This window comes from Apus apus, chromosome 1 (genome assembly GCF_020740795.1).
Source record: "Apus apus isolate bApuApu2 chromosome 1, bApuApu2.pri.cur, whole genome shotgun sequence".
In the NCBI taxonomy this organism is placed as follows: Eukaryota; Metazoa; Chordata; class Aves; order Apodiformes; family Apodidae; genus Apus; species Apus apus.
In genome coordinates this window covers 16,748,822-16,858,832 of record NC_067282.1, presented here as the reverse complement: position 1 = coordinate 16,858,832, position 110,011 = coordinate 16,748,822, and the positions used below count along the sequence as shown (strand labels likewise).

General features: G+C 40.7%; 3 protein-coding genes across 6 annotated transcripts; 1 reads left to right on the top strand and 2 right to left on the bottom strand.

Annotated features, from left to right (window-relative positions):
• Positions 1 to 6,198: 6,198 nt before the first annotated feature.
• CUL5 (cullin 5) lies at positions 6,199 to 39,617 on the bottom strand. 3 transcript variants are annotated; one of them, XR_007889269.1, is made up of 21 exons: positions 39,278 to 39,617; positions 32,509 to 32,618; positions 30,115 to 30,214; positions 29,055 to 29,231; positions 25,864 to 26,005; positions 24,675 to 24,820; positions 24,518 to 24,598; positions 23,214 to 23,307; positions 22,884 to 22,922; positions 19,791 to 19,921; positions 18,939 to 19,046; positions 18,280 to 18,344; positions 15,985 to 16,117; positions 15,315 to 15,446; positions 14,542 to 14,665; positions 13,609 to 13,784; positions 13,329 to 13,490; positions 12,522 to 12,640; positions 11,081 to 11,204; positions 8,338 to 9,913; positions 6,199 to 6,813 (listed from the first exon to the last, which is right to left on the bottom strand). XR_007889269.1 is itself a non-coding variant. In XM_051617132.1 (20 exons), the coding sequence occupies exons 1-20, from the start codon at positions 39,299 to 39,301 to the stop codon at positions 9,719 to 9,721; spliced, it is 2,382 nt and encodes a 793-aa protein (XP_051473092.1). In that variant the 5' UTR covers positions 39,302 to 39,617; the 3' UTR covers positions 6,199 to 9,718. The 3 variants fall into 3 exon arrangements, 2 of the variants coding, with proteins under 2 accessions (XP_051473092.1, XP_051473105.1); XM_051617132.1 differs by having other exon boundaries at positions 6,199 to 9,913; XM_051617145.1 differs by lacking the exon at positions 22,884 to 22,922 and having other exon boundaries at positions 6,199 to 9,913.
• A 10,088-nt stretch (positions 39,618 to 49,705) lies between these two features.
• Positions 49,706 to 59,282, bottom strand: RAB39A (RAB39A, member RAS oncogene family). Its single transcript, XM_051608305.1, has 2 exons — positions 58,960 to 59,282; positions 49,706 to 50,644 (listed from the first exon to the last, which is right to left on the bottom strand). Exons 1-2 carry the CDS (start codon positions 59,280 to 59,282, stop codon positions 50,218 to 50,220), a joined length of 750 nt encoding a protein of 249 aa, XP_051464265.1. The 3' UTR covers positions 49,706 to 50,217.
• A 26,551-nt stretch (positions 59,283 to 85,833) lies between these two features.
• SLC35F2 (solute carrier family 35 member F2) lies at positions 85,834 to 105,024 on the top strand. Of its 2 annotated transcripts, XM_051634743.1 has the most exons (8): positions 85,834 to 85,960; positions 91,270 to 91,445; positions 91,995 to 92,122; positions 97,422 to 97,581; positions 99,233 to 99,389; positions 100,180 to 100,232; positions 100,877 to 101,031; positions 103,662 to 105,024. In XM_051634743.1, the coding sequence occupies exons 1-8, from the start codon at positions 85,836 to 85,838 to the stop codon at positions 103,878 to 103,880; spliced, it is 1,173 nt and encodes a 390-aa protein (XP_051490703.1). In that variant the 5' UTR covers positions 85,834 to 85,835; the 3' UTR covers positions 103,881 to 105,024. The 2 variants fall into 2 exon arrangements, with proteins under 2 accessions (XP_051490703.1, XP_051490713.1); XM_051634753.1 differs by lacking the exons at positions 99,233 to 99,389; positions 100,180 to 100,232.
• The last annotated feature ends 4,987 nt before the right edge of the window (positions 105,025 to 110,011 follow it).

Here is a 110,011-nt window from a genome sequence, read left to right as displayed (position 1 = left end):
AGCTGAAATAAGCATCATGACCCTCCGTGGGGACTGACCCCCGCGCGGAGCCCGTGCCGGGAACCTGCCGCGCAGACGCGGGGCCTGTGGGGATGCAGGGGCTGAGCCCAGGACGTGGCGCAGCTGCAGCTGCCTGTCGTTTTCACAGAAGTCAGCACCTTAATTCCCCTTAAACTCCTTCCTGCCTAGCCCTGGGTATAAATACCCAGAAGTGTTACTGCAGAATTCGAACCTGGCTGGGATGAATCTCAGCAGCTACAGAAAGACTGGTGCCTGCTTGAACCCACCCAGCTATCTCAGGACGCCCATACTGCTGCCACAGGCTTCCCTGAGTTTTGCTTTCCCACCCCTCATGCTCTCTGCCCCCAGATCTAGATTTCTAAGTGAGGGCTTGTATTAAATCTGAACGGCTGGTTGGCTGTGCCTCTCCCCACTCTGTCTACCTAGCCTGCATGGAGCTAGGCCAGGAAAAGCCTGGTCCTTCCTGGTCTTGAGCTTTATGTCTCAAAAGGCAAGGTGACAGTCTCTGAATTGTACTGCTGCACACTGCCTAGGACAAGCAGTTCCATGTTTGCTTCTGATCAGCCTCGTTGCCTTCTCTTCAGCCACTTTTTAAATTCCTGAAGGAGTTAGCATACCATCTGTTAAAACAGCCCATGACTGCTGCATTCCCTGGAGCTGATGCCTAAACACCAAGTAAGACATTAACTCGCAGCCTTCCTTCTCTTCCCTTTGGACCACAAATTGAAGCAAATACCAAGAGGCACCCTTTCGATACACCACCTGGAAAGCAAGAAGAGCTCAACAGCTTGTTTCCATCCACTTGCTATATTGGCTGATCTATTATTATTTTCTCTTCATGCTGTAAAACTAACATTTATCAGCATTGCTTCAGTTCCTTTTCTGTTGTACATCTAAGTCATTTCTCTTTGAGATAGATTTTAACTTTCTGTCTGCTCTCAAAAGGAAAACACTTCTTGCTTTCAGTGTATGCCTAAAGATTCTCCAGACACACAGTAAGAGGCTGATGGGGACTGACACAAGTGAGGGAAGCATTTGTACTCTTTTGCTTCCTTGACTGTGAGTACCTGATGTTTTGAGTTTTACCAATTAGTCTAGACCTTTGATTTAGAGCCAAAGTGTTAAGGTTCAAACCAGACATAACACAGGAACTTAGGAAGATTTTTATCCTGAAAATACATATGTACCATATAGGAAAGACAACCAATTTGGCTGGATAAGAATGTTGTTTAAAAAATGAAAAATGCCAAGAAACATATATAACAAGAAAAGGGGAAGCTCTTCTCTAACTTCATCTTCACTCCTGCATTATAAGGCCCTTTTTTCTAGGACACAGCCTAGAAAAAGCACCAGGACTAGCATTTGTATCATCTCAGGCAGAAAGGCACTTGGGCTCCCAAACATACTAACAGGCCCTTTATTAGAGTTCACACAGGAAGGAAAAGAGAGGACAGTAAAGGTAATCTTACCTTCCTTCAGATGCTGGGAACCCAGGCTGTGCAGCATCAGGCACATCTCCAGTTGGCACACAGCCCATGGTGCAGATCCCACCTGTGGAGAGGTTCCTCCATATTATGGTCTTTAGAGCTCTTGTATGATCTTCTGAGACGAAAACAATCCTGGTCATCATTCCTACTGTCAAACAAAAGGATATTCATACAAGAACATACTGCTTCACTTTGAGGCCCTCTATAGACAGATAGGAAGTGTCACATTCACAAGCCTTGGTCCTCATGGAGGACTTCAAACAGCCCAGAATTTGTTGGAGGTCCAATACAGCAAAGCATAAGCAATTCGGGAGGTTCATGGAATGCGTTGATGATAACTTAGTTCTCCTTCTTCAAGTGTTAGAGGATCTGCTGGACCTTGATCTCACCAACAAGGAGAGGCTAAGCAGGGAACATGAAACTTGAGGGCAGCTTTGGCTGCAGTGACCATGTGTCATGGGTCTCTCTCTCCTGCCTGGCTCGCCATTAATGTCGAGGTTTGGGCCCAACACGACAACAAAGGAACAGCCCCATGGTCGCTCACTCAGCTCCCCCCCCACACACACTCTGGGATGAGGAGGACAAAGCTCATGGGTTGACACAAAGGACAAGGAGGCTTCTTCACTGATTAAGGTCCCAGGCAAAACAGACTCCACTTGGGGAAAAATAATAAATCACTAATCAAACACACACAGGACACAGACAACACACAGAGCAGGGCTTGCATATGTTACCCCACCCCTCCCTTCCTGGACCCAAATTACTTTGCTCCCGGTTTCTCTCCCTCCTTCCCCCCAGCGGCACAGGGGGACAGGGGATGGGGTTTAGAGTCACTTCACAGGCTGGTGGTTCCTGCAGCTCCTTCCTCTTCAGGAAGAAGGATTCCTTACAGTCCTTCCTTGCTTCCCCACGGGGTCCCTCCTGATAGTCATAGGATACTCATTAGTAGATTCAATAGAAATCTAGCCTAATAAAAATTTACTAAAATAATTAATTTGCTGTAGGACGTTAGCTGAACAGGTTACTTTTAAAACAAGGTGCTTTGTGAAACCATCAGTCACTTATGCTAAGCATCCTGCAGGTTGTGATTACAAGTCTTCTAAGACCTGTGGTGCCTACAGACAACACTCATGTTGATACTGACCCACCTGGGCAATCTACCAGCAGGAGACTGGAGACAGGACCAGGATGGGAGACAGGGCAAAGATGACAAAGGACTAGAATCAACAAAGACCCCCCCCGGAGACCCTCGAGCATGCATAATTACAAAGACAGCCAATTCCAGGAAATAAAATTACTATGTAAAAGAATTCTAGGAACTCATTGACATGGAACTGAATATGCATGGTTTTGGTGTATATTGGGGTGTTTTGTGGACAATCCCCAGTGCTGCCCAGCGCTGCAATAAAGAACGTCTGCTCAATAACAGCTTGTTTGTTGTTACTGGGTCTTCATCTCAGAATCCTCACCCAGCCACACTGAGCCTCCCACTTCGGTGAGGAGTGTTTGGAAGCTCCGAATTTTTGTTTCACTCCCATGGGAGAGAGTCCTCCAGGAACCTCTCTTTCATGAGTCCTTCCCAGGAGGTCCAGAGCTGCTCCAGCCTGGGCTTCCCACAGAGTCACGGGCTCCTTTGGGAACAAACTCCCCTGGCACCAGGGTCTTCCAAAGCTGCGCAATCAGAGTCCACAGGCAGCAAATCCTCTGGCCACAAAATCCAAGTCCACTGGCCATGTTCACCCCTCCTGGCACCTTCAGGGAATGTTCCACCACGTTCCTCCACGAGTGCAGGGGGACAGCTGCCATCTCGCCATGGGCTGCAGGGAAACTTCTGCTTGGGCACCTTCTTCCCCACCAACCATCAGCACCCATCTCCAGCACAGCTCTCCTCCTCCAGCACAGTTCTCTCCCTTAAGTGCTTCTCTGCTCAGGTGTTACATCAGTTCTTTCATATGTTAATGACAAAGGTGCATCTATTGTCCCTCTAAGTGCTCCTTGTCCGGGTTTTGGAGCAGGGGGAACTTCTCATCTTCTTACTGGAGCCACCCCTGTGGCCCTTCACCCACTACCAAAAAACCCACCAAACCAAACCAGAACACCATGATATAGTGGAGTTTCAGGTCCTTAGAGCAGCAAGAAGGCTGCATAGCAAGCTTGCTGCCCTGGACTTCTGCAGCACAGATTTTGGCCTCTGCAGGGACCTGCTCTTCAGATGCTCAGCTGAGTGCTCCCCTATGCTTTACACTTTTGTTCCTGTGATCATCGCATATCTTCTTCCTCCCCTCCTGCAGCTGTTGCTTCCTCTAGTCAATTGGTTGCTTTTTAATTTTTTCCTTTAATTTTCCTCTCCCCTCTTCCTCAGAACGGTCCATTTTTTCATGATAATTCATATTTAAGAAAATTCAAGACAGACTTCAATAGGGACTGTAGCTCAGTAGCACCCCCCACAACCACTGCTTGAGGCTGAGCAGAAGAGCCAGGGTGCTTTCTGTAGATTTTCCCAGCATCCAGCTTCACTTTTAGTGATGTTAGAAGATCTATCCTTGCCTTTATTATCTGTTTATGGACTTCATAGAATCTAACATTTGTTTTGGTTGGAAAAGAAGTTTAAGATAATCAAGTCCAACTGTTAACCTAGCACTGACAAGTCCAGTACCAAACCATGTCCCTAAGCACCACATCTATGTACCTTTTAAATGCCTCCAGGGATGGTGACTCCACCATTTGCATGGGCAGCCTGCTCCAGTGCCTGACAACCCTTTCAGTGAAGTTATTTTTCCTAATATCCAACCTAAATTTTCCCTGGACTTGTTTCCATTAATTTTTCTAATCCTCTTTGAACCTGCTGATACCTGTGATCTGCAGCCCCAGCTTCACCTGGAACAAGTTGTTTTCTAAAGCAATCTTCTGCTGGTTTCAATCAAGTAGTGGTAGTACTGATGGTACAGGATTCTGTGAAAATAGTTCAGCCTTACTCTCTGCCTTTCTGCTTCTGTAAGACTGTCACATCCACATTAGAATGCTCCTCTCCCAGCTGCAGCTGTAGGTTTCCTGGTTCCATGACCATTTGGTTGCCCTCATTCCATTTGGTGTGGAACCTAGTCAAAAGCTGTTGGCATCCCATCAGTCCCTTGGCACTGAAGCTGGCTGTGACACACCTTGGCCAGCAGTCATGTTTCACTCCTCAGTTCCTTCAGAAGCAATGGCTGAATGTCATCTGGGCCAGGGGGGCTTACTGACATCTAGACTACCTGTTTGGCACAATAAACCCTGCATTAGTTACCTCAGCTTGAGCTAAGCTCCAACTGCCTGCTACAAAAAATGCAGGGGGTGCAACTCCCTTAATGTCTTCATTGGTAGGAATCAATGACTGCAATAGATGGCAAACCCCAAGCTGCACACACGTAGTATCAGACTGCGGTCTCAAAACCAGAAAGGCATTCAGAACGAAAACATAGTGCATTCCCTTCTTTGATTCTTTCAGCATCTCATCAAAAACGAAGACAATGTAACTTCAAAGTCACCGATTTTCAGCTTTCAGGAGGCAAGATTTGCTTTGACCATGCCCCAGGTCTGCAGATGGAAGCAGCAGGTGCTTCAGAGCACAGACAGGGCTTGGAGCGCTGGATTCAACTGAAGTTACAGAGTACATCTTCAGAACTAGAAGAAGTAAGGATGAAATGCAGGCACCATGCCTACAGCCAGAGACAGATGTTTACACATAAAGCATGAAGTTCTCATTTAATATGAAGAATGAAGCAGATTTAGAGCCTTTCATATTTAGGTCAATGATTCTAAGTAAATTGTGATAAACTAGTAGGAGTTGAATTGGCTAAGCAAGACCTGTGATAACTCGCTTAGTTCTAGAGAATTACTCCACCTGAAAAACCACTGGTGAAAGACAACACTTTGTCCTAACAGGGGAAAAAATGGTTTGAAAATAATGGCAGCATGCTGTCAAAGTTCTGCCTGGAAGAACTGCCAGTTTGAAAACTGCAGTGTGTACTGAGTAGCCACTCAAATAGTTATTTATTCCATACAAATAGTTCTGATCTTTGCGTATACCAGAAAGCACAAAACACTGATGCTAGCAGGTGCACTTAAAAGTTGAAATGTAAAAAGAGATTCACATTAAAAGGCAAGGACAATCAGAGAAGAAAATCCATTGCAGTAAAAGCATTCCTTGGGGCAATCAACTGTTCCCACATCACCATTTGTTTACTGCAGGATCAGGTACCTGAGGGTCCCAACAATCTGGTGACAACACCGGTAATTTTCAGTGACACTCATTAGAAGTAATTTCAGAGACAAATCAACAAAAACATTCAGCAATCCAAGTACATCCCAGTAAGTTAGACAGAGACATAACCCTTTTTAAAAATGCCATAAAGTCAGACACTCCCAGACACTTCTGGCACAGCAGGCTTCAATAAATTTGAAGACTAGTCTTTAAACAGAATTTGGAAGATTAAATAGTTCTACATATTTACACCTTAATACTTGAAAAATCTTGACAAGAAAGGAACTGGAAGGGGTTTGTTTGTTTGTTTGTTTTCTTTTCTTTCTTTTTTTTAGTACTCTGATCATAATAGACTTTGGGACTTGGAATCAGGCAAACTTCATACAGTGGTATTTTTCAGGAGCAGCATCTCAATTCAACTTAAAAAATTTGCAGGGGAAGACATCAAAATACCTTGCTGAATGAGCAGTCTTTTATATTACATTTTTATTTTGCAAGAAAATAAATTATACAACTTAAAAAATAAAATTAAAAAATTAAGCAGTACATCAAAATAGTTCAGCTGGACTGCCATACAGAAACTACCACCATTCAAAATTGTACAGCATTATTACCTTGGTAGTGGCACACATTCAAAATTGTAAATACCATACGTAGATAGATACTACAATTCAGGGACTCAAGTTTGCTCAACACTCCAGACTACATATAGTGTGTATGACAGGAAAGCTTTCATGTTTGTTTATTTCACAAATATGACCTCAAAGAATTACAAAGATAGCATCCTAGTCATTTGGATGAAAATAGAAAACAGTTTGAGTTTAAGATAGCAAATCTTTCTGTAAAACTATCAAATCTTTTTCCCAATTGTATTTTTAAAATTTGCACTTTACAGGACAATGGCATCCCAATGCAAATAAATGCAACATGTGAACATTCAGAACATCTGTATTCAGTCTAAAAAGGTGGAAGCAAGAAAATCACATTGTCTTTTTGAAATGTAATTGCATTACAGTCATAACAAACGAAAGATAGATGAGTAAAAATAGAAGCTAAGGACACCAACTGTGGAAAGAGGAAAATGGAAGACTTCAGAATTGAAACTGGGATCCTCATCAAATTGTTGGGATAGCAAAAGATTTAACAGTATCTCTTAATTAAACCCATCAAGTGTGATTTCCACCCCCCGCCCCCCCACTTCTACACCAGATTTCATTCCATAGCTATTCACCGTGGCAGTGTGTGTGGCAACATGTTTTTCAGATGCAGCACCTCTTTAAGCTAGGTCTTTGGACATAAATATTCATAGCTAAAAACTGCAGCCTTAAAAGTGCGTTGTTGCCATATTGCAAATGAATAATAGTTCATTTTCATTTAGATCTGAACTCTACCCTCCCCAAAACAACAGTTTACCTCAGGTATCTCCCTGCACCCCAGGTGATACTTCTTTTAAGTGCATATTGGTGAAAGTGACCTGATGAAGGATGCGAAGTGTGATTCTGCATCTTTAACAAATTTGCTGGTGTGAGTTTCATTTAATAAAAAACCCGACATCCTTTTCCAGTATATATTAAAAGAAAAATTACCATGTCATAGGCACATTACCAATTATATTTCTGCATCCCAAGTGTTGGGAAATATATTTAGGTTGTATTATTTTATATTTATTAGTTGAGGGAATATGTAGCTCCTTAGCTGTTAGCAACTTGTTGCTTTCTACATACGCTTCAGCTTCCTTAACAGTTGTATCTGAGATGCAGTCCCTTAAACTTCTCTCTCAAATCTAAATCAATAGCATCAAAATCAGTATTACCCCTTTGCTGCTCTTTCTGCATGACAACTTCACACCTGTTCTTCTCTGGTTAAGGGCTGGAATTGTTTACATTTGAAAAGAGCATGCTCAGACCCTCATGTTTTCCCCAATTATCCCAAGTGAGCATTTCCGCCTCTGAAGTTACAAAAACTGAAAGTCTTGCAGCACAAAGGTTTTTTTATTAGAATTCTGTTTTCTAAGGTTCAAAGAGTTTTACTGGTTAACTACACAAAGCACCACTTGCTTTTGATTCTGTATTGCAACACCACAGGGCCAAGATAAAAGATGCAATATTTTAAACAGCATCTGCTTTTGAGTATCAATAAAAGCATGTGACATAAGCTGTGGGGTCTCAATCAGCAGTAATTGGCCAGGTCTCAATTTCTCACTATCTCCTGTTCATTAAAACCTCACTACCAAACTTCTTACTCAAATAGATGTCCAAGTACACACTGTTCTCAGGCAGTCACGTTGGCATTTCCATGAGTAACAGAGCATGCAGCCTGTTGGAGGGTGCAAACAGCCATTCTTGTAGAGTTTGCTTTTAAAGCACTCTATACTTTACTGCAACCATATGAAAGCAAAACTCCTGCTCCTACTTACTGAAAGGTTTTCCTTTTCAACTAAAGTTAATTGTATCCTCTTCCCCTTTCAATCATCCAAGATGAGACCTTTTTTACATCTTGTACTTGAACTGGTTAATTGAAAAAAAATCAATCACACACTTGCAATTTACAGAAGAATATTCATACAGAACTGAGTAAAGCACAACTTACCTTTTGTCCAAAGCCAGGCACTCTGCTCCAGCGATTCCTGTTATCAGTCCAGTATATGCTGGGACATTTCAGAGTAGCAGAGACTCAGGCAGTGCCAAACGACAAGTACTTAAGGTGATTGAAAATAGAAGAGGTAACCTTAAAAAGTTGAAATTCCTGATGTGTATTTGGCACTCTCTCCACATACACTAAACAAGGTATTTTTTCCTTAGGTTTTTACCATTTTCATTAGAATTGTATTTCCTACCCTGCCAGTTTCAAGATAAAAAGCAGAGGGTTTGATTCTCATATAAAGATGTTGACTTCTAAGCAACAAACGAACCTTGCGCGTACATATAACGTTATCAATAAGGAATTAGTACAGGGATCTTCAAGTGGTATTTTCTTTCTGGGGGAGTTGTGCAACAATTACTCTTTAATGCATTCAGATATATGTAGTCATACTTAAATATTTGGAATACAAATATTAAATGTACAAGGAAATACACTTAATATTTCTGTTCAATGTAAGAGACCCACCCGTGAAAATCACTTTTAGAGTGAAATATCATTCAAGAAAGCTTCACCTTCTCAAAAAGGATTTTAGCAAATCAACTATCCAAATAAGATAACAAATTATGTATATCCACTTGTTTACAGCAAACAATTTAAAAACAATGATCTCTTGCTTAAGGAAAAATATCACCCATGACTTGGAATTACTTTTATGTCACTTCTGTGTCAATTATTAAAATCCAGTTACTAGATTGAAGCACTGCTCTAGCCAACAGGTTTTAACTGTAACAAATACGTCTCAGTTGTGATGCTGTGTTTGTGTCTCAAATGTTATTACATAAAAAGGATCAGAAGTGGACAGTACATTAATCTGTTGATCCAAAACACAAAAGTGAAAGTGCTACTTCTAGTCCTAATTGCATTTAAAAAAAAACAACAAAAAAAACCCAACAAAACAAAACAGAAAAAAAAACCAAACCACAAAAAACCCAACCAAAAAACCCAAACCCAAAACAAAACTAATAGCAGTTCCTCAGTGCATGAATATTTGAATATTTTTTCCTTGTGCAAGTACTGGTCATCTAAAAACCCAAACCTGTGTTCTTCCTGGTGGGTGTAAATCAAATCTACTTTAAAAAGTTCACATTGGGCTCTTCATGAATGCAAGTTTCCCACAAAACAGCATGCTGTTAAAAGTGTGCAACATGAAGGGAATGCCATCATGCTAGCTGAATGAGATTGGCAAAATATAGTCCTCTGTAAGGTAAGGCAGGGATTTGAATACGTAACGAAAGTCAGAACAAGTCCTTCTGCAGCACAAACTGTTGCAGCTGTCTGTCCAAGCACCCTTCCACTTGTGTTCTCAGCATCCTGCAGAGTCCTCAAATTATGCCATATAGATGAAGGTGTTGATATCTGACTCATCTCTTCTGATATATTTGTGCTCAATAAGCCATTCAATTTGCTCTTTTATCATTTTCTTTTGTGGCAAGAACATGTTTTTTAATATTTCTACCAGTTCAGTCTGAAGCTGGGCATTAGTAATTTTCTTCCGCATTTTCATTATTTGGATGATAGCCTCCTGGTGGGGGACAGGAGAAAAAAAAGTTAATTTTTTTTTTTTTAAAGCCTGGGTGAAGTGACAAGCATTAGTAGGGGACCTCTGGTAAGGCAAGACAGCAAGGAAATCTGTATTTTCCCTTAAAAACCAGATATAGGCTGAATTTCTTAGCCTAAGTAGATACTGAATTGTGGTTATGAAGACTTTTATAAAGGAAAAAGAATGAAGCACTGACAAGATACAAGAGATGTAAGTCCAGTCAAAGGAGAATCTGCAGCTAAATCTTACACCTAGAGTGTGAATTACTCACTAAAACCTAATGTTCATTCACTCTCTGAGCAGAAGTCACCATTTCTAGGGTGACTTGTAATATGAGTTCTGAGTATCTCATGAAACACAAGCTTAATATCAAAATGGAACTCACAAGTTCTCATTTAATAAATACAAGCAGGTATTAATCCTTCTGCTCTAAGTATGGCTAAGATGTTAAGTCATGTGGGTACAATTGTGCACATATAGATGTGCAGAGCCTGGAATCTAATCTGACTACTAGAAGAGACCTGCAATTTGAGGGAAAGATGGTATTTTCAAGATTCCGTTGGAGGTAATGATCTCTGATGCCTGAAAAACTTCAGGTTTTTTTAGAACTGTCAGCTCAAAAGATTTGACACGAGTACCCAACTGAAGGACAATCAAGCACAAAGCTGCAGCTTGCAAATCTAAGATGTATCTATAAACTTTCCCTCTAAAGAGCAGACCTCTCAAAAAGTCATACTGCTATTACTAAAGCGTGATCCCATGATCTCTTCACGTAGAGCAGCCAAAGAGGTCTCAAGATCAACAAAACTGTTTGTTCACGTTGGTGACTCAAAGTCATCAACTTTAACATTTGCTTCTGCCACCCACCACTACGCAGTTACACCTTCACCACTTGCTTAGTATCTGCTTTGTCCTCTTTAAAAATCATGATCTGGTACATCAGCACAGAAGGCCAAGAGCTGTAAGTGCATAAACACACATGCAAAATCCAGTATACACAAATAACCTAAGCAAACAGCAAAAGTAAGATCCAGTGGGATTCTACAGCATTCATTCCATACATCAAGATCTAAATGGGGACAGGATGCAGTAGTGATAATACAACAGAAGAAACAGGATAATTTTATATTCCTCTGGCAGTTTACTTGCCTGGGTTCGTAATATTCTCAGCTGGACTATTCCTTCATTTTCCTCTTCCCGCATTCTCTCTGTAGTAAGTTGCAATCGACCAATCAAATTTATCTTGCCCCTTTTCTGAACTTTAGCATTTTTTCTGAAAAAGTTGTATCGTATGAAAATAAGCAAAAGATACATTTTCAATTAAGGAATTCCTGTTAAATTACAGCAGCAAGGAGTACCATCACATATCAGGTATTTGTAGGCTATCAGGACTGTAACAGTGAGATGGCTGGCTGACAAACCAGAACTCAGTGCCCATGTCTCTGCACAATAAAACCTGCATGCACTCCCATTACCAAAAAATCCATCAGCTGAAACTGACTGTGTCCAAAGTTGAAAAGTAAGCAGTATGATTTTAAATATTAAAATTGCAGAAAAATAATTTCAGTTTAATTATATACAACTAGGGTTCCTCAGAGAAGTTTTTACAACAAAGTTCAGGAAATTGGACTAGTTCGTTTTCCATCAAAATAGCCATCTGTCCAGCAGGAAAAAAGGGTAAGTAACAGCTATTTTAACAAAGAAAGCCAATGGCATTCTTCAGTGGTCACCCACAAACTTTCTGTACAGCCTTTTTCTTTCTGTCATGCCCTCCCATCACCTCCCAAAGCTCATGATTCTGACGACAGGAACAAACATCATGGCCCTGGGCAATAAACTAAGCCCTAGGAAAGCAGATGTGTCACCCTCTCCCTCTCTCTCCACAGATCCACATATCCTGCTGCTACTGAGAATAAGGTCCAGAATCTGTGGTTACTAGCAAGGAGCCAGTTCTAATCATAGTAATTGACAATAAAAAGAAGCAAAAACCAAACTAAAACATGCTGAATGTAGTATATACTATTTAGATATTCTCTCCATTTATATAATCTTATTCTTATGCTTTGAAGGATTTCAAAGCATCAGTAAAAGAGCACTGCATTCTCACTGAAATAAAGACACTCCTCTCTGGTGAAAGCCACATAAAAAATCCTGTTTTTTTGAAAGAACATCATATTATTAAGCAGTTTCACTTCTACTTTTAACTTGTCACTCTGCTGTTGACACTCTGTGTGTGTGTAACAATCAGTACAGCATCAGTGCTCTGCTTACATGCTGCCCTTCAATATGAAATTTCATGGGCTCCTTAGGAGCAAAAGCCTTCAATTTTGTACTTCATCCCTAGGTGTTTAAGAAATTCAATTTCACAGAAAACAATCATAGAAACATTGGTCTGAAGGGACTGCTGGAGGTCATCTAGTCCAAGCATCTACTTGAAGCATGACTGTTGCCAAAACTAACTGAGGACAGGGCAGCAAACCATGGGTCTAGCTGAATCTTGAAAACTTTCAAGGACAATGGTAAACTTATTGTGAATTATTTTAATTACAAAATAGCACATTGTTATTTTACTTTTCAAACATAATCTTACATTAAACTGAACTCCTGGTTCACCGAGAAGAGGGTTCCTTCTGTAAAGTCTTTGGGTGAATTGACTTGAGGTTCATACAATAAAACCTGACGTTTCAGCTTTGGAAATGCTACAAGAGACTACAGAGAAAAGGGAGGGGGGAGAATGAAAATAAACCACCAGTCTTTCTACATGGAAACAATCACTTTTTAAGAACATAATTCACTGATGTGCAGACTGAAGTGACGGAACCACATAGCCTTGTTCGGAGCTACAACAGGGCAACATGAAGATACTAGTAAAACCAGAAAGGGGACACAGTTTACCAAATGGCCCTCTGAAATGGGTTAATTAATGGGTTAAAATCATACAGAGAAGCAAAGCACACAAACTCAGGGCTACAGAAGTGGTGTTAAGTCTGATTTAAGTGATTTCTCTCTTCATTTGTGAGATAAGTAATAAAAAGTCTGACAAATCATAAAGGAAGTTACTTTTAAGTAACATATACTGATCAGGTGCCACTGATTTCTTAGATTTAGACCGGTCCCACTCCACAAACCACAATCATAACTGTGATGTAGGCAGCATATGGTCAAAAAGATCTTGCTGTTTCCAAAAGCTTAAGCTAGCTAATATTGGGTAGAGGGAACGTGTTAATGTAGAGGCTGTGTGAGCTCAACAGTAGTGCAAGGAGCCAGCGTAAAAACTGATTAATTAGCAAGAAAGGCATTCAAGTTTCAGTTTCAAAGTGACAGTGCTTTAAAAATACCAATCCAGTATTTCAAAGCACAGAAATCAAGAAATCTGTTTCAAGAGAAAGGGAAATACCCATAAAGTCCTCCTAAGTTCTGCATCAGGGAGTTCAGTTGCCAGTTTTAGATTTTCAAAGCTGATCTTCTCTCTGGGTCTTTGGTTCCATGCAAACAGCACAGCTAGCTGAAATGTTGTTACCTCCAAGTCATACTGGCCAACCTCATTCTTAAATGTTATCTGTGAAAAGAATGACAATTTTACTTACAAGCCTTTTTGGATAACAAACTTTCTTACAATTACAAATACACAGAGAGTAGAGTCATCGATATCGACACACTGAGAACTATACACTTACAATTCCATTAGACATGAGGTGGTGCCAGTGAAGTTTTCTACCACTGTGATTCTTTTTATAAAATTCTTCAACTTCTGGGATGAGATCTTCTAATTCCGTGGGCAGTGAGACAAACACTTTTTCAGAGCTTCGAGACCAGGCACCAGCATTTAAAATTTTAATATTCACAGAGTCAGCTGCAAGACAATATTGGATTGTATATGAATCTCCAGTTATAACAGACAGAGTAACAAAATACATTTTTTTTTTCCTGCTCTAAATACAATTATGGAGGACCAAATTTTAAGAAAGTAGCAAGGAGTCTACCTACTTCAACATTAAGGTACTCTATGTATGCACCACTGGCTTTTTGTGAGCAACACTGATTGAAATCTGATTTTTTGGCTTGCCTCTGCATAGCTCCTTATGCCCTGATTGAAGCTTTATAGCTGATGCTTTTAAGGACTACTCAAGGGTTTTCAGCAGTAGCAAGTCCAAAACCTGATGTTCCTCAGTCTCTTTTATCACTGAAATTTAATCTCAGGTAAATGATTTGAGCTCTTCATAGTGTGCATCCAGCTCTCCCGCTGGCAGGTAAAGGAGAAGCACAGCATGAAGCACTCATGAAGAATGATGAGGGCACAGAAGAAGGGGGTAGTTCAGGCATTCACTTGGCTGATACTGATCCAAGCCCCTGCTTGGAATTTAACAAAAGTAGGGAGTCTGTATCTACAAGACTACTCACAATGAAAATCCACAATAGCTTAAATAATTATATAGCTCCAGAGTCAACTGTTAAGAGAAAGCAGAGACTACAGACACTTCTCACCTGGGGAGAACAATGCCCTGAAGACTATGTTCAACCTGCAGTTGATATAATTTTTAACTCAAGAGTCAGAAGAATTATTTCTAATTAAGAGAAAGGAAAAATAGCAAATTATTTTATAACAGTACCTGGTAAAGCAAGTTTGTTATTTTTGTGCATTTCTTTGAAGGCCTGGTTCAAGTCTTCAGACACTTTGATATCCTGAAACATTCTAGCCAGCTTGTTTACATAGTCTGCTGGCATTCCTACTTCCTGTATAAACAAACAGAACACTAGACTATGACACAGGCAACTCTGAACAAAAATTTTTCTTTTTAAAATAATAAACTAAAAAAAATGAAGAGCATTAAAGTACAAGGGTATCACCACTTTAAAGTAACAGTCAATCTACGATGCAATATATTTTGTATGTTACCCCTTAAAGGCATATATATGATGGTCCTTTCAAAGAAATCCAAGTGTTGAAGAACATATGCATGCATTAAGGAATCAGTGAATACTGAGATATGAAACAATGTTCAAAGCATGCAAATAACAGTCTAATCTACATTAAATTTCACAATTCGAACACAACTAATTATTTACATACGTAAACAAGTGCGTAACAAGAGCATTTTGCTCATTTGCATACAGAATATATTAAGTCTTCAGATAATCATATGTGAAATATCTGAACATCTATCACTACCACTATAAGGATCTACATCTCTCTTAGAAAAGAGCCAAATTATTTTACTTGCACAAAATACTGCAATAAAACGGAAGTATAAGATATCTGAGTGGGCTGCAATTTAAGATAGAACTCACTTAAGCAAAAATAAGATCTAAGTTCAAGACTGGAAATTAATACCACAAGCAAGAGCAAAAAGGCAGAAAGAAAGAAAGATGTCAGGCTACTTACTCTGAGCCATTCCACCATATTCTCCTCGATTTCACTGTCAGCTGATATATCTAATATGAGGCGTCTCGTTAAGTGAGCTTTGTGATATCGCATGAAAACATCTTTATTCTGTACATATTTAAGTACCAAAAGCTGTCAAAAAAAGTACATTTTAATGTATTTATTTGCATTGTCAATCAGACAAGTCTTTGAACGCTGATCTAATGCCACTGTAGACTGTGAAGTAGAAACAGGCTACCTGACATTGCCTTAAAAGCAATTTCTTAAGAGCAACTGTGTTAATACTATCACAGGCATCAGCTATGGATCTTTCCTAATACCACACTTCCTGTTTCTTTATTGGCAATCATCAAGAACCTTCTCTTAAATCAGAAAAGACACTGGCACTGGCATGTAAAAGTCTCCTGTATTATTTTCTATACTAACATTAGTTACAATAATACATGACAGTCCAATATAGGCATTAATTTAGTGAACTGACACAGAGGCATGAAACACTGCATGGTTTACAAGATTTTAGCACAAACACACTTTGTGACATAATAAACTCTATTCCCTATTATTACACTTTGCATAACTTTTTGAAGATCAAGGTCTCAACACACTTAAGGAAATAAACGAAGCAAATTAGTTCTTCTGAATAACTGAGAAGTAGAAAGCAAATACATACCACTTCTTTAAGCTTTGCTTCAATTTCTTCAGAGGTTAGTTTTTTGCTTAGTGGCGTTTTTCTTAGCAACATGTCACAGTAATTAGCAAGAAGTTCAGGGCATTTGGATTCAGGCTGTGTTTTCAATCCAACACTAAATAAAAGAACAATAAATCTTCAAAATGTAAAGGATCTTGTTATTCTGGAGAGTCACACTATTAACTAGACATACCTCTCTTTCCTGATCCCCTCGGCAAGGATCCTGTTAAACTAATCCTTGTTAAACTAATGAAAAATTAGGGATAACTCCCTTTTCATCTTGAAAGAATAAATACTACCAAGCATTTTTATGCAGCTTCTACATCTTGATAATCCCAACTGCTATTAAATTTAGAACTCCAGCAATTACAAACTATGATTTGGAACAACTAAATATTGCGTGGCAGTGAGTATTCCAGTACATAGTTAACAAATGCTGCAGTGAAATGCTTCACTCATCAGTATGCTCTAATGAAAGTCTCAAGAACAGTCTCCTGCACTGCATTTCACAGACAGCAAAACCTAACCCACCTCTTGAATAGTAACAGCATAAAATTATTTTATAATGGGTATAAACAGTGGACTAACAATTTGAATATTAAAGGCAGACTAAAGCTGAACATGAAGATGCTACAGTTGCGAGACTGTGGCTCTTCAAAAGGCATGCAAGCACAAGGTCATATTGTGAACCTGTGTCTAGACTGGTGAATGAAATACTGCCAAGGTCCAATCCCTGTTCCTAGGATGAGGTGGCACCAACGTGATTGCTAGTCTCAAGGGCCCAAAACAAAGGCAGTAAGACACAGGGTAAGAAGCAGCTGGGATGCTCAGGGATCCAGTGTTCTCGCTCATTCTCTCACCCTCTCATCAACTAGTGTAGACAGTGCTAAAACACTTCAGACAACTTGTCCTTTTTAATTAATGAAGCAGCTTGCAGGCTAGTGTCTTCTGCTCTCCTAAAGACCATTTGGAGCAAAAGCAGATCATTAGTTTTTTGTTTGGTATGAGACAGAACCCTTATTTAATCAACGTATTCCCAGGTATTTCTGAACAGGAGTCTTTAAGATCCTGACAGCAATGAAAAATTAACAAATTCCATATTCTTTGACTTAACTTAATAGCACAATTTAAGCAGGATGAAGTTTCATTTTACTTAAACCAGACTGTTTATGTAGCTTCCCAAGCCTGAAAGAGCTTTGGAAGAAGAATGCTGAACAGAAGACTATAGCTATCATGGTGGTTTCTTAGAAATCACTAGGCACAGTTTGGATGAGGTATTGATTTGGATGCTCCCAGGAAAATACAAGCATTAGCAGAGACCTAAAAAATTCCTTGCCTACATCTCTACAAAATATACAAAGCAGGGATCCAGACTGCTGTGAGGGTGTTCCTCCAATAACACAAGAACAGCAAGGCTAATCCCTGTCTAGGCTTAACATTGGTCCAAAATCAAATGCAGAGTAAGAACCAGAGTACTGAACAGATAATGACACCCACCCACCCCTAACTAGAAGTAACTGGAAAGGGAGGCTGGCAGCCCAGCTATATAGGCTTTGTTTCCATAGTAAATAAGACTACCAACTAGATATAAGCAATCCCAACCACCTAAATATATACAGATTCCTACTCAAGTGGCACATTACACGTTAAATGTTAACCATCAATCCATCAATTACCTGACTGCTACCTTCTCTTGGCTGAGTTAGCAGAGTAGCTACTGTAAGCATGGTTTTTCTTCTTGAGCCACACAGGTCTGCTTAATCTACTGGAAGCTGCTTAAACTAACCTGGTTAATCCTGCACTGAAACAAAAATGTAACACCCAGACAGGTCACACTCACAGCTGGCACAAGAGGAGGCAGCAAACACCTTGTGGATGGTTATGCCTTAATCAGCCACAGCTACTCACATAAAAATTACTGCCTTGGTTTCCCCCAGGACTTTTACTGAAGTTGCAGCAGTATTATATGGCCTGGGTTTTTGAAATTAATAACCCAGGAAGGTACTATTAAATTGCAGTAAGAAAATGACTCATTACTATAACATAATAGACACCCAATTACTATAAATAAATTTGAGTTTAAATGGGCTATTGACTGAACCACTGTCATGTGAAGAATGTCTTACCAGTGGTTGATAAGCAATCTGAAATTCCGTAATGCAAATAATACAAACCACTTTTAAAGAGAGTGTTACTTTTTGAGGTGATATCTTAAAAGAGAAGCTCAATCTTCAACAATTCAAGAACTCTGATTCACATAAAGTTGTTAGGGCTTACCCCTTTTGCTTCAATGGCAATTCAAGTTTAAATATGGTAGCATCATTCACAACTGCTTTGTATGCCTGAAAAATAATTACAGGTAATTAATGTTTCACTCAATTTCTCTCTTTCAATACACGAACCACAAAGGTTTTATCTCTTTTTAGCTTACTCTAACACAAAATTAATCTGTTTTTTTCATCAGCCTATAGCTTGCAGATTTGATTTTCAATATGTGAGTTAGAATCTCATTACTCAGTTTCCCATTAACTGATGTTTTGTGTTTTCCTCTTTTCCATTAACATACTACTTCCCTTTAAGAAATAACTTAGGAACAGCTTGCATGGAGCAGGTTCCATATGTGATGTCATGAGACTACACCCCAATACTTAGTATAATCTAAACATAAATATATTGCCAAATGAGACATTAAGGTGCTCAACACAAAGATCAGCCTCTGATGTGCTCTGCATTACAAAGCTGAACACAATTGCAACGTTATGCACAACACAAATTAAAAGCTAATCAGCTGGCAGTAAGTTTCATCAATATTTTATTCTGCATATTTAAAAGTATCTTCTGGATTTAACAGGGAATGGGCACAAGGACTTCAGAGACATCGTAACAGATTATAACAGTTCTTAAACTGAAAATAAATCATCAGCAGTAACACATACCTTATCTCTTGCAGTAAGAAATCTTGGATCATCTTGAAAAGCTTCTTTAACCAATTTACTAAATCGATTAAATAGTGTAAGCAATTGCTCTACATATTTCTCAGAATCCTGAAGACAGAGACAAAAATAAAATAAAAAAAAACAAGGCTCCACAGAATCCAACATGAGTTGCATGTAATGCTCTCATCTGTAGCAATGTAACGCAGTATCCTCAAGCTTGCATGCTATGAATGTGCATTTTATCTTTACTCTCTATACTGAAGAGCTCTACAGCAGGTACACCTCAAAATTGACTTTCAGGATAGTATTTCCAATATACAAACATATATATAAACAAATATATAACTTTGAAATATCATATAACAACTTCTAAATAAAAGAAGTTTTCAAGGAGCAATACAAGGCATATCCTAACTGCTGCAGATACTCAGGCCTCCTAGATGCAGAGAAAAATATAATTAAAAGCTGAAAAAGAACAGTGGGGAAAACACTTTTAGTTTCCACACTGAACAATTTTCAAATTTCATCAGGAAGTTACAATTTTGAAAAAACGGATTATGCCTTTTTAACTAACATGCTAACACAATCCTACCATATAAGTACTCCATGACTTTAATTTATAACCTTTTCTTTACTGCAAATTACACGCACATTTTAAAGCTACAACTGAAAACATATGGAATAAAAAATATTCTAAAGACATTTTAAACTTTCAGTGGATCAAAATTTTATGTTTAAACATAGAATCTTCATGTATTATTTCCATTCACATATATGTCCCCCAATTAGAGAGTATTTATCTTCCGCAAAGTCATTTTTTATTGTATTTTTACTAAAAAACAATACACTTACAGTAGTAATAGTTTCAGCAGCTGCTACCATATCTGCAAGTCCAGCACTAACAATATGTTCTTCCAAGTCCTTTAGCATAGGCTCTATGCCATTTGGAACTTTATCCATCAGTGAAAACATTAAATGCAACTCTGAAAGATACAAATACTGATAAACCCAAAAGTCAAAGTCCTGTATGAAAAACAAATATACTGCATTTCTGATAGGGATATCTCAAGTGGAACACTGAATATGTAAAAAACAGAAAATCCAATTCATCCCTTAAAAGGAAAAATGTTTTGCATACTGTTCTAATTCTGGTCCCACAATGAGATTCTTCTAAAGGCAAAAAGAGACACTGCAATGTAGCACTTGTTTATGCATATAGTGTCACAAGCTTGAATAATATCCCCGAAAGTCAATGGCAATTTGGATGAAGTTCAGGTTCCCAGCATAACTGCCTTAAAATCCCTGGCAAAATGGGTCTCCTTCAGTTGAAAGCCTACTGGAGTTGATGCAGGAAGTTGTATGGATTCGACTTTTGAATTTTATATTTTAATCAAAGCCACACAGAGCCATCTTAAGTGTATCTTCCAGTATCATCTACTATGTTTTGTTTTATTTAAAAGCATGCCAAATAGCCAAAACTGAGGTTAAAAGCTTTTTTCCCCTTTATCTTTTCCCAAATAATAATTTTTTTTTGAAAGGTACTAGTTCAATATGATATGGTTTATTTGCCTACTTTTTGTGAAGGTACTTCAACACTGCTAAAAAAAAAAAAAGTTCTGAAACATCAATAATCGCCTTGAGTGACAAAGCTGTCCACAAAGGAACATCTGGATTAACGCCACCAGATTGTTTTAGAGACCACAGAGATTCAAACTAAATACAGAAAAGGACTCTGCTTAATGAAGTGAAACAAACTGATCACAGATTCTAATCCTTTTTTTAGACAGAAAAAGAATTTATAGATTTGCGTATTTCCTCAGTGCTGTATCTACTGTGAGAGGGGTCAAAAGCCAGAGGCCCTGCCCTTGTTTTCTCCTCTGTAATACTTTTGTTGGCAACATCTGCAAGGTCCTCTCCCACTGAGGATGAAATACGTTATCAACTTCTGTTTCCCAACCAAATGGAAAAGCAATAGACAGAGAGGAAAAAAAATCCTTTCAAAACATAACAATGCAAATCAAAGAATGGAAACTACTGACAACCTTCAACACGAACCTGCAGTGCTACCAGAGACAATTCACAATGGGCTAAATGCTAGGATTTCAGGAGACAGAAAAAAATAAAAAGGAGCCAGAGGTATTCTCAGTGCAATTTAGATGTATTGTAAGTGAAGGCAGAACTTTTACATAGAGTAAGTCCAAAAGGTTCACTCCAATTTTACTGGATCTTTTAATCTACTTCAAGTAAGGGTGAGAGGGAGAAGATCACAGAAAAAAAGGAAACAAATATAATAAAGTGTTCTACATCTGGTTTTGTAAACTAGTTATGACATGAATAATTAAAAAAAAAAAAATCAGTAGTTTCTGGTAATAAATGCTAGCACAGGAAAACTTTAGGTGCATCCCAAAGATTATAGGAACCCCCAGAAACCATATTCTTCAAAGACATTTTGAAGTAACAAAACCAAAAGAACATTTCACTGGATTTTTTCTCAGAATACATCATGGCTCTGAAAAGTAAAGAAATCCATATTGTAGTTGTTAGGGCATTTACATTCTGTTTTCATTTTGTATTCATAAAAACCAAGGTTATATTTCTATTATGAAGTACTGCAAGAATAAAATTTAGGCCTCACACTCTCAATACTATAAGCAAACAAAAATGCACTAAAGCCAATTGGGAAGAGCATTTGCAAGTTCTGACAACTCTGCTAGTTTCTAGTTGGAAAAATTTAATCCTTCCTTCCTTCGCATGGCATGTAAATATTAAGTACTTAACGTAACGAGTATTTTACAGCAGTGCCCAGTAAATCCTAGCAAAAATACCCACCATTTTTTGTTAGAAGCTGTTTAATAAAGAAAATATAATAAAACTCTTTGGGGCAAGTATTACCAGAAAGACACATGCATAAGCAAAGTGCAGCAGAGGAGACTATCAGATGTATAAATTACTACGTATCGTTAAACAAATTTATCATCCACATCCTTCATTAAAACATTTTAAAGCATAGATAGGTGTAGGAAAAAAAAAAGAAGAAAAAAAGGTCTGAAAGAGATGCTTGAGCTCTTCTGTACCAAACAGAAGTGTTTTGCAGCCAAGCAGTATCAAGGAGCAGATGAAGCCACAAGGAAAGAGAGGACTGCGTGAATACTTCAACAAGTTTCTGAAGAAAGATGCTCTAGATGCTACAGATGAACCCTTCTGAAGCTCTGCATTTAAACAAGCCTCCTGTATTTTCCCAAAGGCTGTAACGTACACTCGTAAGAAGTTTGGTGACTTTCTAGATTTAGCTCTGGTCTACTGCCAGAAATCATGCTGCTAGATGAACAGATCAGTATGACATAGTTTTGCGGTCAAATATTTTCTGAAATGCTAGCTTTAGAAGTATTTCCTACACTGTTCTAAGTCATGAAACAGTTTTCACATTTGCACAGAAGCAAAAACTTCATATAGACATGAGTAAATATTCCCTGGCTGCAGGATACTGAGAGTCCAAAGAAAATAATTAACCTGTGATTTCAGCTTTTATTTTTTTCAATTTCCCTACTTGAACTATGACATTTTAATGACGTATCTAATTTGGTTTACCATATAGGACTAACACAAGACTTCTGAATCATGCTAAAACTCACATTATGGTGGCAGAGTTAAAAAAAAAAAAAAAGTTTGAAAATTTTAAAAAGGCATGCAGAGCTAACTTTCAATACTCTCAGTGACATACCAGCTATAAAAACCCAATGAAAAATGCACAGGGATTTTGTTAATTGACTATTGGTCCTGCACCGATAGTTAGAGTAAGAAAAAGTTCTCCCTGCTTTTCAGAAGAACAGCTTTGTAAAGAGATGCTTTAGTTTTTGTTTTGTTTTTTTTTTTTCCAGGGGGAAGTCTCAGTGGAGGTGGTTTGTGTCTGAACTATTGGAATAGAAAATAACATGCAACATTTACCGGCGTTGGTCAGCATGAGGAAAATAAGTTGTAGGAAAACTAAATAAAACAGAGCACAAAATATTATTTTCTCTGAAGATGAGAGCTATCCAGTCATTCAAATCAGGGTATTGTACATACACATTTCAGAAGTGATATAAAAGATTTAAAAAAAAACACTAACAAATAATGGTCACTTTTTGTGGCTAGAACTGCCCACATTTAGTAATATTTTCTCTATGAAACACTGCCACCATCTATTAAAAACAGTAATCTGATATATCTACAAACATCTATTTTTATGCAGCTGATGCCGAGTTCATCCTGCACTGGTCTTCAAGCTTCACTTACTTTCTGTTTCATTTCGTTTGATCATGCCTTGGCATTCTGCTAAAATAGTCTCTTTAAAAGATGTCACCAGGGCATTGACGCAGCACTCCATGAGCTGAAATATATTAAACACAGAATTAGCTCATTTAGTCATCTGAACACCAAAGTCTGATATCTCTCAAGTTTGCCATGACATAAAATCTAGGCTGCTCTCAACAACTGTGCTCTACAAAATAATTTGTTTACTGATTCATGTAAGTATGTGTAGCTGACTGAAACCTATACAGGAAACAATACTTCTTAAAAATATGTAGGTCAGTAAATGTGGTCAACTCTCTCCTAAACCAGTAATGAGCTTAATATTTCTGTTACCTCCTTTCTCACAAGGGAGCCATCGCTTTTGGAACACCAACTACCCTACTTAGTTTTCAAGTATACATCCAAGAGCTAAGAATAGTTCTCATTCCAGCACACCCTATTTGGACCAGGCTGGTTAGCTTGAACAAGACACTATGCCTAGATCTAGAACAGAAACTGCTTGTACATGTCAGGACCACTGCTCTTTCGTCAGCCTCTTTGTCAGGGTTACAATTTATAGCTGTGCAAAATTAATTACTCACAACTTAAAATAAACACATAAAACATATTTTGATCCACTGCAGAAAATTCAGATGTAAAGGGTATTTATTTAAAATAACCTGTTTCCTGAACTAATTTCAACACAATTATGAATTATTCACTGCAGTTAAATCCTCCTCCAGAAGCTGAACTGTGTAAAATATTGCTCAAGGGGAAGAAGGGTAAGGAAAAAAAAAACCCCTTTAACTAAATGGCCATATTTCAGCCTAAGAGGAAATTTAGAACAGTTTTAATAAGATTTTTATTGCTCCTTTTGATTGCAATGAACAGTGACTCTTTCAGACATTCTAAATAAGCACTGAGGAAGGTGCCTACTGGATTGGCCAGCATATTTTCAAGCAACTTTTTCATTCACTGTTCAGCACAGAAAAAAAATTCTAATCTTACTCAAAATATAAGACTAAAAATCAACATTAATAAAAACCTGCTCTTCTATCTGAACTTCAGATCAACACTTACTATTGAAACATCTGTAGAAATTGTAATCTGTCAGATTGGAAAGTAATGTAGATTTTTGCAAGAAAAGATGCAGTGGATTATTAAAAAAAACAGTTTCAGATCAATCTACTGCTACGACATAACACTTAACACACACAAAAATAAAAACTGAAATGCAATGCTGTATATAAAAATACAAACTACATCAAGTTTTCTTACATATATGTGTTTCCACACATTGTACTTACTGCTTCTACAGAGTTACATTCACGCCTTGTTTCTAAATACCGTAGAGCTCTTTTCTCTTCTTCTTTTAGTTTAGCATCTGCCTGTGCAAAAGTAGAACAGCAATCATTTTAAGTACTAACATCTTCAGAACAAAGTTATAGCAGAATTTTTACTTACATATTTCATGTAATTCTGTACACCATTTTGTTGTAAATAAGAAGGAGCCTGTGTTCTATAAAATCTCTCTGTTGAATCCAAATATGCCTTTTCAAAGTTATCCCGATATATCTGAAGTTTATCTTCAGGATTAGAACAAAGGTTAACTGCAAAGAGAAAGGCCAAACTTACTTGCAAGTCTAGGAAACTTATATGGCTAATAACAAGCAAATCTCACTAAAGTGAGTCTTGTATTTTTAAAAGATTGCACTGTAGAATCTGAAGTATCCTATGAATTCACTTTAATCCCTAAAGGTAACCAGAATCATCCAGTCTTTGCTCAAAAAACATCTAGATTAACTATAGGGAACTGGAAAGAACTTCATACTCATCTCCAGCATCTCTGACATTCAAACATGATAACCAGAAATACATACCATTGCAAAATTTTAAAGAAAAAAGATTTTAAAAGTGCTCAGCATAATGCCTAATAGAGTGAAAACTTCTCCACCTGACTCAACAAACAGCTTTTCTTAGGTACTGTTCTTAGAATCCCAAGGGCTTTGTTTTAGACTTTTTTCTTTTTTCCCCCATTAGGTTTTTCTGTTGTACAAGAATGGAGGCAGTGAGCTTACTGCTACCCAGCAGTAAAAAGTTTCCAACAGTTACAGAGAAAAAAATAAAGTCAGTCCTTAAATGCAATACACTTCTAAAAAAAATTTGGACTTGGTCATTTGTAAAGCCATTTGAAAAAGTATTAGCCACAAGTTTAATTCAACAGGACGCAAAACTTTTAAGAAGAGGCAGGCAATGGTGAAATGCCATAGAAGTTTCAGATGCACAGATCTGTTCTGCAAAGAAGAAAGAGACTGGGAGTCCTACATGCCGCCTCCATTTCTTCAAACTGTCTGAAGAATCAGACACACCACAGAAAGATGCACAGACACAAGGTTGTACCTTCAACCCTAAAAGGTCAAAATGTAGTTTGCTTGTTGAAAACGCTGATTTTGGAGTAACTGATAAAATCACTTGGAAGTTAAAGATTTTTAACAGAATTTAATTGGTATCACATATCAACAACAACAACAAAAAAAAAATCAATAAAAATGCTGAGTATCATTCCAACCCTACCATAATTGCCAACTTTGTATGATAAAAGTTAATTTACTAAAGCAAGGAGACAACAGAGATTGGTCTGTGCAAGACATACCATATGATTCTCGAACTCCAATAACGAGCTGAGAGTCGAAAGCTTCTCCTAGTCTTTCAGCATGAACTAGCTTCATTGCACTGTCCTGAAGTCTATTTTTTATATTTGAAAATATGGATTCATTCCATGTATCTAGCATGAGCTGTGTACCAGAAAGAAAAAAAAAAATCTTGTCAGAAAGACTCACACAGATACAGGTTTGTGTAAAATAAACAGCTCAAAAAGAGAAATCAAGCAATTTATATTGTGATTTTCAGATTACACATAGAACTCAATCTTGCTCAAGTTTTTATAGGAGTAACAGTCAGCTCACATTTTAATATTACTTTATGTAACCAGACAGCTAGGGGAGGCAGTATTTGATTCAGATATTAATTTCATAATTCTGTATTATTTCTGCAGTTCTCAGTAACCAGTCAATAACTTTTCCAGCAATGCAATATCTCAGGAGTTGCAGTGTCAGAGCATACTTTTGAGGCAAACATTCAAATATAGTTCACTATTTGGCAGGCTCAGTCTTAAACAAAACAAAAACTCAATTAACACTACAGCTGTGTAAAGAAAAAAATTACAGTTTTGGATTTATCTAGTATGAAGTTGAACACACAAGTAATGCATATAGAATTAATAAGAAACCTCCAAACCTCATTTAAGGACTGCAAAGTTTTAAAATTAGTTACAGAGGCTGTGAACAAAATCCTCATGAGTCAAACAGTCCCTTCATATTCTACTGTGTGATTTATTTATTTTTTTAGTGATTGCTACTGATGCTGCTGCAAATCTGTTGCATTGCACATGATCACCAGACCCCATGTTCTGCAGCTGTGCAACACCAGAAGCTCCCTAACAGGCCAGGCCATACTTATGCCCACCTAAGCTTCACCAGCTGTTCAGTAGTAAATACTCAAAGCATGATTACATATTACAAATTTTATTTTGCTTTAGAATTCAAGTTACTGTGGTAATTTTATTTTTTTCCCCTTAGACACTGGATCTGGCTCTATGTATACCACCAAATACCTAATGAAATTATGCAAAAACTTGACAGATAATTTTTATTTTTCCTGTCCAACTCATGCCATTTCATTGCTTTAGAAGAAAGCTTAGAGTTACAGTATCTTCAAACTGAGAGTAACTGCTTTAAGCACACCACTTGTCAGTCTATAATGGCAGTGGAAACCTGGTTGGAATAATAAAATTTACCAGTTCAAACTTTACCTTATGATTGTGAATAAGCTTACTAAAAATGAGCTTAGGATGATTTGACACAGTTGCATGGCAAAGTTAACTGTAAAAATTAGATGGCCTTGTTCCATTCTTGCTTTGTAACTTTTGGATTTAAACACAGCAAGCCCCTAATAAAAGTCAGATATCCTTTCAAGAGAGATAAATTTACCATCCTTTATTAACTTCTCCACAACTGTCTCAATTTTAGCAAAATGTCAAATTTCTGACATTGAAGTCATATATGTTGAAAGGCAATTACCGTTCAAAACACTGGAACCTTCTCACAAGTGAAGTTTTATTTTATTACCCTTTCTCAATGACATTTTTCTTTATTTGAACATTACTGATATGTACATTATGGTTGCACTGTACAATCATAGAATTGGTTTACAAGAACTAAGTAAACGGTGAAGAAAACAGTAAGATAAGTCAAGCCACCTAGCAGGCACATTAGAGCTTTTTATGGTCAAACTGCTTTTTGTCAATATGGATAAGTTTTATGGAGGTATTTGATAAAAAACATGCATATTTTGGGTGACTATATGAAAAACTTCTCAAGTATCAAAGAAGTTTGACAAGGCATTTTTTAGAAAACTACAGAGAATTATGCCAGAAACAGCAAGTGACCTTCAGCAGTGAATACGAAATAATAAGATAGGTTGAAGACTCATGGCTTGATGTCCTAAGCATGAGATAGTCCTAACTGGACTGTATATGAGAGGTAAGACATCCCCATCAGCTTCTGTCCTGAAGAAAATCTGAATTGTTAAGACATCAGCTCTTTCTCCTACTTTCTCCTCACTACTTTCTCCACTCCATCTTGTTTTATCTTTCATTTTGTAGTTCTCCTCCCTTCTGCATACAGCACAGTGAAGAGTTCAAGTTTGCCAGACCTTCAGGAGCCTAGTAAGATCACACACTTTCTCCAACAAACAATTAAAACAAAAAAGGTAATTTGAGGTGGTGATTCCTCTTTGCTGCTGTTTTCTTCTCTTTTTGTTCAAGAGTTATAGCGGATCAGATGTCAAAATAGGAGGGTGGAAAAAAAAAATCTTGTCCAAAGTAATGCACGTGAACTGTTTTGTTCTTCCCATCCTAGAGACAGCGGGATAGTTAAAATGATCTTCAGTACCAATGAAAGATTGCTGAAAGAATTATATTTCCCTACAGATACTTTCTGCAATGAAAAGGGATAATGAAGGACTTAACATTTTACAACTGATATGCTCAGTTTTTCTTCCATGAAAGACTAAAGCAATTTCAAAGACCATTATTCAGAGGAGTCGGAACACTGAGCACTCCATACTCAAACCCTCAACTTCCTCTATGTGTTTTATATGAAATAGTGAAAAGATCATATCCACAAGATTCTACATGCCCAATCTTTTCGCTGATATGACTGGCAGTTTGGAGGAAAAAGGAGAAATGAAGAGATATACAGCCATATTTAAATCAAGATTACTGTATTTAATTGGTCATTTGTAAAATGCAGACATGTGCCCCAGCTAAGATTTTGGCCTAGGGAAATAAACAAGGAGTAGAAAAACTATTCACATATAAACAAGTACACTTGCTACTCACAAGTATAGAAGCAATAGGTAATTTACAACTGCCTCCCACCATAGGATTCAAGTAATAATTTAAACAAACAAACAAAAAACAAACAAAAAAAAACCAAAACAACAAACCAACACAAAAACCAAACCCCAAAAAAACCCAAGGCCCAACCAAGAAGTTCTTTAATCACCTAAACAACACTGTTAGTAGCCAAAGCAGAAGAAGTGAAAACAGTGAAATTATTATGGAAGGAACAGTTCCAGGGTTATTCTGACCTTCATACTGAAGCAAACTGACACATCATGTTACATGATTGGTGCAATTTAACCTTCAGCTACAGAATTCCTTCTGTACTATTATTATGGGTAGAAGAGTGTGCAGCAAAACTCTTAATACCTATCACTTACCTTTCGAACAATACTGTCTTCTACATTAGACTTCTTGTTGCTGCCCTGCTTGCCCATTAAAGTAATCTCTAACTGACAAAATGGCTTGGGCAAAATATCACACTGCGTGAAGAACTTGCGCCACTCCACTATATATGCTTTCAGCAAAGCTGTATCATCTTGATGACTGAGCACTCTCTGGAAATGGAGGGGAGAAGAGGAGGTAATTTATAAACAAATTTCTGCACAAAACAATTATTGAATTTGCTTATATTGAAACTAACTCCCATATAAATTTCAAATCTACAGATACATCAGGAGTCTACATGTTTGAGTGTCATTTAGTTCAGGGGAGTAGTTAGCAACCCATGGCTTTTGAACTTTTTCTAAAGAGTAAAGAAAGGTAACAGCAAACAAGTAGTTGGTAAAATTCAAATTTTCCATGTGAACAATTTTTTAACGCCATCAGCAAATCAAAACAATGAAAACCTTGGTCTAAAGGCATGTTCTTTACATATACTTACATCTTTTGCTATACATTTTACAAAGACGAAATTTCCTTTGAATCAATTGATAATTTCAATCATTTGGAGGGAAGCCCATAAAACTGGACAGATAAGTTTACTGAGCTGATAACAGGTATTTCTAGTATTTCATATATATGGCTTATTTTAAAGCCATCCATGAACATGTCAGCACAGCACTGAAGCCAGACAACAATTTTTTTCAGACAGTTATTTCTTATGGAAAAATTTGCCTCAAGAGGTTTTCAAGTGGAAGAAGAGTCCCTAAGTACTGTTGGATAAACAAAAATAATGCTGTGGGGCTTTTCATTTGTTTGCTTAATATAACACAAAAATCACTGCCCACCCCAGTTTCAAGGACTATGAGAAGACAGTAAGCCACAGCAAATGCTCAAGGCTGGCTTTTTGTCAGTAGAAGTTTGAAGGGTAATTACGATCTCCAGGACATCACAAAATTTCAAACAAAACAGAAACGCATTTTGATTCTATGAAAGTCAGAACTACTAGGTTATTTTTCTAACAATATAAATAGAAGTTATGAAACATTAAGAACTTACTGCTTGTGCCTGTTTAATAAAATCAAGGATGTCTTCCTTCAGAGCCTGATGGATTTTTGCTGGACCTTTATCATCCCACAAGCAAACTGCATGTACATCTCTAGAAAACAATTTATCCCTTTTAGGAACAGCTACTCAAAGTTTCATGCTATAGTGTATGAGGCTTAAACAATCAGAACTTAAGTATGTCTAAGAAATTAACACCTTTTATCTACCATTGTCAAACAATACACAGTTAAATTCCAGTGATATATGCAAAAAAACATGCTTGGAAAAGAGACTGAAGCTATAATAAAGTCTTGGAAGCAAGTAACAGCCTCCTATCTAGTAACAGCCTATGGTCAAGGAGAGATGTAGAAGCCAATTCTGTTTTTGTATCTATTCAATAATCCTCATTGCACTACGGACAATTTTTTACAGCTTTTCTTTGATGAAGACTGAAACCCCTTGCCAGTAGAAGCACTACTACTCAGGCCATATTATTTTTAAATGCTCTCATTATCATGCAGCCTTCAGTCTTAGTTTCACAGTTACAGCACTACAACATTCTTGTGCTACAAAGGAATCAGAACTTTGTGAGAAATTTCAGCTCAGTGACATCAGGTAATTAAAAAGATGTTTTAATTAGTTTAGTGAGATCACTTAAACATTTCATGACAATGGTAGCATGCTGAAGTTAAAGCCTACAGCAGAAAAGCTATCAAACAGCATCACAAAGCAAAATTCTAGTAATGAGTTTAAATCAACATTCAAATACATTCCTGTTTTTCCTAGCTGACAGTCCAGCAAGTGTAACTTAATCCCTAATTTCTATCCATACTAAAGACTAAGTAATGCAAGTTACAATCCTAACCATACTTCATATATAATGTGACCTAGCAAGCATTTTGACTCATCTTCTGGTTCTTCTTCTTTTTAATACTAAGGCTACATCTTTGCAGGAAAGCAACTATATAATACAAGGGTACAACTTTGTTGCTGTTAAACCAATAGTTATTTCAATAGAAGAGCGTATTTATTTCAGTTTAACTGAAAAGACAAAACTTACAGGGCAAAAAGTTCCTTTGACACAGATCAAAGGTTCTGGCCCAGGATTTAGACATGTCTACCCAAACCGTGACATATAAACACTTTCACATGCAGAAAAGGTGTTACTGTATTTAGAACACCACTGTTTCCTGACAGCAGTGATAAAAGCCATACTAGATAATGATACTCAAAGGGCAGGTAGAAGACACCTACAGATTTTGATTTTTTATTAAAAAGCTTAACAAAGAGCACGATCCAAAAATAGGAACCTATGAGAGTGGGATCCTTTCCTTCAATATCCTTAATTTAGCCATAAAGTTACTTAAGTTCTATCCAATAATTCAACTACAAAAAAAAAAAAAAGCAAATAATATTTCAATACTAATGCAGAATTATTGAAATGTTTATTAAAAATGAAAGCAATGACTCAGAACTTAATTTGTACCTTAACTATAGCACGTTTTTGGCAACTATGATAGCCGTGACATCATAAGATATTAAAACTCATTACATGATAAACTACCTTCCCTTTTGGTTGGCAGGAAAGTGTGACAGGTGCATAAGATGGGTGTAAAAAGAATCATGGCGCTATCCTCGTAAAAAAGAGCAGTAACAACACATATTGCAAAGAGACTTGAAATAAAAAACACTTTTGTGACAGATTTTAAAAAGCAGGACAGACTGCAGATTTAAGCTACAACTTTATTTGAGGAAAAAAACTATGCTGAGACAAAGTCTATTTTAGATATATTTTTTCAATATATGTGCTTTAATTAACTTCCACATTGTGCTCGCAAAAGTCTGGCTTTTAAGAAGAAAATCATCACCTAACAGGAAGCAACTTCTGGCTTTTTGGAAGGAGGAAAATAGCAAGGTTTTTAGAAAGTACACTAATGCAAATGCTGTCTGAAAAATACTATATATATTATTGTGGCACAAAAGTATTCAAATTATACCAGTTAAACTACATTGGCCTGTTACTTCAGTAGCATTAAGTTATTTTAGAAGAAAGCCATTCAAATCAGAACAATGTAACATTCAGCCAACTACCATTAAATGAACTTACTGCCAAAAGCAGTAAACAAAAGTTTTGTGGGCAGGTATAAAACTTGTTTCCTGTGATCAGCTTAAGTCTAAAGATCTGCTGTTCTTTCTCCATCCTGTTTGCAACGATCAATCTCAGCAAAACTCTACTTTAGCACTTACAGTGATGTATGCACAATTATCACTCAACAGAACTTAAACTAGTACATTTGTTCTGTCTTCCCACAGAATCTGTGTCATATAAGACTTCTGGATCACAAGCAGTACCATAACCGCATTTCCATTACGCAGAAGGACATCAGATACTAAAAAATTACTTACGAGAACAGATCAAACCATTGCTGTTTTGTGACAGACTCCTGACGAAGAAGTTTCAGAACGATAGGGCGCATGAAATCCCATTTGTCTTCAAACTGAAGTGAACCTTTATTCTAAAATGAACCAAAAAAAATAGTTAACAGTTTCTTATTTAAAGTTATCTTTAAAGATCATGGTTTCCACAGTTAATATAAAAATATCTTCTTCACAGAGGTGTGTCTCATAAGCTAGCATATGAGCTACAACACCATAGCTGAACAACACTTCAACAGTAAAAAATAATTCTAAAAGTGACATAGCTATTATTTATTTCTTAGAGAAGTGGATCGCCAACTTCTTCCTTTATTCACTGTACTAGTTACCATGCAACAAATTCTAGCAAGTGTTCTTCATCTGTTAATGAAGTGACACATCAACAACATGAATGACACTCGGTCAGCTTTGTTACCAGAGCCAAGAAGAAACGTGCAACCAAAGTCACGAGGCAGAGTTGCAAACCTCTCTTGAATAAACTACCACAACCAAAATGGCAGCCAGGAATCAGGAGCAGTACCTGTGGACACTGCCATGTACCTTTTTTCTCCAGTGTGCATTTGGCAGCAAAGAGGGAGGAAGGAAGCAGATTAACACGGGAGGTGTCGTATCACAGACTCCGTTCCTGTGGGTTAACTGGCCATAGGCAGTCTGGCGGCCAAGACTACAGTTGGTGCAGATAAAAATCATTTACACCTGAAAAATCTAATCCAAGGTGAATTTTTTCAAACATACAGTACAAATTAAGAGGAAAGCTAAAGAAATTAAGTGCTCCCATATAATTCTGAATATTCTGAAAAACCTCTCTGTATTATACAGGCTGACTCCCATGATTAAAAAACAAAAAAACTTTAAGAGAAAAATAACAGTTCTGTTGCATATGTTGTAATCCTATTTGCTCACAGCTCCACATTTTAATACAAAAAAACCCCACAATTTAAAAAAATGTTGATTGAGAGTTCTGTGACAGAAACTGGTTATCTGCAGTGTTATGTTCCAATGCATCGTTTGTTTCTGAACAGACAGATCACTATCTTGGCTAGTGATACTGTATTTGACACAATTCACTTCTAATACAAAAACTAATAAATATAACTACTTGAAATTCTGACAAGTGCACTGCTCTGCCACTAACACCTCTTAGATAAACAAGCACAAGCAACATGCCAGGTTCTCTCAGCCGTTTCCTTCTGACTAATTTTCTACACGGAAATTTACAATTAAATCTGTTATTTAATATTCAGAATAAGCACAGTTTGGAAACTGAATCCCCTGCTGCTCTTAAGAGTGAAGATGTCTTATCGTCAAGTTATAAGGATGCATCAGGAATTTTTACAGTGACAGCACCTGGAGGCCTCCCAGCGTTATTAAACCATTGTGGTAGGTTTGCCTGTTCTCTTCACCAAAGGGCTGTCAAGCATTGGATCAGGCTTACCAGGAAAGTGGTGACCACCCCTGGAGGTACTTAGAGGACTAGATGTGGGGCTTAGGGTCATGGTTTAGTGATGGAGTTGGCAGCGCTGGGTTAACAGTTGGACTTGATGATCTTAAAGGTCTCTTCCTACCTAATGATTCTATGATTCTTCCACTGTAGAAAAAATTAATAAAAAATAATTTGAATGCATAATTAAAAAAAAATAATCAACTACATACTTCTCCCACATACAGTCAGCTCTATAATTATACCCTAAACTTTGATGAGTCGCTCTAATCTTTCCTTCTCCTAAAACTATTAGTTTCTACTTGGAAATATTTGTGTTCCCAGTCACTCTTTGCAGGATAATGAACTTGAAAAACGAGCTGCTGAGCAGTTACAAGCTCCAGAAAAGTCATCATAAAATAAGTAAAACCAACTTCCTCAAAAGTTTTCCTTTGGAGTGAAACTTCAGAGTAGATTCCATAAATTTTCTTGAAGAGGTAAAAAGCCTGTTTTGCAATTCCGGAGAAGTGCAATTCAGTCCTTCATTGAAAACAGCTGAAGATAAAACCAAATGCTCTATTTTTGTGGATAAAACTAGTTTCACTGTACATCATGGCAGGGGCTGGTGGGAGAAAATTGCAAACACTAATGTTTCTATTATTTAGATTGTGATTACTTAGTTCATGCTAAGAAGCACACATAAAACTTTCACTTCAGATGTAAAAGCCACACGTTCACCTTTAGTGAACACATACTTAAAAATAATTTCCCAAATAAAGCCTGGCAGAAACTGCCATTAGGGAAGTTTAGAACATTGCTTCCTATAAATAGGAGTAAACCAACTTTTTTTTTTTTTCTTTTTAGACTTCCTAAATTAATCAGAAGGGAAAATACAATTAATGGATTAAAAATTCCACTCAACTGAAATTTTCTTGAATTTATTACAATAGTTTATACAATTCAACATCTTATACCTATCCCCATTTAATCTTACACTCTGGAACTGAAATTAGAAGAAGAAAGGGTGCACCTACTGTTTGTCATTCACATTCATTAATTCTACCCCTCTCAGTGAATGAGAAAAACAAAGTTTGTAATAGAAGAGTTGGTCAAACAGTGGTAATTCTTAGTTGCTATCAAAGTCACAGAAACATAGTGACCCAGACAACATGAAAAACCCATTTCCCATTTTACTGAGCCACCCACAAACCTGTGCAATTTCTGAGCAATATTTCCTGGTAACTCTTCTCTCTGAGCTTGTTGCCTCAAGCCACGGTTCCCAAGGTAAGTAGGAAGGTAAGTCACACCTTTGACCTTATAAAATCTTCTCTGGAAACATGGATTATGGTTGATAGCCATACCTGGTTGATAGCCATATCCCACCTAAGTAATCCCTCTAGGAGTTTAAAAACTAATACTTTGAAAAATAACTCCAGTTATTAAATATCTTGTGTTTGAAAAGTCACTTCACTAATTTGTCTGAAGAGATTCAATTTTAACACCAAACTTTACTTGAAGTATACACTACTTCACACACTATATTGAAATATATACTGCAACTTTACTCTTCAAACTTTTTTTTTTCTTTTCTTCACTTCTATTCATAAGCATCTAAACACAGTATTTTAGGACAGCAGGTAAAAAAAAACCCTCCCTGACTATGTTGGTGGATATGATGTAGAATTAGTACAACGATGCAAGTAGAACTGTTTCAGTAACAGTTTTCCTGATCTGGGAATTATCACAAGATACAGAATTCCTCTCCTTAACTGTCAGCAAGTTTAAGAAAAGCTCAGCAGAAGCAAGCATAGAATAGGAATAAGAGCTTAAAGAAATGTGGAACATAACAATGCAAGGCTATATGACAAGACCTCCATGCTACTGTCATTCAGCTCTTTTTACTATGTATTCCATATATTTTAGGTCACATACAAATTCAGACTTGATCTCTGACAGATGCCTTAGACAGTACTGTAAAAAAGCAACATCCCCTACATCTTATTGTATCTCTCATCCATCTATGTGTAACATCTTATCCTTTACTACTTCACCATTTTCAAACATATATATTAAGGCTAATTCACAGAGGGATGAAGTATGAAGTATGAGGTCTGACTGAAATAAGCAAGAAGATTCACTGTCTAATCACTGCTATCAGCAGCTCTCCAAATCAGTGTAATGATTGTAGCAAAGTTACTACACAGAGCAGAAAAGCAGCCACAGGGAAAGCTTTGCTGTTTAACTAATTAGCATGCATTATTCCCTACCTTCTTAAGGGTATCCTTATTGGAAATAGCCAGGAAGAAACAGACAAACTTAAAATACAAATCTGGATATATGTACTTTAAGATGAGGAATTAAAAAACTTCAGATATGTTTCCAGTTGTCAGTGACAGGCCCGAGATCAGAAGAGTTGAAACCAAGGCAAAGGTAAATAATTATTCTCATTTCACTTAAGTCTTAAAAAAAATGTACTGCTTTCTTTGCTTCTCCTGCCTAACAGCAGGCTCAAGCTGCAATTCATCTTGCAAGAACAGACTCCTGCATTTGCTGGCCACTCTAGTAAAGCTCTACAGAAGTGTCAAGATCTGCTAGCATGGTTACAGCTACAGGTGTTCTTTCTGCTGACATAAGCTGAGGTGCTTTCTGTTCCAGAATCTGTGGAAAAACTCATGTATCTTGTCATGTCAGTAAATCGGTTTAGACCATATTGTCACTGCAAAGGTAACAGGTTACAAGTCCAACACACCCCCAGAAACCAGGCATGCCACTTTTAAAGTGCCAGAGTCATGGGTATGCTGAGAGAAAAAACTGAGGGGACTCAGTAATGGCTCAGTTCCCAAAAGGAAAGCCATGGCCTCCATGTGGGAGAGCAGTTCTCTTCTGCAGCAGGTAGGGTATACACTAGCTTACCATCTAACAGCTAGCTCTTATGAAGTTCTTCAATATTTTCATCCTATTACAATTTGTTGTATGTCATCAGGATTCCACATATGTTTTGTCATTCTAATTTTGCAATTTAAGAAAGCTCTCTGAGAATATGCTTCTCCCTAAAAAAAATAATTTACAATTAGGAAAAGTATCTACTAGTAGAGTTTAAATCATGTCCTTTAAAATTATAACTGTCAATCAGATTTGGGTTCAGCTAGTATCTGCTATTAGAATAAGAAAACAATATTTCACTTCATTTTCTCAATTATATAGAAAGTTGAATGAGGATGGGAGAAAACCAGAGAAAACTCTCAAGTTTCTGTTTATCCTAGCAAAACCAAGACCTGCATAAACCCAAATTAGATTTTTGATTATGCAGACTTACTTGGAAAAGATAAAGAAAACATTACAGGTTTTTAAACCTCTCCTTTCTTGCCTAGGGTTTTTTACTATACAGAGACATTGCTTTTTTCTCCCTAAACATGAGGCATAAGTAGTTTCACAGCCTCAAACAGCACGAGGCATTGCCAATCAACACTAACCTGGAATCAACAGTTTGCTTCTCTGAGAGCACTCTCAAAAGCAGAATTGAAGAATGAAGGCCCTTATCTAGTTCCAATTCTTGCATTGGTTGATTGAGTCATTATAAACAAAGTCAAATCACTGTATAATCTTTCCTTTTGTTATGCAGGACTCACACTTCACTCTCCTTAGAAAACTCACTAATTATTACGTGATTATGCATCAAAACACTCCAAGTCACCAGAAAGGCCTATTTTAGAATAGGCACCTCTGCAGATTTTTTTCCTAAAACACACTGTGCATATGTATCTTGTTGCTAACAAAAAATATTAAAGATTCAAAGGCCAGTTGCAAAAACCTCACTAGCTGACACAAAGGTTTCAGTCCAGCAAGAGCCATCTTGCAGAAGTGAGGCCTCTGACTGTTTTCACTTACTGTACACCTGTTATTTTAAAACAGCTGAAATAGAAAGTTGACAATCCTTGTGGGCCTTTGTTTCTTTCATCTACTACAGGCTTGTATGCAACTGTATGTCTTGTCAAAGTATGGATGGGTCTTTCCAGAGATCCTTAGTATACAGCAAAGATGTGGACCAAAACATTAACAAACTGTCTGAGCCCTGCTCTAAGACTATGTGCTTCCACAATAAGCACATTTCTTCTTTTGTGACATTATTTTTTAGCAGTGTTCTTGGATTTCTCGATTTTAGATTTTCATTTAAGTCTTACCTGCTTAAAAATCTAACTACCCACTTAGTCGTAAGAAATACAGAGAAATTAATTAAAATTAATTTCAATTACTTTTCAATTTCAAGAAAGATTTATTTTTTAAAAAAGATTTATCTTTTTCATCCTAAAACCTTTTTTTGGATAGAAGGAAGGAACAAGGCTATCAATTATTCCTCACACTGAATGTCTCATAGCAATAGAACCAGCAGTTTCAGGCTAAATCTATACACCCAAAGTAGGTCAGCTTGCTATAATGTAAGCAGCACTTCTTCAGAACCACATTTAACTATAACACATAGTGCTGAACACATGCATACTTCTCTATTTATACTTATTTTAAATTGCTAACTGATAAAGTTAAGCAGACAGCCTTCCCAAGGCCTTCTACCCTAACTACACTTATGTTCAAGGAACAACTACTAGAGGCACTGGTAACAGTTGAAGTAGGCCCGTTTCTGGCGTGCTGGCCTGGCCCCAAAGGCCACATGCAGCCTTCTCCACACATATGCCTCAAGTATCAGGACAGGCAGTCCTGAGCTCACATCCTGGACTGTCATACTGAAAACTTCTGTTCACACCTGCAGCAGCTTGGGGTGACTGACATCTGTCAGCAAACACCGGGAAAGCGCTTGAAAACCCCTGACTACAAAAGCAAAGCTGCTGAACGTAAGCAAAAGGCCTGCAGGAGTTCCCTGCAGAAAAACTGAAGCTAGCAAAAAAGCTGGAATACGGTGGCAATCCAAATAACAACACCTGCCCACCGTAAAGCCATTTTCCAACTCTTTGTTTGACTTAAAGCCAATATTCCGCACACTGTAAATAAACAAAGGGACGACACGGTGCCGCGTCCAGCAGCACGACCCAACACTGCTGGGGAGCCAGGGGAGGGGGTGCCGGCAGCCAAGGGGCAGCCCGGCCAGCGGCCCCGCACCGAGCGGGGCGCCAAGGCCGTTCCCCCGCGGGAGGGCGGCCCGTCCCCCGCGCCCGGGGAACGACAGCCTGGGGAGGGACGCCCGCGGCCTGTCCCCGCCGGCCCGGCCCGGCCGCCCCGGCCACCCGCAGGGCCCGCCCGGCGGCGGGGCAGCCCCGGCCGCCCGGCTCCCTCCTCACGCAGGGCCCGGCCAGGCCCCGCTCTCACCTTTAAGAGATTCGACGTCGCCATGATCTCCCCCGCGGGGCCTCCCCGGCCGCCGGCTCCTCTCCCCGAGCTCGGCTCGCCTTCCCCCGGCCGCTGCCGCTTTACATGGCCCCGGGCCGCCCTCCCGCCCGGCCGGACCCGCGGCGGCGGCAGCAGCAGCAGCGGCTGCAGCGCTGAGCTCCCCTGCCCGGGGGCGAGAGCGGCAGCAGGCTCGGGACGCTCGGCAGCGCGACCGGCCGGCTCCTCCGCACGCAGCCGCCCCTCAGAGCCTCATGGCGGCCCGGGAGGCGCTCGGCAGCGGCCCCGGCTCCGAGGAAGGGCCCGGCCCACATGACACGGGGCCCAGGAGCCGGCCCCGCCGCCGAGCGCGGGCGCAGGGGCTGCGGCCTCCGCCCGCAGCGCCCCCTGGCGGCCCCGCGCCGCCGCTGCGCCGCCCCGGGAGCCCCGCCCCGCGCTCCCCCCGCGGCCGCGGGGCCTTTGGCTGCGGGAACGGGCTGCGCGGGGAGCCCTGGCGGCGGGGCCGGGCGCTGCCGGAAAGCCGAGGGCGGCTGGTGTGCTCCCCCGGCCATGCCCGCCTCACGGACACCCCGCACTCCAGCCCCGGTACCTTCTCCACGCCACACCCCGTGGAGCTGAGCGAGATAAACAGACGCGCAGATTCACCGCGGCTGAATAATGTGGTTTATAAAGCAGAGAAATGTATTTCTGGCTTGGCGGAGGGTGGCGAGGGCGGGTCTCCAGCCCGGCTGGCCATCCCCACCCTGCGAGGCCACGGGTGACCCGCGGGCTGCGGCGGCAGCACCGCGCGGGACCAGCACCCGCACCCGCACCCGCACCGGGTGCGGCGGAGCCGGGCACTGCCCTCCCCCCGATCTCCCGGTGAGCCGGCACTCCTCCCGCCGGCACGCTTTCGCCAGTTTTCTATCCAGTAAGAGATGTTCGGGTTTAGGTACCTTCCGGGAGAAATTTGGAAAGTTCGAAGTTTTATTTATAGAAAGCAGAATTTTTAGTTTTCTGTGGAAACATTTAGCGTTCATCTAAAGTGTGTCTTGAAGAAAGTTCCAAGGAGTTTTCCTTACTCGTTAGGAACTCGAGAGCTGATGCCATCTGTCGTCCCACATCGGTGGCCACACCACCTACCCTGGGGACAACAGGACCCCCCTTGTCCTTCCTGGGGCACGGGGTGATGGACAGGATTTGAAGATAAATTAATATTACAGAGTATTGAGACCCTGGTGTAATATACTCAACCAATCTTTACCCTATGCAAGTGATGATGATGCTGACTAAACATGTGGTGCAGCCTCATTAACCAAATAAATTATGATAGCCATATTAAGGCCTTTTCTTAATTGAGAACTAAAAAGGAGGTACTGAATAATTTCCTATTTTGACAAAGTTCCCGGTTTCTAAATGCTTCAATTAGTCTATTTTTTCTTTGTTGGTATTATATGCTATGTATTCTATACTGTAAATGTGTAAGTATACAGTATTCCTGGCACCTCTAGTGCATGTAGCAATGCAGCTGTGTGTGTAGTATATCATAACGCAGTGTCCAGCCAGTTGTGTTCTGTCCATTGCAGGTATGTTCTGCAGCAGTGCTGCAGTTGTGAGGCCTCCAGCAGGGTCAGTAAAAGGTGTGTCTCGTGTGGTTGTGCCTCAGCTGCTCAGCTCCACAGCCCCACATTGCGTTACAGGTATGCAAGCACCAGAGGAGCTGAGGTACAGGCTGATGCTCTATGGCCTGTGACCTGGAGGCAGTCCCAGCTGGAAGCCACTAGTCCATTGGGTTCTGGCTGACCTGACCTACACTGGGCTGACCTGCTAGAAAGCAGCCCCATGGAGAAGGACCTCGGGTGGAATACAAGTTATCCATGGGACAGCAATGTGCCCTGGTGGCTAAGAGAGCCAATAGTATCTTGGGATGCATTGAGAACAGTGTGTCCAGCAGGTCAAGGGAGGCTCTCCTCCCCCTCTACTCTGCCCTAGTAAGACCACATCTGGAGTATTTGTATCTAGTTCTGGACTTCCCAGTTCAAGAGGGACAGGGATATGCTGGAAAGAGTCCAATGGAGAGCTCCAAGGATGACTAAGGGACTGGAACATCTGTCATATGAGGAAAGGCTGAGAGACCTGGGGCTGTTTAGTCTTGAGAAGACTAAGAGGGGATCTTATTAATGTCTATAAATATCTGAAGGGTGGGTATCAAGAATGGGCCAGTCTCTTTTCAGTGATGCCCTGTGATAGGATGAGGGGAAACAGCATGAAGTTACAAGACAGGAAGATCCACTTCAACATGAGGAAAAACTTCTTCACTGTGAGGGTGACAAAGCACTAGAACAGGCTGTTCTGAGAGGCTGTGGAGTCTCCTTCTCTGGAGACTTTCAAGACCCATCAGGACATGTTCCTGTGTGATCTGTCCTAGATGTTCCTGCTGCAGCAGGGGGATTTGGTTTTGATGATCTTCAGAGGTCCCTTCCAACCCCTATTACTCTATGATTAACTGATTTAGTCTCTTTCCCCCAACCTTTTAAAAATGTGGTTATTTCCAATTATTTGGGATTTTTTTGTTCAGTGTCTGTTGCATCTATTATTTTCTTAATATATGCTTGTTATTAAGGCCACAATTTGGTGATGTTTTTAACTGCTTTTGAGAAATAATGTAGACATCATTCAGACATAAAATAAACTAACTACAGAGAACTTAATCTGTGTTCCTTTTGATGCAAAGTTTAGCATACAAAAACTACAACACAAATTGTTAGAATGTTATTAATGGCAATTTTTGCTCAGCCAGGGCTTAAGCTAAAGGAAATTGGGCTGTGCTTTAAAATGTTTGCACTTCTCATGCAAACTTACCAAACGTTGCAAAAGAAATATAAAAGTACTTAGGATGCAGCAGTCTCTGAGTACCTTCTTCCATAGTCTTGGCTGTTATAAGTAGCCTTAGGTACCCAGTAGCTATTACTGTGACAATGATGGGCTTGGCCTGGAAGGGTCAGCAATGAAAGCACAAAGTGTAAGAGTTCTTGCATCCTGCCCAAATATTTTTTGTGCAGTAGTTACAAGTAGTATGAGCCAAGGAATAAAGAGAACTTGAACACCTGAGAAGCATTGAGACAAGGAAACAGTGGTACTTTTTACTGATATTAAAAATAATGCTAATCTCCTTTTTCATGTCTTACATAATGACTGCAATTTTTTTCTAAAGATCTGTGCATTAGTTTTCTGGGAAGTAAAGACATCTGTGAACCTCAAGTTTTTGTGGTCTTTTAGTACCACTTCAGGGTGCTTTCAAGGTATGCAGTGTTACATAATTTAAAAAAATTTTCTTTAATTCTATTGCAAATGGTTTATTACTAAATTCTGATGGTAATGAAGATATTAATGATTGATTAGTATGTGATACTACATTGACCTATAGTTTTATATCCTTTGCATGGATTGTAAAAGACAGTGAATGATACTTTATCCCAGAGCTGTCCATGGGTTCAAAGTGATTTGCAAGCAACAGCTCATTAAGATTTGGATGATCAGTGAAATTAATATCGTGTATAATATTCTTGATGTCTCAGAGTGAATTGATTCCAGGCACAAACCTGTTGGCTTTGAATGAGTTGCATCAGAGATAAAAATGCACTGCTATTTTCTCTTCTTTCTAATGCCCTGAAACACATGGTACAAATAAGACATACATAGTTTCTTCTAATCTTTACTTAGTCCACGGTGGAAAAGAGCATTTGATGGTTGATCAGTCAGTTTTAGACTCCTCTCCAAACAAAATGTTTTCAGTAGGGATACTAAAACCTATGTTTTTTCCTCCAGTGGGAATGCCTCATTTATCACTGCCATGGACAGTCATGATGACCCTATAAGTAAATGGAGCCAACAGAGTCTCTGAAGACATTCCTTTTAAAAGGGCAAGGACACACAGACACCTACCTGTAGCTGGGAAAAAAAAAAAGCACTGTCAGTGACCAGACTTTTCACATTAAACAACTTCTGTGTTTGTTTCTGTTTTATTTCTGTTGTTTACTATCTGGGCATCCTGTCACCCTTTCAGTTAATAACAGTAGCATTCTGGAGAAACTGCCTGTGTGTGGGAGTAAAGATTCCTGCTGCTTTCACTTAAAGTTGTTTCAGATTTTGATATTTCAGTCTCACCAGAACCACTTATCCTGTGCATCTCAGGATGATCTGTTTGTTCTTATGCCAACATTGTCCTTTAGCTTAAATAGCATCTCTCTCCCTGATTTTTCTTATCTGAAGTATTTTTTGATAACAGTGCTATTCCTTCGCAGTTTCCTTGCTGGAAAACTTTGGACTTTTGGCCCTGAGTTGCAGCACGTGGAGTGCTGCAGAGCAACTGTTTGTAGACAGAACCTGCAAGAGGATTTTTGCTGAGGCCAGATTCCTCCCGGGACATGGAGAAGCACATGGTGTACATCAGGCAAAATGTGGCCATTGTTCCATGCCAGGAACCAACTTGCAGAGAAATGCTGTGGGGAATTACATCTGATCTGATTTTTCCTTTGCTAGCCTTTTTCTGACAGCTAGAAATTTACTGTTCCATTCACTCTGTGTACTCGGGGAGTTACAGTTGGTCTGCAAAGCATGGCAGAGTGAAAGAGGATACAACATGCAAAATTGTAATTTCATGTACTGCTCTTCTGACACTGGTTCACACATGCAGCTCTTTTTCAGTGCTTAGTAAGCTTTGTCTCACTGTTGTTTTTAAAAGTTTTATCAGGGAAATCAAATTGTTTTCCACAAAGAACTTGCTTGCTCTTTTAGTGGATATCACCCTGGCTATATGTCAGGGAAATAGGAACAATGATCTGCCCAGAGAAGGCTTTTTCCTCTGAATAATAAGCAGTAATTATTCTAAAATAGCAAATTAATATAAATCATGACTAAATAGCTCACCTATTTGTTTGGCATTGAAAACTTAACCAAAATGGACAATTCTCAAAAGTGCTGCAGAGCAGTGCCAGCCCTGCAAGGTTTTTATTACTAAGATTGTGACTGAAATACCTGCCACAATTCCTTCCCTTGCTACCTTAATGCTTAGCAACTACCACTAATATTTTAAACTATTGCCCTGCTGTCCTGCTCATTGTCAGACCTTGGTACCAAATACAGCTTCTGGCAGTCCCTTCCTGCAAAGAAACCATGCTGGGGAGAAGGTGAAAGGGGAAGAAGCCTGCAACGTAGATGTAGTGCCAGTGTAGAATTATACCAAACCATTCCTCTCAGGCAGCTGTCCCACAGAATTAACAGATCCTTAGGGAGCTGCTGTAGTCAGGGAGACAATAGCCTGTGTCTCCGTGTCAACTCCAGGTGCTCGGTACTTTCCTTCACCCAGCAAGTCCCTTAACAGTGATGGAAATTTCTGTAAGGTCATAAGGGCTCAGGCAGAGTTAGGTCTCACTGCTCCCCCAGGGCTGTGCAGGGATGGAAGAAATAATCTCTGTCTTTCCTTCCGTCCTTATCTTGTGCACTGATTTCCCTGGTCACTGAGTTTATTGCTACAGGAGGCTCAGTTTGTCCCTCCACAGTTTTTATGGATCAGGAAAAATCAGTTTGCACACAAGCAGATTTGAAACCACAGTAATGAGAAATCACAGCCTCAAACTATAGCCAGAAATTCAGCTTGTTTACCCTAAGCATTGATTTTATTTACAATGCATCAATTTCTTACTGTTACTTCTACTTGTACATTTCTGTAGAAGCTCTTTAGCTGCAAGGTGGGCCTTTAGCAGCCTGTGAAGATGAATGGGGTTAATCTTACTTTGAGCTGCCCTTATAGCCTGTGAGGCTGCTGAAGGTTGTTGTCAGCTGGTTTGCATCACTGCTCCCATGGGGTAGTGGTTGCTCAGCTGGTTACACACAGAGTGTCCATCCTCAAGGAGCTCAGGACTAGCCTAAAATGTGACTTTCTCTGAGAAATGGTGAACTAAATACTTTCAAAGATGGTGATCCATTCTAGCAGCTCAGGATTGGGATTTTGGTGTCCTCACTTTGAGTTTAAATGAAGATTTACCTACCCCTACATAATGAGCCTGCTGCTCCCCATTCCTATCTGGCCTCTCTGAGCAATGAGGCCATGGCAGGAGGAGATGCCACGTAAGTGCTGTGGTGTTGTTGGCTGCCAAACAACTGTTCCCTGTCTCCCCAGGAGTAAAAAGTCCACAGTGTGTATATTATATTTTTGGGGATTTGGCTATCAAGTTATTTTTCTGGACATATTTTAGCCATGTGTTTGCTGTTCCACTGACTGCTTGTGGGAGCCGTGACTCTATGAAGAAAATCTATTCCTCTGTGGAGACCTGCGTCTATAGAGAGGGCTCTTCCTGGTCAAAAGTGCTGCTTAGCAAAATATTTTTGGGTTTGCAGAACCAGGTTAGTTTTCTTCACACTCCCAGTAATTACACTCCACATGCTACACTCCCAGTAATTATGGGAGTGTAATAATAATTACGTATTATGCGAGGCAAATTGTCTTCAGGAACTTGTTCAGCTTCATAGTCTATTATGCTTGACTGGCACGTCTTCAATCACTTTACTTTTATCTGATTTGCACCTTAATTTAAACACAATAAACAATTCTGTTGTGCTCAAAAGTAAAATTCAGCTGTTCCACAGCTTTATTCGCTTCACAGAGGAGGGAAATGACAGGAAGTGTTGCTGAGTGAAGTGACAGCTGATGTAGTAGTCGGTTGTCAGAGGAGAGCCTCCCTGAATGTAGCACTAAACCCAGACATTGAATTACTAATAGAAATTAGCTGGGAAGTAAGTATACATGCATTCATGAAATACAGTATCTTTTTTTTTTTTCTCTGAGAATCAGGCGGGTGATTTTTTGGTAGAATTCTTCTAGTTTTAAATAAATTCAATGATACCATTATTATCCTTAAGGAAACAGGTATCATAGGTGCTACGACATACAGTTAAGTGCTAGAGCAAAGGATCATTGCACAAATGCTTGAATTTTTTTTTAACCTGTTTATTATGTTGCGCAGTTCTATCTATTGGGCTTTTTAGGGAGATACATGTTTTACAGATTCCTCTTTAAGAATTATAATTTAATTCACTTATTTAAAAGATTGTCTTTGGGAAAAGAACAATGCAAAAAGTTTGCTCTTGGCAACTGTGGTTTGATATTTAACGATCTCTTAAGCAGTCCAGCATGCTTGTGGTATGGTTCCATGCCATGCAGAGAGTAAACCCTCAGCCCTCCTGCTTTCTCTCCAAGGCTGAATGAAGGCTGCTGGGATGGCCGTGCCAGCTCTAGGCAAAAAGGCAAGGGTGGAGGCTTGGAGGAGCTGATGTCATGTGCTGGGATCTACAGCTGGGGCAAAAGCGCTCTCCTGGATGTTATGTAAAAAGGGGACACTAAAGCATGTGGTGTATAAGGAGCTGAAACATTGAGACTGAAATATCTGTGGGCACAGTGCACCCGCCTGTCCTTGCTTTAAGTTAGGCAACTTGGGTACCAGAAACAGTTTGGCTGTGGCAGACGGGATCTCAGCACAGTGCAGCTGCAGTGTACTGGGGTAGTGAGTTAAATCTGTATTCTTTTCTGTGAGGACAGCCACCAGCTTGACATTAGACTGATAAGTTTATTCTATACTGAAAGCATAAATGAACTGTACGAACATATGCTACCTATTTTTTTTTTCCTTGGTTGATTCCTAGAGTGTTCATCTAGGTTCTTTGTCTTACACAGGTCATGCAATTGTAAGGAAGACAAAATATCTGAAGAAGTAATGTGTAGAAGTAATCTTCAAATCAGGAAGATATTCTTCTTTATCAAACTTAAAGTAAAAGCAGTGGAAGTTTAAACATTTTAGGCCTCAAAAACAACACTATCAATTCATTTGCCAGGCCTAGGAATCCAAACACAAACTGTTTACTGTTTCAACAGGTTTCTCCTTTTCCTAACTGGGATTTACCAAACTTCAAATTGCAATAGTTGTGGTGTGTTCTTATGAAGTAATTTATACTTATTAATTTGGCTGCCAAATTAGGTTTCTTGAATTTCTGAGATTTCTGAAAATTTCATTCTGGTATCAATATTTGCCCTTCCTCGGGAGAAAAAAAGAATATACATGCACTGAACTATAATCCATTATACAGCCTATTCAAGCTGTTACTTTTATACTGTACCACAAAGCATCTGAAAACAAAATTATGTATTTTGGCAAATAATCTGCTTATCAGCCATTTCTATTAACTGCAAGTGTGTAGTGAGATGGTACAGTAGTGGTTTACTATATCATCAAAATCAACAAAGTTTGAGTGTACATGTTAATCTAAGTTTTTAGGAGTTACAAAAAAACAGCTCTGTGCACAGTACTTTAAAATGCAGTGAACTTCTAGTTACATTGACAATACCCATTCCTCACATAGTTGAATCTGGTTAGAAGCTGTTCCCAGTGTAATAAATGTGACATTACAGGTGCAACATTGACAGCAGAGATCATTAAGGCTCTGTTCTGATGATGGTTTATTTCCCTGTGCCTACCTCCCCTCCACCCCCTCATCTCCCAGTCCCTCCTCCCACAACACACCTTTTATTTTTTCATACAGAATGAAAAGCTCATTGGCTCCAGAGTATTCAGGAAGAAAAGTTTAAGGTAAAAGGCTTTAATCTCAAAGTAATGAAATGTAGATTCATAGCAATAGCGATACCTGGTGCTTACAAAGCTGTTTTAATATTTTTAATTTATTTTTTTTGGTGTGGCAGAATAAACCAGTATCTACATCCCATGGTGCTTAACACTTTACAACAGGTAGCACACAGAGAAAAGAGTGAGATTGGGTCTCAGCAGTCTTTGTAAATTAAAGGAAGAACAATCATCTCTATTTTTGAGATACAGACAGTGAGGCACAGAAAATGTAAATGCCTTGCTCAGAAACACACAGTGAACCAGTGGCAGACTTCAGGTCTGCTGACTCCCTGGCCACCAATTTATTTGCTGGCCCATTCTGTCCTCTTAAGCAACTAAGAGAAGATCTTCTGAGATACACAACATGGGCCTAGTATTGTAGGAGAATCCACGTCAAATGCACACAGCCTGATTCTACACCACCTTTTGGCATCTGTAGTCATGTTTACTTTGTAAATAGGACCTAAAATGCCCTCAAATAAAAAAACGATTCAGTGTAAGTCACTAATGTATGTAGTTTAACAGAGAATCAGGCTCACAGCAATCACTTTGTGGCATGCTGAGACTAGAATTAACCAACTTTTATTTGCTAATGAATTAAGGCTGATTCCTGCTTATATTAAGGCTTCTGTATCCTGCTATGCCTCAATGTAAGTGAGACTCAGGCTACTGAAAAATCAACCTTTCAGTTCCCATTGAAGTCAATAATTTTAGTGGCCTTAAATGAATAAAATAACCAGAACCAAACAACCTGTCTCTATACTACGGAACATTTACAAAAGAATTGTAAAAGGACCTAAAAGTAACCTGAGGGAAAAACAATTATATGTTTGTTGAAGAAAACAGTTAGATAGACTTGTTGGCTGGTCTTTAAAATGGAGAACTGTTAACATGATAACACACCTTTGTCTGAATATAACTGACTTGATGTTCGGTGGTTATGAGTATGTCCAGATAAATTGTAGATGCTTATGAACTCTGGAGGTAAGTCATCTTGTTATACTACTACAATGAAATAGAAATAGACTTATTTGGTATTTAAGTGCTAGACATACAGGGCATAGTTTGCATAAAGCTAGTGTGCATTATATTCAGAGGAGTAGGAAGGTGACCAGTAAAGGCTCAGTAAAATGCTACATCATCACAAATGCCTCCTATTGTTATTGTTATTAAAAGCTATAATGTTTTGCTTTCTTAGAAGTTCTCCGACTTTGCTCTCTGTAGCCAAGCATTATTTTAGAAATTCTCTCCAAAAACTCTATTCGTAACAGTTTCGGTTTTAAAAGCTTCATTTTTAGACAACAGTTTAACATGTGTTGGCTGAGATTAAAACAATCCTTGCCCTATTCAAATTTAAGGCCTGGGTCCCTGTGGTTTGCAGCACTTTTTAACTCACTTTTACTTCCAGTTAGAAGTAGATTTATTTTTTGAAGCTAATATGGAATTTGTGTGTGTATATTAAAATAATTCCCTAGGCATCAGCGCACCTATGATAATTGCCCAGCTGAGGATTCGGCCACTGAAATGTAACTCCAGTGGCTGGTAAATCTGTTTTGTAGACAAATAACAGCTGGATCATATATGATGTTATATTTAGTTTCATTGGCAATTCAGAAAATATTTAATAATAACTTTCATTGCTTTTATTCCTCATTTTTGTATACAAATAAATCATCTTTTCTAAAACATTCTTTTTAAGGCTTGTATTCATAGTCATATCAAAAGTGTTTGCTGTTGGAGCCATCTTTCAGGTTGCTTTCTTTAGAGTTATCTGTATTAGGAAATTCTACAACATTCTAAACTTTTCTGGTCATTAGCAACCCTGCACTTGAGTAAACAATCACGTTAAAAAAGTATAAGGTATAATATTTTCTTGTCCAAAACTAAGGCAGGATGAACAAAAGCAATGAGCTCATCTGATCCTCACCTAGCAAGCCTTGATTTTAATCTATTCAAAATACAAAGCCTGAGAGAGGTTGTTGTCACAATGATTATTGCACTTTCTCAATGTCATGCTATAGGATTAGTTTTTCCTTTAGCAAGATATAATTTCTTTTCCTATAGACCACACAAAGTTATTGTACTTTGAAAAGAAAAATGCACTTAGAGGGTTATGAAGTTATGACCTAGACAAAAGGACACAAAACCAAATTACCTCTCTATGATTCAGCTGTGTCATGATCTAATATTGTTTCAGAATTATTATTCTGTTATTTAGGTTGGCATCATCTTCTGAACACATGATGTGCTCTTTGGCATGCTACAAATTCAGCAGGTGCACTGTCTTCTGGGCTTTACAGCTTCTTCTGACGAATGTACCACATTTGGAACAAAACCACTCTTGACACCTTCCCATCCATCTTGTATTGAGATTTCTCCTTTTTTTACAAGTTCATAGATGTCTCGTGTAAGAATTGTAAAGGACTCTTCAACATTCGTGGCATCTTTTGCTGAAGTTTCTATGTATTTCATACCACAGTCAGCCGACAGTTTTTCAGCTTCTTCTCTTGTAACCTCACGCTGTGACACTAAGTCACATTTATGTCCTACTAACAGGAACACAATCTGGAAGGGCTGCACGTGCATTTTTGCTTCTTCTAGCCAGTCTTTCACGTGTTCAAAAGATCGACGATTTGTGATGTCAAACACTAGTAAACCACCCACAGAATTGCGATAATAAGAGCGTGTTATTGACCTGTGAAGAATAAAAAAGAGATAGGAAAATTAAAATATCTTTTCACTTTATTCCTAAATAGATTACTTTTCCATGTGGCAATGTGTTATCTACTATAAGTTTTATGAAATATCTTTGCTTTTTTAAAATTAATTGGGATTTATTAATTTACCTTCTACACACAAAAATGTTCCTTTAACCTTTTTTTTCTTACAATCAAAATTCACTTTCTAAACATCCTTGAAGCCATGTGAAGTTTGAATGCTGAATTATTCCGCAAAATACTCTTTATTACCTAACTCTGGCACAAGTTCACAGAGTAATATATATGTATATTTATCTGTGAAATAGTTGTTGGTGATAAAGTCTTGAGTCCTTCAGTTTTATACAAACATGCATTTCACTTTGCTCTAATCAATTATTTCCAGCTGAAATATGTAGGCAGATGTTGAGAAACCAAATCTTGCTGATGTACAAGTGTATCCTTTTGGATTCCTTGCAGAAAGAATTATTTGATAGCAAACTTTGTACAGGTAATCATAATTCTTTTTGCTTGCAGAAGTCAACAGGTAACAGACTAAGAAAGGAAAGTCCCTAAACAAACCCATCAAAAAGTAACAGAGCTGGGCAAACACACACTTGTGACAGCATTGGTAAGGAACTCCTCTGTCTCCAGCATCTCTCTCACACAGAGGCTCAAAAGCTCTCTGTAATTGCATTTACTCTCTTTTGGCATGAGACTTGCAGGACCGGCAACAAAATTTTCTACTTTTGAGCCCTCTATGTCCCAGAGAATTATCTGGAAAGAATTTTGGAAATTCTCTGGTTGAAAAGACTTCTAATACACTGTAAAAGAAGAAAAAATGTTTGTTAGGATGTAGAGAGAAAGATATATGGACTAAAAAATAATTGTAAGTCTTTAATCATGAGTAATAGGGGAGGATGGAGAAGGCGAGAAGAGACATTGTAAAGGAAGTGTCAGCCTACTGAGGAGTGGATGCAAGCACTCCTTCCTAGCATAAATATATAGCTAGTGTAGATATAAGCATTCTCCAACTGAAATGAGATGCACACTCTCTGTCAACAGTCATTATATACAATTATAATTGAGCCAAGAATTAATTGCATTTCATCTTAAGATTATGAAGAGGATGCAGCCTCAAAACTTTTGGAATCAGGATGAACGGTACAGAGTAATGTATCTTTCCATAACTATAGCTCCCTCCGATTTTTAGTTCATCACATTTCATGTAGTGTTTCATAACAGTATGAACATAGAGGTATAAGCAGCAGCAGTAGTCATATTACAGATAGGTAAGTGCACAGCTGGACAAGGCTTAGGTTTCTTGGCATATCTAAATTCATTTAGCCTCAGCAAAAGGCATCTGAAATGGTTTTATTTAGGTAACAGGGAGGGACTATTTGTCCTAATGTTCAGAAAGATCTTTTCTACGTGTCCAGCAATAGAGTGTATGGAGTGTCTTTCCAGTTTGAATGTGAAGACAACTGGATCTTAACATCAGATTAATTAAAATAGTATGAATATGAAAATGACCCATGGTTTTGCAAAATTATTTAGGACCATAAATGCGCAACGTGTCACATTTTGTGAAGTAATAAATAAAGGTACCATAAAGATCTGTTTCTGGTTTTTGTAGGCATTTTTTTTTGCCGTAGAGCAATTGCAAATACAAATGAGTACATGAAAATAATTCAGGTGGTTCTAGAAAGAGCGGAAGAGGGTGACAAAAATGGGATTCGATTTGGAGAAGTGGAAGCTAACAGAACCTATTTTAATTTTAAAAGTGTCTTGAAAACAGTTACACAAAAGAAATGCATTAGCCAGGGAAGAAAGAAGGTTAGTATTGAAAATGCAGTGCATCCTTAACCACGCATTTCTATACAGAATGAAGTTATATACTGTATGTATGAAGTGGAGCACTGAAAAACAGCCCTCAGTGTGTTACAGGGTGCTTATACACAGCAGTTAGTACCCCTATCTGTGATAACTCACTGCTCCAGAGATGCTAATTTACACTAATTGATTATCTAAGCTATTATATTTAATGGTTTGTGTATGTATTGCCTGTAATGGAGAGGATTAAAAATGTCTGTAACTTTGGGCTGCACATCACAAAACTGGGTGAATATATGGGAGAGACAGCAGTAATTTCTTCTCTATTTTTGGCATGTATAATTGAAAATTAGTTTTCTTACTGCTTATCATCTGAGAAAAGGGTAACACTTGTTAAAACATGGTCTACAAATATTCAAATAGTTTTACTATTAAAGTGAGTTACTGTTTGCAGTTATATTTTAAAATAAAGTATTCCTGACAAGTGAGCTGAAATGTTGAAGCAGAAAGTTTAGGCCATCAAACTGGGGAAAAATGGCTGAGGACATGAACGTGGTAGGTTGTTTAACAGTATCTGCAACATCTTACAGATGCAAAATATTTTACTTACATATGACAACGCAGGAGAATGCAAAGACTCTATCAGAGACAAGTTTGTAGCAGGGTGCTCCATCTCTCAATATGCCTGCCTCCGTTCTCTTTTATGATTCAACTGCTTTTCGTCTCTCATTTTGCAGGCCCTGGCCTGCAGTGAAAGGTTCCCAGGAGAAAGGAAATGGCCTAGCCAACTCTGAGCTGGTACAACCTTGAAAGGTATAAACAGAGGGCCAAGTTGGATGTGCATAACACCAGCTGCTCTCCAGTGTTGAAGAACATGGAGCTCAGCCCCAGCCACAACTAGGTCTGAAATGAAGATAAAGTAATAATGCATAGATAAACAACAGAGTTTGCCTGGTGAGAACAAGACCTTCATGGTTTTTCCTACTGTTTTCTTTTTATTCTCCAATGAGAGATGTCAGAGATATGGCTAATGGTTAAACGACAGCAGTAAATCCACTTTATTCTATAAAAGCTTGGTCCCATTTTTGACTGGAGAGATCTCCGTATGCTTTCCCCAGGAAGTTGCTGGACCCTCTCCCCTCTAGCAGGGACACCTGTCAGAGACTGATTCTCAGGAGTTGTGGTCCGACCAAGGACACTGGCTGTGGTGTCACTGACATGGGTGAGAAATACTACTCATTCACTGTCTTTTTTAGCAAACTTAACATTAAGTAATCTTCATTATTAAGTTGAAGATTGTAAGATCCTTTAAAGATGAGGGTTGATATTTTAGGCCTAGTATGGTATTTGATAATAGGCCAGCATTTTAGTGGTTAACCTTTGTTGTTTGACTTAATTATAAGTAGCAAAATTCACTGATATTATACCCTTTGCATCCTAACTGCACTTCTGTTCTTATCTCCCAGTTTCCCTACACTTTGCTTTGCCTCTCATCCAGAATAATTAAAACCCCAAATGTTGTATGCAATAAATCTTGATTACTGCAAATATGCATTGTCTGTCATCCATCTCATCCAGGACACAAGACAGCAGATACAAGTATGGAGCACACACAGAATCAGACTGGCCTTCCTTGTGTTCTTTCATAAGCAGGGAATCCACTTACAGGATTATACACACTTTGGTAACTGCTGCAAGGTAAGACTAAATGCAAAATGAAGTTTTAACTGTTATTGTTGTCACTTTTTGAAGAGAAGGAACAAAACCTAGGGTCCTGCACATTTTTAAAGTCAGGATGAGGAACTGGTGACAGGTCAGGCTTGATATAATATAACTTATTCATAAAGGATGTTCAAATTTCCATTTCTCCAATTATCCCCATGCAGATTCTTGTTGGAATTATGGTTTCTTGTGAAAACTTTGGTTCAGCTAACACTAAATTAACATCATGGAGGGAATATGTCACTTACGATACCATGATTAATTTTCTGTGGGGAAGGAGGCAGAGGGGAGTACTTTCTCTGGTAGAAGGAAAGCCTTCAGTTAGGGACAGGGTGGGATTAGGGTGAAAAAGCAATGGACAAAGAGCAGCCTTTTTTCTAAAACTGAGGAGACAACAAGGAAACCTGCCATCTCCTTCCAGGAGGAAACCATTCAGAGGAGGTGCTGGTTAAAGGTGGGAAGCAGTACTTCTTTCAGACGAATCTGGAAAATCTGCCTGTGACTTTGAATGAAGGGGGCCTGAACACTTAAATCCCCCCCTGCATCTGTCTTTATTCACGTTTTGTCTCTCTGCCTAAAACACTTTGGTTTTCTCCTATTCCTTTTTGCCCAGTACTTCCTTGCTGCCTCCTCTCTCAGGTTCTGCTTCACAGAAGACGCTGAACTCTTCTCAAGGCAACAGCTGATGGAACTGCCCACACCAATGTACCTGCCTGGGCCTGGTATTCCAGGAGAGTTTGCCTGCTTCCTATGGCTACACTAAATGAAAGAGAACAACCCTTCTACTTAACAGAGGTGACCGTCACCCTTTAGTGACAGTGGCCTCGGTGGCTGTGCAGCTCCTCTTTCAGGCTGGAGTATGCCTGTCCCACCAGCCACTGATGATGGGTGTGCTGCAGCTTCCAGTCAGTCCACATGAATCATGTGAACTATTATGCCATCCTTGCCCATGTTACAAAAATTGATCCAAGTGTTAATGAAATAGTTATTCTTATTTTCTTCCCCACTTCACATAAACAACACAGAGACTACAAAGCTCCTTATCTGGGCTGTTCTTAAATATGGACTGTCTTAGCATCCTCAAGACCATCCCAAGTTTTTATTTTCAGCAAGAATACTTGTATGAAGAGTACTTTTGCTCATTTCATATAATGTTTGGCATTTGTAATAAATGAAAGGTAACTAGAGATAAAAGGTTGGAGAAAATCAGTTTCTACATTAGAGAATGTGCTAGAAAGGTAAGATTGCACTAAATATTAAAAGGGAACCATAGCACTTTGATAGTGAATGCTGCAGATGGTTCTGTATTTGAAACTGTTGGAGGTGAGACTGCTCCTCAAGAAGTTACATGCTGTGATGTACAATAATGGTATGTTAGCATGTTTTTCCAACTTTGAAGTGTATAGTTTTAGTTGGGAATATTTGTTAAATGCAGGTCCTAAATTCTTTTTGAAATTATGACTTCCCATGTAGAATACATGTTGGTTCTGCTAATTAATTTTGCCTAAACTAGCATTATGGAAGGGGAAAATACTGTCTAGAACAGAAGTTATCCTCTTAGCTTAATCTAAATATTAGGTTAAAGACTTAAGACCCTCATTAACACTCTCAAGAAAAGCCTTGGTAAGATGATGGCCATGCAATCACAGAATTGTCAAGAGTTGGAAGGGACCTCTAGAAGTCATCTAGTCCAACACCCCTGCTAAAGCAGGATCCCCTAGAGCACATTACTCAGGACTGCATCCAGGTGGGTCTTGAATATGTCCAGAGAAGGGGACTCCACAACCTCCCTGAGCAGCCACAGAACAACTGTATCTGAAAATGAATTAGAAGATGTATTAATCACATCAGACTATGGCTTTAGGGTGACTTTACATCAGTCAGAGTGTTTCTTTCTCATTATGACCTTACTGATCTTTACCAGATGAACCAAACTTTCACTAAAAGCTTTATCTAATTTTGAAGACCTATTTTTATACTATGACCAAAGACCACATTGTAATGGTATTAATTTTGAAAATACATATTGCTGACTAAAAAAGAAGAATAAGGATAGTGTTTTATTTTCAAGCCATGTATTAGAAACAGAATGTCTCTAATATCACAGTCTCCTAAAAAGTGGGTTACTATCTCTGAGGCATCCCCACAATATTTTGCCTCTGCATTCTTGAAATGAACTGTCTTAGAACCAGGAATATTAAATAAACAACAAATGTACAGCAAAGTAGATTATGTGAAACACCGCCAAAGCAGCAGATTACTTTAAATGATAACTAATTTTAAGATAGAAAGAAACCTAGGGTGTACCCCTCATTTACCTTAGTCTGCATTACAGACCTGAGCCTACACTAAGCAAGTCTGCAGGTTCTTGTTCTACTACAATGTCAAAGTTACTATGTTGCTGCTGTCCGTATGGCACCTCACACAACGGGAGCTTCTAGTTAGTGATGTCTTACTGATGTTGAAGGAAATATAGTCAGTAACTGCCCTGTTTGAGCTCAAAATAAGTAAACTGTCTGGCACCAGTGTTTGCAGCTTGCTCACCCTTCTGTGGAAATGGTGGGAATGACCTTATTTGATAAGTAAAGCAATCAGTGTGTGCTAAAGATCATTTCTAGGACCGTGCATGAAATCCAGCTCAAATACAGCAGTATCAATGAACTAGACACATGTAAAATGTGTCCAGGACAATTTATCCATGAAAATAAGTGCTCTCTTTCAAGAGAGCACCATGGCAGATGTGTCACACCTTACTTTTCCTCTGGGAATGTCCCTAATGCCTAGGACCAAAAGAAGAGGCTTATTATATAGCTAGTAGTTTGCCCTGCACACAGTGAACTCCCTAGGAGCTTTAAAGCCAGGTTTTATCTCCTCTAAAGTCCCAATGCAAGAGAACCAGAGCAGAACTGGGAATAAAAACTGCAAACTGTTTGGCATTCCACAAAATTAGATTACCTCCTGGAATAATTAGTTCTTCCCCAAGACCATCTTTGCTTGTGATCTGTAGTCTTCTCCATTAGCAGAGAACATAATGTGGAAGATTTAAACACAAGATGTATAATTTAATAAAATATTTATGATTTACTTGAGTAAAACAGACCATACAATAAATGTTATATTTGGCACACCAGCTGACTAGAAACTTATCAGAAAAACAAACACAGATGTTTAAAACTACTTCCTTCAGTTTATATCTTTTGGGTATGAGCAAAAACACAGATATATACTAATGGTACATTTTAAAGCAACTGACTGCATGAATCATTACTGTATATCCCCTGAGCATTCCCGAGTTAAAGGTTGGCTGTAATTTGATTTAAAATGTATGCAAAACTCTCTGCATTTGCATTCCTTTCAGTCAAGTGCCTTGTCATTGGCCATCCCAGCTATTTGTCAGCAAATTCAAAATACGGGGATTATACATTCTTAGGCATTTGTTTACAATTTTTTTATGTTCTTTGCCGGAAAGCACGAGGAGGATGAAAAATGCTAACAGCTTGCCATTATCATGGCTAATTTCTTTGCTAACCCTTCAGAGGCCTGCCTGCAAAAATACACATTAAGTCGTGACTCATGCAAGCCTAGGAAAGTTTTTTGTTGTTTCACTGTAATACTTGTTACTGAAAAAAAAAAAAAAGAAAAAAGAAGAAAAAAAAGTGTTGGTGCCCCCTGGTATGACAGTGAAATCTCACCTCTTCAGCTGAGCATGAGAATCTGCAAAACTGTTGCAGTGGGCAACAGGGAACATAAAAGAATCAATACTGGCCAGTGAAGAGACCCATTGCAACCCCACTGCTAGCATCCCATCAACAAGTGTGTGGGTCAGGTACCACGTATCACAACAGATGGATGGGCTACACATTAACCTCCCACCCGAGTTCATGCCTACTGAACCCCAAATCCAAACTAAACTCCATACAGAACTTGAAGTCACAAGCACTACAAACAGAACAGAGCAGCAACAGTACTTGAGTGATAGTACCAGCTTGTATGCTGGAAAAGAGGATAGTTTTGCTATGTGTTTGTGACAGGAGAAACGAGAGGTGCAGCATTTGAGCAAGTTTAGCTACAGTATAACTGGGAGAGGTATTAGTGAAGGCTCCTGGCAACCATCAGTGCAGAGCACTAGGCGGGTACAACACTAACAAGGGACTGTAGCTGGCTGCCTGGTGGCTTTCACACTGCCAAGGCTCCACTGGTGCTTGCAGTGCTGCTGTGCTGGAAGGAGGAAGAGCAGGGAGGTGGCCAGGCCTCCAGATTGCATGGGAGGGAGAGTTATGGCAGAGGGAAATACTGCAGGGGAGGATGAGTTTGGAGGTGATGACAAAGTAAGGAATGCAGAGTGAAGTGTGGGCCTCCTGCTGCAAAGAAGGAAAAAAATGTGGAGGAGGGAAGGAGAAACAGGACAAGGCCACTTGTTACCCCCTAGTGCGAGCTGGTAGGGGAAGAGCATCTCTTCTCTGGGGGGTGCAAAGGGGAAGGGGTGGGGAAGGAGAAGGTTCCTGGAGAGGCAACTGGGGCGAGAGGGATGGTGGGCCGAGGGGCTGGGAGCCAGCAGCAGGCAACGGGGTGGTGAGGCTGGACGGCTGCTCGGGGCACAGCAGCCAGGTGGGTGCAGAGAGAGACACAGCGTGGGGCACGGCAAAGTCCTTGCAACGAGCGCACGATGCCGAGGGGGCTGCGGGCAGGGAGCGCCCGGGGGCCCGCAGGCTTGGGGGGCAGGCGGGGGGGGCTGGGGGGAAGACCTGGGGTCCTGTACCTGAACCTCTCCTGCCCCGCCGTGTCCCAGAGCTGCAGCTTCACTCTCTTGCCAGGCTCGATCTCCACCAGTCGGGAAAAGAAGTCCACCCCCACGGTGGGGTCAGAGTGCAGCGGCCCCGGGAAGCGGCCCTCGGTGAAGCGGTGCAAGAGGCAGGACTTGCCCACCGTGGAGTCACCCAGCACGATCAGCCGGAACTGGTAGATCCAAATCGCCGCGTCCATGGCGGCCCCGGCCTGGCTCGGCTCCGCCTTGGGGCTCTTCTTGGGGCTCCTGCGCGGCCGGTGCCTGCACCGCGCACCGATCGCCCCCACGCCCGGCATCGGCGCAGCGGGCGGAGCGCGGGGCCCGGGCGGCCGCTCCCGTGGGGACGGAACTGGGGGTCCCCGGGCGGGCGGAGGCCGGGATCCCCCGCCCAGCTCCCGGGGCGCCGCGCCGGGCTCCCGCTGCCTTCCCGGGCGGGGCGGGGCGGGGCGGGCGGTGCCCGCGGCCGCTGTCCCTTCAGCACCGCAGCGCCCGCTCCCGCTGCCGGACCCCGCGTCCGGGCTACGCGCCCCCGCTGCCCCCGCCGCCCCCGCCGCTCCCGCCCGCGCTGCGGTGTCGCGGCCCAGCCGCCCGCCGGGGCCTCCCACCGCACCGTCATCTGCGCGGCCAGACGGGCCCTCCCCCGCGGCGGGCGGTGCAGCCCCGGCCCGGCCCCCGCAGCAGGGCGGCTCCGCGGAGGGCAGCCCCGGGGGTCGCTGCTTGGCGGCCACGGCCCGTGCCCGAGCCTGTGCGCCCGTGGGCAACAAGTGGAGGGGTGGGCCGGGAGAAGGGGGGTGCCAGGGGGAGGGGGGAAGCAGGCCGGCCTGGAAAATCAGGTGAGAAAGAACCGGGAGGTTGAGGGATTTGCAGAGGAAAGCGGGAGCAGAAAGGAAATCCCGGGAAAGGAGCGGGGTGAACCAGATCAGCAGGTGGAAAAAGGGCAGGGAGCTGAGAGGAAGCTGGTGGGTGGGTGGGAGCCGGGCAGGCGGGCCCGAGGCGTGCGGGCTGGAGGAGACAGAGCGGGAAGAGGAGCAAGAGCCAGCGGGAAGGATGCTGAGCCGTTCTACGCAGCTGGGAAGTGGTGAAGGGGAAAAGGGGAGTTAGCGAGCTAGATATTCCCGGAGGGAACCATGCCAACTGTCTTGAGAAAAGGCATAATACTGGAAGTGACGGGGACATACACTCTTCATTTCCCAGTGGAACAAACTGCATGTGTTGGGCCTTTGCAAAAGTAGCTTTACCTACGGTAATAGAACAACTCTGTCAGTAGGGAAGCCTGATGAAGAAATTTCTCTGCCCCCCTGGGATCTTCAGCTAAGTATCATGTTATGATAAATTTGCTGAGCAATAGATTCCTCAGATTTCTTTTAAAGTCTCAGAACCACATGGGATAACAAACATTATCAGGCCTCAGATGGTTGGTAAGAGCACTAGAGCCAAACAAGCAGAAATCTTAGGACTTCTGGTCAACAGAATTGCAGCAGCTTCTTCTGCAAACTGGGCTGGGGTGAGGGAGCCACGGGCAGAGAGCCTGAGAACCAAGCAGAGTAGGCTGGGTGAGCTGGAAAGTAGGTTGTTGCTGGCAGAAGGTCAGCAGCAAGTGGATTCTCATATGAATGGGCACTTTGATGGAGAAAAGGACAGGGAGAGGAGACAGGCAACAAGTTGGGTTTTTTTATCACACAGCATGCTGTTTTCCTCTGTTTATGTCAGACACAGATGCAGCTAAAACTATAACTGCCTGTGCATAGCTGAAACCACATTTCTTTTGTACCTTTGTGGGACAGCTTGTTATGGTGAGTATTTTCATTGCTTGAGTCTGGTTTTGTTATTCCTTTATGTTACATGGTTACCAGTATTAGACTAGTGTGTTTGCTCACATAGGCTTAGGTAGACCTCGCTGCTTCACAGCGTGGATGAGAGAGACCAAGCACACCTTGGCCCTTCACCTGACCAAGGGCAATGTGAAGTCAGAAGAGGGAGTGACATGCACTGCTCAGGAGATCAGGTCCTCCAGCCCCCAGATGAGTTTTGCTGGCATGTGCAAGGGTGCTGACCCTGGGAGACTCAGCTGGGAGACCCCAGAATCTTCCAGTAAAGATTTGGCCTGTCAGCCCAGACACTATAAAAGGCACAGCTAGTGTTGCCAGAGGGCTTTATCTGACTATGCAAGCTGAGCTGAAGCTGCAGGATGCTGCCAGGTCCAAGAATCTGGACTCTCCAGGGACCTTTTAGACTGGCAAGTCAGTCCCCAGGGCTTAGTGATTGTGTGTTTGTGTGTGTCTCTGAGTGTGCTTGCTCCTGAACCCTGCACATTGCTCCCCACTTCTTTCACTGGCCATTATTTTAAAAAGTAATTTGAACATAGCCTGTACTTGACAAATGGGCAACTGCTCATTTGAGTAACGATTAACATAAAACATTAACTCAGATAAATGAACCTTCAGAAGGGTAAATCAGTCCAGTTCTTGCAGTTTTACATGGGACATATTTACAGGTAATTCCTAAGAATATTTTCTAAGCATTTTGACAAAAGTGGCACTTGGATACAAGAATTATTTTCAGATTAAACCATTCCAGCTAATACCCACAGGTCTTCAGTGCCTGAAGTAGATGCCCTCCAGCTTACATGCACAGCAGGTTGCTGTTCCCTGCCCATCTAGGGTGGGAGAACCTCATACTAGTAAGTTACACAGCTTAGGTGTCCCTGCCCATGCAGGATCTTCAGGGTCCCTTCCAGCCCAAACCATTTGGTGATTCCATGATATGATTCTAACAGGTGAGCAAAGTCAATTTGCCTGTGGTATTTAGAGCTGAACTAAATATGTTTGCAACTATTTTCAGGCTTGCAGAGTCTGGTCTGTCTAGCTAAGCTTGTCATTGTAGAAATACAGTGGTACATAAATTAATATATACGCAAAGCACAACCTTATACAGTCATTTGGGACCTTCTGAGTGTCTTATGTTAAATGCTACCCAGGGAACCTGCATTTGTCATGTTTAATGTGGAGAGCACAAGGTGGGTCAATTTTATCTCTAAGTCATTCAGCTTTTATTACTTACCAGTGAGTACAGTGGCTCTGAGAGCACACAGTCCATCACAAAGATCTCTGACCAGCAGTCAGAAGAAGTGATAAAAAATGTGTATGCTTTATGCAGCTGGAAAGGTTAAAATGGAGAGGTTAAAGAAATAACACGAACCTCACCTTCCCTCAGACAGTTTCCACCGCTTGGGCACTGGCAGCTCGAATCTGCTCTTCCCAGGAAGGGTGAATCAAACCTAAATTCTGGGAAATAAAAAAACCCAAATAAACCCAAACCTCCAAATTTACTGCTTTATTAGTTAGATGACTGCACTAAGCCATAAATCCAAGACCTTGCAATCTAAAAATTCTTTATTTCTCACATGTTTGACTTGGCATGAATTTTTCTCAATGTTTGGTTAAGTGGGTAGGTCACCAGGAATTACATAGATCACAGTGCTCATTAAGAATGTGCACATGTGATCGCATGGAAGTTTAGAGAAGCACAGATGAAAGTAATTGAGTCTCATCCCCAGTGCATCTAAGACCTGTGCTTTCTGCTACCACCCAAGAACCTAACAGAACTGAAGGACCAGGCTGGAACCAAGATGCCATCCATGCCTGTTTAATTACTGAGGCTATTGCTCTGGAGGCTGACACATTTTATCACAGAGGAAGTTTCAACAGATGTAAGATGACTCTCCTTCCTTGAAGAAGTCATCAAGCCAGGTAGGTTTCACCTGGCAGAAGGAAGGACATTTCTTAAACCACAACAGTCTGGCTATGTTCCTTCCACATACTTTGATGCACATGTATAAATTTAGTGTCTGTGTAGCAGAAAAGCACTATGGTGAAATGATCGGTTTGTCCCCAAAACTGAAGTGGTATGAGAACAGATCTACTGCCCTTCTTTTGCTTTTTGCAGTTTGTATTAATTGATGGGTTTCACACTTCCTTCTGTGGCGTTAATTAGTGAGTTACTCCAGCTCTCCCTGGGGCTAATGCTCCACTGCTGGCTAGGGGGGTTGGCAGGAGAGGCAGTTCAGGCTGAGATTTTAACACCATTCTTAGTGTAAGTCTTCTCTTCCAAAAGTTTCCAAGAGTGCTCATATCTCCTCAGACACCAAGGGCAATTTGGTAGGACAGAAAACATGCAGGACACCACACCTGTTAACCCTGTGATGCACAGAAAACCTCACCAGTACGGTCAGGAGCGATGGGATGTTCCTGCTGCCCAGCTTCAACTTGGTGATCTCACACCCAGGTGCCGGGGTTCACTTCTGAGCTCTCTGTGATTAACAGCTCCATGTTATGTTGGGGCTCATCTCACTGTGTCAGTTTTACAGCTGGGATAGCAAAGAAGTTCAGAGATGGTGGAAAAAAACCCTGAGTAAAGGGAAACCCGTTGGAAAGTTTTCATAGAATCATGGAATCATTAAGGTTGGAAGGGACCTTAAAGATCAAGTTCCAACCTCCCTGCCATGAGCAGGGAACCCTACCATTAGACCAGGTTGCACAAAACCTTGTCCAACCTGGCCTTAAAAACCTCCAGGGATGGGGCATCAACAACCTCCCTGGGCAACCCATTCCAGTTCCTCAGCACCCTTATAGTGAAGAATTTCTTCCTAATATCTAAGCTAAATCTCCCCTCTCTCAGTTTAAAACCATTACCCCTTGTCCTATCACTATCTTCTCTGATGAAGAGCCCTTCCCCAGCTTTCCTGTAGGCCCCTTTCAAGTAGTGTTTATTGTGTTTTGTGTTTAGTGTGATCTTATTGCATTTGTTATCTGTTGCTGGAAGTTTATTTCTGATACTGTGTCCAGAATACCTGGAGCTCTTCACAAGTGAAGGAGAAAGGCATATTCTAGGAAAACATGGTAGAAGTTACAAGCTTCTTTCACTCTATGGTATTACTAGTGATTTTCTGTATAGTTTTCAACAACAAAAAAAAATGGTTGCTGAGGGTATTTTTATAGTGTACTAATTCTCTGTGAAGCAATGTGGCCATTCATTCAAAGGTGCACTGATGTTTGATGAAGGTGTTCCTCATGTTGTTGAGACAGATATGTGCACAGTAGAACATCAGTATAAATACTGGGAAAAAAAAGCTGCACAACTGAGTCGTTAGAATCTATGGATCCTACACATACAGATGCACTTTGTTAATGAGGCATTAAAATGTTTCTCTGGAGATGATGCAAGTGAAACTACTCCTCAGCAGGGTGAACTTGCGTGGGCAGTTAGTGAAGAACAGAAACACCCAGCTGGGACAAGGAAAACTCCAAACTCAACAGACCTGATCTTCCAGAAGGACCTACAACTTAACTTCAAGGATAAGCCTGGCAACTAAACATCATAACTTTTCACATTATTAAAAATCAAGGACTGAGAATTTACCCAATAAATGTTTTATAACCATTCAATATTTTTATATTTTTCCTCACATCTCACCAACTGTTAAGCCATCCCTGTTCCACAGAAGTAAACAACTTCTGACCAATCTCTAGACCCATCATTGTCATACCCCTCTTTGCCAACTATCTCCTCCCTCAAAGTGTCAGTAATACTATGTTATACTCAGAGCAACCACTCCCAGCTTGTTGTTGGCTGTGTCTAGGTCAGACATACAACAAGGAAAGTATTTCCCTCCCAAACATCCATTTACTTCAACTATAATAGATGGGATCTGTCTCTCCAAATATGGCAATCTTAGGCATCTAAGATGGCATCTTAGATAGCCACAGTTTCAGAAAAATGTCTAAATCAGTAAAGTGTCAGCAAAATACAGGAAAATGCAACATGCTCCACTATATTACTGAGCTGAATGGATGCACATTGACATTCCAGAATTAAGGCCTAAACTGCATAAGAATCTGTCTCTAGGCAGGATTAAGATTGCCTCTAGGTGAGATTAAGAATCAAATCCAAAACGGCAGTTTATTCTAGTCTATAAAATAAATGAAGTGTTTGTTCTTATGCCTTTCTTTCTGTCATGTGTCAGTCTTGCACCTTGATCAGCTTTTCCATTTGTCATTTTGAATGACTCCTAGGGTTCTGTGCATTCTTTGCTCTGGTGAAGTCCATTTCCTACATCTGTTTTCTTTTTGGGAATTGCTGATGTGTGAAACAATATAGAACTCCACTGACAAAGAACGCTCTTTGTCTGAGCTTTGTGCCATGGACCCTTTGGGTACATTGATCAAAGCAGTGCCTATTTCTGCAATCATTGCATCTCTGAAGGAACCCTACAATTCGCTGTCCAGTGTCATGGTCATCGGTTTCCCCCAGATTCCCACTATTGCTCCAGATGCATTCCCTGATAATTTGTTAAGAGTATTATTATTTCTAATTGCCTTCCCACTGTCTCTGTCCGATCCAGTGCTTGCAACTCCTCTCATGCTTTATACCATTGCAGGCCTCATGAAGGACATAGAAGACACCGATACGTGAATGTAATTGCTAAGCTAATTCAGGACTAAGTCTCCCTGCACTGTTTGCAAAAATTAAATTAAGACCTTCAATGTATGGAAAGTGCCACTGAGTTTAGCCTATCTAGAAGACTTGTCCAGACAAACCAGCAGTGATTATACTTGCCAAGCTTGAACTGACTAGATTAATCCAGTATGAGCTGGTATCACAGGTAATGTTTCTGTTCTTGTAAATTATTTGGGTGGAAGGCTGGAAGGTTATAGAAATTACAGTGACAAGTATTAATTAGCCACAGGGATGGAGGATGTCAAAGAGATTGGGACTCAGGCCATGTCATTATCTGAGCCATTGCCAGGTTATATCAGTGATGTAACATAAAAGGTAAATAGTTAAGATTATTAGCCCTTTGGGGTGGCCACCATACATGGTCATTTGATACAAGATAAAGGCTGAAATCCAAGAACTGCAGCACACAGAAGCTAAACTGTCATCCATAGACTCAGCATATCAACCAGTCAGAATGAGGGACCTGTTCCTCCGGGGTTAATAGTATAGGAGTGGCCTAAACTAGACTGGTGGGGCTGAAGCTGTAATCTCTGTGTGTGATGTGCATATCTGCAGAACAGGAATCATTATCCACTTGCTATCACGATCCTTGCAAGCAAAAAAATATTAGGCTGTGCATCACTGTGTACAGCACCACACTAGCCACTGGATGCACAGTTTAGTCAACTTTCCTTCAAAAAAGTGACAGCTGCCCTGCATTCCTACTTCTTGTGTAAAGGCTTGTCTTGGCTCTGTAACTGCAAGTAGGTCCCAAGGTCTTTCACCCCAAACACCATCCTGCTATCCCTTATGATTCCAGTTAGAGCCCCACCGTGTTTACACTGGATTAAGTGCCTTTAGGGCAGTAAGTCCTCCCTCTGCCCATGGGAATTTAAAGCCATTTAAAAGTGAATAAAGTTTCTTAAAAATGCAAGTGATTAGGCCTCTGTTCAAAAAGCATGCATTACATGAGGATATTTAGAACAAATAAGAGGTTTGTAAAAGCGTATTAGCAGACGTTTGTGGATGAAATTTTCATAGCAGATGAAGTAATCAGAAAGGTTTAGAGATTCTTGCTTTATACTGCTTAAAAGAGTACTGTCACAGAGCTATGCTGGGACCTTTTACCCCAGAGAACTTCAAGAAGTGAACCTAAGTGAGGACAGAGTTTACAGACTGCTACATTATGTGACTGAAGGCTCATCCCCACAAACATAAAGGAGCACAGGCACAATGACAGGCAGGGGAACCCCAGTAACCTCACCAGAGCCAGCTGAACTGGCTTCAAGGGCAGTCACAGGGGAACCCCAGCCCTATGAGCTGGGGGAATACCCTCAGCTGAGTCAACAGAAGACACTCTCCATCAAGTTCCTATAAACTCCTATCAGAATTACTGCCTACAGGAGCATGAGACTCACTATGGGAAGTTGGAAAAAACATTTTCGGGTCATACAAGTGTTGCTATGGGATGTTTAGAAGGACTGGAGAAAAAGGAAGGGAAAGATCAAATTGGACTGGGGAGGAATGAGTGTGGAAAAATACAGAAGGAAGGACATAAAATGAGCTGGATGTATGTAAACAGGTTACTAGTCAGTATGTTTGTGTTGAAGTAAAGCAAGGCTGGGGCCTTTACCAGCCAAGGCTCTATCCCTGGTGAAGGATAGTTTTGGTGTGTTCAAAGACACAGGTGGCCAAGCTGTGCAAAAGACCTGTTGATCCTCAAGACTTGCATAAGACTTTAGCCAGGCTTTTTTCAGTGATGTCTAGTGATAGGACAAGGGGCAATGGGTGCAAACTGGAGCATGGGAGGTTACATGTAAACATCAGAAAAATCTTCTTTCCTGTGAGAGTGACAGAGCACTGGAACAGGCTGCCCAGAGAGGTTGTGGAGTCTCCTTCTCTGGAGACATTCAAAACCCACCTGGATGCCTTTCTGTGTGACGTGCTCTAGGTGACCCTGCTTTTGCAGGGGGGTTGGACTAGATGATCTTTCGAGGTCCCTTCCAACCCCTAAGATTCTGTGATTCTGTGTTAAGTGCCCAGAAGTAACTGAAATGAGAATCAGAAACCAACAACAAGTAAGGTAACAAATAGTGTATTAATTGATGAGGAATTCTCTAACCAATCCTGTAACTATAGACATGGACAGGTACTGGAGTAACTGGAGTGGCTGAAAAAAGACCCTGGGGAGAGAGAACCAAAGAGCTTGCTCCAGGATGCAGGGCCATCACTGCAATCTCTGGGGAACTCAGGGAGTGGAAAAGAGCCCAGGAAAACCCATGACCCACCCATGTCCCTCTGCTAGGATGACACAGCATGGCAGGAACACCACACTGAGCAACCCAGCCTCCCTCCAGGATTGCACCCTTGTTCCTGTAGAAAAAGGAGCTTGTGAAAGAAACCACAATGCCAGCCTGCCCAACCTCTCTCCCTCACTGCACCATCTCTTCCATGACACAGGGCAGTTATGTAATTTCTAAAATTGCATAATCTTTGTATTGAGCATAACTGGCAGGGACAGGGTTTTTTTGAGTGGAGCTGCTGGGGTGACCTTTGTGGGAAGTTCACAGCTGTACTGGACACAGCCAATTCCAGCTGACTCCAGCAGACCCAGCACAGTTGACAACTAAGCACATCAGACAAGCTGGTGGTGCCTCTGAGCCCGTCAGATGAATTTATAGAGCCTCTTAGAGGTTTCCTTAAGGAAGAGTAGAAAGTGCCAGCACAAAAGAAAAAACAGTGAGGCTGGAGGAGGAAGGAGAAGACCGTGCCTGAGCAAGGTTCAAAGCCACGTTACAGCCCGGGCAGAGCCTGCAAGGCATGACTCCAAAGGGATTGCTATTGATGGAGGAATCACCACTGACTCCAGTCTCCTGTGCCACCAGAGTGGCTGAATGTAATGTGTAGCAAAAGGATGGGAGAACAAGAAGAGGGGGCAGAGGTGTGCAGATGGAAGAAGGGGTGTTTTTTCAGAGAGTTTGTTTGCATTGTATTACAAAACCAGCTCTGTGAAGACCCTCTCAGGAAAAGAGGGTTTCACTTCCAGCATCCCTTCTGAGTCATTCTGTGTTACTGTCAGGGACGTTACTGTTCTAAGCTAGACTGTCTGGTTCAGAAAGAAATAGGGACAAGCCTTCCACCAGTGAAGTCCTGCTCCTGATCCCAGCTAAAACATGCTTTGGATTGAAACAGAACTCAGCAGATCTTCTGAATGACCCCAGGGATAAGAAATAAAAACTGTTATCACCAGGTCAAACTCTCACCCTAACACTTGTCTTGAGATTTCTCAAAGACCACCTGAGCACCTTTGCTCTCAGCTCTTCAGTTCTTATGCCCAAGAACATATCTGGGTTAAAAAAGAAAGCTTCCTAGTTTTGCAGGAGCCAGTCAAAGATTTTTAGGAATTCTCAGTGTTCAAATCCTGGAGCACTGCTACTCACATGCTATGTCTGGTTTGAATCAATATATGGATGCCAATGGTTTGAGATATGGTGTGGAAGCTCCTTAAAGCTGCCTGTGGGCCATCACAGGCAAAGCTGACAAGCAGTACTATCCACTGGAGGGCATGGAGAGGCTGGGGAAATCTGAGATAAGTGTGAAAATGCTTCTGCCTAAATACAAACTCTACCTATAAAGATCCTGGGTTGGCCAAAACTGAAAAAACCCTGGTACATTTGGCATAACTGGCAGAGTTTTTGTAGCAGGAGGGCTACAGGGGTGACCTGTGTAGGACTGCCCTTCAGTCACAGCTGGTTCCAGCTGGCTTGGCAAGGCACCACCAGCACACCACATGCCAAAACTTGAACCAGGGAAGGATTTAGCATGCCTCTGTGAAAGCAGATTTAATAAAGGACAACAGATGTGCAGGTAGGAGATACAGTATGAGGCACATGAGGATGTGTAAATAGAGATACAGAAGGAGGCAGGGAGGGAGACAAAGGGATATGCAGGAGGAGATGTGTGGGGTTACATGTGAAGACACATGGAAGATGACACAGGAGCAGATAAATCCCAAGGACACTGCAGCCCATGAATCCCTGAAGAAGCAGGTAATACCCCAAAGGGGACTGCAGCCTGGGAAGAATCCACACTGGGGCAGCTGAAAAGTGTAGGAAACATGGAGTGGCAAGAAAGGAAACCATTACACGCTGGCCCTGATCTCCTGTGCTGCCTGATGCCTCTCTGAAGGGACTGGGTAACATTTGGCAAAAGCAAGAAGAGTGAAGACTAAAAGTAGGGGGGGGGTGGGAAGAGGAAGAGGTGTCTGGATTGAAGTTGAGGTGTCTTCCCTAGGCATTTAATTTATATCTTGTTTCTCAATACCTCTGAACCAGTAATTAAAAAAAAAAAAATAATAAAATTTTAGTGGGCAAGAAATTAAGTCAGTTTCCCACCTTGAGCCTGCTTTGCTCACAACAACAGGACAGACCAGGAAAAATAAGTGCTTATCTTTCTTAGGATTATGCTCCATCTGGGAGCCAGCCTGGCTGAAAAAAATGTAATTTGGTGCAGAATGTGGATCCTTAAGATAAAATCTGCTCTGGAATGGTTCCTAGCAAATCCAGCCCTTGGAAGAAATTATAGAGAATAAATGTTAAAGGCAGTAAGAATGAAAAGCCCTTGTGTTTTGTTTTTGCAGATAAGAAATGAGAGACCTGTTCTGGTGTGAGGTTCAGCTAGGCCATTATCTCTTCTGAGACTGCAGGTGAAAAGTAAGTTAACACTGGCAAATATGGTGGAGGACACTGGATCCACCTTCAGAGACATCACTCTGTACACTGAGGCCTTATTTAATGCTGTAAGCAAAAGATAACTCCTGTTTCAGTAATCTTTGCAAAACTGACCTGAGAGGTGTGATTTGAACAAGTGCAAATGAAATAATTTTGGATTGAAGGAGGATGCTTCTTTTTTGCAGAAGACTGTGCTGTGAAGGCATATCTGTCAGTGTGTGCACGCCTGCAAATACCAAGGTGGATTAGCTGGTGCATATGATAAGAGGCTTGGAAGCCATGTGGGTGAGCTGCCATAGGTCTGGGCTGGATTCTGGAGAGACCAGAGTGGTCTGACATTTGGCTCCTGGAGGCACCAGGAGGTTCGAGCCAGTTACTGGAGAGACCAGAAGGGCAAACATCAATGGAGACCCATCTGCATGTCTATGTCTCTGTACAAGTCATGGGGAGACCAGGGGATCCAGGGACAGTTAACTGTTGAGATCTACAGTGCATATATGTAGACACTGTGTGGGGTCATGCAAACTAAATTGGAAGGCCAAGGGTCCAGAGTCAGTTACTGGACAGACCAAGTGTCTAAGGCTAAGTTCTGGAGGGATCCATATTGTATATATTTACACATTTCACACTAATAAACCTTTAACTGCCAAAAAGGGGGACAAGATTAGGCTGTTTGTGCCATCTGTGTTTGTGTGATCAGCTATGTGTGTGTGTGTGTGTACCTGTGTGCATACAAACATGGAGCACAGCACCTGTGGGCCTGCTGGCAATACATGCAATAGGCCACCTCACTGCTGACTGCATCTGGCAACATGGACCTGGGGCAGCCTTCCCTCTCTTGAGCTACCATGTTCAGCAGTCCTCAAGCCAATGAGTTCTTCTCATAGTATAGAAAGGAGCTCACACTTTTGCAGATGAGTGACTCTGCACTAAGTACACCTGTGGGAAGCTATTCTCACCTCACCCTTTCCAAGCCCTTCAAGGCCCAAGCCCAACAGTCTTCAGACTTTTTCAGGTGATGTGCTGCCCAGTGAGACAAGGAGAACACAGACATTCCTTCCTGGGATTTGATGCAGCAGTTATGGAAGGCACGATGAGCATCTCGCTGTGTGGCAGGCAGCAGGAGCTCAGGTCCTTGGTGACAGCTGCGAATACCTATCAACTGCTTACAATAATGAGGTGATCAAAGAGCCCTTCTCCCTCAAACACGGGGCATTAAAAAATCAAATAGGCAAGAAAATGGCAATCAGTTCTGGGCCGTGGGCCACCTGCATCACCACTGGGCCAGTGCAGTAAACAGGTTGGATTATAACTCGTTGCCAGTGCTGCTAGTGAACAGGCTGCTCCTGCAATGCATTAAAGTGATATCTCTATGGGGACAGGATACAGGAAAATGTTTCACTTAATTACTTAGTACCTCAAGGAGGACAGATTATTTCAGAGTGTAATTCTCTATAGTGCTTCTGTTTGCTATTGCAAGTTTTTCCTAAGTTCCCAACAGCAGCCATAGCGTGGTGACCTGACTTTAGTTTCTGGCTTGCCTGATCCTTGGTGGGGGCTTGCTCCAGCAAAGCCTGAGGAAGAACTAGAGTGGAATCAGTGCCATTTGGGCTGGAAAAGAGTTTTAAGATGGAATCCAGTGGTAAAAAGGAAGGAAAGCACTTTTTTTACTTCCAGACCCTGGAGAGGCTGCAGTGAACAACAGCAGTGCTATTGTGTTCTCTGAGTTGGGGTTGCTCAGCCTGGAGAAGAGAAGGCTCTGGGGAGACATCATAGACACCTGTTCCTTGAAGGGGATACAGGAAAGCTGGGGAGGGGGCTTTTTACAAGGGCTTGTAGTGAGAGGGCAAGGGCTACTGGATTAAAACTTAAAAAGGGGAGATTTAGCTTAGACATTAGGAGGAAATTCGTCACTATGAGGGTGATGAGACACTGGAACAGGTTGCTCAGGGAGACTGTGGATGCACCCTCCCTGAAGTGTTCAAGGCCAGGCTGGATGGGGCTCTGAGCAACCTGGTGTAGTGGGAGGTGTCCCTGCTAATGCAGGGGGGTTGGATCTAGATGATCTTTAAGGTCCGTTCCAACCCAAACCATTCCTTGATTTCCTTGCCAGGTCTAGAAGGGGCTGAGGAGCTGCTTGCCCCCCATGGGGCAACTGCACAGACCACATTAAGCTAGGATTGAGTAGGAAGATCCCAAAGTTCCCTTTTCAGCCGTACAAAAACTACAGTGCGAGTCTGAAAAGATGCAGGTAGAGAGGCAGAGAAAGGGATAAAATAAGCAGAATCGGAAGGGAGCCCTACATAGCTTTCTAGAGTGCTAATGCTAGAAGTGGCTGGACCCTGGCCTCTATTCAGGGGGTATTTGACTGTACTGCATGTGCAATGGGCGTTTAATCCACCAACAAAAGGTGACTATGAATGCAATGCAGCAGGGTAGCACCAAAACTTCAACTCACAAAATTCATTTATAGTGTGGAAGTGCAGGGACAGAATCTGTAATTCTAGCTAACTTCAGAAATTAAAGAAAGACCTCTGGAGCATGTCCAACATCCTCTTAAAATATACCTACCCAATAAACCAAAGGTGTAACATCTGTGCATTTGTATTGTTTCCTGGTGTATTATTAATTTAGCAGAATTCGCATTTAAAGTATGATGATGTTAGGGTTTCCTGGGCAAGGAAGCAATTAAACTACTTTTCCTTCTTCAAGACATATGCTATGGTCTAGCAGGCTGAACAAGTGTGATATATACTGAGGAAATTACTTTTTATTCTTTAAAAATCAAACATTACAAATGAAATAGTTAATATTTACTGTTATTGATGCAGAAATGTTTGTGCTGATAATCAGAATGACAGAGAGCTTTTTAACAGACCATTTGTTTGTTTGTTTGTTTGATCATCATTCTTAGGGGAAATTTTGGGCTTTTTTGTAATTTTCATTTAACTTGTCAAACATATAATCTTCCTTGGAACGAAAGGTAGTTTCTTTAAAACTGTTAAGGACCTTTGCACTGTCATAGTTTGGTCAGTGCTTATTTCACTACTGCATCAAAATTGTTTATTGCTGGAGAAAAATAAATCAAAACACAAACTGTTAAAATATCCGACTGATCATGTTTTTTTCCTGTCTCCCTTTGAATCCACCTGAGAGGCCCTTTTCTACACAACACCATAGTCCAACAGGGCTGCTAGTGCAGCCAAAGCAGAGAAACGTAGCACTGCCTAGAACCTCAAAAATCTTAAGGAAGTACAAGATCCCAAATCTGCTAGGAGGTGAGAAGACAAAGCCCACTGTGGTTTCTGCATTTCTCATCAGAGGGCTCTTTAACCTAATTACTTTCACCTTGGTGTCTAAGACCATTGATGACTGTGGTCATCAGTGCTTTCAATGCAGTATCAGCTTCACAACATTGTATAGTGGGATCTAATTTTGGATAGATTGCTTAAGACTGCTTTGACTGTTTAGTAATAATATAATAAATCATAATTAATGTGTAATATATTAAAAATCTTAATTGGATGAAGTTTTCATGTTTAGAACTGACCTATCAAATTTCTAAGCACTAAGAGTGAACCGTGGCACACAAATATGTATATAAATATACATAGGCACACATTCAGCTACCATGATGCTCTTGTACTTTTACTAGCACTTCAGTCACTGCAGGCAGTACTGCCCCAAAAGCAGCCCACCTGCCCTTGCGCACTCACGGACACATGTGTAACGACAAACGGGTGACAAACACATTCTGCACGGTACCCTGGCACAGCAAGCCACTTCATATCAAACAGGCATGTCCTGCACAGGAGTCGGGCTTTGCTCCTGACGCTGCTTTCCTCGCCCCTCCAGGCATCGCAGGCCCCATTCCCGCTATTGCAGGTCCCAGGCGCTGCCCCGCACCTCACTGCGCAACCCTGGCGCTGCGAGGCATGGACACCTTCCACTGGACCAGCCTGCCCAAGGCCTCATCCAACCTGGCCTTCAACACTTCCAGGGATGGGGCAGTGGAACACTGTGTTTGTGTGGATGCAGAAGCAATAATTAAAGTGGTAGGAAGTTGTGCTGATGTGTAGTGCTGTGCTGTGCCGGAGGTGTGTCTCCATGTTTGTGACCAGTGGCAATTTGAGGTAAAAAATGTTTTTGCTGGACCCAGTGGGAAAACCTTTGGTACTGAGGAGATTCTCAGTGGTTCTCAGGATCAGACCTACAGACAAGTTTATAGATGGATCATTTTTATTAAAAAACACCTTCTCCCCCCCAAAAATAAACTCCAGCTGCTTTGATGTGTGTCCCCCAGTGTCTTCTCTGAAGTCTGGAATGACAGCATCATGTTCACTGCCCTAACAGAAAATATGTAAATATAAATAATGTTTTTAGTAGATGTAGTTGCCCATATAAGACCATCAAACAGTTTGGAAGACAATTGCTCAGCTGCTTTTAAGAGGCTTATTTTATGAGTACAGGCCCCCTTCTAGGAAGTGCTAAGCATGCACAGCTCTTCTCTTGGTTTCACAAATCAATCACCAGTTCTCTGAGCCAGACCTGAAGATAAAAACTGGCTTGCCTTGGTCAACACTTACTAAGCCTTGTTAGTCATATCAAGCATTCTGGTTTTCATATTTCATTCAAGTAAATGCATTTATGTTGAACATTTGTGGAGATATTTTTTGTAGTATCTTTTTCTGCCTACATTCAGTAGTTAAAACTAGCTGACACCAGCTGGAAAGCTCAACTAACTGGTCCTTTCATTTGGGTCATTTTCCTGTGGCAGCCTTTGTGATGATTCTGAAGAGTGACTAGATCAAAGTTTGAATTCAGACGTATATGTACAGTCTCAGCAGTCGCTCTGAATTTGTTCCAGTGTAACTAATAAAAATCTGGCTCATGATTTTCAAATAGCAGAATACTTTGCTCTTTATTTTGGCAAAGTTCTGACTTGAAAGGAAACGGGAAAAGGTCCAGGTCCAGGTAGGTCAAAATACAAGTAAATAAATATTTAACTACAAATTTAGAAAGTTCTTTTTCTTGAGTATGCATTGTCTAATATATTTATTGTCTAATATATATTGTCTAATATATTTACAACTCCAGGAAGCACAATGGGCTTTTCACAGTGTAAAAGTAATTAGAGCTCTTTGAAGAAGTTTTAACTCACCTTTAATGCACTAGCGAGCATACCTTGTCATGCTGAGAGAATTGATGATCAGTTCCTACATACTGCTTATAGAAACAGAAGGTGTCTTGGAAATGATCACTGTCATATTGAGGTGTCATGCTGTGACTGCTGAAGTTGTGTCTGATAGCACTGTCCCATTTGGTAGGCATCACACAGAAAAAAATTGTAAACAAAAGAAACAGAACACACAGTAAAAATTACAGTTTTCATAAAATATTGACTTTGTAATAAAATCACGCAAATGTCTCCTGTAAACCAGTCTAGCCATTCTTTCTCTTCTTTCATAGATGTAATAATAAGTTATTTTCTTGCATGGGATATTACATTTATCACACGTGGACAGAATGACACAGAAACAATCATAGGACTCTGTTGCATAGAATCATAGAATCACAGAATCACAGAATGGTTAAACTTGGAAGGGACCTTAAAGATCATCAGGTTCCAATCTCTCTGCTTTGGGCAGGGACACCTCACACTAGACCAGGTCATTCAGTCTTGGATACCAGCTCTTTGCTTGTGTATCTCCTGTGGAAAGACTTGTAGTGTCTAGGGCTGACGGCCAACAGTGCAAGGAAAAGTAAGAAAAAAACCCCAAACACAATTCTGGTCAATCTTTTAAGTTGCACATTTTTGGATAAGAATATTGAATTTCATAGACCTCTTGCTACCTTACACTGTTCTAAAATGAGATAAATTCTGAAACATAGAGAAATCTTTACAATGAAGCAGCTAAGCTGTTCAGAGAACTTATTTTATTTTTTAAACCCTTCCTCAACAAATCTCCAAGAATAATCCCTCTATCATTAATTTATTTTTCAACATAACACTGATTTTACCAAGGTTTCATATATATTAAGACTGCCAGATAAAGAGAATTTTATGATCGGTCTTAGTCCTAATGGAAGGGACCTTAAAGATCATCAAGTTCCAACCCCCCTGCCATGATCAAGGAATCCTGCTCATAATAGGAATAGGAAAAGGAATTGGAATGGCTAAAAATATCTGGTTTTGTTTGTTAATAAAAATGTTTAGAAAAGCATTTCAATACATGAAGTTAAAAAGATACTTAAAATTTTCCTGACATGGCTACTAATGTCTGCAATTGTCCAGATGACTAATATTTTCTGACACTCATATTGACAAGACAATAAAATAATTAACATAACTTATTTTGTGTACATTTATTATGACAACTAAGCTATTTGACTTCGAATGTATATTCAAGTGTAGGTTCATTTTCTTCCAGTATCTTCTTACATGGTCAAAGTTCAACTAAGGTTAAAGTTGTAGCCTACATAATTTATTCATTAGTGGACTGTCTCGCCAAGATTTAAAACAGAATGGAATGCTGTTCCACAGGTTTGGCTGACACTTAACCTCTTTAACTTTTATTCTACTTTTTCAAAACATTTTCCTCTCTCTCCTCACTTAAATAAGGTGTTTAGAGACTGTTCATAATAAAAATACAAAGGCCCAAACTCCAACATTGATAAAATAACAGACATATTTTAAAAAAATCTTTAAATACTTAATACCAAAATAGAATGTTCTTGGGAAAAGGCAATTATTTTTTGAAGAAAGAACTGATATGAAACTTGAGGTTTTCATTTACCTGAAGCTTCTTTAAGCAGGCAATTTTAATGAAATGGCTTTTGTCTATGCAGGAATTTTAGGGGAAAGAATCTTAACTGTTTACCTCTGTATTATTTGTGTAACCTTATAGTATCTGTTTTCTACAGTATCTTTTTATATGTAAAATAATTATATTTTACACCATTAAAATGTCTGTTATTACTTTGTTTTGTTGATATTGACAAAAATGAAAAAAAATATATTATCTTAGTTCCACATTGAAGTTGATGCTCAGCATCTGCTTTTTCTTGTGGAACGCTTAATATGGTTCTACAGAATGCTCTTCCTCCAACAGTGGTTTGAAGTGTCAGAGGCATGTTTGGATTTTAAGAATAATCTGTGTTCTAAGAATAAGTAACATTGATTTCAAAATAGATACAAATAGCAAAAAGAATGAAGGAAAATAAGTAAGAGAATGTAAAATGCCAGAAAGGAACTGACAGAAACAATGCTTCTGTTAAAACTACTGACATCACCCTGCATGATCATCTTAATGAGCATGAGTGTGCTCAGGTTGGAGTTCTCCAGTAGAAGGAAACGGCATACAGGAGACTGTCCAGCAGAGGCCACCAAGATGGTCAGGGTCTGCAGCATATGCCATCCAAGGAGAACCTGTGGGAACCTGGAGGAGAGCAGGGCGAGGGGGATCTTCTTACAGTCTTCATCTTCCTGATGGGAAGACATGGAGTAGACAGAGCCTGACTTTGTCTGAAGGACAAAGGATGACAATCGCAATTTGTAACAAGGGAATTTCTGGAATTTCTGACTAGATACAAGGATTAATATTTGTTTACCATGAGGATACTTAAACATTGGATCAGAGCCCCAGAGCGCTGTGGAATCTCCAACCTTGGAGATACTCAAGCTTAACAGGACATGGCCCTGAACAACCTGTTCTAGCTGACCCTGCTTCAAGCAGGGGGTTGTGCCAGATGTCGCCAGAGATCCCTTCCAACCTAAATTATTCTGTAAGTTTATGAATACTTTTGTAAACCCTGATAAACACTTTGAAAGGAACACTCATTAGGGTAGAAGAGCTGGAGAATTACATTCACATGCTTACCTTATAACAATTAGGGAATTAATTTCCTTTATGGAGAATATGCAAAATAAATAAAATCCAGAGCATATTTTAATACTTGTAGTACTGATAGAATTAATACTGGAGACTACAGAGACTCACAGTGTGATAACTGGAATTTAATGGTTTAGCTGTGTTCTCATTAATGTTACAAAACCCAAATATTACATAGAGAATTTTTGAGGGCATGTGCATTCTTTAAAGGAAACCCATCGTGCCTTATATAATGTGTTCAATACTTGAAAACAAGCACATTGCAAAAATGAGCAGAAATGAAAGAACTAGCTCTTTGCTGCTTCTCTCAGATATGACCATTTATCTGTGCACTGTGGACTGTACCTCTGCGTGATGTGATACCTCACACCCAGTCTTTCCATGATGAGGTAAAATATGCTCATGCAAGCTCTTTAAAAAAAATATGCTTTCTCATTTTCCTACCTTAACATCATGTTGATACAGCCCAAGTCTGCAACACTGCAAATCCAATTGGATTAACTGCTTGTATGTCAGATTAAACTGTCTTCAAATTAATAGAATCATAGAATGGTTTGGTTTGGAAGGGACCTTAAAGATAAGAGAAGCTGAATCCCCAGCTGTGGATTCTGGACTTCACCATGGTGAGTTTAGTCTCAGTCATTTACAACAATATCCCATTGCAGACAAGCAAGTAATCTGAAATTAATACTACAGAAACAAAGCAGTTTTAGTTAAGAAAGATATCAGAATGACAAGTTTTGCCATTAAATACACACTGATTGTATTTTTCCTGTAATGTCAAGGCTGAGTGCAGTTCTAAAAGGCATTTTGATAAAAAATGGGATCAATGTAGTAAAGAGACTGCTTGGTTAAAGACTAAAAATCCTAATCTGGTTATATAAAAATTTGGGTGGCAGCACAGCTAAAATTGGCTTCCCCAAGAAGAACCCAACCCTGACAAAATGGATCTACATCAGAGCTGCTGTTGTCACCCCAAGCCCTTCTCCAGTGTGTCTCTGCTTTTGTACTGGAACGGGAGGTCCTCCCCTTGGCAGGAATCTAATTCAGAGAGCTGAGTCAATAAAACATCGATTTTACTTAAACAAAACCAAACAAACCAAAAACAACCCCCAAAATCCCCAGATGTTTTTTGGTGGCTCAACCGGCTGCTTGGGCTCCAGGCAGGACTGGATGAATCAGAGGAGGCGCGGGACCACACAGCCCCTAGCGGGAAGGCTCAGAGTTGTGGTTCACCTTAGAAGAGGAAAGCCCATCACACCAAACATCCCATAGCAGATCACAGCAGGGATCCCACGCTGAAGGCACAAATGGAATGGTGGGCATGACACACACCAGATGATCAGATTCCAGGCCTACAGTGCAGGCCAGAACTGTTATGTGTGCTTTGCCCAGTCGGACAGGAATGCAGCCAAGTACACCCATCTGGTCCACACCAAATTCGTACTGCAGGAGTCCCAAACTTTGGGAATATTTATTGGGCTATAACTCCTAAATCATATGGAAAGCTTTCAGACAGCATTGTACCCTAGTCTGTCTAGAGGAAACTCTGGACAATTTGTTGGATCTTTTCAAATATTATTTTCATAGTCATCAGGATTGACTACAAAAAAGCCCCAACTGTTCTGTTTAGCCCAAAGAGCAGAAGATGTCTGTTGAAGAGATCTTATTTTACGGTGCAGCTGCACAGTCAGAGGTGTGAAATGCTGTTCCATGAAACCACAGAACAAGAAATCCGTTTGAGGAGAGCAATTTCCTTCATTTCAGGGTCAGGTATCTGAAAAAAAAAATATTAAAAAAAATCATGTTGTCAACATGTGCTAAGTAGATGCAAATTTTGATCATCCTTGGGCTTTATTTTGTCTGCCTTTCTGAAACACATCTCATGCTGTGAAGCTGTAATCTCCACTTTTCCCATTAGCTCTTCAATATTATCTATGTTGGTGTCAGTGATAAAGATTTGAGGGAGCTGTGTTTGGACTGGGTGCAAAGCCACTGTCCTTTGAGGTTTTACTAGTTATAACTGAAATTAGCACCCACATCAGTTTACTTTGGCCTCAGGGGTTGCAACAAAACCCCTGTTTTTTTCTGGCCTGGGTACAGTGCCAAGCGGGGGGTCCCATCCCAGATGAACAGGGTGGTTGAGACCTGAGTGAGCGTGGCATAGACTCGTGTGACCTCATGTTAATCACCCCCCTAAAGCCACCCTCTCTCTTACCATTTCCATTGGCTCTGGTGATTTTCAACAACAATCTTGTACCAAAATTCCATTTTTGATCTTTTATGTTAAATAAAACGGTCCATATATTGAAATTCACACCCTTCCATGTTCAGTTGCTTTTGCTTAGTTAATCTTTTATCATTTTTGACTTTGCAATGTGGAAACCCCTTCTGCTTCATATTCCTTCTTGGTAGAGACAGCAGGACCCACCACTGCACTGCAGCATGTGTCAGTGCAAACATAAGGTGTGTTTTTGCACTGAGTGGTTTACTGCAGTGTTTCTCAGATTATTTTTATATGGCTAATTTTAGAGAAGAGTAGAACAATTTAATTTTAAAATTGTGATTTCCTTCATCTGCAAATCTTTTTTTCTTTAGATACAGGTTGGGAAGGAATCTTTTGGCCATCAGGGATAATGCTCTACTGCCAAGTAGTTGTTTCCTTGTTTCTGCTACTCCTATGGAAAATTTTTTCCAGGCCCTGATGGTCCTAGTAGAGACAGCTGTATTGCAAATATTAGTAAGGAACTGTCTTCTCATTTTCAGCCTAAACCTAATAATATTTCATATATACTTTTGTTCTTGGGCTAACATTGTCATTTACAAGTTTCTTTCCTTTTCTGGGGTTTGCTCTCAGTGCATTTTTTGAGAGCAGTCATGCCTCATCTAAGTGCTACACTACCAAGCCAAGCTCCCATGTCTCCTATAGATCCTTCTGCATCTTTCTGCACATTGTTCTTGAGCAGAAGTAACCAGCACATACACCATATTTCAGAAGAAGCATCCCCAGGATTTTGTATAGTCTGACACATCTCTAACTTGATTCCAACTGATGCATCCTAGGATTACATTTGCCCTTTGTGCAGCTATTTGGCCTTTTCAGCTCATGCCATCCTGGGAACAGCAAGTATTTCTTTGCCTTATTTCCTAATAATTTCCAAATGATGAGTTTATGCTACAAATCTCTGTTACTAATTACATTGTGTTCTGTAGTGATAAATTTAATCTCAGTCCTATCATTCAAGTTGCCAAGGATGCACAGATCTTCCAAAGAGTTTCCAAACATTTTAAACTAGCTTCTAAGTAGGAAAAATAACAAGAACATAATGAAGCAGTAGAGAACAACTATCTTACATATTGTTTTATTGTTCCAGTTGTTTATTCTAATTTTGCTCAGTAGTTTGATCTTTGCTTAATTCCTTTATTTTTCTAATAGAAAAGTAGTGCAAAAGGTGGTGCAAAGTGATGAAAAATTGGAAATGTGAACACATGCAGTTGTTTAATTACGAAATAAAACCTTTTTATTTCATAATAAACTAGGAGATCTTATTAACGAAATAGTATTTAAAAATCCTTATATTGATATTTCCTAGAAAAAAAGCTTACCCAAGGAAAAAAATCACACTTTTGTTCTAAGAATGTATTGCATGAAACAAAATTAATTTATTTAGAGACAGTAACTCTTGTATGTAGCAAGGATAAAGAAATAGGAAAAAAAAAACAACAAACCCTACTGTGGAGGAAATCATAGTCTGATCATGAAGGACCTCTAGTGGTATAGATACTTACAATTTAAAAAAAGCCTAAAATTATGCTTGCCATTCATTTTACAAGGAATCACTTCTGCAATTTCAGATTTTAAGTGAAATTTGTCTGGTATTTTCTGTCTTTCCTTTTAATGATATGGTAAATGCAGAAAATAAAATAAATGCAGAAAATGCAATAGAGGATCTAGGTGTACAATGGCTTTAAACTTGTAAGTTCCCTGAAACATAAGGCAAATGCTGTGACTGTAAATATATTCTGTGTTTTTACTTGTTATCGTTGTTGTCTACTTTTATCACCTACTCAAACTTATGATTTTCTTAGCACAAGGAACAGCCTGGTAGGACACACTGAAATAAAACTGTTTGACAAAAAAGATTTGAAAGTAGATGGAGATATGAGAGCTATCTCTAGGTTTCATTTGTTATGGCTGTGCTAATTCTTTTATTTGTTCTCAACTCAAAAGTTGCTTGATTTGGTTTGGTTTGCTTGGTTTGTTTGTTTTTAAAACAGAAAAAAAACCCCAAAAACCATGCCTTTACTTCTGGGTTATCCATCAACCATTCTAGAAGATAACCAACTACATGAAATATTTAGATTCTTAGTTCTGTTTAATAAGACTTCAAAATAGTTTGAAATTTAGATACAAATTTTGAATAGAAATAATTGATTTTTAAAGAACTCTACAAATGTATTGCTAATAGTTCTGTGTGAACAGTTTTATTCTATGACTAGTCTGGAGGCTCATTAAGCAGCCGAATACATCCGTCAGGGTTTGACTCAGGGTTGGCAATTAAACCAGCACCAACAACGCTCCTGATCCCCTCCCCCTCCCACCCAGGTAGGGAAAGGAGAGAGAGAATGAGAGAGAGATTCTCTGGATTGAAAACTAAACCAGACAGCCTTAATTAAATATGAATTATAAAAGAAAATATGTACAATTATATACAAATGTGTTCAGGAATGTGCAAACCCCTATCACCTTCCCCCCAGCAACTCCCTGGCATCTCCTGAGCTGGGAGCAGTTCTGAAATGTCCCGGAGCTGCCAGAGAGAGGGCAGAGCAGGCAGGAGCTGAGGGGAGAGTGATGAGGGTCAGGAGTGCACGGGCCTGGGGATCAATGGTGATGGATAGAGGGAGTCATCCCCAGACACTGGCCATGAATGGAAGAGAAGGGAAGAAGAAGGGTGCTTGACTTCCATGATCCCTGACCTTACACCGAGCTTACATAGATACATGGAATGGAATACTTTGGTCAATTTTGCTGTCTGTCTAGTCCACTCCTCCCCACAGGAGGGTTGCAGATGCGACTCTTCTGCTCCTTTAGCATCTGAGGCTGCAGATTCAACAAGCAGAGTGAAATGTCCTCAATGTCTTGGCAGTATCTGTAAGCACTCCAGCATTACCAGTCCACTCGCTAGAAATCCTGCTACTCGTTAGAAGAGAGCTCACTGAAGAAAAAAAAAAATCAGTAAAAAGAGAATTGGCTTCATCCTGGCTCAAACCAGGGCAACATCCTGTATGCAGATAAACTACAGCCACTCCCAGGGATCTCACCCACCCTGGAGAAGACACAGTAAAACATGCTATAGGGAAACCAATTCCTTTTGTAGAGCACCACGAACAGAGTTTCTATGTCTGGAAGAGGATGCACAACTTCAGACGCAGACACTCCCAAGTTTCCAGCAGTGAGACTGCCTGGGGGAGCAATGGCACCAATCCTGGGCTGAGCAGTGGGTGTTCCCAGCACCCGGCAGCCCGGCCGGCCCGCGCTCTGGGCAGCCCAGGCACGAGGCAAACTCAGGGGTGACAAATCCCCAGAAACACACAGCCATGGTCACACTGCAGGTGGACCCTGAAGGGCAGTAAAGGCAGGAGCCTGGAGCAGGAGTAGCACAACACAAAGTCATCTTTAGATGTCTGAGATATGTCTGCAGTCATGGCCATGATGTTCACAAGCCAGAAAAATTTCCTGAGATAGAGCAGTTTATTACAGTTCATACTCAGAACTGAACTTTGTCCCCAAGGTATCAGCACTTTAAAAAAATAATTCTTGCCATTTTTTGGTGGTTTTGTGTGTATTTTTGTTATTAAAGAAATTAAATTGAGGTTTAGACTCTCTGTTTAAACTCTTATTCCTTTGTTTCGTGTTAAACAGATGCCCCTCTGAGGCTGCAATTCTTCTGCAGCTGTAAAGCTGTAAAGCTTGGCAGTGGCTTTCTGGTGTGAGGCCCCTGCAGCCTATCTGTAGCAAGGAATTCCAAGAACTGAGCTTAAATGGGGGAAAAACCACCACAAACACTACTTTCCATCCTTGGAGAATCAGCAGAAGGTCACAGGTATAGGATAAATAAAATTAAAGGCAAAGATAATAGTACCATGGTTGTGGAGCTCAGATATGATGAAAATGCTGGGTGTAATAGTTCTGCTTCTTCTTCTTTTTTTTTTGTGACCAGTGTGACCTTACTCATAACTATCGCAACAATTAAACTAATCTTGGTTGACTGATTTCTTGCAGGAGGAACAGCAGGATTTTTATAGGATTAAAAATAAAAAAAAAACCCACGTACTCTTCTGTTATACAAGTGAAGAAAAAATATACAATACCAGTATAATATGAAATGGGCATTCATGCATATAAATATAGAAATATTAATGCTCTTTTAAGACATATAATTATACAGCTTTTATCTCATATTGACCTATAGCCTCAGAATTACATGATCACAAAGTCAAAGAGGGGGTTTTAGGACCAATCCTCTCCCATGTAGCCAATACCCTAGCAGTTAGGGCCTGGCCTTTTGGAAGTGGGAGACTAAAATTCACTTTTCTACTGAAAAGGGAGTGGCAGGCACATGAAGTTATAAAGATGACCTGAAAATGACACAGTAAATGCCTGTTTTACACTCCTAAATCACATCCTATGAGGATGAATTTTGGTAATTGCAAAGGGAAATAAACACAGCTTCGGTAAGAGAACTGTGCTAGAGAAAAACATGTCTGTAAAAAAACTTGTGTTGGAGACACAAAGCTGAAACCATAGTGCTTAGCTAGGAATAGTAGAGAGCAGCAGTGTCTTGTGGCAGGAAGGATGCACCAGGACATAAATGGACACTTGTGCCATCGAGGTCAGGAGATTGCTCTTCCTGGAGGCACCTCTGGGGGTTGATTCCACCACCTGTAACACATAGAGCATCATTAAAAGGGAGAGTCATTAAAAAAACCCCACCAGAGTATGCAGAATGCGGCCAGGTTGTCCAGGTGGGTTTGGCTGATACGTGGATGAACACCAACAGCACGAGATAAATCATTAGGCATGGGAACTGTCAGGAGAAAGCTGGGAGTCGAAGCCACAGAGATACAGGAGCGCAAAAACGTACACAAAGCTGGGAGAAATTACGTGTCAGGGTTTAGAGTAATTTTTACTCGTATAAATCGAAGAAAGGTGAGACCTGGTCTGCCAGCACACAAGGCCAGGCAGCCAGGCCTCCAGATGCCCTGGAGGAGGAAGGGGCCCTGCAGGGATCCACGCCAGGACGCCGGGACAGCGGGACAGCGGGACAGCGGGACAGCGGGCTGGGGCTGCTGCCGGGAAGCCCCGCGGGCTGCCCGAGCTGGGGAGCAGGAACATGAACGTGGCACCGGCGCTTCTGGAGCCGCCCTCGACTGCTCCGCCGCGCTGCTGTGCCTGCACCCGGCGGGGGAAGGACTCCTGCGGCGCGGGGCTGGGCTCGCTGAGCGGACGGAACACGAGGCGCATCCCGCGTAGAGCCGCGGAGCCCCGTCCCCTTCGCCCCCGCCCCAGGGCGAGCCTTGCCCCTCCCGGGGGCGGCCCCTCGGCGGCACAAAGCCCGGCTCGGCGGGCAGCGGCGGGGCTGTTCTGCTCCCCTGCTGCCGTCGCTCCTCCCTCCCTCCTCCCTGCGGCGCGTTCCGCCCGGCGCCGCGGCCTCCCGCCCTCCCGCCCGGCATGGAGGCGGCTGCGGCGCCGCCGCCTGGCCCCGCTGCGCCCGGGGCCGCCGCGCCTCCCGGGGCCGCCGCTGCCGCCTCCCCGCGCCGGCTGCTGGCGCGGCTCCGGGCCAAGCTCTGCACCTGGTGAGTCCCCGGCCCCCGGCTGGAGCCGGGCAGTGCCGGCCGCCCTGAGCCCCCGCGCCCGGGCCGCTGTCCCTGGGCCGCGGGAGGGAGGGAGGGAGGGAGGGAGGGGAGTCCGTGTGCGCGGGGCGCGCCGGCCGATGGCGGGGTCGGGACGCGGTGGCTCGTCCGTGGCGCCGGGGGAGCCGCGTGGTGCCCGGCCCAGCCGCTGCGGGCCCGGGGTTTCCGCTGGGAGCGGAGCCTGGGGCTGCGCTGAGCCGCGGTCCTTCGGGCCAGCCGGGCAGGGGCGAGACCGGCGGGGCGCGGGCGGCAGCCGGGAGGGCTGCGGTGGTGGCAGCCGGGAGGGCTGCGGTGGTTGGGAGCGCGGGGCTGCGGCCCGGGCACTGCCTGAGGCTGCGGGTGTGCCGGGGGGAGAGCGCTCCAGCCCGGTGCGGAGCTAGCCCGTGGTGTGTTTGATTCTGCCGGACTACGACTGTCATCTCGCACGTGGATTCGGTTCTTTCGGTAATTCTGGCTTAAGGGTTTTTTTTTCCTGTTTTCCTATGCTTTCTATACTTGTAGCTGTTCTGTAGTCTTTTATCAACGTTGTTGTGGAGAACGGGTTACAGGAGACAGAGAGCATAGCAGAGCAACTAGTTGAGATGAGCTGTGGAGTCCAGAAAGAGCAATGTCCCCTCTTTCTCCTTCCTTCAGTCAGCTTACAGCAGAGACTCGCTCGGGTGTATCACTTAAAACTCTGAGCACTGGTTCAGCATGAAAAACTTGGGGAAAAAAATCTGCTAAGTTGTGCGGGCACTGCGTGCATCCCAAAGTTGCTCTAGCGAGGGCAGAACTGCTTCCTTTGGCTTCAGCCTGCAAGAGCTTACAGCTTCAGTTCCCATCAGTGGAAAAAAAAAATATTCCCTGTTTAAAGGGCTTTTTTGGGGCTCTCTAGTTGGTCTCTAATATCTATTGCATCAAATATCCTTGGCTGACAAATGGGAGGTGCTGGCTCTCCCGCCAGCCTCATGCTCATAAGCTGGAGTTGCCTGTGTGGACAGGTGTGTGCTGGCCAAGCAGAGGCTTATTCCAGAGGGCAAAGCCTGCCTTTCTTGGTTGTAAGTTTCTCTTTTCATTCATCCTGCCTGGCAGGAATACCTGAAAAGACAAGATAGAATCATAGAATCCTAGGGGTTGGAAGGGACCTCGAAAGATCATCCAGTCCAACCCCCCTGCCAGAGCAGGGTCACCTAGAGTACATCACACAGGAAGGCGTCCAGGTGGGTTTTGAATGTCTCCAGTGAAGAAGACTCCACAACCTCTCTGGGCAGCCTGTTCCAGTGCTCTGTCACTCTCACAGTAAAAAATTTTTTTCTGATATTCACCTTGAACCTCCTATGCTCCAATTTGCATCCATTACTCCTTGTCCTATCACTGGTCATCACTGAAAAAAGCTTAACTCCATCTTCTTGACACTCACCCTTTACGTATTTGTAAACATTGATGAGGTCACCCCTCAGTCTCCTTTTCTCCAAACTAAAGAGACCCAGCTCCCTCAGCCTTTCCTCATAAGGACCTTGTTGAGTGGTTCAGTAACCTCACCTGTGCTAGCAATTTTACCAAACGTTGCCAAAGGTCTGTGTTAAGTGTGCCTGTTGATGTACGTGAAAGAAAACGGTGCTCTCACTGACTTTTGCAAAGTCTGATCCAAGACACTGAATTGATTTTTGTTTTTTTTCTTCTCTTTTCCTGGGTGGCTCAGTCACTTCAGCTTTCCTCGAGGCCTGTCCAAGTCATACAAAGGTTTAATATGTGCAGATATTTTTTTTTTTTTAATAAAACCATTGGGAAGTATGCTTTCTGGTTCTTGAAACAAAACATTTTTTCCTCTTCTGTTTCTTACCTTTTACAAAATAAATTGACCTCAGTTTCAAAGCAAAACATTGAAACACTAAGCTCTGGAAATGTTAGCTTGGGACAGGAAAGATATTTTTTAAATCTATCTGCTAGTTATTTTGGAGTATGACTTCAGTCTGAACCTGCATTTCCCTTTAGCTGCTTGCATGAAAATGTGAGATTATTTAAATGAAATGGTCTCTTCCTTCCCCCTCCCCCCCATTCAGGAAGAGGTGAGTAGTTAAAGTTGAAGTGCAAATAAGCTGTCTATGTGAAGAGTGTTCCCAGGCCATGCCTGTTAGTCTTTAACTGGTGGCATAAATAATTTTAATTTTTTAAAAGCTGTATTTATTTTCATGAAAAAATCGCATTAAAGTTAGAGGATTTATTAACCTAAGAGCAAATAAAGTTGTTGTCTGTGGGCTTATTAGATTTTCTTTAGCTTCCTCAGATATAGTCTCTGATTGTATTATATCTTGGTGTATTTTTCTTCAGTGTTTCACACTGAGTCAAAGAAAGCCGGCCTGACTTTCTTATGATCTCAGGAGCTGCATATTGTTCAGCTTTAGACCAATTTGGGGCAAACTTTCATGTTCTCAAAAAATCCTGAGAAGACTCCTAGTTTTGCTCATAGCCATAGATACAGCTGGCTAAGATATGTTGCTGAAGGGAGTGGAGGAGTAATGACTTTGGAGCCACTACCAAGCAGTAAAAAACAACAACAAAAAAGCCTCAAACTACAAAACCAAAAAGCTATTTCTGACCACTTACCTTGCGTCATCTGAGTCTAAAGAGGTTTTGTCCTTACCAATGCATTAAAAAAAGAGCAGACAGGATCGAGTTCTGGCATGAAAAATTTAATTATTAATATATTTTAAAAATGCTGATAAATTATTAATAACAAAAATAATTGTAATCAATACTCATGTCAGTACTGTAATGAATGGTAACTCTTGTCTTTGGAGCAGTTTTCTTAGAAGAAATTGTCTTGCAAAATGAAATGTAGGATTTAAAGTTTACTGTCAGGTTTCATAGAGGGTAAACTTTTTTAAAAATTTGCTATGGGAATTCAGTGGGCACTGAGACACTGCTTTTGAGCTCACATGTCATGAGAGCCATCTTACTCTGTTCAAATCACCCTGAGTGTAGCACATTGTGCTGGGAACATGGTGTCACCTTCATTGTTTGAAAATATCCATTTTGACACCTTGGCAAATGGTGTGAGGCAAAACCAGGGCAAGAGGCTGTTATTTTACTCACAGCCGAGAATGTTTCCAGAAATGTAGTGTTTGGGAATTCACGGAGGACATTTTTTGAGGACAGCCTTCCACTGTAAGTCAACAGTGTCTTTTTGTGGCTCTTTTAATCTTAGAATTTTGAACCTGTTCAGCACAGGGAAGAAAAAAGTCCCTGAATTAAGATAGAGAAAAAGAAAGAAAGGGATGAGGCAGGATGGAGCCTGCTTGCCTTGTTAGAACCCTGCTTGCCTACATACCTTTGGTATGTAGAAGTAAATGCTGTAGGATTGCTGAGACATACATTAACTAAACAGCAGTGATTGTTGGTGCACTTAACCACTAAGCAAACGGTTCCGTAGATTCTAGAGCTGTGTTTTTTCCCATATGCAAAAGCATGAGGAGGTAGTTCCTTAGGTACTTTAAACAACAACATTTCTTCAGCATTCAAAATGCTAAAAATGAGAATGTTCATTCTTTCACACACCGTGAAGTGTTAATCACAGGAGGCTGGGTTGGACCTTACCTGATTGTCATGTGATAGGTATGAATACTTACAATGTGGACGGGTGAAGCAAGCTGTAGCTCAATGTGAGGCTTGAATCTCTTGGAAGTGCAGTGTGGCTGGACTTGACAGATACTTGCTGTCTCATCAAAATGAACTTGGAGAGAAAAATGTGGCTAGGAGCGTTTTTCAACTCAGAAGAGCTTTGGTGTCAGGCTGAATTGAAAACAAGATTCATGCAGCTGGATTAGGATCCATGTGGAGATGTCTCTCTTCTAAAAGGAAGATTTGACTGTATGATTGTAGTTGGCTTAGGTGCCCCTGAACACACCCACCCCTCTTGTTGCCTGACGGCTGGTTTGTACAGTGTAGCTGGTTGAGCTGGTATTTACTATGTTGAAGTCATCCACCCTGGGGAAACAACCGGTGTTAGTGTTGAGTGGTGTGCCTGACATGTGGGTTCCCTGAAGAAATTATCAGGGAGAGACTGGACACAGTAAATTCAGAATACTAGTGAGATGTTTTTTTTTCCCTTGCTTGATTACTTTGAGTAGGAACAAATGAATTGGTTGTGCAGACAGATAAATTCTCATCAGTAGTCTTCAGGGTAAAGAAAGTAGATGTGAACTTTGCAGACCTGTCCAGATAGTACAGCACTGAGCCCTTCTGACTGTATATTGTCAGTATGCAGGCAGAGACTGGGGTGGTACAAATATGTTTAGCTCCTCTGGCAGGAAAAACAGCAAGCCAAAAGATATAAGGCAGATTATGTGCACTCCTGTTTTTGTCCTGGAACATCTGGAGTAGGTTAATTGTTCACTTGATATTAGGTAGAGAATTGCTACTAAAAGAACATGAGCTTCCCCAACCTGTGGGTTGGTCTTAAAAGGAGTTGTAAATGCTAACGTGGTCTTTGGCCAAAATCTGTTCTTACCTCCATCCTCAATTACAGTAGGATGTGATGGAATATAGCAGAAAAAAATCTACAGTAAGTATCAATTATAACAGTTCTTATTATAAGAGATTTTTTTTTCAGTGAGAACAATCAGTCACTGGAACAACCTCCCCAGGGATGTGTTGAAGTCCCCATCAGTGGAGGTTTACAAGATGTGCCTGGACAGGGTGCTAGGTAATCTCATCCAGGCTCCTTTTTCTGTGAAAGGTTGGATCAGGTGAATTTTTTACATCCTTCCAACCTGGGCTGTTCTATGATTCTATGCTTAATGCTTGTCTGTTTCCTTAGCGCTGCTCAGCTTAGAGTCTCAGCTCAAAGACTCAGTCTTGGGAGAGTCTAAGGCAGCTGTGCCTGATCTCCATGCTGCAGATTTCTGACCAAAGTGGTAATGGGATTCAGTGGAGGATGAAGGATTTAATTTGAGCTGTGTGTCTCGAAACCTCTTGCAATGAGAATGATCCTGTCGTTGGTTTGAGTCTGCCCAGCTGAGCTGCTTGTAGATCCTTGCAAATTATTGCAGTCTCCATCATGGATGGTTTGAACTGGCCTCACTTCTTATATGGCTGTTAGACTAGATCTTCTGTGTAGACAAAACCCTGCTTACTGGTAAATCAGAACAACATTGATAGGGAGCAGAAAAAGAATGTTAATCTGTAAGATGTCACATTCCTTGTGTAATTAGCAAACATTTTTAAAAAAACCTGAATGTTTAATCTTACTATGTTGTCTTTTATATTCACAGGTATATTTTGAAAACCATAATTCTGGGCCAGATGCTCTCCTTGTTTATTTGTGGGACTGCTGTTACAAGCCAGTACTTAGCAGAACAATACCAAGTCAATACTCCAATGTTTCAAAGTTTTATCAACTATTCTTTGCTTCTTCTAGTTTATACAACAATGCTGGCATTTAGGACTGGTATGTGAAATATGGGATGGGAGATTCTGGTTCATTGTTGGTTTCTTTTTCTCTCCTACTTTTTCCTTCCAGATTTTGAAAGTGAAGAACTTAATACTGATCTTGTTTTTTTAAAGTTCCTGCTGAAATCCCTGTTTTGTAATAACACATGGAAATTAATTTCACAGATTAGATGTGCATTTAGTTTTATTTCATTTCATGTTTGTTTAAAATTATGTGCTTCTTGGTTTCAAGTCCTATGTTATATTAGGGGAAATAGGCTTTGTTTTAACAAGCTTCTTTAGGAGAGGCTATTTAATATTCTTATTTTTACTAATTAACTCTTTAATCAGCTCTAGTCTTGTGGGTTTTTTCCTTATGTGTAAGAATTTCTGTGCTTTTCACCATTTTCATTGTCTCCTCCCAGGCTACATTTTGCTGTTACTGTATCTTCAGCAGGGGCAACCAAAAACAAGCATCTGAGTATTACTTATGTTTCTAAAATGCAAGATTCCTGTGCAGTATTTGGTTGGAAAGAAACACGTATTGATTCCTGCTTTCTTCTAACAGGCAGTGACAGTCTTTGGCACATTTTGAAACAGAGGTGGTGGAAGTATATTTTTTTGGGACTGGCTGATGTCGAAGCCAATTACATGATCGTAAAAGCCTACCAATATACAACCCTCACAAGTGTGCAGGTAAGGATCCATCTCTCTTCTTCAACTGTTGCTTTTATTACAGTTTTGGATCAGTTTCTGAAATGAGATTCATAGGTTACACATGGAAGCTATTTAAGCCTGAAAAAGCTTTTCAATATCTATTTTCTCTGCGGTACAGAGAAGAGCATCCTGTGTCATGAATAACGTTTCCAGGAAGCAGGGAAAATTGGCTGGTATTAGCCAGTGCCAGCTCTTGAGTTGAACTCTAATTATTTTGATAGAAAGCACTTCTAAGAGTTTGCTGACAGCCACTCAGGTTTTTCTTCTGACACAAAATAAAAGATGTATGGTCAGATAGCACTTTCCAGCACAGGTTCTTACTGATACGTGCGAGGTGAATCTCTTGCCTGCTCTTAAAAGCTGTGCGAGGCCTTGTGAGACGTAACCCCATGTGTGAGGACATACTGATAGTTAGCTGGTGTTGCTGACCATGTGGTGATGCACCAGCTCTATAGCTTTTGGATGTGGCACTTCAGTTTGGGCACCTGTCTGGAAGAGGTGGAAGGGAGGTCAGCATGGCTGGCTGTTGAAGTGCCAGTAAACATCCTCTGTAGTGCCATTGCTTGGTGCTGCATCGCTGCACTAGGATAAATCTGGTGTTCTGAAATGGCCTCTATGAGCCAGTGGGCTAAGACTGGGGTTTCTTTGCCTCCCTACACAGATATAAGCTGCTGAAAGAGTCCATGCCTTCCTTCTGTCTCCCAGCTGCATGCTCCTGAGCTTGCACTGTCAGATCCCTTGAGCAAACTGGCTTAGGGCACTGAGCAAAGTCAGAGTAAACCATATATTTTATTGGACTATTGGTGAGCTCTGTCAGGCCCCTGAGTTAGCTCCCTGTGGGGCTTCCTGGCTGCTGCAGTGGGAACAAAGGAAGGGATGGTGCACAAGTAAGGAGCAAGTATGTCAGGGGCTGTGCCAGCCTGTGCCTGCTCAGGTGGTGGATGGTGGATCTGTGGCTGGGGTCATGGCCCCACTTACCTGAATAAAAAAAACCAGTGTACTACACAGAGTTGGCTGTTAGTTCAAAAGGAGTATTTGGGTGTCAGTGTTTTATAGAGTCAAAGTAACAAAGGTTAATATTTAAAAGAAGTACCTGTAAAGCAATAAACTCCTGGGCTCGCTTTAGAGAACTGCTGTAACTTGCACTAGTTAAAGACCAGTAAAGTGTGCCTGATGGATTATTATTGTCATGTTTCCACTTCATACTTACGTGTTACAACTCATTAGGCCTTTAACTGCCTTACAAATAATGCCTAATAAATCAAAGCTTTGAGTGACACATTTCAGTCTCAAGATCAAGTTAAGCTGATAACCAAGACACTCTTTGATCAAATACTTTACAGCTGAAAAACCCAGGACTTTGATCCAAGTTCTCAGAAGTAGTAAAGCTATTCTTATGGTTTCTTTCATAGAGAGTACAGCATACTGTATCTAGTCTCTTAATGTTTTATTTGCCAAGCTCGAGCAATTGCTGAACCTTCTTACCGTATAGTAACCTTCTGACTGATGCTTCTTTCGGTGTCAGTTCAGTAGTTGTTTAACTGCCTGTTACAGTAAAGTTTTTTGCACATTTTCTGAAATCGCCAGTTTCTCACCACTGTCAGGAATGTGATACAGAACATCAACAACAACAAAAGCCTGCAGTTTGCTCCAGTGCAGGGCATTGTCTGTCTGCCAGTAGCAAGCAGTTCTGCAGTTACATCAGAACCTGTGGTTCAGAGCACCCAACCTGAGAGCCTTGTCTGCAGTACTGGCTGTGAGTGGATGCCCAGCGAGCATTAAGGTGACGCAGGAGTATGTGGCACCTTCCCAAGTACAGGGTAATCGCTGTTCACATGCTGTCTGGCTGGACCTTAAGCTCAGCCCTGTGAAATTTATCTTGAAAGGTAATGTCTCAGCTCAGCAAGGAACTTCCATGTATTTTCTCACACATGCACACAAAAGCAGAACTGGTTTTCCTTTAGTTGTCAAATACCAGCATTGCACGGAAAGGGCTGGGAGATTTTTAAGGAGATAACATTCATATGGCAGCTCTCATTTCTCCATAAGTAAAGAAGGCGGCTTTGGTCCTCAACCAATCTCTCTCTGTTCTACTGTGACTGAGGCAATGGCAGGGAGACTTCTTGCTGCTGATGTCTTTCGCTCTTGTGGCAGGACTTAACTGTGCTGCTGTTTGACCACGTATTTTGTAGCAAAAAAACCAAGTAGCATAGCTGTGGTTTCATGTTGTTAATGTGTTGTTTGGCACAATTAGCATTTGCCTCATAGGTAATCGGAATGGAGGCATTTTACAGGCGTCTATTGTCAGAATATCTGCTGATGGAAGAGTGTTAACCTCAACAGGAGAAAATGCAGGATGAGCCCCTGGGGCTCAGCGGGAGCCTTTCCAAAGGGAGCCGTGTGGGGAAGCAAGCAGGATGAGCTGTTGAGCTTTCTTGCTCACAAAGCTATCTGGAGCTGGCAATTGTAAGCAAACCAGTGACCTCCAACAGTCTATGATCATTTATTAACCATGTATTAAAACATCTTTTAATAATTTACTCACCCTGTGTTTAAAACCTTCCTATAAGCCTTCCTATAAACAAAGGCTGGCTTGAGTCAAAACATTTGTAAATCAACATATTATCTGTTTTTTTTCCCCATGTAAAAAGAGAGACTAGAATTTAATCAGATGAGAATTTATTGAAGCTCTACTAGCAATAGTAATCATTACTGCTGTGAATGTCATAAAACCTGGATAAAAAACCCTTTCTTTTAAATGGTTCCATTGACACAGTTCATTGTGATGTTACATCTGTTTTGCACCTCTTTGATCTTGATTCTGTACAGAAGGGAACGTTTTCCAATGAAAGCTCTGTAACATAGATGAAAGGAAGGCAAGATCCAGTAGTTGGAAATCAAATTTCTTCTGTCTGTAGTTGGAGTTAATTGTCCCCTGAAACAGATTACCAGGGTGTGTTCTTCATCATTTGGTGCCTGTTTGTCTTGGCTGCAAGTCCTCTAACCAGAATGCTGTAGCTCTACAGTATGTTATTGGTTTGGATGCAGCAATTCTCCATCTGGCATTACTAAAAGAGCTTGTGGGTCATTATCTACTACTTCCTTACATCCTGATTAAGATTTATTTTTTTTTTTAAGGGTTTTTGTTCTTCTTTTATTGTTTGGGTTGAAAAACTGTGTGGGAGGTTGGAAAGCTACATGGTAACATCTCAATAAATGGGGAAGTGAAAGCTTGTATGTTAATAGAAGAGATGTCTGCTACCAGGGGGGTAAACTTTTTGCTTTCTGGTTTTTGTAATATTTCTTGTTTTCTGTGATTGCAGCTTCACACCAGAGAGATCAAATACATTTCCATACTCAGGACTGAACTGTTTCAGACCAAAGGTGGAAAACCAGAGTTATGACAGCTAAAATGTACCTTTTGCAGAAACAGATAAATGACATGTGTTTGATACTAGTCAAAACAGTAAAATTCAGGGGAAATGTTAGCAAGTTTTTTTTGAGCCCAGACAAAAGGTAAGATAGAGAAAAATGCCTGAGACTGGATAGAAATTCACAGCATGATACATTTCCAATAGAGCAAGCTTGTATTGAAATACGTAGTACCGCATATTAGGACCTGTGTGGCTCTGGTGTCTCTAATGCAGCCCAGGCAAGTGGCAGGCACAGACTTCTCAAACTGGACAAGCTGGAGGCAATCCAAGGAACAAAGACAAGTGGAAGGATTAGAGGGCACCATTGGGATTTAATTTGTATTAACTCCCCTTAATGCTGTACTGGTAAGACTTTAATATGTGTAGTTATGAACAAGTAAAACCAAGCTTACCATGAAATTCTTATGAATTTAGTTAAAACCCTTGGGGATGCTGGCAGAACTAACAGAAGCCAGCACAGCAGAAGACTGTGGTGGTGTGCTCAGGAAGGCAGAAGTTAGTAATGAACATTAAGTACTTTTGGCTCTTGTCTTGATCGTCATGATTCTGTCTCGGTCCTGTTGACCTTGATCTAACACTTTGTAGTGACTTCAAGAGGCCAGGATGTAAGGGCTGATATTTAAAGAGCATTTTGTGAGCAGTCTTCAGAAGGCTGAATGTGTGTTCTACGGTAGGCTGTTCCTTTGTATATTCTCATGGCATGCTGCTGAGGTACATGAGAACATACACCTTTTTTTCCCCGGACCAATTCAGAAACAAAGTCTATTTTGTTGGATAGTAAAACTATTATGATTACCTCAGTGCTCTTGGTATTATTTGGTTATTCTGAAACATTATCACCATCTTATGCTGCAATGTATTTGTCTATGTACACAGCTAACTTATTTCTGTAATAAAGAAGAATGGGTAGAAGGTGGGTGTGCCTGGCAAGGCAAAGATACCCAAGATTTAGGAACACAGAGAGAGAGAATAATTAAGAAAGGAAATAGAAACTGTTACAGCTTGTCACGGAGTGCAGGCATGCTTGAAGTGTAGCTATTAAGTCCGCTTGGGGCAGTGTCTGCAAACACCTCCAAAGTGCTTCAGAACTCCAGCTGCCTTCTGTCTCTGTAGCTGTGGCATGGGTGAATTAGAGTGGGTTACCTGCTTCTAACTAAGAGTCAGCTCTAACAGAGTAATGAGCATCACTGGTGGATTTGTGGGAAGTTGGAAGATTGGGAAGGTACTTACGAAAGCTTTTACCAATTTTGCATGTGGCTTCCAGCTCATGTACATTTTTTTTTATTTTTTTTTTTATTAGGATCCACTTGGGGAAAATAAACTCAAAACCAAAACTGCAGGGTCAGATTCTTGCCCTGTTAACTTTGATGTGAAACCAGATCACTTGTATCCTTTAATAATTTCAGATTTTTACTTTATGTTGTATGTGGAGTCCTAAATTCTAATAACAGGTTTGAGGAGGAATGAAAGATGAGCTAGACAAAACTGCTGGGGAAAATGAAATGTTGGTGAACTGCCTCGTTGTGTTGATCTCATGGGGAGAATGTGGGTTCAGAGAAACATTGTAGCATTCATTTATGAAGCTGCAAAGGCTGATGAGATCCATTATTAAAAGAGTTTGAAGATCAGTGCCTTCCTGCCAGGAGAGAGTGGACTCCCCACTCCAGCTCCTCCTCCACTTGCAAAATGCTTTTCATGGTAAAATGTGGGTCTGAACCCTCTTTTAAATGAATCCCCTGGGATTGCTTTGCAGCTTTCATTAGCATCTGATAGTGATAGAAAGTGAGATCCTGTACCAGATTTGGGGTGGGTTTCTAATTCAAACCATTTCTCTGTACACACAGCTGCTGGACTGTTTCGGGATTCCTGTGCTGATGGCTTTGTCGTGGTTCATTCTCCGAGCAAGATACAGGCTGATCCATTTTCTTGCTGTTGCCGTCTGTTTGCTGGGTGTAGGAACAATGGTGGGTGCAGACATTTTGGCAGGGAGGCAGGAGAGTGAAGGTAAGGACTCCTTTATTGCAGCGGGGAAAGGCGGAGTGACTGCTCCCGTGGTGGGCTAACCTGCAAAGGAGAAAGAGGAGCAAATGCAGGGGGAGTGGATGTAGTTTTATTTTAAGAGATGAGAACCCGCCCTGCTTTTTTTATTTCTTGTCCAGGAAGATGGTGGCTGAGGAGGTGCTGGTTTTATAGGGCGCTGTGAAATTTGTTTGCTTGTAGATTATTTCTTCCACCTTAAAAGAGAAACGTGTGTTCAGTTTTGCTGCTGTTCATCAGACCTGAGGAAAGGCCTCATTCTTGACTCCTTGTTCACTTCTACAAATTATGTGGGAGTGTCTAGTAAAAGATGGTGCCTCTCCCTGTAAACCGTGTCATGCTTACACCCTATCAGCCTGCTGGCAGCCATACTTCTACAATTTGTAGTTTTCTGTGAGCACAAGTAGCAAATAAAAAGTTACTGAAGAGTAGGCTGACTTCTCCAAATTCTCTTTGGCAGACCCAACAGAAATACTTTGTGTATCCCTAAGGCCTACGGGCCACAGCCTGAAAAGCAGGGGCTTGTGACAGGAGAGCAAGAGATGTGGGCAGGATTCCTGGGTTTTCCAGGAGGGAGGCTGGGCTCTGGGACCAGGATCCAGCTGGGTGCAGATGAGGGCAGATCTCGTCTTCTCTATGACAGATGCATAAATCAATCCACATAATAATGATCTTTCTTTGACTAAGAATTTTGAATTTTCAGAGCCAGTGGGTGTAAGACAAGGTAGATTTCAGGGGGAGAGGAAAGGGGTTTGCCTTCATCAGGCAGCATAGAGATAAGCCTTTTTGGCATTATTTTGGAGCCTTGCCGTAAGTAAGACATTAAGGCAAACTGAGGTTTAGCTTTAATGCTGTGTGGTACAAGTATCTCTGTCCTGAAAGAGAAAATCTTTCCCTGAGACTTTAAGACAGTTGTGCTTTATTTGCTGACCTGGGTATCCTTACTACTGCTTACCCTCCTATTTCAGACACATTTTATTAGTGATTGCCAACTGGCTCAGGGAAGGACATCTTAAATCAATTCAAGGATTTAAGCAGCATCAATCCTCTTGCTGTTCAGCTGATGCATAATGGAATTTACTTGATGAGTGATTGTATCACAGGGAGTCCCATTTGCACAGTGTAAGTAAATGGCAGCAGGACACATGATACTGTCCATCCGCAGTGCCCACATCAGACCTGTCATAAACTTGAAGCCAGGTCCTTCTGAAATCAATCAACTGATTTTACCATGACTTGAATCAGACCTTAGTGGAAAAGCAGGGGCAATATTCAGAAGGGTGGAGAGCATCTCTGAGTGGGAATTTTCTTAAGTCCTTACAGTGCATAGAGTGTGCAGCAGTAGAATTGGACCAGATTGTACTGCAGTAGCTTGGTCATGATGAGATTTCAGTGGTGGGTTTCACTCATTCCAGCCTGCAAAGCGAGGTGAGCAGGTAGCAGAGTCTGTGCTCAGACACTGAAGTTCTCGTCTGCACACACATGTTGTTTCCTTTCCCCTACCCTGGAAGACCCTAGGAAGATAAGAGATGTTAGAGATAAATTTGCTTGTCTTTTTCAGGAAAGTTAAAAAGTGTTTGTAGCATTACCCTTATTGTGGATTAATATTTCTGTACAGGTAGTGACGTGGTGATTGGAGATGTCTTAGTGCTTCTTGGTGCTTCTTTGTATGCCATTTCTAATGTGAGTGAGGAATACATTGTGAAAAATCTGAGCAGAGTGGAGTTTCTAGGAATGGTGGGCTTGTTTGGGACTATTATCAGCGGTCTACAGCTGTAAGGATCTAATATTTATTTTAAAACTAATTAAGAATATTCTACAGATGATTGCTTGTCTACCATAAAATGATGTTGTTGTTATTAAATTAAATCTTTATTACGTCTGCATTTGGCCTGTATGGGAGTCCTTCCACTTGAATTTTATTTTTGTAGCTGATCAGCATCTTTTATTTCCTTTTTATTTGCACTAATCTGATCACAGCAATTCTAGAGCTGAAATCGTGCAACTGAACACCCAAGATACTGTATTTCTGATTTTATTGATCTTCATGAGGACACTCAGTGTGATGAGGACTGTTCACAGGAATGTATTTCTTAATGGATTTTGTCTGTGGAAAAGTTTAGGAGATAATAATTAGCAGAGGTCTTCCATATTAAATTGCAATTTAAAATGAAGCCTTCTGTACTCTTCTAAGTAACCACATTAGAGTAACGGACCACACGCACTTAAGTCTATCTAAGGAATTTTATGTTCCTCATTTCTCATCATTATAGTTAATAATCTCTTCAAATGGTATATCAAATAAAACTGAATCTCTGGATGAAAAAGCCTGGGAAGAAGGCATAAAAGTTAAATAAAAAGTGCGCTTGACTTTCAGGCACTTTAATTTTCAAGTCTTTTTTCATACTTGTTAGATGTTGCAGTTAGTGTAATTCAATTAAATTTCAAGAAAAAATTAAGGGATTATAAATCAAAATGTTTCTTACATATTCTGGTAATTAAATTCTTTATTTTAATATGCTATGATTTTATTGTTATTTTACTGTATTGTATCTTTAACTCTAGAGCCATTGTGGAACATAGGGAGATAATGAGAATTCAATGGAACTGGAAAATTGGTATGTGTATGACAAAATGATGTGCATTTTTACAGAACACTGAAAAATTATAACCATTTAGACTTCAAATGCTGGGGCTTAAATTTTCTTTCTCTTGGTATTAAGCAGCATTTATAAGACAGCATTGCAGGTTTACTTTCTGCAAACTTTGCAGCTCAATGAAGACAGGTTTGCAGGGTTTAACATAAAAACCTTTGAGCTCAGGTTTTGCATTTCATGTTATAACATGAAATGATTTTTCAAAATGGATTGCAAAGTGGGGAAATCAAACCTGTTCAATCAAAGACACATTTGATGTTGCAACATCACATTTTTCTGTTGCCCTTCCTAAATGAAATACTGGGAAAATGGATTTTGTGACACATTATGATCTCAACAGAACTGTACATTATTAAGAAATGGGGCTCTAAATTTCTTAATTCAGCTCTGATGTTAACTGGGAAAAACAAGAACTTTCTTTTAACAGAGTACTCTTAGAAGAAATATTTCTGCCATGTTTTTCTTAAATTTACATTGCCATATCTTTTAGGAGACCTTGTCCTAAAAGGTAAAAATGCATTGTTTTAAAGCATCTGAAGAATATCGGTGTTCTTTAAAATCATTATTTCATGCCTGAGGAGTAAATTTGTCTTCTTGTTTTACAGCATTACTGTTCACAGTCTTTGCCCTGTGTATGTTTGGACTGTACAGCTTCATGCCAGTCGTGATTAAAGTTACCAGTGCAACCTCAGTCAACCTGGGTATTCTGACTGCAGATCTCTACAGTCTGTTCTTTGGGCTTTTCCTCTTTTTCTATAAGGTAAGGACCTTCATTCTTTCACTATCATGTCAGTTATGTTTGTAGGCCAAAATGATAAATAAAGTGTAACGTTCTGAAAAGCCCCTGAATGGTCATTTGCAGTTGCACAGTTCTAAAGCTTGTGTCGTTCATTGTTGGGAGATGTCAATTGGGAGGAGTCATAGTTAATTAGGCAGGTAGTGTTATTCAAACAGTTTCACACTTGATGAAATATGTTAATGGTAAGACATAGTAAATAATTTCCTGAGCTGTTCAAATGGTAGAGTTCTTGCTCTAAGCCCTGTGTGGAACTAAAAATGAGATGGGTTCATCTCTCCACGTGTCCAAAGAAAGAGTTTGACTCTCCTTGTCCTTAAAGGCATTTGGTGTCTGACAGGAGTAGTTTGGCTTGATTTCCAGAAATGCGTATTTTCTTCTAGAAATGAAATCTGTTCATAACCAGCCTCTTGGGATAAGAATCTGGCTCTTTCATTATTACTGCTGAAGAGAGACTAAAGGAACTGACAAAAATGCAGATAAATGTTATTCTGTATGCTGTCCAAAAGGCAGTTACTTCTATTGCTTGCAAATATTTTTGATAGTGTCTGTTCAACCTAAACAGTTGTAAAAGATTTCATTCCACTCTATGCTGCTTAACCAGAATAATTTTTTGGCAGCCTAGCTCATTAGAGCAATTGGAGTAATTGAGTCAGTTGCTCGGTGACTGGAAGGGCTTAGTGAGAAGCTTGTGAATTTTGCTTAAGAACTTAATTTGTATTATTCCATGTGGTTGCTTTCTCTTCAGCATTATGGAGAGACAGAAGCTCTCCATTTGTTTCTGAAATTGAAGGCCAATTTATTTTACAGCATGGAGGTCTGGTAGTGGTAGGATCTGACTATGGCTAGATTGCCCTTTTGTTCAGGAGTCTCTTAGATCAGTTTTTCCCCCGTTTTGGGTTCTAAGATTTACTCCAAGCTACAAAGCATCAATTAAAAATGAAAGTAGGAAGTGAACCATACTTACAATCTAACAAATAAAAAAATATTTCTGAGTAACTTTCAAACATGTGTTTTGGCACCCAGATGGCTTAAGTTATCAAAAAGTTAATATAAATTTATATTTTTTATGATAAAGAGGAGGAAGTAAGCAAGAGCTGTGGAAGGGATATAATAAACTTTTATGATTCAGGATTTTTATCTTATTTTGGAATTTAGGAGGTTTTGACTTGTGCTCAGTGTTTTGCTAATGCACTCAATTCTTCATCCCCTGCTGTGTCTGTTTAAGGAAAATACAAATTTTGCTTACCTGTTTTGATGAGTTCTTATTTTCTTCTACTCCATAATGAGTATTTGCTGTGTTTGTTTCTTATGAGCTTGTTATGTAGATACCTTTAATCCCTCAAGAGATGTTAAAAAGGCCTCAATGCTTTTGATGTTTAAACTCCAGTGGAAGGGAGTATACTGCAAATACAGACAGTAGATGGAGTTGCAGTCCTCCAGTAACATTCAAAGTAGACTTCAGGCTTAATAGTGTGGGGATATAAGCTGCACAGGTACAATTGAAATTGAGGTTTGAAGCTGTTAAATTGCTGAAATATTTGAAATGGAAGAAAAGAAAAAAAAGAAAGAAACCCACAGGAAAAGACCACTGAGCCCTCCCAAAAAAAAAAAAAAAAGAAAGGAAGAAAGAGTTTAAGCCTGTTGGAGCAGCATGGTTAAGGTTCACCTGTCTCAATAGCTGCAAACAGAAACAGACCTTAAATCACAGCTGCACTGCAACAGCTTTGGCACATCTAAGGAAGCCAAGGAGGTTAGTGGATGTTGACAGTGGAATGTCCTGTGCTGTGGTCTTCATCCTTCTGCTTAATCAGGTAATATGGAAGACTCCAACAAAACTGCTGTAGGGGTGTTCCTGGCAGTGGCTAACTTGAACAGTTTGTATTACTGAATCTGGTGTTATGGGATCTTTATGTATTTTTATGCTAAGGTGGATGAATCTCTCCAATTTTTGCATTATTGGAAAGTGAGTGAATGAATCAAATGCCAGCAGTTCATACTCTTGCCTCACACCACTCTTAGCAGAACACAAATGCCAGTCTTGTAGATGAAGAGACCCAGTCTTCCTCTCTTCAAGGACTTGCTGGGTGTAGAGAGAAAACCGGTTTTGATCCCTTAACACTTATCTAGCCCTGCAGATAGTTAAGAGAGCTATGCAAAGAAGCAGTTGCTCTGTTGACTTGCAATAGGATGGAGAGATTAATTTCTTGCCAGGCCCTGAAATACTTGGGTATGCTAAAACTAAATTCTCTTAGGGGTCCAGTGGTTCAGCATTCATGTGTGTTAAATACTGTCCTTCAGTATTGCCGCATGTACAGCTGCTTGTTCTCTCTGTGAAGATTCTTGTACATAGACCTGATGAGACTCCCTGCCCAACAGTGTTGAGGATGAGAAAACCAGCCAGCACCTTGAGTCTTACCAGTGAATGGGGCTGTTGAATTTTGATTTTCAGACCCGAATGCAGATTGTGATGATAATCCACATGAAAACAATTTTTAAAAGGAAGGGTAGCTCTCACATTCTTAAAACAAGGCAGCATTGACATGGTTTTAAATCAGACAAGACTTAATGTGTCTCTTTCTTTCCTCTGCCAGTTTTCAGCTCTTTATATCCTGTCCTTTGTTATCATCATGGTGGGCTTCATCTTGTATTGCTCCACTCCGACGGGGACAGCAGAACCCAGCACCTTGCCGCAGCCCGGCAGCACCGGCTTGGACAATGCTGCACTGAAGCTTGAGGAGAACGACAGTGACACTCCAGCCATAACTGTACAGTTCACAAGAGGAGAAACTGTGGTGGTCAGCACTGATTAAAGAAATGGCAGCATTTCAAATAGAGCTTTGTTTTTTTTTGCTGCCAAATTTCCCTCAAATATTAATCCGGAGAATTGTTCTACTGCCAAGGCATGTGTCATGCTGCACTGGTTTTTATGCACTGGATAGACTTTTAAGGCCAGATCCTCATCAGTGAAACTATTGATTGACCCTTGCAGAAAATCTGGCTCTTGGAAGAAGAGAGAGTACTATTTATGTGGAGTCTCTGGGAAGAGAGAGACTGTTATTTTAAAATGCTTAATTAACTTCACAGCAAATGCTTGGGGGAAAAACTAAGCCAAAACATGCTGTCAGGTCACTAACTGGTGCACATGTGTTTTATACTGCATTAGGGACCCAAATCTGCAAGACAGTATCTGAGGGCTTCATAGTTCCCACACCTCAGAGCTGGATACCCTCAAATAGCATCTTGCAAAAGCTACTCAGCTTCTCAGGATCTAGTTCTGCAAACTGCATTACATACATACACCTTCCACGTGCTGATGAACCTCATTCCTCTGCTGGAGGATTTACTTCTTACATTCCACCCAAATGTTCCTGTCTTCATCTTGCTGCACTCCCTTTTGCAGCTGGGGCTGCTACTGTTTTTTTCTTTTTAATTTTGCTAGTAAGGGAAGTTTGAATACATGCCTTCATACTCCCTTTTTTCTCTCAGTGGCCTGTTGTTTGGTGCATTCCCACTAGGTGGAGGAGAGAAAGTCAAGCCCTTGCTCTGTTCAATAAGAACTGAAGAATTTTATTTCTGGATGAGATAGCAAAAGGGTTTGAACTGAAGTTCAATTCTCAGTTAATTTCTCCCTGATAGGGAACACAATTCTGCAGAAAGATCTGAATAAAATGTGTGTTTCTTAAAAAAAAAAAAAAAAAACAAAAAACATTTTACCAATCCTCACTGCAATGATGACATAATCTCCAAAAGGTTAAGTGCTTTCAGTAGATTCATTGGGAGTTTTCTTCCCTCTCTTCATATTAAGAGAAAATGATTAAAAAATGAGGCTACAGTTTCAATGTCAGTAAAACCATACTGCGATTTTATTTGATTTGATTTTTTTTGTACAGACCTTCATAGCTCAGGTGTTATGAAGTAACAAAAGAATAAAGTTTTTCAGCAGCTGAAAAGTTGGCTCTTGGTTTGTTTTTTTTTTTTAAGCTAGAATGTCTTCATTGCTCAAAATTGTTTAAATTTATTTTACTGCCAAATTATTCTTTTCATGGTTGGGATTTTCCATAAGAAGAAAAAAAAAAAGGCATTTTCTGAAGGTTCTGGTGATCAGATGACACAGACTGGTTTTGTGTACTTCTGGTGTAGTTTATTAAAGCAAAATAAGTCAGGCAATACCTTACCCAGTTTTATTTGGTGATAGAAAAAAAAACAACATTCAGTAGCTATTACAGAAACAAGCACTGCCTTTTCACTGGGTAGTTGGATAGGTGAAGAGGTGCTGATGTTTTATGAAAAGCAGTTCCAGTTATCTGGGCCCAGTTATCTTTTGCTTTACCACTTGGACTAAGATTCAGGTCACAGACTAAACACCTGAATTGATGCATTTGAAAGATGCTTGGAAGTGGCAGAAGGCCAGAGGCAGGGACCCAAGTCAGTAAGCAACTGAAAGAAACAGCAAAAAAGAGAGTCCATCCCATGGCTTCTACCCCTTTTACAGGCAAGGGGTAAGCTGTAGGTTGAGGATGTTTTGAGAAGAATCATAAAATAGTTTGGGTTGGAAGAGACTTAAAGATCATCTAGTTCCAACCCCTCTGCTGTAGTCAGGGACACCTTCTACTAGAACAGGTTGCTCAAAGCCCCATCCAACCTGCCCTTGAGTACTTCCAGGGATGGGGCATCCCCAACTTCTCTGGTTCCAGTATCATACCACCCTCACACAGTGAAGGTTTCCACTGCTGGTGGAAATAGGAGGCTTTGGGGAAATCCTGTTTATTGGTGAAGGCACTAAGTCCTGTTATGTAAAAGAAGGATCCCTTGCTTCCTGCCAGGGTCTCTCCAGCTGCTGTGCTCCCCCAGCAGGTCCTGCTGGAGGGCTGTGCCTCTCCTGCCTGTACCTGCCCTGCACTGGGCCTGAGCAGCTGCCCTTGGCATCTGGAGCAGAGCCTGTCCCTGCCCTGTGAGGGGAGAGGGCTTCAGAGAGGGCTTGCCTAACCCAAGAACATTTTTTAGTGAGGTTTCCATGTAGAGGTAGAAATCACATTTGTTTATTTGGGATGTTTCTGACCCAACTTGCTCATCTTTTTCTCATTGCTGAGTTGTGGGGTTGCTTCACTCGTTTCAAGCGAGAGACACATTAAATGATAAAGCACCTATTAGAAAACATCAGAATCAAGCTTCTGTGTGCCAAAAAATAGAAGGGTACATGGTTCAAATGTTAATCTACAGTATTGCTGTGATTGGGTCATAATTTGCTAGACTAGATAACCACTAGCTGTTGTGTGTTTGTTTGGGCAGAAAATGCTATGGCTGTGCAGAGCTGAAAAAAGCAGTTATCCCACCTTGTGAATCTGAATTAAAGAGTAGGTCTTGATTATGCGTTAGGAAATTGTGTATCCTTGACATTATCTTCTGAGAATGTGTAGGTATATTATTTAGGGGTTAGATTTTTAAAGGAAGGTAAAAGGAGATGGGTTTGCTGTAGGTGATTATTGCATGAACAGTTCCCAAATTTTTGTGCTTCTTGAACCTATCAGCATCAACAGCCTGTGTTTGAAGATTATTAATTCTCCATTGCAGCAGATTCAAAGGGTAAATACCTGCATGTGATCATTGAAGTCTGGATGCCACTATGTGTAGTGCAACCACAAAAATGTTTTAATTAGATGATTAGTCCATACTGTCAGTATGACAGGACAAGGAGTATGCTTGTGGCAGTGCAACACATGGTATTTTTAAACACAATATTATATCCAGGTTAGGATTAATTTTCATTTTAATTTGGATACTCAGTTACCTCCCATATAGATTGCTCCTTTTGAAGGGAGGTAGTATTTTAATTTCTATAATTAGTGATATAATCAGTGGTAACAATGTATGTTGTATCTGAAAGTACACAGAAGTGTTTTGACTCAGACTTTGGCTGGTCTTCAGGATAGGACCATCTTGTGGCATGGTGTGAGTGCACAGGCAGTAACTCGTCTTCTCTATGTATAGGCCACTGAAATAAAAACTAAAACATGTGTATACCACCCCTACATTCTGTCTGTCCTGTGGTTCAGAAGGAAGTAGGTGCATATTCTTAGATGAAGATGCATCGCTTCAGAGCACAAGTGACACATGTTGCTCCTGGGGAAACAATGTTCCGTTAATGACTCATCTGGTACCTCTGAGAGAAGGTGCATGGATGAGTCTCTGACATTATTTTTTTAACATTAGGATAAGCTGGAGAAAAAAGTCCATCTGTCACTTGCATTAAACCCAAGTATCCAAGTAAAAATACGTGACATACAGCCTCCCTCCAAGCTTTGGTTACAAGACATCAACAATTATTTGGCATCAGAATGTCACAATGTGTTGGAAAAAGAAAAAAATTGGTGTGGCAGTAACTGAGAGGTGACTATCTGGCAGAGTTTGAGGCAGAGGATGAGCTTTTGGACATGGGCTATTTTAAGACTTTTGACCTTTCGTAAGTCACACATACTCAGTTCTATATGATGTGACGTCTGAGACAAGCATATCCGTTCTTGTCAGCACCACTCGCTCACACTTTATGTATTGTGGGATGTTTCATGGAGTTACACATCTGTCTTGTAAATGTTTCGGTCAATTCAGGAAGTTTAATGGAGAAACTGCACAAGCTACATGATCAATCATGAACAATTTTGAGCAAGCAGACAGAGATTCCTAAAAACACAAAGTGAAGGAGCCTGGGACTTTCTTGGTCTTCCACCAAAATTCAAGTGTCTAGCAGTTTAAGTGTTGGACCTGGTAAGAACCTGATGAACTGTGATGTTACAGTTTATAACTTGGGGCTACACCTAAATCTACACTTAGCAGACAAACAGCATCCAAGATGTTGGAGTCGTTCCCTCTGAGCTCTTCCTTTGCAGTCCTTGGATGGAGCAATTCAGCTCTCTCTTGGAGATGCCAACATTTATTTATTGACATTTCTTGACTTGAGTGCCTAATTTTAGGTGGAACCAAGCCAAGTCTAGAGACCCCAACTAAGCACAACGCCACATTCTTACGGGTGTTGGAGTCCATAGTAAGCTGGGAATTTATGTGAGAGATGAAAAAACAGGGAGAGATTTGTTTGCTCAGCAGCTATGGGAAGCCCATGGCTGGTTCAACAAGAGCTATGTGCAGAGGTATCCAAAGTGTGCATCCTTCACTCCTCTCCAGATAAAATTTATTTTTTCTCATGGATAAGAACACTCAGGACTGAAAGCTATAGATTTTATAGAAAAGAGCCAGAAGGAAAAATCAGATTTCTTTTGCAACACAGGCCAACACATTGCATCTGATTGCTCATAATCAAACGTGTAAGTTTTAGTTAAGTTGCAGCATCTCTTAAAATCTTGGTATTAAACTCCCAAAGCAATATGGAATTCATCTCTTCTGGAAGTAGGAGAATTAAATTTTTTCATGAGCTGGCTCTTGGACATATAAAAAGTGAAGAGAGAAGGCCACAGTTCTCAGAGCTCTCTGAGCAGGTTCCCATGCCCTTCAAGACTGATCTATTTTTATTAAGCTACCAATTTGGAACAGTTGTGATATTTTCATCTTAAATGTATGGCCTGGGGTCAGAATCACCAACCTTAAGCCCATGACATCACCCTGTTCAAAATAAACTTCATTTCACCCATTCATCTCCAGCTGGTCTCCCTAGCAATCAATACTGTGAGCAGAGATTGTGCAGCAAGGCAGAAAGATCACTGGGACCACAGGTGAAATGGTGTGTTTTGTTCTCATAAATCAGTATCAGTGTCCAGAGTACTCCAAAAGGACAATGTATACTGAAACTACATTACAGATCACTTCCAAAAAAGGCATTGAAGAAGGTGGCTTAAAATATTATAGAAACATATTATTATTGTACAAAATTAAGGTTTTCATGTTTATTTAAGAATGTTAAGATGTTTTCATAGAAATACCAACGTTTATTATGTACTAATGGCTGTCAAGAGTGCACTCTCTCCAGAAGTACAGTTCACTGGAAGTTTATGTAAACAGCAGCTAGGGACAGGGATTGCAATTCTTTAGAAATATTCTCGATGCTCCAACAGTTCAGTGTGATGTTGCTGCTCTTCAGCACCATCTATTGACACCACATTAATTATTTTAATTAGGAACAGCACTCTGATAGGCAAAAGTGCACCTTGCACAACACAACAATGTCAGTCAGTAAATGCATGACCAAGGGGGTGGTTGGAAATCAGGTCAACATGGCAGGAAGAGGACTGCACAAGAGTATGTCTGCTTGTCAGTAGTCCAGAACCAGACTGGTTTTGCTTTAACTCATTTTTATTCAAAGAATAACTATTCTATGAATAACTTTGAATAACTATTCAAACTATTGAGCCAATAAAACACTCACTCCTTGAAAACTTAACCAACACCATGACAAAAATTCAAACTGACTGAAAAAGCTTGTTCAGGGTGGAAAGATATGACCAGCCTCAGTCATAGAATCACAGAATTTCAAACAGGCCTCCACTTTGTGTTCTGATGATAATATGTGTGTGCACATCTTGGTGCACTTGAAAAATCAATGACTACTTAAAACCCCGTACAGGTACAGGGTACTACTGGTGTTCTTGCTTTGCTGCATTGTTTGCAGTTGAGCTCCTTCAAATCACTTGCAAGGAGACTGTGATGCTCCTTGAAGCTCAAAGATCTTTGTACTTTGTCTCCCTCTGCCATTAGCATTAAGTGCATGTTGGACTTCCCTGAAGAAATTACTTTAATAAAGTTTATATGTTGTGTAAGTTAAAAAAAGGAATCATGCTGTGTAATCCTATCTCTTGTAACATCTGTAAATTAATTTGTTTCTTGAGAGCAAGAATGATTTATAACTCACAGCAAAGCTAAAGTGCCATGACTAAATTAAGTTCCAGTTCAGGCAGCTGGAATGCAATTACAGCATAAATGCACACACGATGTTAAT

What these genes read in the sequence shown, in the direction of transcription:
- SLC35F2 (XM_051634743.1), top strand. Translation starts at nt 85,836, where the DNA reads ATGGAGGCGGCTGCGGCGCCGCCGCCTGGCCCCGCTGCGCCCGGGGCC. An exon ending in AGGGAGGCAGGAGAGTGAAG is followed by an intron (nt 97,582 to 99,232) that starts GTAAGGACTCCT and finishes ATTTCTGTACAG; the next exon opens with GTAGTGACGTGGTGATTGGA. An exon ending in TTTTCCTCTTTTTCTATAAG is followed by an intron (nt 101,032 to 103,661) that starts GTAAGGACCTTC and finishes TTCCTCTGCCAG; the next exon opens with TTTTCAGCTCTTTATATCCT.
- CUL5 (XM_051617132.1), bottom strand. Translation starts at nt 39,301, where the DNA reads ATGGCGACGTCGAATCTCTTAAAG. An exon ending in TTCTTACTGCAAGAGATAAG is followed by an intron (nt 18,345 to 18,938) that starts GTATGTGTTACT and finishes ATTATTTTTCAG; the next exon opens with GCATACAAAGCAGTTGTGAA. An exon ending in TAACAAACTTGCTTTACCAG is followed by an intron (nt 13,785 to 14,541) that starts GTACTGTTATAA and finishes ATTGTCTTGCAG; the next exon opens with CTGACTCTGTGAATATTAAA.
- RAB39A (XM_051608305.1), bottom strand. Translation starts at nt 59,282, where the DNA reads ATGCCGGGCGTGGGGGCGATCGGTGCGCGGTGCAGGCACCGGCCGCGC. An exon ending in GCGGGGCAGGAGAGGTTCAG is followed by an intron (nt 50,645 to 58,959) that starts GTACAGGACCCC and finishes TATTCTTCACAG; the next exon opens with GTCAATAACACGCTCTTATT.